Here is a 141,138-nt window from a genome sequence, read left to right as displayed (position 1 = left end):
CATGAAGGTCAACCAGATTTCCAGGAAATCTCTGTTTCTCTATGTCCCGTTGTAAGCGTCTGATTTCTGGTACAATGTAGCCGATGGCAAGAATGTATGTGAAAAGGTGTTAGGGATATTTTACTTTAGAAATGACTAAATATATGTACATTTAAAACTATTTTTAGGTGTTTAAATAAAATAAAGGTGACACCTGGAGTTCGCTTGAAAAATATTTTATACCAATCAATTTCTAAAAACAGGTATGAAAAATTATTTTAAATAAATGGTAAGCTACGTTACACTGCTTTATCAGAAAAGTTTGAAAATAAGATGTTATTTTATTCTCACAGTGATATCATTTAATGCCGTAGATAAAGCAAATGTACTAGTGAAACAAATCATCGAAAGTAAAATAAACCAAGATACTGAAATACAGTATATTAGATCACACTATATTCCTTGAATAACAATACTTGATTTTGACCTACCTCACATATGAATGAAATAGTTCCTGACACCATAATCTAGCAAACTATCCCAAATAAAAAGTAATACGATGGAGAACTAAATGTCAAAAAAGAAAGGAACTGTCAGTACTGAAAGGTCAAGTGTTATGAATTAAAACTAAGACGGATTGTCAAAAATTGTGACTTTAAATTTATTGAAATGGGATAACAGTTTCTTCCTAAGGGCGAAAAACGAAAGTCCGATATTCATTTGAATTTAAATGTGAGGGAAAAGTGAGGTGTTTAGAAAAGCAAGAGAAAATGTAGCAAAAAACACAAATCCAGATCACGTAAATCATTTCTCCTTTATTAGGTGTTGTCACCACAGTGAGATTAATATTGTCTTTATTCTATGTAGGAGAATGATTGTTAACTATAAATGTACATATTTTCACCTATATTATAATTCAATGACAGTAATGTTAAAAAAAAAAAACACGTAATACTGCAATAAATTTGAAATATCTGGTATATAAACAATGAAAGGGTTTTATAGTGTATATTCAAAACAAGATTTTGTACACGTGTTTATTATTTCGTCCTGACTTTGGTTTATTTCAGTGACAAAAACTACACTGAGTGCTTATCATATTTACTTTCTACTGAGCATTATTACAGAGATATCGAAAGTGTGTCAGATTGATATAGTTATTACTGCCTTTTTTTTCTTCTCAACTTCTGTACATTTCGAGTACACCTATTACATATTAAATGTGTTTGCAGATACAAATACTGAACATTACCACTAATGACGACATACTATATCGTTCATACAATATACTTCCAAGCTTATACAAGGATATAGCTTTTAACTTTTGTATTCAAAAAAGCATGCCATGAAATAAATTACCGAATCCTTTCACAGTCGTTTCCCAATAACAAAACCCTTAGGGCAGGGATAGCGGCTTTAGGGTTAGCTTTAACTCCACTCTTTATGAATAGTGTACAGAAGTTATTGTAAATCCTAGTAATACACCACCCGGTTCTGATGGGTAAGTTACAAATTTCTGTAAAAGTATAAAGTGAATACATGGTGTGATAGTATAGCTTGGTTCCTGTTTTGTTTTTTTAAATTTTGGTTCAACAGATCAATTCTAATGGATCATTTCAATCATAAAGAAGACTATTACATTAGTCACCATAAAGATATAAAATTTCCTTTTATTAAATAAGTTTATTAAAAGTTTTCAACTTCTTGAGATAACACCTTCCAGTGGATGAGTGTTAAGTTTCGGGACGTAGATCGTTAAAACTATGGGTTCGATTCTCGTAGGCGTAGGAAATGCAGATAGCCTAATTTTGGTTTAGTTTACAGAAGAACAATATCTAAACTTACTTATTTTATTGAGATTTAGTTAGAAAAGAATCTAGAATACTTCGTTATTTTACAAACTTTAAATGTTTTATGTAGAAAAGTAACAGAATATTTTTCACAAAAGCAGCGGTAATGTTTTGTCTTTCATGACTTTTAAATCTACAGTGTTATATCTTCATCAACCATAACAATTAAGAATTATTATTTTTTTCCATAAACAATGTCTGAAATATTTTTTTACTAAATGATGGAATAACAAACACTCAGTTTAATTAACTGAACTGCTTTGTCACTCCTATCAGATCTTAATAGTACACTGATTAATGCTTCTTTGTGTTTCTTATTTACCTAGTACTCTTATCTGCACATACCACTCGAAAAATTTACATTCTTTACTTTCCTAAAATTTCAAGATACTTTGTCATGCACTCTCTATGAAAGAAACAAATAAAATAAAACATTAAAAAATACATCCAACATTAATGATGTATATGCTTTCTTTACAATATAATTGTGGATAAATACCTAGACCAATGCCTTAAAATAATAACAGTTTCTAAATTCAATTTGTAAATTCAAAATTCTACAAAATTATTGTTTACAAATTCTTCAGAATACTTCGTATGAAAATTAGTGTGTTAAGTGTGAAATCTTTAACAAGAGTATTTGCGACATATTTGTCTAGAGAATAGAAAACCTCTATATGAATAAATATTTTTAACTCGGAGAATTCTTGTTGTCGTTCGTTGTTTTTTCATAGTATGTGTACAACAGCAGTAATTTGATATGATTGGTTTGGTTTGGTTTGATTTGAATTTTGCACAAAACTACACGAGGACTATCGGCGCTAGCCGTCCCTAGCTTAGCAATGTAAGAATAGAGGTTCAGAGATAAGAATCACAAAATACAGAAAGTATTTGACTGTCACTAGCTTAATAATGTATGTAATGTTTTGGCTCAGAATCTATAACATCAGACAGAAAGATTTTATTAGTGCAGTGAGTTATACACTTTCGAAACCTTAACTTTAAATTCTTTTATAACAATGTTTTCGTATGAAATACCGAATTATATTAAAAACCCAGCATGTCGTGAAAATTATATTATGTTTCAACGTTTCACCCTTATACCCTCATAATGGTAAACACCTTATTGAACACAAGCCGTCAAAACAAAGCATACACATCTACACTCAAGTTCGCACTAAGCTTGGATATTTTATGAAGGTGTCAGGTAATGTTTCAATTACTGAGTCAAACATTATCATACAAAATTTTATTATACCAATTTGTTTTACATGAAACACCTAACGAACAGTACTGTTTTACTATACTTCGAGATGGTTAAAAGAAATATTAATCAGAGAAGTAACAGATGAACAAACATTATGATACTTTATTTCATCAATATTACAAAAGAAGTGGAAGCTTTACAAAGTTATTGCTTAAAACACCCAGAAGTGAGAAATGTTAAGAAAGTAACTTCTAATGTTCAACATATCCGTAACGGGATATTTTTTTGTCTGTATTAAACAATTTGATTATAACAGTTGCGTTCGAGGTGTTTCAAGGAAGTAACCATATGAAAAGAAAAAGAAAAAAGAGGTAAATCAGAATAATACATTATATTAATACAAATGTTATTACAATATATATTATAGAACTAATGTATATCAAACTGAAACAAGCTATGTTAACTATAACTGATAACTATAAACAGAACGAGTTTGACTCCTTAATACTTCAACGAGGCTGAGAAAGGTACCAGAGGAATATTTTATTCTTTTGATTGGTTATTCATATGTTAGAGAAAAAGCAAGTGTACAAAAGAAAGTCTTTCCAAATATTTTAAGTGATGGCTGGGGCCACTGTGTTTGATTCAATAAAAGTAGCGATATCTCAGCAAACAGAAAAGATAGAATGTTCTTATTATATAAAAGTATAACTTAAATTAGCTTGTTGATGGTTACTTTTATTTATATAATAATACCTGGCGGGACCGTATATCTGAAAAAGTACACGGCAGGTAACAGATACATTAATTCTTGAAGCTATCTGTTTTGAAGCAAGAGTCGTATATTTGTACACCTGTCCTTCTAAAAGTAATACATAATGAGCATATGCTCAGTCAAGTGTCTTATACATCGTATGACGGTTTAAACTTATTTATTGAAATAACTTTTACTATTTTGCCAGAATTTGGTTTTTTATACACAGAAAGAAAGAATGAAGATTAGACTCTGTGAGAGTTATCAGCGGTTCAAAGAAATTTAGAAAAATAACAATTCCACCATACAAATATTAATTTTGGAACTCGTTTTATGATCATTTCTACTTTACTAATTTCACAAACTTAATAAATATGTATTGTTAACAGTAATTTGGTATATAATTATTTAAGTTTCATTTTTCTTAGGTGCCACACAACCGTTTGACGTTTATCACTTATCAGTTGGATAATTTTTCTTCATATTATAACAGGGTTGTTGTTCTGACAGGTAATTGTTTTTGTTATGCTGTAAAACGTTTCAGCTCCTAAGTTACTTTTAGATTCACACATTATATTTTCCTGTATCTTGTAGTTTATTAACACAAAGTCCGTTATTTTAACAAGGCTAAGAAAGTCCCTGATCTAATCCAACGTATATTTGATTGCAATGGCTTTTAGGTTCCATCTTTCATTTAACCCGTAAAACATTTAATCATGTCGTGTTTCCAATGCAAATAATTCTACATTGTTGAAACAAAACGCAGATTAGATGACAGAATCAGCGAACATCTCTAACTTGTACGCAACGGTACCCTCGACCATCCAGAACTACTTCAACAATGTTTGTTAAAACAATCACTTTTGTTAACGCGCTGCACGTAATACGTAATATAGAATCTCAATATTCTAATCCATCGATGAATCTTTCTAAGCCATTTTTCTTTGTAATACAGTCTCAAACGTTCTGAGAATTTGTACAAAATGTTGTATTTTAATTCAAAGTTGCTTATTTCACAGACGTTTCTTTTGACTTGCGTTGAACACATTTTTAGTCATTAGTTCATTATATATAATCGTATACGCCCCTGCTTACGTAGTTTATGAGTGATGTGAGATAGTAAATTATACTTTTATGTTTACCGTTCCTTTACTATTCCTTCTGTCGCTTACTTCAAGTACAAAGTTTTAATTATATTAAAGTAGAAACTCACATATTAGTTGGAGCAAGTTGAAGTTAATGAAGGGCGTATTATGAAACTTACACGATCCTTCCCATCAAGTGCCATACAGATATTATAACTGTGAACGATTACGTAAATTACCTAGTAACACAAGATGTAAATTCGTGATCTAACTCAATATAAATTAGTGTTGATTCTTGCTCAATATTGTTTTTGATCTTGAAGTTCTTTAAATTAATTGCTTTGTGTTTCTTTTAATATGTTGTTTTCTTCATCTGAATCTTTTCCTAGTTCCTTCATTTATTAAAACAATTAATAATATTAATATTTATGTCGTATTTTCCATTAACGTCATTAGCAGGTCTTGGCCAGGCCCATATTTGTTAATTATGTTTTTTGAAAGCGTTATGTTTTAATTCGAAATGTTTAAAAGATTTTTTTTGGGTATATGTGGTAGTCAAAATTTAATAAATTCTGTTTTTTAATGATGTTCTTCAGTCCTGATTGTAGTGTTTGTTTATTTTTTAAATTTTAGTCATTACAACATTAGTGTGTACTTGTATAAAAACAATCAAATTAAATTAAATTCGTGGAAGAAATTTAGTTTTAAAAATCTTTGGGTGCCTGAAAGACAACCCGAAGTTGTTAGAAACACAAGCTTCTCTTCGAACGGTGCGTTGAAAATGTTAAATGTCAAATGAATCAAATGAAGTATAATAAATACACTGTGCTTAGTTTTAATTTTAACAATAAGAGTGGATAATCGAGAGACACGTGTTGATGAGAAAGATGCTGACACAAGCGTACCGCGATAGCCGTGCAGAGATCGTAGTTCTGTAGACGGAACGGAATGAGTGTATTTATTTCTCCAGTGAGGATTGGAGCAGAAAGATGCAGACTGAGTGTTTGGATAGATTTCTGAGAGACAGAACAGAATTTAAAGAAATTAAAACTTAATGGGGTTGAAGATGTGTTAGGGTTATATGATTAGACAGAGTATGATGGACGTACAATTCCATACTCCCTTGTTTATGTAGGTTTTGTATGTTAATATCCGGGTGCGTAAAGTGTATTTTGTGATTCTTATCTCTGAACCTCTAGTTTTACACTGCTAAATTATGGACGGCTAGTGCAGATAGCCCTCATGTAGCTTTTCCCGAAATTCAAAACAAACTAAACCATTAATTCCTCTAGTAATAGGGTTTACTATTGTGTACATGTGTTTTATTTTTCTTTAGTTTTAAACAGTTGGGTAACAAATGCTCATCTACAATATACCGAGTGTGTTTGCCACTAATGATCACACTCGATATTGTTCAAATATTTTTTTTCTAAGCTTATAAAATGATATAACATTTAACTTGAATGTTAAAAAAGGTATTTTACAAGATATATTATCAAATACTAGAGTGATTTCACAGGAACAAGAGCTTTGTGACTTCAGGGTTAGCTTTAACTCATCTCTTTTTCAGTTGTGTACACACATTCTTTGTGAATCCTACTAATTTACAGACACCTTCTGATTGGTAAATTATATGTTCCTGTAAATTTACGTGATGCTTCTTGAAATAAAACATAAATTACTGGTTTTAACTTTATCATGCCTAATTTTATTTTTTCATCATTAGATACGTTTTTTTCTTTTCTTTTAGATGTTGATTTTTCGTGCTATTCGTAAAATAAAAGCTTAGAATATCTTTGGAGAAGACTCTAGATTTTATCATTCATCATATGATTGTATCATTTGGGACTCAACTTTTTTTCCAGTTAAAATCTCCCAAAATAGCAACATATTTTTCAGCTACCATTCTCATCTCATTATGCAGTTTCTCATCAGCTTCCACATGGCCCCAGCATGGCCTAGCGCGTTAAGGCGTGCACTTCTTAATCTGAGGGTCGCGGGTTCGCGCACGAGTCGCGCCAAACATGCTCGCCCTCCCAGCCGTGGGGGCGTTATAATGTGACGGTCAATCCCACTATTCGTTGGTAAAAGAGTAGCCCAAGAGTTGGCGGTGGGCGGTGATGACTAGCTGCCTTCCCTCTAGTCTTACACTGCTAAATTAGGGACGGCTAGCACAGATAGCCCTCGAGTAGCTTTGTGCGAAATTCCAAAACAAGCTTCCATATTTTGACCAGGTGGTCTATAATAAATCTCAATTACAAGATATATCTCTATATATCCACTAACACTAACCCAAATTGACTCAGTTTTATTGCTATTATCTTTAATATGTTCTAACTCAACAGGATGCAATTCACTTCTCATATATAAAGTTATTCCTCTCTCTTTTTTAATTCTCTATCTCTTGTAAGTTATTTAACTTATCCCCCACACTATAGAGATGTTTCTTTACAAGGCGTTTTTGTGGCACTTTATCAAGTGCTTTCAAAAAATCCAGATACACCAAATTTACACTCATCTACATATGCAGTAAAATTTTCAAAGCATCTCAAAAGATTTGTAAGACAAGATTTCCTTTAGTAAAGCTATATTAACTATCTGATGAAATTCTAAATTTTGTTAAATATCTTTGCAAAAAATATTTTATAAGACTTTCCAAAACTTTTCCCAAAACCGATATAATTACGGAGACAACTTGTATTACCTTCCTTGAATATAGGAGTGACATAAGTGGCCAATCTGTTATACTTGTTTACAACTGAAGGAGTTACAAAACATTGTGGGAAGCCACATGGTTATAAAAACAGATAATACAATATACTTGAAAATATGCTTTATTATAAATACATGACTATAAAGTCATTTTAAGTAACACTATTTTCTCTAGACTATTTATACATGTGCGCAAATAAATAAAAGTCAGCAGTCTTCGTTAACGTACCTCAATGACATGTTTTTACAAATATTTTATCAGCTGGTACAAACATTGCTGTTAAAGATCTGAAGGTAAACATTTCGAAAGTGTATAACTTACTCTATTAATAACATGTTTTACAAAGAAAAATCGTCGAAAATTCTAGTTTGTTAAGTTTGTTGTAAGATATACAAAGAATAAATGTCTGTTTTCTTGGAAATAAAACGCAAAGAACAGCAAGGTCACATACTTAGAGGTGAACTTCGGATATCTCTTTCAACATGTTAATTAACTTGTGCCAAGTCTCAAAATAATTTGGGACCAATTTTCTTTCCTACATCAACCTCATACCAACAAAGAAGGAGAATGTTTAAAAATGATAAAAATAATTATAACAGCCAACCTTTCAACAATTCTGACAATGTTCCTAACAACACCAGCAGAATTTGGTTTTCACTCTCACACTTAACCACCCTTGATCTTGTCTGTAGTTATAATTTTGTCACCAGAGAAAAATATTCCTTAATATTAAGCCTTTGCTTATTTTGTCTTCGTACTTGTATGTAAACCCTATATCCTAAGCCGTGAATCAAACTTGATACAAATAGTTCTTTGACAACTTTATATCATATTAACATAATTAGCTTCAATACACAATTAGTTGATTAGACCTAATTTAACCTGAACGTAGTTGTAATATCTATACAAAATCAACTTTAAATGTTATCGCCTGATCCAACACATTTCAATCGTTTTGTATATTATTAGTTTAACCAAATTAAACAAAAGACAGCAAGGTGTACTAAATATAATTTAAATTATTGTAAGTTGGTAAGGACAACCTGCAAAAGTGTTATTATCAGCACTTCTTTGTTATATAAAAATATCGTAAAAACTCAGTCTTTAATTTTGTAATTTTAACAATGAAAACACATTGAAAACTAACAAGGACGAAATTATTTGCGAAATATTATTATTAAGATTAACATAGTCTTCTTTTTTCAGTGACACCAAAACTTAAAACTAATGAAATAAAATAAATTAAAAAGATAAACTTTCGTTATTAAATTGAATTTAATTATTTTTTACTCTTAAATTATATTTCTTTCTAGGAAAATTCTGTTTTGTGTGCACCTGAGAGTCTACAAAAGCTAGATCAAATGAATGAGGAAGAGAATGCACAGAGAAATCGTAGCATATCTTTCTTTATCAAGTTTATTGTAAGTAATACATGGAACAATCTTCAGGTACCCAATCCCAAAACCTTTCAATATTTTTATAGTACCGTGGAGTACTAGTTTTAAGCAATTTTAATTAATGAGAGCATGGTCTGTGCTAGTTGTGTATGACATTATATTAACTTCGTAACGTGTTAGTGTGTTTTTATAACAAAGTCACAACAAGCTATTTGGTGTGTCCACCAAAGGAAATCGATACCCTAATTTTAGCGTTGTAGATCCGAAGATTTACCGCTGTCCCATTTGGGGACAAGTTGGTAAGGACAACCTGAAAAGGTGTTATCATGAGTACTTTCTTCTTATATCTTTAAGACTCAGTGTTTAAGTTTGTAATTTTAACTTACAACGCACATTTTGAACTGTGGAAGTAAAAGAACGAAATTATTTATAAAACTTTATTAAGATTGACATAGTCTTCTTTCAGGGATATTCAAAAGTAAAATTAATGCAGAAGAATAAATTGAAAAACGATACATTTGTCATTTCTAAGGTCTATTTCTTCCGATTAAAATTCTGCTGTGAGTGTAAAAATAATTAAAAATACCACATAAAAAACCAGTTCTTGTTTAACGCAATAATAAGTAAATACTGTATCAAATATCAACATAAACCTGGATAAAAAGTACTTGTTTTTAGTTCAAGCAGAAGTTGCAACTGCGCACACATTCTGTTATGCCACTGGGAGCCCTGTGGCGGGGCAGAGAACAGATAGCCTATTGTGTACAATTGTGGTTAACTTTAAACAAAGAAACAGATATACCACGCATGAGGGAACAAGGTTTCAAACTTTGAATTCCTAAAACACACAGCTGTGTCATTGAGAAGCGAGCAGTGCATACCATTTAAGTAATATTTGTGGTTAACTGGCTTCGTAAAAAGTGTTTCTAGAAGTGTTTAACTTCTAGAAGTTTTAAGATTTTTTCATCTTACATGATAATATATCTAGTCATCTACTCACTATTGCTTTAACTTAAACACATCTTAGTATTTATATTTCAACAAGAAATTAAAGCTGTTCCACAGTTTCATTGAAACATCAATTAAACCATTCAAATTTTCAGTATCCAAACTCGTTTCTGAGATAATCATATACTTGGCTGTTTTTCAATACGTATATATCCAAGCCACTATCAAAAGATTTATTATTACGTTATTGAGTTAGAAACCTTTAAAATCATGTACGAAAACTTAAGTTGTTGGAAATACTCAATTTGCATCGCGTGGTAAATGAAATATATATATATAGCACTGACTATGTAACACTTTGTAGATGATCCTACTAAAAAGGCAAATATTTTCTTTTCCATACACATTTATATGCATGAAAACTTATTGTTATTTCATCGCATCAAATAATTTACACAAATTATACGACAACATAAATGATGCATGCAAATGTCAGCTGATCCTCTCGAGTTAACATGTACGAAAGTATATACAATAAACAAGAAAGAAAAACATTTTAGTTCTTCAATAAATGTTCACTACCTGCCAAATAATTCATCACCTCACATTGAAATATCCTCTTGTGAAACACCAATGTGACTTCTGTATTGCGTAGCATTACACTCATATGTAGTATGGGACAAGCATGGAACTTGTTTATATCTGTACAAATATGTTGCTCTGCCTGTATACAACCATTATAGTTACAATTTATAACATATTTCCTCTGATTCCAGCATGAATTACTTTAGTAACATTTAAGTTATCTACTAAAACTGTGTCTTGGTACTGAATACATCAAGTTATATATGTTTAGATTTTAGTTAACACAGAATAAATAATAACTAACAATAATTCGTCAATTTAAGTCTTTCTGTGTAAATGTCAAAATAGCGAAGATTAAAATTTGTTCTCTTACCACTTAATTTCAATATACAATCAGAGGAACACAGTGCCCACATTACATCAAGAATTGTCATTAATAAACAAGTATATAGATGAAAATCTAGTGCATACATGACAGTAAGTTTCATGGGGTTCTCACAATTCAGGTGAATTAAAATAATGATTCTCTCAAAACATAAAAAAAATAATTCATTGTTTCTAAAAATAAAGGCACATTGCCGTTTCCATCAGTTTTTAGTTATGACTTTTCAATATATGCAAAAATCACAGTAGTAAACACAGTAATGAAGAGGTAACGTCATACTGTGAAATACCGCCTGACAGATGAAAAAGTACTTACAAGCCCTTTAAACCTAATTTTTTATCTCCTAGCTACCATCTTTAACTGAGCACTTTACTGGTAGAGGCTTATAAAGTGGGTATAAAGCTCTTTCAGTCATTGTGTTTTAAATTACATGATTGCCTGAATTCTTGAAGATTGACAGATAACACTATGTAACGCAAATTTTGTTCCTGGATAGTATGTGTTATTTTTCAATTGCTTATGTTGTAAAAATACAGAAAATGGCCATTATCCTCTTCAAACTTTGCTTTTGTGACATGGATAATGAAATTTAGAAATTAACCTATTTTGTATGAAAAAATGGGCAAATTTGCACATTTTCATTTACACACGGTCTGAATAAAACAACATACGAATTAAAATTTACATGTATTTATACTAAAGTTAAACAAAAATAAACAAAAATGTTTAAAAGAGAGTAGTTTTCGAGTTTTATTAAAATGAGCATTAAGGATATGGACTTTCAGGGACATCCTGCAACCCATTTTGTGCGACTGTAATGTAAATCACTTTAATGTATGAGCTCCCATCCCTCTGAAATAATTCTTAGTTTTGTGAGGTTGGACAATACAACAATTACGTCAGAAAGTGTTCGTACCACTGCGTCGTGAGTAGTTTTCCTTATAACATAAAACGTATCAAGATTAGGATAATAAAAGTAAAGTATAATATTAATATTATAATAACACATATCTACATAAATTTTTATGTAAATTGAATGACAAATAAACTGTTTATAAACAAATAACCAAACACAGGAGGGGCAGAAAGTTTCGTGTGTCAACTTTAATGGTCAGTTGTGATGCCTTACAGGTGAATTACTTGGCGCAATCTCTCCTCGTAGCCCTCCATGATCGTTTGACAGTACTCGACTGGTATTTTCTTCCATTCTTCTTTACAGAAGGCCTCCAACTCTTGCAAGTTTTTCAGATGTCACTGATGAACCCTTGTCTTCAATTGGGTTGAGATCGGGTGACTGCGATGGCCACTCCAGAACGCTTATATGGTTCCTCTGCAACCAATATTGCACATATTTTGATGTGTGTTTAGGGTCATTGTCGTGCTGGAATATCCAACGACGCCCAAGCCGCAAGTTCCGAGCATCATTCTTGATATAAGTGCCTAATATATCAACGTACTCTTCCTTTTTTACGATTCCGTTGACGCGGTGAAGGCTGCCTACACCAGAAGAGCTGAAGGAACCCCATAGTATGATCGAGCCACCTCCGTGTTTAACTGTAGGGACAGTGTTCTTTGGAAAATTTCGTTCCCCCTTCTTACGGAAAATATATCGAACATCATTGTGGCCGAAAAGCTAGACTTTAGTCTTGTCTGACTAAAGAATACTCTTCCAATAGGTAAAGAGTTTATCTACATGCTTTCTTGCATACCTCAATCGTGCTTCTAAATGAACAGGCTTTAAATATGGAGTTCTACGAGAACGGCATGCTTTGAACCCAGAATAGCGTAACTGTTCGAAACTGTAGAGGTCACAATTTAACCTCAGTTTCCCTTACCAGTTTCTGTATGTCATTACGTGTTAAACGAGGGTTCTTACTAACTTCTCTAAGAACTTTTCTCTTGGTTCATTCTGGAAGTTTGGTAGGGCGTCCGGAACGAGGAAGGTTAGCAGTTGATCCTGTAAGCTTAAACTTGGCAATTATGCTTTGAACAGTCTATTTCGGCACAATAAGTTGTGCAGCAATACCGGAAAGATACACACGAGACTTGTATTTTACAATAATTCGGTTTTTTTTAAATCACTGGACAGTTGTTTTTGTTCGCCATGATGACCAAGCAGATAATAACGGAAACGGCGCTAAACTGCCGGAAGTACATTTTCTGCTGGCTAAATTCAAATAATTATGAACCCACTGTCTAGTTTTGGAATGGTATAATGTAGTTTATTCTAATTTAGTTTATCAAACTAAACAATTTTTTTATTGGAATATCAGTTTTTTCACACATTCTGAAATGTACGAACACTTTCTGTTCCTCCTATTTTTGGCTATTTGTTTATAAATAGTTCATTTGTAGTTTAATTTACATAAAAACATATGTAGATATGTGTTAGTATAATATTTAAAATGTATTGTACTTCTATTAGCCTAATCGTGATACTTTTAAAGTTATGAGCAAGAAAACCACTCGGGACGCAGAGGTACGAATACTTTTAGTCGTAATTGTATTTCTATCTTAAATCAGTTGACCACAAAAAACTGGTTACAAGACAAAATTAACGTATCATTGGACTAAGAGTATTTGTAAACTGTAATACAGATGAGCGATACACGAACAGAGAAAGATATTGCTGTCACTTGGTATTTTGACATTAATCTGTAGGTAGGGCTACAGTAATATTTCAGCAGGCAGAATAGGTATTAGCTGCTAGAAAGACACAAAGACAATATAAAAAATACCATTTGAACAGTTTTCTCGATCTTGTATTCATGTGAAAACTTCGCAGAAATAAACGAAATGAAAATAATTTTTAAAAAAGTGTTCCAATAAAGATTGTGTGAAATATATAATATGCCTACAATTCACAATATTTGAAAGTTTTATTGAACTTTCAAACATTAAATCCATATAAAAATAGTTTTGTCATTATTGCTTTGAATCATGAAAAGGATCAAACCCCACCTCTAACAAAAATAGAAACAGTCTTCTTTTAAAGCGTAGTTTACCACATAGACTGTTATTTTTTTTCTTCAGCATGCTGTTCATTCAAGTGATGAAAATTGAAACTACAACATTGTTTCTATGAAAGTAAATTCATTTATTGTATTAACATTTTAATTTTGTCCTTTGAAAGACTTCAATTACCATTATAAGTATCCTTAAACAGATGACCAAGTAAAAAAAGACGTCAACACTTCTGCCACTAACAAATTCACACTTATTAGGCCTGGCATGGCCAAGCGCGTAAGGCGTGCGACTCGTAATTCGCGGGTTCGCGCCCGCGTCTCGCTAAACATGCTCGCCCTCCCAGCCGTCGGGGCGTATAATGTTACGGTCAATCCCACTATTCGTTGGTAAAAGAGTAGCCCAAGAGTTGGCGGTGGGTGGTGATGACTAGCTGCCTTCCCTCTAGTCTTACACTGCTAAATTAGGGACGGCTAGCACAGATAGCCCTCGTGTAGCTTTGTGCGAAATTCCAAAACAAACAAACAAACAAACACACTTATTATCTATACCCTTTGTTGACATATTTCTGATAATAACATACAATATAATGTTAAAAATATTACACAACATTTTTCATCTGCATAGAAAACTATGTCACTGGTTCAAAATGATGAATGTTATAAAGACACAACTTATAATTATTATAAAATATTTTCCTCTAAATCACTACAACACTTTCAGTACAAAATTGGTCTTTTTGTTAAAGGAATCATTTATCCAAAGAATGCAACATTTTTCCTTGGTATTTTTATATGTGTATTAACCAATTAATGTTTATTGTGCTACAAGCCCACGTCAAAATGTTGTGTTTTTTTTCTACCTTTGGTTCAGAATACATTTTTGGATGAAAAGTGTATTACTGTTCTCTGCACGTAACTGAATTTATAAAGGTGTTATTGATTTGCCCTCTCGTAGATATTTTTTTTCTCTATTTAATATTTTAATTAACTGACTATTGCTTACTGTACGACATACAGATTTTCTAATGGCAAAGATGCAACGCTACGTCGAGTTTATTTATCACTTTGTAAAAAAATATTACTTCAAATCAGCCAAAAGATCTGTTTTATATATATGACTGGCATGGCCAGGTGGGTTAAGGCGTTCTACTCATAATCTGAGGGTCGCGGGTACGAAAGCCGGTCATACCAAACATGCTCGCCCTTTCAGCCGTGGAGAAGTTATAACGTGACGATCAATCCCACTCTTCGTTGGTAAAAGAGTAACCCAAGAGTTGACGGTGGGTGGTGACGACTAGTTGTTTTCCCTCTAGTCTTACACTGTTAAATTAGGGACGGCTAGTGCAGATAGCTGTCGAGTGGTTTTGCGCGAAATTCAATACAAACGAACAAATCTGAAGTTAAAAAGATATAATTCATCTGTCGCTACTGGTCCTGATATTAAATGTAAACACTCATAGGTATGGACAAATATTTTTTTTCTTATTTAAGAGATTGAAATGTAAACCTAATTAAGATAATCTGCACAAAAATTATTGTTCTAACCCTTAGTGAATCTCGAACTCATTTTTTTTTTTTTATCTAAAGACAAATAAAAAAGAATTTAACAGTGCAAATCCAAAGACTCACTACTTTCCTAGTGGGGAACTGAAAATATATATGGTGCAATGGGAAGGTAACTGACATTCTGCAGTTTCATTTTTACAAAATACTTCATATTGAGTTTCTAAAAAGTCGTAGTGTACTAAAAATAACTTATTACATGATGCATGGTGACTATGATGTGATTATGGGTTCTAGTATAGGTTTTATCATCATAATGTTAATATTGTGTCTAGATCCATCGAAGAGAATATTTATCTCTGTGTGACAGTGTAGACATGTTTATTTATTTAATGCTGAGCTCCATGCGTAAAATTGTAGAAAAAATATTTAAATTCTGAGGCTGATCTGTATTTCGTGATACTGATAAATACAAACTGTATTACAAGTAAAGCTATCATGACCAAAAGCATGGCATGTAAAAACTCCTTCTTCGAAATTAATGTTTATTGTAATAATGTTATACCAAACTTTCTGAATATTTCAGTTAAAGCTAGATACATCCAAAAGTTGGCAGTTTTTCTCTAATTTATTGCGTGAAAAAACTCAGAGTATTTGTAGAACGTAAATATGAGCAAGTTCCACGCCTGTGGAAATACTACGTTCGTCAGCAGGAACTGTACATAAACAGTGTTTAAATCCATAAAAATTGGAGAACTCAAAGTCCAAAATGTTGCATCGTGCTTGTTAATGGAAGACAATACATACCACAATTTCAGCATCTGATACTAACAAATGGTCAGAATGATCTTCATCTTTACTTCCAACAGCAGCATAATAAACATGAAACGTGATCTGATAGTCCGTTCCTTATACCCTGGATTGGAGAACGAGGGTAGTTTTCATTTATGAACTGTTTGCCTAATGCATTTTGAATCCTTTATCCATTTCAAACAGTCAACAAAATCGAAATAGTCTTCAACATTTAATGAGTAAGATCACGTTGATGACAAGAAGAATAGTACCAGTCCATCAAATTTAACAACAATAGAACCATCTTTGACCATCTTATACTGTTTCAAATGTTTGATGATATCTCTTTCATACAAATCAAATATGGTGTCAATTCTCGAAAATTTAACTTATAGCTTAAAGGACATTTTCCGAAGGGCTCTTAGACCGTGAAGTAAGAAGCTATTTTGATATCAGCACAGGGTAATGACTAAATAAATGTACTTGGTCAACATGTGACATCTTACTGTTAATGTCCAACGCTGGGTTATCAATGACTTTCCATCCTCAGCTTACATAGCAATAGAAATTAACGAAATCAGCTCATTTTAATGTAATAATGAGTAAATAAAGCATCACTGAAGTAACTACAAAAATATGCAGAATCTACTTTTAAGTACAATGTAAACAATTTGTATAAACACAGTCCATGTGTTTGATTTGATAAGTACTAAATGTTGTCATTGAAATAAAGGGATATACAAAAAGAATAAGAGGAATGGTCAGAATAATATGTACGTATACTAAAAATCTGTATTATTAATAAAGATTATAAAATATTTTATACTTTACTCACCTGTTGTTTCATGTTTCTTGTAGTTTTAAATGTTTTATAGCTTCAGTCTCATTGAATTATAATATATATACGTATTCATCTTTAGCTAGCGATCCTTCTTTTGCCGAGAAAAAAAGACTATATTACTGTTTACTCTGGTGGCGGCATCTCATGGAGGACAAGTGAATTATATTATCTGGATTTGTGAGCTCTTTGCTGCACTTCCTCTTGTTTCTGTTCGTATTCCGGCTGCTCTTCTTGAAGTTTTCGGAAGAAATACGCTGTAGAAGTTATTGGAATAGTACTTTTTATATTCGTAAGAGTAGAGCAAATATTACACAGCACAACAATTTTTTTGAAACGTTTTGCTTCCTGAAAAGTTTTTGCTGATTGTGACAGGTACCTGGTGGGTATGCACAAAAATAGTTTTGTTTTTGCTGCATCACGTAGGAACTCTGAGAAATAGACAGTTAACTGTTCACCAGCAATAACGTATTTAATTGTGTTTATGTTTCTAATATGCTGTTAAGTTCAACATAATTAAAAATGTTTTGTCCCGATTTTCGTTCGTATTCAATGTCCGGTGTATCACGTTGCAGTGTCCAACAGTAGTCAGCAAGCATTGACGGATTCCAGTTGCCCTGATATCGATTTTCCATTGTAGCAATGTCCTGATGAAACCTTTCACCGTGTTCATCACTGACAGCACCGAGATTTGCGGGTAAGAAGTCCAAGTGTGAGTGGAGGAAATGAATCTTGAGTGACATGTTGCACTTCATTGTTTTGTATGCTTTGAGAATTTTGTCTATCAGCTAAATGCAATGTGGGGCTCTGTAATTGCCAAAAAAATTTGTCAAAAACGTCTTTGAAGGCTTTCCAGCCAATCTTTTCCGCTTGTCACTCATGACATGTCTGATCTGAGGGCCAACAAAAATGCTCACTTTGATCTTGGTCTCAGTTATTCTTGGGAACTTCTGCCTTAAATAACGAAAACCTTCGCCTTCTTAGTTCATTGCTTTCACGACATTCTTCATAAGTTCCAATTTTATATGAAGAAGAGGCAAAAAAATCTTTGCCGAGTTGACAAGGGGTTCATGCGCCACATTTTTCTGGCCTGGAACTAACCTTTTACGGAGTGGCCAACTCTGTCTAGAATAATTTGACTCTTTGACACGACTGTTCCATTCACAGATGAAACAACAGTACTTTGTATAGCCGAGCTGCAGTCCCAGTAACAGAGCAACGACTTTCTGATCTCCACAGATATTCCAGTTGTACTTGCTGTACTGGATGTGCTTCAGCAACATTTCCATGTTCTCGAAGGTTTCTTTCATGTGTGCTGCAAAGCCAACAGGTATTGAAGGGTGAACGTTCTCATTGTGTAACAAAACAGCTTTGAGGCTTAACATTGATGAATCAATGAAGACACGCCACTCTAGCGGGTCATTGTCACAACCCAAAGCAGAGAACAATCCTTCGATATCAACACAAAAACAGAGACTGTCAAGTTGTGCAAATAATTTGGTTATATCATCTGGCGGCTTCGAAAAACAGAAATGTTCGTACCTGGTGACAGCAAACACTATTCCTGCACTCTCGAACAAAGCAATTCGGCTTTTGCTTTTGACAGACCCAAATCTCTGACCAGATCGTTTAATTCTGACTGTGTTATGAGATGTGGATCGCCTGAAGAGCACGGTTCAAAATCCTGATCAATGTCACTGCCAGTTCTCTGCATTGCAGTTTCTTCATCTGGTTTGTCTAAGATCCATTCCTCTAGTGGTTTTGGAATTGGAAGACTGTCATGTGGCAGGGGTCTCATTGCTATAGGCAGATTAGGGTATTCAATTGACTTCTTGTTTTTGGCAGAGAAACCAGACACATTAGTCAAACAGACGTAACAGTCCGTCACATGATTTTTCTGTTCTCGCCATATCATCGAAACAGCAAACGGCATTGTCTTTCCAGTGCCTCTGAGCCAAGCTCTCAGACAGACAGCACATGTCGCACAACAAATGTGAGGCCCCCATTCCTGGTCTTGATCACCAATGTTACAGCCGAAGTACAGATGATATGCTTTCTTCACAAGAGCAGTCATTGAGCGTCTCTGATGGACAAGCGTACACTTGCCACAAATATAGCAGAATGTATCGCGGCTGTTACGACATTGACGAGACATATTGACCGACACTAATCGTCCTGTAAAACGTCTGTAACATCTAACTTACTTGTTACAATGCTACTGAGGCAATTCTATATTCTGAAACAATACGTACACACTATAAGGTCTATATTAATCCAATGAGCAGCATCTGTGTATGCAAGCCACTTTTATAACTTGCTGAGACAGTGTCAAGCTGGCTCCGTCCTGTCCAGGCATACAGGCATGCCCGGGCTGCGTACTTTCACAGAACAGCTTCCAACCTGGCCTGATTTCATGCCTGGACATGCCCAGGCTGCACAAAACATTGTTCACAGGTCTCTTACAGAAACGAATTTTTTTGGATACAAATATAAGGAAAAACATGACAAAACTGAATATTTCGATGAAACGGTACATGACGGGCAAATGTGGTTTTCGTGATCAGCAGCCAAAAATCTATAACTTTGTTGTGCAGTTTTACCAATAACTTAAGAAAAACAACATGATATTAGTCTTTTTATCACCTCTCAATGTGAATGTTTTGAAAATGAAATGATTCATTTGTATGGATTTGTTTGTTTAAAGACCGACCCTCTGTGAAGGTGTATTTAAACTAAATAATTTCTGACTTCTACATGTGAAAATATTGGAAATAAAGTTGATATCAAAACGTAAAACAAACTGTTCGAGTGCTAATTTTTATTCCAGTCAGCTTATTTCTTTCTCTGGTCTTCAGTTCTCCCTCATATAACTTTTACTTTGGGATGGTTTGTTATGTTTTGTGTGACAACAACTATTTTATTCGTAGATAAAGTAATTCAGAATCAACTCTTCTTCTTCCTGGAATATGTTTTTTAACAGATTATATTTTGTAGTTTCAATGAAGTTTGTTATTGTGAAGAAATATAGAATTAAATAAATCTGGGACTCACGACTGAAATGAACTAGTTTATTTTTATAATTTTAAAGCTGGCAAAATTTGAGAAATTTAATAAGAAAAAAGACCTTTATGCCATTTGTATCCCAGCTGAACTATGACATCTGATATTGAGTGAAAGACGTCATTGGTAGTAAATATGGTAGACATAAGTCAGTTGAAGTTCACCCTTCTTTATGGAAAAATTACTAAGGAACAGTTATACTGTTGCCTTGTAACAAATATATTTTTCAAAATCAGTTACACTAGTAAAACGGGTCACCAATCAAAGGACATGTCATCGCGTTTGTCGACCTACATTTAAATTTTTGTTGAAATAGTAGTTTACTAATTTATATCTATAAATTTGGCATCAAACTATAGATTATAATTTAGATTTTAATATTATACATTAGTTATTTTTTATTTAAAGGTGAATATTTAAAAAATAAATTTCAATTTTTGTGTGTCACATGATATGTTGAATGTAGCACTCATTTAAATGGGATGTTTTGATGTCAAAATCTGAAGTTTATAGCTTCGTACGCATTATGATCTCAAACTGCCTATATCAACGAGCTACATTATTTAATATGAACATTCTATCCTTTTTATTTGCTTAGATATCGCTACTTTTATTGAACCAAACAAAGCGGCTTCGCCCTTCACTTTCCATTTTTGGAAACACTTCATTTTGTATACCTACAGCATGTGGATAACAACGAAAAGCCCACAATGTCTCCCTAGTGTCTTTCTTAGCGTTGTTGAAGTATTTGTGTCTATATAAAATTAAATATCGAGCTCATTAAAAGACTTAACTCGAATTAACTATAAAAACGACGAGTCTCACACCCTAATACAACTTAATTACTAAGTTGGATAAAGTATAGTGGAATTATACGGTATTGATATGGTAATTTACTATTTTTGGTTATTTTAACATATATATATATATATTTAAACATATTTTCTTTACATCCTCCACGTGCGAAATCTCATAAAGTTTAGCAACAGATAACAAGTGAGTATGAAGTTCGTAACTGGAAAAGATAATTTTTACTCTATTCTTTATTTATCTGTTCTATGCTTTAAGAAAAATAAGTTTAAGAACTTATTTGGTATTAGCAGTAATGCAGATACATATAAAATTTATTGCAATTAAAATGTGAGTGTACGTTATAAAATACTAGTCCACTGAAACATAGTCAAGACAGGCCATTTTTTAACGGCCAGTTTTATATTTTTCGATATGGTTTCATGAGTGCATGGCTGAAATGCAATGTAATAAAAATAATAAATATATATATATATATGTATAATGTTATGAGATTTAATCTGTTTAGTCTAAACGTTGTATTTTCATGTTATAATATTTAGTCATGTTAAAAGGCATAATTTATGTTTATTTCTTAATTTTTGGGGTGGCTACAAGATCGGTCAATTTTAACGAACTCGTACAGAGAATCCTTGATGAAAATAACAAATACAGTATAATTTTTGTTATTAAAAACAATTGATACTTCTAAGGACGATATAAAGATTTCGAGTGTGAAGTTTGAAAATATTCTGATGCATAACAGTGTTTATAATCTTAAGATAAAAAAGCAAGAGAAAACATTTCTTTAAAAATCTGACATTTTGCGCAATAAAACCATTTTAATGTTTTCTGATAATCTGCATAAATTTGTAAAGATAAAATTGCTAATTTAAAAATGTTAGCATAAAAACTATAACAAGAATAAAATAGATACTAGGTCATTCGCAGAGACTGATCCTTTGATGAAAGAATATATATTTATATATAATATAACAATGATTTTAAGCCAAAACAAAACACATTAAAATTCAACAAAATACGCTGCATTTAAAAAAAAAAAGATTCAAGACTACAAGCTACAGCATGACATTATAAAATGCATCCTAGGTTTTGAAGGTAAATACGGAAGTAGGGCCCACATTGCAGTGGAAATACACAGTCTATCAGTCTTAACCTCAAATTCGCTAGTCTCATATAAGAAATAGACACAATTAGACTCGACATTATGAGAGCGAAATGAAAGTACTCAAGCCCACAACATCCCATATCTATTTCACCCTTCACTGCCTGCAGACAGTTATGGAAAGGTGATTGCTCTCCCAAGTTAAAGAAGAATTGTAATAATATAATTAATCAGAAGTTGGTATTTGCTGTTTTGTACGGAGTCCTTCCTCATGACATGATTTACTTATTTCACTTCATTTGAATGTATTCAGTTAATTCTATAATATATATATATATATTGATTATATATTGTTTCAGTTTGATATACATTAGTTCTATAATAAAAACTGTAATTAATATGTCTTAATCTAATGTATTATTATCATATAACTGTTTTTTTTAGTATTTTCATAGGGTTACTTGTAGCTATACTTTTCCTTAAAATACCTTGAACACAACCGTTAATATCAAATAGTTTTAGTGGAGATAAAGAATTATCCATCTCGTTACAGAGATGTATTTCGGGACGGCTGGCATGGGTATTAACACTTTTATTGATAAGGAGAGAACAATGTTTCTACCTTTCTAGGTCATCTTCAGGTTAAGAAGGAGAGAATTTAAATGGAAACGTTGTACTTTAGAAGATACGTTCTTAACATTTCTTCACTTTTTTGTAATATTGATGTAAAAAAGTATCATAATGTTTGTTTATCCATTGCTTCTCTGATGAAGATTTCTTTGAACCATCTAAAAAAATAGTAAGACTGCTTTTCGTTGGGTGTCTCGTGTAAAGCAGATTGATATAGTAAAATGTTATATGATAATGTTTGACTCAGTAATTGAAACATCATCTGAAACCTTCAAGAAATATCATAGCTTAGTGCAAACTTGAGTGTAGATGTGTATGTTTTGTTAAGACGGCCCTTATTTAGTGAGCTGTTTATCATTATGAGGCTATAGAGGCGAAACGTTGAAACATAATACAGTTTTTAATAGATACTGTCTGTTTATAATTATTCAACATCTTCGTGTATTATCATCACATATCATATGAAAACATTGCTATAAGTGAATTTAAATTTAAAATTTCAAAAATTTATAAATCATTGAACTAACAAAAATGATTTGTCAGACTTTTATAGATTTTGAGCTAGAAGATTTCGTACATTATTAAGCTTGTGATGGTCAAATATTTTCTGTATTACTTCATTCTTATCGGAAACGACATCATTGCTGTTGTACGATACTATGGAAAATAAAAACAACAACAAGAATTCCACGAGTTAAAAATGCTTATTCATATAAAGGGTTTCTATTATCTGGAAAAATATGTCGAAAATATTTTAATAAAAATGTTTAAACCAAACACACTAATTTACATACGAAGTATTTTAAGGAATTTGTAAACAATAATTTTTCAGCATTTTGAATCTTACAAATTGAATTTAGAAACTGCTATTATTTTTAATGCATTTATCTAAGTATTTATCCGCAATTCTATTGTAAAGAAAATAAATGCATCATTGATGTAAGCTGTATTTTTAATGTTTTATTTTACGTGTTTGTTTGATAGAAAGTGCATAACAATGTACCTTGAAAATTTTATGAAAGTTAAGAAAATATGTTATTTTTACAGAAATTTGTAACTTACCCAACAGAAGCCGGTTGTATAATATTAAGCTTAACAATAATTTCTGTACGGTATTCATAAGGAGTGGAGTTAAAGCTAACCCTGAAGCCACTATCCCTGCCATTCGGCTTTTGTTATTGGTAAATCACTGTGAATGGATTCTGTAGCTTATTTCATGGCATGTCTTTTTAAATACACAAATTAAAAGTTATATCATTGTTTAGGCTTGAAAGGATATTGTATGAACGATATAGTGTGTCGTTATTAGTGGCAGTGTTCGGTATTTATGTGTATCTGCCAACACATTTAATGTGTAATAAATGTACAAGAAATATAAAAAAGTTGAGAAGAAAAGAAAAAGGCAGTAATAAGAGACCAATCTGACACACTTTTGTAGAAATATAGTTGAAATCAAGATCGAGAAATGTTTCCTAAGAATCGTAACTTTAATTATGTATCGAATAGTAGTTTAGAGTATAGACGTCAATATGTACATATATATATATATATATATATATACTTTCAAGATTAAGTCTTATAGAACGCGTATTTCCAGAGTGAGAACTTTTTTTTAATATTTCTATATATATATTACATATATAACGTTGTTGTTTTTAGCTTTTGAAATAAAATGGGTAAATTATACTTTTTAAATGATGGGAAGGTGAAATTCAACATTTAAAACCGAATTACTTTTATTTTTCGAAAACATGATTATGTAATTGTGTTATATAATTAAACATTTGTACTCATCTCTTAAGTAGTGATTACAGGGTGATCAAAGTCAGTGACAAACCCGAAAGTGTGAACCATACCAAAACTGATTATAGTAACTACCATGCTATTTTGTATACTACAATAAACCACTGGTGTGCCAAAGCAAATATATTAGTATTTTTAATAACATAAATAAATACGACATATACTTCTGAGTGAAGACTATAAAATTTCCAAATACATCACACTTGTGATAACGTAGAATATATTATGTGTACAGCTGTCGTTGAGGCCTCGAAAAAAGGTAACTGAAAAGGCAACTTTACCATCTTTACTGTTTCATTATATCAGTTTGATATTTGTTCTATAAACAATGTACCATTCTTTTAGATTTCCTTCTAAAATATCACAACTATCATTGTTTTTTTTTATCTATACACCACAGTTAACTTTGTTCTCCACTTATAGAATCACCATGAGTTGTACCTTGGGCTTTTCAGACAGCATTAATGTACGTCTTGATCCTGCGACATACTAAAAGATGTATACTTTATAACAAATATAAATACAGCAGAACGATTCTGTCAACCACTGCTTCTGTAGCTGATTGTGGCACAGCGGCATGTCTGTTGACTTAAACGATAGAAACTGGATTCGATAGCCGTGGTAGGCGGATCACAGATTGCCCGTTGTGTAGCTATGTGCTTAACTTCAAACAAACACACAGTTCTGTAGCTAAAGCTGTTCATGCTCTCAATAGCATTATTGGGGATTTAATTCATTACAAAATATCTTACAAGGTAAGATTGTGTAAAGTGAAGCAACTGAACTTGTTATTAATGATCATTAAAATACTATTTGGTGTGTAAAGTGTATTTACGGTTCCCCAGTTAACTAAATATTGTATAACGATAAAATTATATTTTGATACCTGTCGTAGAAACAACATGGCCCGTGTTTGCTATATCTATGTAATTGATACTACTTACTCAGTAGTAAGGAAACAGTGAAAATAGGTTTCACAATAAAATTTATAAAACTATAGACTGTTTAAAATAATTCAATGTTACGCACATAAAAAGATAATCTAAAAAATTCCAGTTCACAAACTTAGTTGGTAGATTTAATAAGTTCTCAGTGCAGTTTTTCTCAGTGAAACAAACGGATATCCAAAGTTATATAAACTTAAACCAAATTAGTACAAAATAATACGTACGTATACTAAAAACCTTGGAATACAGACTGTAAAACCTTTCAATGTTTATATACCAGACTTTTGATATTTCTTGTAGATTTTAAGTGTTTTAACATTAATGTCATTGAATTATAACAGACACATATGTGTATATTTTTTTTAATAACCAAGGTTTTTCACAAGTAATAGTCGTTCCAATGGAAACTAACTATTCTACTTGTTTAGCAAATTTATATATTTACAATTATGATAATAGATTTATTGAAAATTACGCAAATCCAAATGCATTTATCTTAAGTTACAAATATATAGATGATTTAATTACTATGAATAATTCTGAAATAAATAACGTTATTAATATTATTTATCCAGTAGAATTAGAAATTGAAAATACTTCAGTATATAATACGGAAATACATTATTTATATTTAGAAATTTAAATAATTTGTAAGAATATAAATATAAATATTTTTAATAAAAAAAAATATTTTGTCTTTCAAATTTATTATTTACTCTCTTGTAATAGCAGTGTACCATACCCTTCTGTTATAAACATTATAACTTCAAATATTGTAAAATTTGTAATAAATTACAATATTTTATCAGTAATGTTGAAATACTTATACAAAAATTAATAGTTAATGAATCTAATAAAGAAACTTTAAATAAAATTATTAAACTATTATATAAGAAATATAAGAATGTAGAAAATAAATATTAAAGATATTTTACTGAAAATTTGTGATAACTGTTTTTAGTTATGAATAAGATCATTTAACAACTTTCACTACTTTATGCGGATGTACACATGGCCACATATAAAGGTTTGTTTAGAACATCAGAGTTACAGTAGACTTAATAAATGGGTGGTAGTTGAAGTTATACTAGTTAATTTAGATAACAGAAAGAGACCTTCATATTAGTATAATTCATTTAATGGGCTACCAATTAATGCCTTTCTACTGTAATGGGGCTGGAATGCTAATTTCAAGAAATAAGTGTATTTTACTTACCTACTCACAAGTGGTAGTACCTTATTTTTATTTTTCAATTATTTCTTCTTTTTCTTTATTTTAAAGAGCAGTCAATCTTCCCAAAACCGTCTGCAGGCAGTGAAGGGTGATATTGATGTGGGACGTTGTAGGCTTGAGTAACAACATTTCGCTCTCCTAATTTTTACATTCATTGTTTTTGTTGCCATTCCTTTACTTTAAGTTATTTCTTTATGTGAGACTGGCGAATGTAGGTTAAGCTTGAGAGACGTGTGTCTCCACTACAATGTGTGTCCTACTTCAGACCTCCAAAACCTAGGAAACATTTTATTTACCACAATATAGCTTCTACCCTGGGTTCCTTTCAATAAAGGCCCGACATGGCTAGGTGGGTTAAGATGCTCGAGTCGTAATCTGAGGGTCGCGAGTTTGAAATCCCGTTAAACCAAACATGCTAGCCCTTTCAGCCGTTGAGGTATTATAATGTGACGGTCAATCCCATTAGTCGTTGGTAAAACAGAAGCCCAAAAGTTAGCGGTGGTTGGTGATGACTAGCTGTCTTCCCTCTAGTCTTACACTGCTAAATTAGGGACGGTTAACGCAAGTAGCTCTCGTGTAGCTTTGCGCGAAATTCAAAATCAAAAACAAATATTTCAATAAATGCAGCGTTTTTCATTTTTAATTTATTTTTGTTTCGGTTTGTTTTTGATTATAACAAACTAGTATATATTAAGTGAAGAATAATTCTTTTGTGGAGAATAAAGACAATATTGCTGTTCACTTTGGTGGTGACACTTAATAAAAAAGAAGTGATTTACATCATATGGATTTATGGTTATTTTTTCTGAGTTTCCTCTTGCTTTTCTAAACACTCCTGTTTTCCCCTGCATCTAAATTCAAACGGATATCAAACGTTCGTTTTTCGTCCTACAGGAAAGATTGCTATCCTATCTCAGTAAAATTAGAATCAACATTTTTAATAAACCGTCTAAGTTTTAACTCGTAACACATGACCTTTTATTACTGACAACTTCTTTCTTTCTCTGGTCTTTAGTTATCTGTCGTATAACTCTTCCTTCAGAATGGTTTGCTATATTTTATGTCACATGGACTATTTTATTATAGATAAGATAGGTCAGAATCAGGTATTATTATTCAAATAATATAGTGTGATCTTATATACTGTATTTCAGTATTTTGCTTTATTTTATTTTCCATGATTTGTTTCACTAGTACATTTGCTTTATATATGACATCAAATTATATTACTATGAGAACGAAATAACGCTTTATTTACAAACTTTTCTGATAAAGCATTGTAACACAACTTACCAATAGTTTAAAATAATTTTTCATACCTGTTTTAAGAAATTGATTAGTATAGAATATATTTTTCAAACAATTACCAGATGTCACCTTTATTTTATATAAACACTTAAGAACAGTCTTAAATATACATATATTTAGTTGTTTCTAAGTAAAATACTCCGAACACCTTTTTCACATATACTCTCGCCGTCGGCTACATTGTACCAAAAATAGCGGAACATAGAGAAAAACAATTTCCTGGAAAACTGGTTGACTTTTACGAAACTTCCTTTATGTATATCAACTCATTCGATTACACATTACCATTCCCAGTTTGTCCCTAAAAGAAGGTCCTCCTCTATTCGAAAACGTTCGGGTTATAAAGTTTTTGTTCATTTTTATCAAGACTTTATGAACCTACGTGTTTTTCTAACATCATGAATTATTCATTATTTAATATTTTATTGCAAAAATGTCATAGTTTGGAAGAAAGAAAAATGGCCTATATTACAGCAGATTCTAATTTAAGGTTTTAATCGATGATGGTATTATGAAATAAAAATAAAACTCAATAAATTTTTTCCACCTTTACTTCTCTAGTCAAAAACACATTTGGTGTGGAAAAGAGAGTCAATCAATGAAGAATTGAATGTGCGATTAAAAAAAAGTGAAAACCAAATTAGTGTTCAAACTGATAGATAAATGAAAACACGCATGGAGTAGTTGTTTTATGAATGAATATTTCCTGCAAAAGTTTTATTCATACTATTAACGGCTACCAGTTTCACCGCTTATATTTATTTGAATGCTTCAAATCGCACAGTCAGTCATTTTGAACCGCGCCTTCTTTCACATTGTGGTCTTTTTATTAAAATCATGTTTTTTTTTATAATGCACACCAATAAACCATACCAGATTAGACAGTGACCAACATTAGCTTTAGAATCGCACCATTATTATTCGGAATAGTTCTTAATTTAAAAATTAATTAGATTTTCATATTCTAACGTTTCTGAAGTTTTCAAACACCGAAAAACATACAACAAAATTCATTCAAAATTCGAAATATTATATCTGATGTACTTCTTAATAGATTGCATTAAAGTTTGTAATGCGAAGAAAGGATCCAGTAGAGCATATCCACAACAAATGTTTGATAGTCTGGGTTATCACAGTCCGAGATACAAAAAATTAAAACTTGCTAAACTTAATGAAACACAATGTGTTCTGGAAATTGTTTTGGTCATACGGCACACAACAAAGTGTCTTAATATTTCTTTAAAAACACTGAACATTTTTTTCTTTATTCAACTTCTGAAACTGGGTTATGACATTTAACATTAATGTATCTTAAATTTAATGGTGACACATGATGAACAAAGTTCTATTTTCGTGTCTTAAAAGTAAATGTGCTTCGTATTATAATTTATTCTGGACGAACATTCAATATCTCAAGCCATCCCACAAGTAATGTCCAAAAATTTAATACAGAAAGTGCATCATCATTTCTGTCTTTGTACATGGCTTTAATGATTAAAATATGTAGTAGGACATGCATAAAAATGTTCAGACAAATAAAATAAACTAACCCAACTCCAATTTTTCAGATCATTAACCAGATAAACCCTTATGAAGATGGATGTGTCCGAGGAGCACATTAGGAATATAATGCCTTATGAGTTTACAGAAAAGCAATAGTGCAGCAGAAGCTACACAAAATACATTTGCTCTTCTCTGCACTCTCGTGAACGTGACTCACCTTTTTTGGGCAAGTTAGTAACTGGAGATGAAAAATGGTTATTTTATACAAATATTAAGCTCAGTGCAGGTAAACTGGCTAAAGCACTGCCCAAAATGGTCTCCACCCTAGGAAAGTCTTGTTAAGCGTTTGGTGGTTCGTCTACTTTGAGTTGCTGCCACTCAATGTAACAATTACATCAAACTTCTATTGTCAACAGTTAGAGCGCTTGAGTGAAAGAAAAGAGGCCTGCTTTGAATAGTCGTAAAGGTGTAGTGTTACACCAGGATGATGCACGGCCCCATACAGCGAGGATAACATCTGCAAAGATTGAGGAGCTAGACTGGAGAAAACTTCCACATCCTCCTTATTCTCTAGACCTTGCACCACTTGCTTATAATCTATTCCGAAGTTTGCAGATTTGTCTTGATGGAAAAGATATACGTAACATGTGAAGATGTTAAACTACCCTCTCTACATTCTCTTCCTCTAAATTCCAAGAATTTTATAGAAGTTGCATTCAGTAGCTTGTGAATCGTTGGCAGGAAGTAATTAATAATAATGGAACATACATTATAGATTAAGTAACATTAAAAGCGTTTAAAATCCTTTCTCTTTTTCTGAACCTAAAATCGGACATTATATTATGTGCACTTATTTTTAACAGTACTAACGGAAGTAAGACCCAGATTGTTTTGGGAGCACACCATCTATGAAGTTTAACTTCAATTCTCCAGTTTGAAAAGATTAAAAAATAAAAGTGAGAAGTTATGGATTCTCTATCCACATTGTCCTAGATCTTTACCAACTATCGTTGTCTGTAGACGGATATGAGAAGGTGGTTACTCACAAGAAAAAATAATAATAATTAAAATAAAGTAGGAATTATAGAATATAATATACCAATAGATGAGACAGCAAATCTGACCGTAAAGTTAACATACCAGTTCCCAATATGCTGTTTCGATATAAATACTAGTATGTTAAAGTAATAGTATAATGAGCCTAACAAATATTATAAGTATAGCTCCATCCTCCGCCATTATATGACTTTTTTCTGGATGTTTAATGGTTTCAAAGAGACCCATACCAACAGACCTTACAAAAGAAAAGTGTTAGGACTATATTAACGAGTTTCTTGTTTTAATATTTAACTATCCAAAATACATACATACATACATATATAAAGAGAGAGACGACGTTTTACATAAGGAAAAGACGTTGCTTTCACACAATATTAACCTTCACACATTTCAAAAATTAGCATTTCCGCCATTCCATTTGTTTAACTCAACTTTACCTTTGACACAATATAGGATAGCGCGTGAAATAAAATTAAAATATTGTGAACCTCATTACTTCAACAAAAAATCGAAATGAGATATTAAAATGTATTGTGATTTGACGTAGTTTCACAGAATGACTTTTTGATGTTCTGTGATTCACAATAATTTCTTGGCATTTTAAAAAGGTTGTGTGGTTAAATAATCTACATTAATAAGTTATTTACATCAATCATCCATATTCTACAAATTATTTATAGAGAAACTGTACAGTGCGAATAAAAAAAACCTTCCAAATCTCTATACATAGTGTACATTCTTCCGCTATATTATAGCCTAGTTTGTTTTTTATTGTCCAGCTTTACTAATAAAACATGTAGCTCCTTTTAACCAATAAGATGTGTAGAACCGATTATAGACTGGGTTCACAGTTAGTAATTTAAACAGTTTTTATAGTATAATAAACAAGAGTATGTAAGTATCATCAATGTTACATCGTCCTGAAATCCCTACATCGAATTAGGAATACTATGTGAGTAAATTTCATTTAAAATCATTATACGTATACCATTGTGTCGATTTTTGAACTCCAGATCACATACCAAAAACTACCTTTTAAATATTAATTATTTAATATCCCTAACAAACATTATTATCTACGAACCTTTTAATTGACTTAATATTTATTGAAGTTATATTATATGACTATATTCTAATTGCTTTATACAGTATTGTTGTAACGCATTTCCCAGTTGGGCAGGTTTTCTTGGTTATTTGGTAAAATTAATCGTAATTACAGACTAAATAACAATTATAAATTGATTTTTAATTCAATAACACTTATTATAATAGACTTCACAAACACAGTTTGAAAAACATTCAAAAATGTGTGGTACCTATATTTTCATATCTTACTTTTAGATTGTTTCATTATTTGAAATACAGAATTGGACTATCATTTTATCACTATCTAACACTGATTATTCATGCATACTCCTGAATTCGATGCGTCAATTTGTTTATATAATGTATTATTGTTTAAAATTACCACAACAAATATCTAGATACTTAACTTTCATGACAGTTTTGCCCTACACTTGTGCAGAAGTATGTGTAGAGACAAACAACGCTAGAAATCGGGTTTCGATATTGTGTAGCTTTGTGCTTAAGTACAAGCAAACATGAAAATTCTAGATATTGTGTAATGTACTCTCTAACAAATATGCATCTAAAATATAACACTAAAGTAGAAATTAATTAGAAATTACATGACTTATTTATAACACTCAAAATGCTATAAAGTTCCGGTTTTCAAATAGTATGTTACCAGTGTATTAGATGTAATACTTTATATAAAAGTATGTTCAGCACATATGTCTAGAGAATAGAAAACATATGTATATAAACATTTTAGCCCACACAGTTTTACGATTTGTTTTGTTTTCCATGATATTTTAGAGCAGCAGTAATTTCGTTTAAGATAAAAATCACAAAGAAGCCAAAGAAAAGTTTCATCGTCACCAAGCTTTTACTGTATGGTGCAGAATCAATAAGTTCCCTAAAACTATGAGGTGCTGTGATTTTATGTACAAAACATGTTATTAGTACAGTGAGTTATACACTAGCTGAACATTTATTTTCAATTATTTATTGTAAAATTTTATATGATGTATAATGATGATTGCTGAAGATTTTTAATGAAAATAAACAGACACTATCCGATGAAAATTATTTCATTTTTCAACGTTTCACCATATCGTGTCATCTTATCGCAAACACCTTACTAAAAACGAGCCCTGTAATTGCAAAACAAATATATCTAATTCCCACTTTGCTTTAAGCTATCATATTGCATGAAGCCTGCCCGGCATGCCAGGTGATCATGGCGCTCTTTCAGCCGTGGGGGTGTTATAATGTGTCGATCAATCCTACTATTTGTTAGTAAAAGGGTAGCGAAAGAGTTGGCGGAGGATGGTGACGACCAGCTGCCTTCTTTGTAGTCTTATACTGATATATTAGAGACTGCTAGCAAATATTATATTCGTGTAGCTTTGCGCGAAATATAAAATCAAATAAACAAATTAATACGTGAAGCTGTCAGATCATGTTTCACTAATTCAGTGAATTATTGTCGTGTGCCATAATACAATATCAGTTTGTTTTTCATAAGATAAGTAATGAACAGTATGTCTTACTAAACTTTGAGATGGTTTAAAGAAATTTTTATCAGAGCTGCGACGGATGAACAAATACGTATTATGATACTTTATTACGTAAATATTACACAAGAAATATAATTTGTATTAAAGATATATTTTCAAAACATTTTAGAAGTAAAAAATATTAAGCAATTCATTGCTGATATTTGATAGGATCTTAACGAGTCCGTTCTTTGTCTCCATCAAAACTATTCTGATATTAATGGTGTGAACATTGGATTTCAGGGGCAAAATAGTCACAAGTATCCCTATAAACAGAAGAAAATCCCATAAAAAATAGGTGTATGGATATGAAATTTAAAATTGTATGTCATTAAAATAACATAATGTATATTCATTAAGTATTAAAGTATTTTACTATAAATAATATATATCAAACTGTATCAAAATCATACTTAATTTAAGTTAATGTCACTTACGAATTCATTTCGTAATTGACAATAATTTAGAAAAGTATATTTGTTACAAGACAGCAGTATCAGTCTATTTGCTATTTGTAACACTACTTTGACTTCTTTACTGCCACAAATATTTTGAAGACGAAGTGTTCATAATAATATTTCAACTACCTTATGTTCAACATATCCATTACCAACGACGCATTTCAATGAATACCAGATGAGATACAATTAACATAAAGGTTTTCGTCACTGTTCAACATTTCAGATTTCAACAGTTATAAACATTATAAAAACGGGTTAAATCTATCCATTCATCAATCAGATTTTTTTCAGTTTTATTTCTGTTCATGAAATAATGTTGATTGAAGCTTAAAAACAGAATCTGAAAAAATATTGAACGTTTGTCTTTTTTTCCATCAGTAACATGTATTAGATTTTTATAAGTAAGTATCAAACCATTAATTATATTACGCTGCTTCATCAGTAGAATTTGGAAAAAAAAGATATCCTGTAATTGCTTTTTAACTTGATGTCATATAAAAGAGAAATATACTGGAGAAAAATTAATCATGAAAAATAAAAGAAAACAACATGTTGAAATAAAGTAAATGAGAACCTACTTTTTCTACTTTCATAAGAAGGTTTAATATAAACTGTCTTACCTATGAATGAAACAGTCGCTGTCACACAAAACATAACAAACCATCCTAAAGAATCAAAAATTTTATGTTTATTAATACATAAAGTATTGCATTTTAATTTATATTATAGAAATAATGTATATCAAACTAAATGAATCTCGTAGTGAATTAACCTTCACACTCATTATGAATCCTTCAAGGACCTAAAATTAATTTTAATAATTATATTTGTCACAAGACAACAATGTCTGACTTAAATATTTCAACAGTTTGAAACATTATGAAACAAGTGAGTTCAATCACTTGCTGAGTCAGAGTTTTTATCGTTTTACTTTTGTTTATGGTAACAAAATTCATTGAAACTTCAAATAAAAACTGCAAAAATATAGGTTGTTTTGTCTTTTTCAGTAAAATAATGTATGAATTTTTTACAACTAAATATTAAACCAAGAATTATATTATCGCTGCTTTATCACAAAAGTTTGAAAATAAGAGGTTGTTTTATTTTCTTTAGAATCGAATACAAAGCCACACAATGGGCTATCTGTGCTCAATTAATCACGGGTATCGAAATCCGATGTTTAGCGGCGTGAGTCCACAGACATAATGATGTGCCACTAGGAGGCGAGATGCCTTTTTATTGTGACGATTATATAATTTGATATCATAAACGTAAGAAATGTACCACTGAAATAAATCATAAAAAAACAAAGATATTGAAATTCTGAAATGATAAGATACTTACCTTAGTTATGAAAAAAGTCACTGTCACATAAAACGTAGTAAACCATCCCAAAAAAGTAATACGATGGAGAAGTGAAAACGAGAGATAGAAACAAACTATCTGGAATAAGAAATAGCGAATTATTAACTAAAATACCAACGGTTTATTTTATATACAGTAGCAAAATATTTCTTTAATATAAGTTATTCTAGCCTCTAAGAATTGGACATCAAACAAATTTATCTATACTGATAAAACATATCTTTTGCCAAACATTCACTTGAATATCTTCCTCTAGCCTGGTTTGATTCTCTTAGTAATTATTGATACATTATTAGCCCACCCAGTCAGTGTAATTACACCATTAATACTTGCCGTTATGAGAAGCAAAATATGAACACTTTTTTATAATTTCATAGTTATGAAAAAACTTGAAAAATTATGCAGAGTTTATTCGTTAATGGAAAAGTAAATTGTTTTATCAATTAATTTAATAATAAGATAATGGCATTAAAAACATTAGGCTCCATATTGGCAGCAGTAAGTATGTGGATTAATATCTCCAGAAACTAGATTTTAATGTGTTCCTGAAAAATGAAACAAAATTAAAATAATACGTAAAACGTTTGGGTAAATTATAGTTTCATTTCTTTATGTGATATAATAGTTTTGTTTTTATAATATTTTCTGCAATTTAGTAGCTAAAATATCACTCAGCCTCTTTTAATAACAAATATCCAATATTTTTCTAATTCCATTATTCAATAAAATAACAATGTATGATATACAACCTTAAAAAGCTTTTATACACAGTTGAAAGTGTTTTCTTTAGGTTAGGAAATGCATCCATGAAATAAAAACTAAAACCCAGGAATTTTATTTATTCTAACCTTAAGTTTGACTTTTTATGGTAATGTCTAAGGATAGTAACATAATCAATGTAAATATTTTATTCAGTTTAACTTCTAGGGAAGTATAGAAGAGAAGAAAAAGAAATCTCATGTATGCATTAGTTATAACTGTATTGCATTCTAAGGGAAGTGATAACGAGATCATTCTAATAATAATTTGACATGTTTATAGGAAAATACAATTAAACCCTGTTTACCTGTTTGTGATAGTTATATCTAGATTCTCAATGGAGTAATAAGCAGATCATTTTTGTAACGTTTTTTCATGTATACTTTAATTCACGAAATGCAAAAGTTTTCTGATATAGTATATGAAATAACTATATTAAACAATAGTTTAAAATATAAATATTATGTGTAAATACATACATACTTCATAAATAAAATCTCATAAAGAGCGTACTGACAGCAATATCAGTTTTTATTTTTTCTTGATACATTTTTTCACATAAAAAATTTTAATTGTTCACATAAAATAGTTAACCAAAACTTTAGAAAGCCGAATTAACATTTAAAACAAACATTTTCATATTTTGTTTTTATAACCTGAACAAATACGCCACAATATTTTGAGAGATAATTACAAAAGTTACAAACACATTACATTCATATTAAAACAAAATATATCAGTAACGTTGTTGAGATCTCGAAACGATAATGACGAAAAATGCAATATTACCATATCTACTGTTCCATTATGTCACTTATATCATTGTTGTACCAACACAGTATCGTTATTTAAGATTTACTTCTAAAATATGATCATTATCTTTGTTCCTTTATCTATACAGTACAGTAATATTTGTTCTCCACTCCATCGACATCTATAAAAGGTCTGTACACTATTAACATATTTGATATTCCCATATCGCAAATAATTTTTGTTTGGTTTGCGCTAAGATGTTCTAAGATCATCAGTCGTTGTGTATGTTGTTTTCGATTATTATGTAGACTATAATTCCAAATCCATTCCAGGTAATGGTAAAGTTGAGTGTTTTTATAATCTTGTGCTTCTCTCCTTGTTCATACAACATTTAAAGGAATCAACTTCTTCCTTGTAAAACAACTTTTAGAATTTTACAAGATACACAACACATCTTTTCTGCAGCATCCATTCCCGTACTATAGTATACATTCAGGTATTATTGCTAATGTTGCACATACAGTAAAACTGTTATCAATCATTTTCCAAATTTATTAATCCTTGTTCACAAACAACATTCAGCAAAATGTATTTTGTTTTTGAACTAATTTCTGTAGATGACAAGCTATGTTAAAGAACAATTTTAGACAAGAACTATAGTAACAGTATAGTCCAAGAAATATTTTAACTCACCCAAATTATTGGGTATTGACCAGTAATGAATATATTAAATCTAAGATGGATCTTTGATAATTCTTTCTCAGTTAACAATGTGACCCAGGAAACTCATATGTTGACCTAAAAGTTTACACTTTTAGGATTGAGCTTAATGTCCTCTTTCCTCGACAAATCAAGAATTTTCGTAATCGTTATAAAATAAATTCCCACATGTAATTATATCCAAGTAGATGAATATGATTTACATACAGACAGAGACAGAGATTACATTCAGTTGGACAACAACATGTACCAGACCTATTTCCTAATTTCAATGGACACTAATTAAATTACCACAATCCGTAACTGTACAGTAAGGACTATCTTCTCCTTATTTGCTTTATTGAATTTGTAAATATCAATTATTAAGTTACAATGATGAAAAACATTTTTTCCAGATAGAGCTTTCACAATAGAATAAACTCCTAACTGATGGTAGGCATCCTTTTTTCTGAATGTATTCATATTCTAGCAGTCCACGAAAAATGGAGGATCAATCTTTCTTCTTGTTATTTACACGTACAATAAGTGATAACTAGGAATACTACTTGGTTCTTTCAAAAACTCGGTATGTGTTAAATGTTGAGGATACATTTCTAATATCAATCTTACAGGTTATTTCCTTTTTTGTTTTAGGTTATAAGGTCTGCTAAAAATATATCTTGATATTCTATTAGCAACTGGAATACCTCAACAGCTGTGGTTATACAACTCCAATAAGTAAAATGGTAAGTTGTCCTTATATGAGAATTTAACAAATGTTCATAAGAGAAAGAGTGTTTTGAAACATGTTACTCTGGTTCTAAGACAGGTAAACCATGAGTCAAAAGGGTCTCGTACACGGAAATTTAATAAGTGAGAGACTACATTTAGCAAGGTAATCTGATCGCATAGTATGGTAATATGGTGTACGCTAGCTAGTGACTCTTAAAAATAAAATGAGCAAGACTTTGAAAAATAAAGGACACTTTAATATCTTGAAACTTAACCAACCTGATATTAGGGAAACGTTTTCATTTTACTCAACGAACAGTCTCAATGTTCTGTAGTGTGAAACAGAAATGATCATCTACAACTTCAGCAGCTCTGTGAAAAGAGACAGAAAGTACATTTTCTGGTACAGGAGGAAAACGAAAGAAGAATGGATAACATAACAGACGTGGAATATAATAGTGGAAATGAAATACCAAAAGAAATACCTTCAAGACAGCAAATGATCACAACTTCAAGAAAAACAGGTAAGAATACAAAAAAAAGATAAAGAAATATATAAAGAAATTAGTGACGTATTATCACTATGAAAGTGATGGGAGACAATGAAACCATTTAGGGCACATCTCTGGGAACAACATGTTGGAGATTTATATATAGTGAGTTGGAGAAGATAAGAAGAGTTAAAGAACATTTCAGTAAATCTTTAACATATCTGGCCAATCTTTGATGCTAGAAATATCTGAAACCAAACTAGAGATAGACAACTTTTTTGACAAACTTATAAAGGATGAAGTTGGAGGAGTTAAAAACTACAGAAACCTGGAGATGTTGAAGTCTCGTCACAGATTTTGAAAACTGATGATTAGAAGATAAAAAAAGCTAATGTAAAACTTTTCAGAAAATATCGTTCAATGAATCGTCACCAATAAATTGAAAAACAAAACTCATTATTAAGTTACTAAAGAAAGTTAACCCCAGGAAATTACACCAACTGGCTAGGTACAACACTCTTGTCCCTCATTAACAAAGTTTTCAATCACATACTTCTTAGCAATATCAGCAGCAATAACAAAAAAGAAATTTGTATTAAAAAGGAAAGTGATGCATACATATAATTTTTATATTATGAGAGATTTTGGAGCAAAGTACGAAATGTAACAGCATTTTATATGTGGTCTTCATAGATTTCGAAAAGTATTTCGATAACCTCCATAGAGAATTTTTATGGAAAATCTTACGACTTTATAGGATCCAACAAATGATATTCAGTTTAAAAAAATAACATACTTAATATATTTCTATATGAATCAAAATGCTGGAATATGATTTCATCAATCACCAATGAACTGGAGGTTTTCCAGATGCAGTGCTTCTAACTCTTTTGAATAATTTTCTTGCCAACACTTTTTCAAGTGTTTAAAATTCATACTGGTCTCCATTCAATGATACTGATCAACACGAAAGGTATTACAAGTAAAGCTATCATAAACAAGAGTAAACCATTTTTATTGGGAAAAGAAATTTATAAGTTAGCTGTGGCTCGTTTTATGTACAAGTTCAGCCTGTTAATGCACTGTGTAAAACGATTAACCTGCTGTATGATTTTGCCTCTCCTAAGGTTCAACTATATTGTAACACAAATGTTTAGCAACACGAGACCTCGCTGAATGATGCTTTTATTTTGTTAGAACCAACAGATGAAACAACATCAGAGAAACCTACTAATAAAGATGAGTGTTTTTAATTTAAACGAAATCGATAATACCTTGTCTCTTGTAATCTTTAATTTCAACAACAACCTTTTAATAATACAAACTGCTTTCACAAACACACTAACCAACAGGCCACGCCCAGACACAACATTTTCTAAACGACAACAGTGTATCTCTGCTGAACATCTGTTTATTTATCTCAACATTGATGCTTTGCGTACATAATAGAAACAGTCATCCCTAATTTTGAAGAACAGGTTGCTTGCACTTGGGCTTTTATTGGTCATACTGTTCTCTTGAAACAGACAACAGTTAATACACGTATTTCGTTTAAGGCCGTAATGTACAATATTCATTGTTAAAACACATCTTTCAGTAAGGCAAGGGTAGCTACAGACAGGCTTATGTTACAAGCATATAGATATTAAAGTTTTAAAGTCTAACTTAAAAAAATATTTGCGGAACTATTATAATTTCCATTATTATCTTAAGCATAAAGTTGCATATTGGCTATTTGTATTGTGACCACCATGGTTATTAAGTTTCGAAATTTATGTTTTATGTTACTGCATTATTGAAAAATGGTTACTTGATTTTATTTTGTACAAACTTAGTAGCTTTGGCATGGCCAAGCGCGTTAAGGCGTGCGACTCGTAATCCGAGGGTCGCGGGTTCGCATACCCGTCGCGCCAAACATGCTCGCCCTTTCAACCGTGGGGGCGTTACAATGTTAAGGTCAATCCCACTACTCGTTGGTAAAAGAGTAGCCCAAGAGTTGGCGGTGGGTGGTGACGACTAGCTGCCTTCCCTCTAGTCTTACACTGCAAAATTAGGGACGGCTAGCACAGATATCCCTCGAGTAGCTTTGTGCGAAGTTCAAAAAACAAAAAACTTATCTAACAATGGTTACGTCACTCAGTTTTTATTTCTGTCCTAACATCTAGCGGTACTGTGTAACTGTAAAATTACACGACGGGTAACAGACACACTTATTCTTGAAGCCATTTGTTAGTTTTGAAACATGAAGGTTAGGTTTACATGCCTGTACATCTAAACTTATTAAATAATCAGCATGCACACATTTAGGTTAGGTGTGTTATACCTTGTGTGACTGTTAAAACTTATTTATTAAACTAACTTTTTGCTTTTTCCCCATAATATTCATGTATATATAAACGAAAAAAAAAAAGATTGGAATACGTACGTAGCTATCATTGTTATTACAGATTAAATATGTACTGTTTACAGTACTGTAGTATATACTTATTCAACATTTAATTTTGTTAGGTACCACATTATTATTAGACGTTCATTACTTGTCAGTTGAATAATATTTCTTTATATGATAACTAGCCTGTTGTTTTAAAATGTTGTTATTGTTTTTATGTTGTATAAAATTTCAGCTCCTAAGTTACTTTTAGATTCAAATGTGTCATTTTCTTATATCTTGTAATTTATTCAAGTCGAGCCCATTTTACCAAGCCTAAGAAAGCCCCTAATTCAATCCAACGCTGCCATATTTCATCTTTTACTGTAATAACTACCAAATTCCATCTTTGATTATCCATGTAAAACATGTCAAAATGTCAAGTTTCCATATAAACAACTCTACATTGGTGAAACTATAAGCAGATTAGATGAAAGACTCCGTGAACATCTCCACTTTGTAAATAAGGGCACCCTCAACTACACAATCCCAAAGCATTTCAATTCCTCGAAATTATTTTATTACACACCTTTCACATCAAGTGTGAATGCGATAGCCTAGGTCATAAACGTATATGTAACCTAAAATTTATTAAATCACACAAAATTAATGATTTTTTAAAATGTGATTACTAGATGTCTATATCCCTTTGTCATTCCTGTAACTTGACATCCTTTGTCAAATTGGAGACGGCTAGCACAGATAGCCCTCAAGTACCTTTGTACGAAATAAAAAAAAAACAACTTATGATTCTTATGTATTATGTGATATAATAAATTCCACTTTTATATTGTTATGATTTTGTTTACCGTTCTTTTATTATTCTGCCTGTCATTTACTTCAGATAAAAAGATTTAGATTTAATAAGATTAGAGTACAAACTCATTTTCCAGCTAGAGAACGTTGAATTTCGGGAAGAGTATATTATGAAACTGACACTATTCTCTCCTAGGAGCGAATTAGAATTGTGAAGGATTATGTGATCTATCCATTGAAATATTTTGTTTTCAGCTTAAACAAGTTAGTTTACGAGATATAATTAAAACAAGTAATTGAGAATTCTTAGGTCAAAATGGTTTTTTTCTTGAAGTTATTTAAATTACGAGTATTGCGTTACGTTTATTAAGTTTTTTCTTCCACTGGTTCTTTTACCTAATTCTTAAATTCATTGAAATAATTAATAACATCGATAATTATATCGTATTGTTCATTAAGATTACCAGCAAGTCCTGGATAGTCAGTGATGACGAGAAAACCCACTTGTAGAGAAAAATGTAAATGTAAAAACGGCTGGTTTGGATTAAGAAAATTTTTATGTAGAGGAGCGAACAACGTTTCGACTTTCTTCGGTCATCGTCAGGTAAACAAATTTTTTCAACCCAAACCAACCGTTTTTACATATATAAGTCCTGGATAGGCTCATATTTGTTAAATGTGTTCTTGGTAAGTGTTATGTTTTATATTTGAACTGTGAAATACCTATTTTGGATTATGTGGTTTACAAAACTTCATAAATTCGTTTTATTTTTTGGTTTTCTTTTACCTTTATTGTAACGTTTGTTTATTTCAGTGAGTTAGAACATCAGTGACTATTTTTATAAATAGAATCAAATGAAATTAAATTGGTGGCAGAAATTTAGGATTGCAAAATCTTTCGGATCCTGAAAAACAACCCTAGATGATCAGAAACTTTAGCTTCTATTCGAACCGCTCGTTGAAAAGATTAAATGTCAAACTAGTTTTGATGTAACCACTGGGCTTAGTTCTAATTTTAACACGAACAGTAGATTGTCGAGCGACTCGTTGTGACTAGAAAGACGCTGACACAAACGCACAAGGAGAGCCGTGTAAAGACCGAAGTTCTGGACTCAGAGCTAAAAACGCGTATTTTTTTGTTCATAAGACGGTGATGTCAGTTGAGGGAGTAGTCAATGAGAACTGGAGCAGAGAGATGCAGACTGAGTGTTACGATAGATTTCCGACAGACAGAACTGAATTTGAAGAAATTGAAACTTTCTAGAATCGAAGATATGTTAGGTTTAAATGGTTAGAGTTTGATGAACTTAAAATTCCAATAAGGATTTAATTGAAGGTGATACATTTTCACAAAAGTTCAGAAACTGCTACAGGCGATTGTAGTTTTCCGTTGAACTTGTTTCAGGACTTATGAGGAATAAACTTTCCTCTCGTGACTGGGCCATGGTTGAACCAAACTCTACAGTACATTCTAAGGTGTTAGTGGTTGAATGAGTTTCCGTGGACTCAAAAAATAAAAACGTCATCACTGGGACTACGAACACATAGAAGGTAAAAAATCATTGACATCGAGTCATGTCAGGATAGGTCATTATAGCACGTGAAACTGTACAAGTAGTTCTTTGATATTAAAGAACATCAGATGTAATCATGATTGATTGAACAGAGAGAAAGCCTGTTATCAGGTCTTCACATAACTGAGCATAAAGATTCCTCGGACTTGCTCCTTCTGTCATACAGTTTCTTTAACATGCGTAATTACAGGCTAAAATAGGAATTACCCATCAATAATACATAAATAATAAATATTACAGTTGAAACCTTATTGTATTTAGAACTTGGCTGTCTAAAATTGTTCAGCAGAGAGGTAGTGCCCAAACAACTATTTTGGATAGAATATCTTAATTATTGATCAACACCAAAAATTAAGTGAGAAAAGAAAATTTCTACACTATGCTGTTACTATCGTCGTTGTCTAAAATCATTCTCAACATAATTCATGATATACATAAATTATTTGAAAAACCAATAAGTGCCTTTGAGTGTTGATTGTGTACAAGGATAATAAACTGGAAAAAAAACTAACTCCACTTCTGTATTAAATTGTACAACTCTTGAAGATCCAAAACATTAGAAGCAAATAAATGTTATTAGAAGTGATAAAAGTTTTACGACAAGAAAAATAAACATATCCCTGCTTACTATATTAATGTTAATGAAGGCAGCAGAAAGGAGTCGTTGTATATCTTTGAAAAAAATTGCTAAATGTTAACGAGACATTTCTATTATTAACTTTAAGTACAAAGTTCACACTTCAGCCAGATAATTTTCAGATATAAGATTATCAAATATATTAATATTGCATAGCAAAATAGTAGATGGCGATGGTATAAGAGGAGAACAAATATGGCTGTTCTGTATGTATAAAGGATCTCTAGAATAATGTTTCTGTAAGTGTAGCGTGTTTGTAACTTTCACAGTTCCCGCTCAGGATATTGTTGTATTTATTCATGTAAAAGAAAACATTAATCCGAGGCTTTGGCATAAAAGTGGCGTACTTCAGTATACAACACAGCCTGATGGCTAATATAATCACTTTGATTAATACTTTGGACTTTGTCTGTGATTGGGCTACGCTGAGTCACTGCTATAAAAATGCGTTAATTTTTACACTTTTTTTTTTAATTTCGCGCAAAGCCCCACGAGAGCTATCTGCTCTAGCCGTCCCTAATTTAGCACTGTAAGACTATAATAATATTTCATCCACCATATGTTCAACATGTCCTTTACCGACAACATGTTTCAATCACAGGTCATTAGTTCAGTTGTGGTATAGATAATATAAAGGTTTTTGTTTCTCTAAATTTGTAAGATTTCGATGGTGTTAAACATCATAGAAACAAGTTAGATCAGTGGATTCGTAACTTAAAATTTTATTCTATTTTATTTTTCTTCATTATACCATCCTTGATTGAAACTTAATGATGTAAAAAGTACCATTCGGAAAAATTCAGCAACAGTATTCGCAATACAGACACAATCAAGAAAAATATAAAAAAAAAGCCCAATAGTCCAAATCATGTAATTCACGTTTCCTCCATAAGATGCCGCTACCAACGTGAACAACAATACTGTCTTTGTTGAAACTTTGTACAATGGACGGCAACTGCCTATTGTGGAGACACAAGTGTAGAGAACGATGTCTCGAAAGACGAAACGCAGAAGACTTTCGAAACGTTGTCCTCTACACTTTTATCTCCACAACAGGCACTTACTGTCCATTTTACATAGTTTCATCATGAATACTCTGCCTGAACAATCTATCAAAGAATACTGTCTTTATTTCCAGCAGGAGAAGAATCGTTAGCCAGAGCATGGTTTTTCAAACTATGCTCTTCATAGTTATCTGGGGCTCCACGAAAAAATTTTAAAATGTTAATGTTTTTTTTCCTAAAACTATACAATTGAGTCAGAATACGCTGTACAAAAAAGTAGAATATATCTTTAATATAACACGTTTAACGTGTACTGGGCCTTTTAATATTTTATTCTGCCTAACGCCAGACGATTTTATTTAGTTTGGGGGAAATTCTCGCGGTAAAAGTATAAATACAATCTCAATTAACTTCAACAGTGGCATCACTGGTTGCTAGTAGATATAGCATCATCTCAAGATTGCATGCGTCATTGGATATGCAAGATAGCATAGTAATTTTCGTATGAAACATCGGTCAGAACAGGTAGTGATACCAATTGTCTTTTAAAAGCGAGATCTGTATTAGAGGCTAAATCTCAAATAAAATGAAACATGACGCCATAGTTGAAACTTGCCCAAATTTGAAACATTGTGATCCAATTAGATGCAGTATCAATTGTTTCAATTTCAAAGAATATTTGTATGAAGTATAATTATATTTATGTCAATTATAACTGGTAATCGTTAGGTTAGGTTAGATTCGTTGTAGTTTAATTTGACGAACTTGGTACCAATGAGCTCTATCACATACGCATGTCGTTATGTTTCATTTCGTTCGAGATTTCGACGCACGTCAGATCTGGCTTAATATTTTGTTATTTGGCTTGAAATTTTCTGTTAAAAACAAAAAAATTAAAAATAACAGGTTACCATTTTAATAAAAAATATATTATTCTAGCTGCCTTGAACTTTATCATCATACAATGACATGCTAACCTGAGATAAGTGTTGCCATTACGAAGCTATTTTATGTCCATGAAAATACTTTTGAAGTGCCAAAGATATAAAAATACGTTTCTAGACAAATTAATAATTAGGTGTTATCCTTACAATGGATAAGTGGCTGAATATCAGTGATTAATCTGATACGAGTAAAAATCTTCCTAGGCCTAATACGAATTCATCAACGTTATCATCGTGTGCAAGCACTTCAACTCTGGATGATGCAAGAAGTATCGAAACAAAAAAGAAAAGAAACTATGGAGAATGTTTTATTAAATATGGTTTTACATGCACAGGTAATGAAGATGGGCTTAGTTGGTTGTGTGTTGAATATGGAACAGTGTTCAGTATCAGTAGTTTGCATCCAGAAAATTTAAAATGGCATCTAGAAACCAAACACTCCCAATTAAAAAATCCAACTTCCGAGTATTTCAAAAGACAGTGTTTGGAATTAAGTGCAATGAAAGCTACATTTTGTTCATTTGTCCATTAGGACAACAAAGGTGATCTTATTGCTTCATATCGTGTTAGTTACCTTAATGCAAAAGCAAGTGAAGCTCATACAATTGCAAAAGATTTGATAAAACCATGCGCAAAAGATTTGGTATGGTGCATGATTGAAAAGAAATATCTTAAAACATTAACTCTGTGCTCCTTTCTTACAACCCGGTTTCTCGAAAATCAAGAATATGTCATCAAGTTGCTTAACGGAGTTAAGAAGGCGAGTGAAAGCGATTCCAACTTTTTCGCTTCAGATGGATAAATCAACAGATGTCAGAGGTTATGTGATGTTGCTTGTGTCTTGTTCGCTATATTCAAAAAGCTAGTTTTAAAAAAGACATGCTAATTTGCAAATCTTTGTATTCTCAAACGACAGGCTAAGAAATATTTAAACTGATCGATTTATTTATGGAAGAACATAAAATCCAATGGCAGCTTTGCTCAAGTATTTACACTGATGGGGCTGCAACTATGATTGGAAAATTTTCATGTGCAGTGGCACGCATAAAAAAAACACACGGATGTCGAGAGTATCTACTGCTGTCTTCATCATCATGCACTTGCAGTGAAACGAATGCCAGAAGACTTAAAAGAGGTATTGGGTAATGTCATAAAAATAGTTAATTTTATAAAATCAAGAACACTCAACGCAAGAATCTTCAGTTTACTTTGTGAGGATATGGAAAGTTTGCATAAAAAATTGCTGCATCATACTGAAGTTTGATAGCTTTCATGGGGAAAAGTGCTTTCTCGGTTTTACGAACTGTATGAGGAGATAGGTTTCTTTATATCTGAATACCATTTTGAACTTACATACAAATTAAAGGACAAGTGCTGGATACAGAAAGAAGCTTACCTTTTGGACGTATTTGCCTATCTAAATGAAGTGAATACCACAATGCAGGGTACCAGGGTAATGTACTTCAAAGCTCAAAGTTAGATGGAAGTGTTTCAACGTATGCTAAAACTTTGGGGTGAATGTATACTTAAGCAAGAACTTGATTGCTTCGAAAATCTCAGCGGATTTTTTATTTATGAATGAAATTTCCCTCAGTGAAGATGCAAAAGTTTCAGTCTTGCAGCAAATATCTGATTTGTGTACAACTATTGGGGAGTACTTCCTTTCTCATTTAGAAAATTTACTGTAGATTCAAAATCCCTTTGTTGACTCTGCAAATACCAATGATTTGCCTTTGAAAAAGAAAGAAAAGCTTATAGAAATTTCAACAAATTAAAAAAAGCATTGTTTAAACATTTCTATAAACAATTAAAAACGGAAAACAAGTATTCAAATAATAAAAATTTGTGTTTGGAAATTTAAAATGAAACATAGAAGCTGCAATGGTAAATTCATAAAATGATAACATGGTAATCTAATAATAATAATTAGTGAAATATGTGTAGATGATGTCAAGTTACAGGAATGACAAAGGGATATAGACATCTAGTAATCGCATTTTTAAAAAATCATTAATTCTGTGTGACTTAATAAATTTTAGGTTACATATACATTTATGACCGAGGCTATCGCATTCACACTTGATGTGAAAGGTGTGTAATAAAATAATTTCGAGGAATTGAAATGTTTTGGGATTGTGTAGTTGAGGGTGCCCTTATTTACAAAGTGGAGATGTTCACGGAGTCTTTCATCTAATCTGCTTATAGTTTCACTAATGTAGAGTTGTTTATATGGAAACTTGACATTTTGACATGTTTTACATGGATAATCAAAGATGGAATTTGGTAGTTATTACAGTAAAAGATGAAATATGGCAGCGTTAGATTGAATTAGGGGCTTTCTTAGGCTTGATAAAATGGGCTCGACTTGAATAAATTACAAGATATAAGAAAATGACACATTTGAATCTAAAAGTAACTTAGGAGCTGAAATTTTATACAGCATAAAAACAATAACAACGTTTTAAAACAACAAGCTAGTTATCATATAAAGAAATATTATTCAACTGACAAGTAATGAACGTATAATAATAATGTGGTACCTAACAAAATTAAAAATTGAATAAGTATTCACTATATTACTGTTAAGAGTAAATATTTAACAAGTGATAGAAATAATATTCAATTATATATTCCAATTATCTGTCTTTCTATATAAAATTAAAAAGATTATGGCGAAAAGGTAAATAATTATTTCAGTGATGATGAGAAAACCCACTTGTAGAGAAAAATATATATGTGAAAACGGTTGTTTTAGGTTAAGAAAATTTGTATGTAAAGGAGCGAACAAAGTTTTGTCCTTCTGCGGTCATCGTCAGGTTCACAAAGAAAAATGTAATTGGCCGATATCTGACCGCATGTTTGAAGGGGGTTGTGTAACTGAGTGTAGGAATGTAGAAACGATGACCGAAGAAGGTCGAAACATTTTTCGCTCCACTACATAAAAATTTCTGAACCCAAACCAGCCGTTTTACATATATAAATAGTTATTTGAATAAGTAAGTTTTAACCGTCATATCATGTTTAGCACACCTAACCTAACTGTACGCATGCTTACTATTTAATAAGTTTAGATGTACAGGTATTCAAAGCCAAAACTCATGTTTCAAAACAGATAGCTTCAGGCATTAATGTATGTGTCACCTGTCGTCATCTTTTGCAGTTATACAGTCCCACCAGATATAAAAATATACATATGTCTTTTTCCAAAAGACAGTGACAGAAAACGTGTTAAACAACATACGAAATGGACAAAGGTAGTAACTTGTAAACTTAGTTATAAATGCCCTCCCTGTAAATGCCACACTAAGTATGGAAGATAACGTAACATGTTTGAGTATTTATGTTTTTTGTTTTCCATTTCTCTCAACTAAATTAGGGATAGAATAGTTCGAAATGAAATGTTGTAATACAGAACTCTAGGACAGACTTTGGATTGTGAAAACATAGCCATCGATTACACACTTGCTTCTTAATATATGATTTGAACGAATAAGAAATTACTTCTCTATCATGTATAGAACTATAATGTGCATTAGATGTATGTTGATGTACACTGGTATCTCAGCGTAGATTTAAATGCTTATAATGATAAATTGTGGAACTCGATAACCACGCTGTTCCCTGTACAAATAGCCCATATGCAACTTTGTGCTCAAGCAAATAGTGTATATTAATCATAGTTCCGCAAAGATTCTTTTAAAACTTCAATATTCTATTACATGTGCTTTTTCTTTCTTTTTAAGGTGTTTATAACATAAACCTATCTGCAGCTACACTAGCCTCACTGAAAGATGCTTTTAACAAGGAACATAACACATTTCGGCCTAAACAGAATACGTGTATTAGCTGTTGTCTCTTTCAAAACACCAAAATGATTAATAAAATCCCAAGTGTAAACAGCCTATTCATCAAACTTCAGTAAAGCCGTTTCTGTTGTGTGTACAAGGTACCAATGTGATGAAAAATAAATAATTGCTCAGCAAGTATACACTGTTGTCGTTTAGAAAATGTTGTGTCTGGTGGTGACCTAGTAGTTGATGTGCTTGTAAAAGCAGTTCATATTATTAAAAGGTTATTGCTAAAATTAACGATTACAAAGGACAGCGTTAACATAAAAAAGAAACACATCTTTATAAGCAGGTTTCTCTGATGTTGTTTCATCTGTTGGTTGTAACGAAATAAAAAAATCGTTCAGCGAGGTCTCGTGTTGCTAAACTTTTGTGTCATAACATAATTGAGCCCCAGCTGGGGCAACAATCATACAGTAGGTTAATCTGATTATACAATGCATTAACATGGCTAAATTTGTACGTAAAACGAGCATTGATTATGTGAGCTTATGTGGATACTTCACTGATACGTTATTTATTTGTTATTAGATTAAACGTTACTTTACATTGGAAATATTTATTACTATTATTTTTATTGATAAACCAGAGTTGGACATTAACTACAAGAAGTTGTAAGTTGGATGACTATATTTATTCAGGCAACACCTTACGTTAGTATAAGAATAAATATTTAATTCACAGATTTCTTTTATAAACATCGATAATCGTCTGTAGCAACAGCTAACTTATAAACCTCAATAAAAATGGTTTACTTTTGTTCATAATAGCTTTACTTGCAATACCTTAAATGTTGATCAGTATCATTGAATAGAGACCAGTATCAATTTCAAAGACTTGAAGATGTGTTGGCAAGAAAATTATTCTAAAGAGTTGAAAGCATTTTATCTGGAAAGTCTCAAGTTAGTTGGTGATTGATGAAATCTTATTCCAGCACTCTGAAGCATGTAGAAATACACTAAGTGTGTTATTTTTCGAAACTAAATATCATTTGTTGGCTTCTATAAGGTTGTAGGACTTTCTTCAATGATTCTCTGTGAAGGTCGTCGAAATCTATAAGGACCACATATAACATGCTGTTACACTTTGTACTTTGCTCCAAAATTTGTCATACATAATTTGATATATGGATGACATTCCTTATATAAAACTAGCTTCCTCCTTAACGATTATTTCTGTTATTGCAGCTGATGTTGGAAATAATCATATGACTAAAAAGTTTGGTTTAGCTGCACGAAACCCTTTACTTCTGTTAGAACCACCACAACATTTCTAAAAAGGTAACAGTGTTTCTCTTCTGAACAGTTGTATAATTCTCCACCTTTTACACATAATAAAAATGGCATTCCCTACGTTTGGAGCACGAACTATAAAAGTAGACGAGCAGTTGGTGGCTAAAAGTGGCTGTTGTTAACCTATTATTAGGACTGATTGTCTTATAAGGCACACTCAATTTACAATGGGAAAAGTATTTGGTTGTTTCACATCTTGAACCCGAGGTCTTTTTTCGTCACACGCGGTACTCGCTGCACAACTCCAGTTAATGATTTATTTAGTTTGTTTATTTCTCGCGCAAAATGTGTTGTTTTCGTTGTGGAAACGAGTATTTTGTTTACTAAAGAAAATATAGTTGCAAATAGCTTTTTTTTTATCCATTTGAAACAATATATTTAATTTAAATACCTATCCTGAAATAGTTGCACATGGACTCGCACAACAGTGACTGTGCTGTGATCATCACGGTTATCAAATACTAAAATTTATTGTTACAAACACAGAAACATGTCAATGAGAACCAACCTACATTAACATATAAATAATACGAAATGTTATACTATACTTGATAGAAAAAATAATTACATATTTTCAACACGTATGTAAACTTCGTAATTGACGGTTACATGTTTATACTTCTCTGGCTATCCTATATGTTATTTCAAATTCTCCTATAATTAATTCAGTTGAGATACAGATGAGTTTCACAGCTACTTGTTTAATATGTTGTCAAGTCACCTTTGTCTCGAGAAATGGTTATGCCGTTCTATTTTATACTAAAGTTTGGTAAAGTTTAGTAAAATGTTATTCATCGACGTCAGGTTTATTTCGCCCCGGCATGGCCAGGTGGTTAAGACACTCGACTCGTACTCCGAGGGTCAAAGGTTCGAATCCCCGTCACACCAAACATGCTCGTTCTTTCAGTTATGGGGGCGTTATAATGTGATTATCAAACCCCCTATTCGTTGGTAAAAGTGTAGCCCAATAGTTGGCGATGGGTGGTGATGACTAGCTGCCTTTTCTCTCATCTTACCCTGCAAAATTATGGAAGCTAGCGCAAATAGTCTTCGTTTTACTTTGTGCGAAATTCAAAATAAACCAAACCGTTTTATTTCAGTTTGGTTTGTTACTGTTCTTATATGTAACATGTAAATTATGTAACATTTACAGTGAACAACTTTTATGACCACATTTATATGTTACCACCACCGTCTCTTTAGTACGTTGTTTAAAATATTTTCATGTCACTGTTCTTTTGACAAGTGTTTATGTCACTCAATTTTGTTTGGGTTCTATTATGTAGCGAGACTTTTATAAATATCAAATTACAAAAGAGGTAATGCTTGATTTATACTTGAAGCTATCTTTTCTAAAATAAAAGTGCTAGATTATTATATGTGTACATCTTAAGTTGTTTAAGAGTGTGCACGTACATAGTAAAAACTATTGTTGTATAAGAATAAATACAATTTGTTAAGAAGTGTTTCTACCTTAAAAAAGCTCTGTTACGTTTTTTTGACGATTAAAGATTACTTAATGAAATAGTTTCTAATTTTTCGCAGTGAGTGGTAGAAATAATGCCAAACACTGTATGTGTTTTCTTATAACAAAGCCACATTGGGCTGTCTGCTGAACCCACCGCGGGGAATCGAATCGCTGATTTCAGCGTTGTAAATTCCTAGACATACCGCTGTACTAACGGAGGGCAACACTCTGTAAGTAGTTACTTTTGTCATATTTATTGCAATGGCGTAAAATAGTTTTGAATAGTAAGTCTTCAGACTTTACACATTTTACTTGTTAACCTCGTTTTAATAGCATTTCTAATTTATTATATTTTACAATGTTAATAAATATATATTATTTGCAATAATTTAATATATATATTAATCTAATCGAACGTTTCATTCTACCAAGCTTTTAGGAAAGCTCCAGATCTAATCTAATGCTTTCTATGGTATATTTTATTGTAAGAACTATATATATATGTGTGTGTGTGTGCGTGTGACTTATTTTCCCTATAAAGTTTATATTTCACTTTTACACAAACTTAATAGAGGGATATAATGTTGATGCTGTAACCAGGCTCTTCATAAGAACACATGGTTTTTATGTCTGGAGCAGATTCGCTGTTAATACTAAATTTTTCATTAACTAAATATCTGCATATACTCAAATAGCCAGATATATGATGTATTGCTTCGCTTCCTATGATAAAATGTTATGTTACGACAATACGAACTTCGTTCTTGATATATCTTTATAAAACTATTCTCAGACCCTTTACAGACGTGTGTTAGGAGTTTATTCTGAATCATTTGAGACCCTAAATCATCTGCTATATGACATTAATGTCCATATTACTTGACATAGTATCCTGTTACTTTATAGTTTGTAACGATCATGGTAAATATATATTTATGTACTCCAGTTCGCCAATATATATGGTGTAACTCCACGACAAATCATAAGCAAACCTTTGTTAGAAAGTTTAATAAGCCCTGAGTAACAACGTATCAAGGCCTAAATATGATAATATAAACAGCTAACTCCCATGTTATTCAAAATAAACAAACATTCACTTCAAATTAAGTGATATCGGGAAAAAAATGGGAGTAATATTTAAAGAATATTTAGATTTTATATCATTTCCTTTGACGTTAAAATGTATATTTTGATGTAATCTTTACTATTACTTTCCTACCTATAGTTCTGTTTCATCAAAGAACTGTTGCACAGTAATGGCAGAACAGTTAACACCGAAAACGAGGTCTATATTTCACAAATACAGTTTTATGGTTCATCAGATAAAGTTTTCATAATGTAGATTATCATACGTATGTTAAAACTATAAAGTACTGACACTATTTGTTTATAAATGTTAATAGAATGGAAGTTTAACCCTCAGTATCAGTCGGTGGGTGTTTTCTTATTCATCTGATAATCGGTAACTTATTAATGTTTAAAAAACCTCACTCCTTGCTTAACTTCCTACCTGAAAAAGGCGTCAAGAAGCATATAAGGTATCAAGAAACTAACTGGATTTTCTATGTATTTATATTTAGATGTACACTGCTTTACATCATAGGCAAACTAGGTGGTCTAAATGGATGTCGTTGAACCATGATTACACTGGGGAACACTTTTTCAGTAACTTTGAGTTGCATTGGATATTTTAACTGATTCTGAAGGAGTTTTAGGCGCTGATTTCAAAATTAGTTTTTCTCTACAAGCTCTAGTTTGTATGCAATTTGAGGTTAATGAAATTGTACAAATGTGAACTTGCGTAAACCATGTATAAGCATTTTCACGTCCATTTTTTGAACAGCCACCTTGATAAGTTCCCTGACAACCTGGGGGCTGTGAGTGACGAACAAGGAGAACGATTCCACCAAGACCTAAAGGTCATGGAAGAACGCTACCAAGGGCGCTGGGACAAAAGTATGATGGCTGACTACTGCTGGAGCATTAAACGAGATTGTCCAGATGAAGTGTACAAACGCAAAAGTTACAAACGCAAATTCCTACCTGAATAAAATACACAAACAAATTGATAAGCTATTCCTATAATTTCCTATAATAACGAAACATTAAAAAATAAATAAAAATGTCAAATTGCATAAAATCTGTAGCTTGCAGACAAAAACCGACTTCAGATTTGAAATCAACACACTCAAATTGACCATAGAAAGGTCTTTTTTTTAATGCAACAAAATGAGTGTTCCCCAGTGTTATTGGTTCTTGCACTTTTTTGGTAAGATGTACAGTTATATATATATATATTTAATAATAACCACTGACAAAAAGCATTTCTAAAAGGCTATTAAATTTATGAATATAAATAATTAAAATATACAAGAACAAAACATCTGTAAATAAACAAAGCTACATTAATGTTTAATCAACACTGAGACGCTATTTTAGATTAAACTACAAAAGATTAATAATTTTTCTAAACTCCAGGTGCCACTACAGGCTATTAGGATTGTGTGATGGTTAAATTAAACAGTGTGTCGTCACTTTTTATCAACCTTATGTATTTTGTCCTTATATATAAATATAATCTTAAAAAACGCCTCTAATTATATAGTTTATGTGTGATGTTAGATAGCAAATTCTATCTTTATTTTGTTATGGTTTTGTTTACCGTTCATTTATTACTCCTTCTATCGTTTATTTCAACTGTGAAGTTTTAGTTACATTATAAAATGCTTGTTCATCTTCTAGCCAGAGCACGATGAATTAATTATGTATGTATTGTGTAACTGTCACTAGGGTTCCCTAATGATGACATAGGCATAGTAACGTTGTGAAAGATTACGTAAAATAGGTAGCCACATAAAAATCGTGTCTTAAGTTTAATCAACTTAGCTCACAAGATATAGTTAAAATCTATTATCACTAATTCATACTCTATTAGCTTATTGATTTTGATTTTTTTAATCTTTTTCTCACAGTTACGTTTTTCTTCTTCTAATTCATTACTTATCTCTTTATTTATTGAAATAATTGTTAACATTGATATTTACGTGGTGTTGTTCAATAACACAAGTACTAATTCATAGTCAGACGCGTGTTTATTAACTGTGATGTGTGATATGTTTTATATTTCAAGGAATTAGACACCATAAATGAACAAGGAGTTATAGCGCCAAGTAAAGCCTGGTTGTCACTTATTATACGTGTAAAGAACAAAAAGAAAAACTGACCCTTCGTTTTTCATGGACTGCCAGAAAATGAATACATTCAGAAAAAGGATGCCTGCTCTCAGTTAGGAGTCTATTCTATTGTAAAAGCTCTATCTGGAAGAAAATGTTTTTCAACATTTTACCTTAATATGTTATATATATAATTGATATTTACAAATTCAACAAAGCAAATAAGGAGAAGATAGTCCTTACTGTACTGTTACGGATTGTGTTAATTTGATGAGTTTCCATGTAAATTAGGAAAGAGATCTGGTACATGTTGTTGACCAACTAAGTGTAATCTCTCTCATACTCACCTACTTAGATAATACAATTACATGTGGGAAATTATTTGATAGTGATTACGAAACTACTTGATTTGTCGAGGAAAGAGGGCATTAAGCTCAATCCTAAAAAGTGTAAATATTTGTTTCCTGGATCACATTGTTTATTGAGAAAGAATGCCCAACGATCCATTTTACATTGAGTTTCTTCATCATTGGTCAATACCCGATAACTTGGGTGAGTTAAGAGTATTTCTTGAACTATACTATTACTATAGTTCTTATCTCTATTCATTCTTTAATATGGTTGAATATCTACGTAAATTAGTTCAAGAACCAAATAAATTTTGTTGAATGTTGATTGTGAATAAGGATTAGTAAACTTGGAAAAGAACTGATAACAGTTTTACCGCAAGTGCAACGTCAGAAATAATACCTGAATGTATCCTATAACACGGCAATAAATGCTGCAGAAAGGATGTGTTATGTATCTTGTAAATATCTAATAATTGTTTTGCATGAAATAAGTTGATTCTTTTAATAATTCGATGGACTAAAGTTCACGCTTCGGCCGGAACATGCAACATTGAATTTGTTTGCAAATTTGACGCATCTGAAAGCTTTTTAACAAGATTGCTTATTATTCTCCAAAATATTTAGGAAACGTTACACTTCATATTGGATGAAATATTTGAAATGATGATGATTTATCTCGAAGACCGTAAGTATATAAAAAATATTGAAACGGTGAAAGGAGAGAAGCGCAAGATAATAAAAACAATCAGTCTGGAAGGGACTTGGAATTATAGTTTACATAATAATCCAAACAACATATACAACGAGTGGAGAACTTAGAACTCCTTAACATAAGAAGAACAAAAAGTATTTTGCGATAAAGGAATATCAAACACATTAGTAGTGAACAGCAAAATTAAATATGTCGATAGCGTAAGTGAAGAACAAATATTACTGTACTGCACAGATAAAGGAACAATGATAATGATCATATTTTAGAAGTAAATCTTAAATAATGATACTGTGTTGGAACAACAATCATCAAAGTGATATAATGGAACAGTAGATACGGTAATTTTGTGATTTTGTTATTATCCTTTCGAGATCTCAACAACATTCCTAATATATTTTGTTTTAATTTAAGTGTAATGTGTTTCCAGCTTTCGTAATTACCTCTCAAAGTATTGTGGCATATTTGTTCATGTTATAAAAATGAAATATAACACAAAGTCTATTTTAAATGTTAATTTCACCTTCTAATCATTTCAAAACTATCATTTAGCTATTTTAAATATAATTTAAAATTATATGTGGAAAGAATGTAAGTATGCAGAAAAAATAAAAACTGTCATCGTTATGGATGTGTTCATTGTCATATTTGATTTACAAAGTATACATTTCTACACTTAACGGCCCGGCAAGGCCAAGCGTGTTAAGGCATGCGACTCGTAAACTGAGGGTCGCGGGTTCGCATCCCGGTCGCGAACACTGCTAAATTAGGGACGGCTAGCATAGATAGCCCTCGAGTAGCTTTGTGCGAAATTCCAAAACAAACAAAATCTACACTTAACGAAAACACATTAATACATATAACAGATATAAATATATATCCATAGAACGTTCATAGTTTAAGTTGTTATTTAATATATACACTTCAAAACAACAAACGCAAAATGGATATTTTTGTTATTTTAAAGAGAAATATATGTAATAAAGTTACAAGCTCAGAGTATATGATGTTACACATATTAAGGCACTGATTGTCAGACCAAAATGACAATAAAAGTTGTGCACTTTGAAAACGGAGGAAAACACTGGATTTTTCGCCAAAACGCATGCGTGTCCAATAAATTTGTTTGAGAGATCTGCATGTTCTGCAAGTCCAACATGTACAAAATCCCTATAAAAGTGACGGGTGCTCGGTTTCCATAGCTCAGTGTTAAGCCACCGACACGCAATACAGTTACGCCAAGACTGACTGAAGCACAACGCAACAACGCCATTGGTCCCTTGGAAGCAGGCGAATTTCGATCAGATGTTGCCAGAGCTGTGAATGTCCACCCAAGCACCATCACAAGGCTATGGAATTGTCACCAACAACATGGATCAACTAGTGACCGTCCACGATCTGGCAGACCTCGTGTGACCACGCCCGCACAAGATCGCAACATCCGGTTACGTCACCTTCGGGATAGGACAACCACTGCGACGTCCACTGCCTCAACCATACCAGGGCTGCGTAGGATTTCTGATCAGACCGTACGCAACCGTCTATGAGTTGCAGGAATCCGACCTCGACGTCCAGTCAGAGGCGTCATCCTCACCCAGCAACATCGTCAAGCACGGCTGACTCGGGCACATCGGGTATGGCCTCATCGACGATGGCGGCATGTTTGGTTCAGCGATAAATCACGTTTTATGTTTCGTAAGCAGGATGGAAGGACCCGTGTTTACCGTCGCCGAGGTGAACGTTTTACAGCAAACTGTGTGCAGGATGTTGACAGATTTGGTGGTGGCAGTGTCATGACGTGGGCTGCCATCGCCTACAATGCCAGAACAGACCTTTTGCACATTCGAGGGAATCTTACGGCTCAACGATACGTCGACGAGATTCTTAGGCCCCATGTGCAACCCATCATGGTGAACGTCAACGACGTTTTTCAACATGACAACGCCCGTCCTCACAGAGCCCGACTCACCACTGTCTTCTTCAAACATCACAGCATCAACGTTCTTTCCTTGCCCTCCAGATCACCAGATTTAAACACCATCGAACATCTTTGGGACGAGTTGGACCGACGTCTGCGACGGCGACAACCTCAACTGCAGACTCTACCTCAGCTTGCAGCAGCTTTGTTGGCTGAGTAGACAGCCATTCCACAGGATGTGATTCGTCATCTCATCGCTTCCATGGGCAGGAGATGCCAAGCAGTTATTGATGCTCACGGGGGGCATACTCGTTATTGACGTTGAGTGACGTTAACTTCACCAAGTAAGCGTGGACTTCGCCTTTGCAGACTTTGGATGTTCAGCAGTGAATGTGCAAAGTTTCACACATGTCATACAGAACTACCGGGAATAAACTTGCTAACAATTTGTCTCATATTTTGCCTTTTGCGTTTCTTTTTTGAAGAGTATTTAAATAATTAATATACACTTCTGGCCAAAACCTTAAGGTTAATGAACATAAAAAAATATGCATTTTGCGTTGTTAGACTCAACCACTTATTTGAGTAGAGTTTCGAAAGATGAAAATAAGAAAAGAGAAAATAAAAATAATTTTTTTAGCATTTAATGGGTAAAATGTAAACACTATGAAATTATTCTAAATACTAGGTGGTCAAAAGTTTAAGACCATACCAAAAAGAAGTTCTAAGCAAGGTAGAAAATGTCCAACAAAAGGTCTCGGTAGTGAATTGCACGGTCATCATTGCGAATAACTTCAAACATTTGCTTTAACATGGTCGATATAAGCGTTTGCAGAAGGCTGTAATGTTATTCCAAGTGGTGATGATGGCTTCACGATGATCATGCACTGTTTGGAATTGACGTCCATTTCTATAAACTTTCCTTGCCATCCACCCCCAAACATGGCATTCATTTCGGGTGAGCACGCTGGATGATCCAAAAGAATCCCGTTATTCGCCATAAAAGTTCTTTTCCTGGGGACATTGTGGATTGCAGCATTCTCCTAATAAAAGATCCAATCATTTCCACAAAAGCAAGGGCCTTCAGTCATTAACGATGCTCTCTCCAACATGCCAATGTAGCCAGTTGCTGTTTGACGCCCCTGTATAACCTGAAGCCTCATTATTCCATGGAAGGAGAAAGCACCCCAGATCGTGATGGAACCTCCTCCACTGTGTCGTGTAGAAAATGTCTCCAGTGGGATACACTTATCGTGCCAGTAACGTTGGAAGCCATCTGGACCATCAGGTTATTTTTTTTTATCAGAGAACAAAATCTTCATCCACTTTTCTACGTCCCATGTTTGGTGCTTCTCAGCAAAGTTAATCGAGCTGTTTCGTGGTGTGGAAGGAAGCGTGGCCTTTGAAGACGTTTACGGTTTTTAAAGCCTTTCTCTTGTAGATGCCGTCTTATTGTTCTTGAGCTGCATTCTTCGTCCGTAAAGGCCTGAATCTAGTTCGAAGGTCAGCTGGTGTCTTGCTGGACAACCCGTCGAATCTTCCTGCTCAACGTCGGCGAAATTTTCTTGAGCCCACCTTTTTAAATTCTCGTTCCGTATCGCTCAGGATCTTTTAAGAAATTTTCAACAGCAATTTTACTATGCCCAATCACACCAGCGATAGCACGTTGAGAGAGACCTTGCATTTGCAGTTCGACAATTCTGTCACGTTCAAACTCTGTTAACTTTTCAGCCTTTGCCATGTTTTTACCCGATGTAACACAGGAGATGTCAGTGGGAAATGTTGACAACGCTAATGGTTGAACACAAATGACTAAATTTCGTTACGTGTTTACCGATTAACGCTTCGTTTCAGTGTGGTTTTTAATTTTTCGACCAATTTCATTTCGACCATTAGCCAATTTCAATAGGCTAATTTCATAGTGTTCACATTTTCCATATTAAATGCTAAAAAAGGTTTTATTTTTTATTTTCCCTTTTCTTATTTTCATCATTCGAAGCTCTACTCAAATAAGTGATTGAGTCTAACAACGCAAAATGCATATTTTTTTTTTTTATGTTCATTGGCCTTAAGATTTTGACCAGTACTGTGCCAATATTAGAAAATATTTCCGGGTCGTGAATTCAAGAATACATTTTGTTTCTTTGTTGTTGTTTTTTCTTTAATTTCGCGCAAAGCTAGCCGTTCCTAATTTAGCAGTGTAAGACTAGAGGGAAGGCATCTAGTTATCACCACCCACCGCAAACTCTTGGGCTACTATTTTACCAACGAATAGTGGGATTGACTGTCACATTATAACGCCCCAACGGCTGAAAGAGCGAGCATGTTTGGTGCGACCGGGATTCGAACCTTTGTCCCGCAGATTAATAGTCAAACGCCTTAACCTGCCTGTCCATGCCGGGCAACAAGTATACATACACAAACGTTTTTGAAAGCTGTCTTGTTATTCTGCTGAGAATTTAGTTATAAATATCACAAACGTGTAAACACGGTTTACTTTTATTTTCCCATAAATTTTATTAGTATTATAACAGTGATGTAGTTATTACTCCCCTTATAATGCAGATACAGGTATAACTAATGCGTAGACGCGATTTCCTTCTCTTTTCCTTTGTGCTTTTGTATAAATTACAAGTTTCTATGAAGTATCGTGATGTTTCTTATTTTACTTTTCGTTCAATACATCATAAAAAACCAATATTATGTTTATTTCAAGTAGTAAGTGTTCAAGTAATTGAACACATATGTTTAAAATATTTTGGATGAAGTGGGGAGTAGATTTTGATTTTTTCGTCATAAATAACCCATGAGATTCTTATACTGTTTGAATATATTGTTAATTATTTTAAAACGTAAACGGAATAAAATATTTACTTTAATTAAGTTAAAATCCTTAGAAATTTCTAGTAAAAGTCAAACACATGGTTATGAATTAATAAAAGTCTTAGGTTTTAGGTTTTTCATTTTTATTTTTATATATTTTCTAACCTAATGAAAACACTTTCAAGTGTGTATAAAATAATGAATTGGGAAATATTCTATATCTGCTATTGAAAGAGGCTGAGTGATATTTTAGCTACCAAACTGTAGGAGACATAAAAATAAAACTATTATTTCACGTAACGAAATGAAGTTATCATTTATCTAATACTTTTATGTATTACTATTCTATTATGTTTAATTGTTTTAGTTAAACATAAAGCTGTAGAAAGGGCTATCTCTGCTGTGCCCACCATAGACATCAAAATCCAGTTTCTGGCTTTGTATGTTCACAAACTTAGTACTGTGCCACTAGGAAGCCTAATTTTTAATGTTATCAGTTTAGTATAAAATAAATAAATTGATAAATTAATTTAATTTTCCATTAACGAGTAAACTCTTAATATTTTTCAGATGTTATGATAAGGGTGAAATTGTTAAAAGTGTTCCTGTTTCGTAGTTGCAAGTGTTTATGGTGTAATACTACTGATTGAGCCGATAATGTACCAAGAATTACTATGAGAATCAAATGATGAGAGAGTAATTTGATCCGAAGTTATTCATGTAAATACTTCGCTAAATAAATATTTTATCTGTATAGTTAAGAATAACTTATATTGAAGAAATGTTATATTGCTACAAAACATACAATAAACCGTTCGTATTTTAGTTAATAATCCGTGATTTCTCATTCCAGATAGTTTGTTTCTTTCTCTCGACTTTTGTTTTCAGTCGTATTACTTTTTCTTTGGGATGGGTTACGACATTTTATGTGTCAGAAATTGTTTCATCCATAGGTAAGATAGGTCTTGTTATTTAAGGAATAAGTATCTTATCATTTCTGTATTTCAGTATCTTGTTGTCGTTTGTTTGTTATTTATTTCATTATTACATTTCTTACGTTTATGATGTCAAATTTTATAACTGTCATGATAAAATATCTCGCTCTCTAGTGCCACACCAGTGTGTCTACGGACTTATACCACTAAAAACCGGGTTTCGATACCCGTGGTTGGTAGAGCATATGTAGACCACTATGTGTGACGAATATAATTATTAAATTTAGGTACTTGAAGGAATTGATAACGAGTGTGAAGGTTCACTCACCACGAGAGTAATTTAGTTTGACTACATTATTTCTATAATATAAATTACCATGCAACACATTACGTATTAATGAACACAGATGTTATAATTATGTAAAGGCAAATACTCTTTGTTTTTATCATTTCATAGCAATACTTTTGACCATAATTAATCATGTATATATGTTAATAATAATAAACCCGCAAAAATTTACAGAAATGAAGGAGAATATCTGTGTATCACATATGTAATTCTAATTCATATACAAACTTAAAAAAAATCAACCAGTATCCAATGAAGCTTATCTTTTCCACAACATTTTAATTTAAGGTTTCATCAAAAGAAATACTTCATAAACTCAGTATCTAAAAAAAAAAAAACATATCAAAACTCCAGAGCACAACACTACCATATTACGTAAAGACGTCAAAGAAAGTTTGAATGATTCAAACAATCATTGCCACTAAGCTTTGAACTACATTAATTTGTTTTTCATGAGATATATCTTAAACAGAACTTTGTCTTACTATCATTTAGAATGGTTTAAAGGAATCTTTATCAAAGCAGCGAAAGAGAAACAAACATTGTGATACTTTATTTCGTACATAGGAAGTGGAAGTTGTGTTAAAGTAACAGTTTATAGACACCTGAGAAGTTAGAAGTGTTAAGGAATTCACTACAAATATTTAATAGCTCCGTAACGAGTCATTTATTTTTTTCCAGCAAAAGTACTTGGAATTAATGGTAGTGTACGATGGATTTCAGGGAAGCGTGTTGTCACAAGTATCGCAATGAAATGTTAGCATTCTGTACCAGTCTCGGAGGACTTGTAAATATAAATAGTATATACTTTCAAATGTTTTAGCAACTGGTACAATTATTATTATGAAAGTAAACGTTTTGAAAAACTTATGACTTATTTTACTCAGAACATATTTTGCTTTAACTTAAACATATGCTATTGTTTATATTTTAATAAGAAACTAAAGTTGTTTCCAAATTTCATCGAACATCAAACAATTAAATCATTCCAATTACAATGCATGAATAAATTAATTAATAAAATGCAACCTTCATGAATTAACCTTTTAAAAAAGCTTTCATTTTATATTTTTTTGCTTACTTGCATTGAGAAACTAATATCTGAAAGTCATGTCAATCATCACACACATATATTTATCTATATAAATATGTTTCTACGTGCGTATATGACCATTACACTTAGAGTTTATAACATTTTTTTCTCTGATTTCATCAGGAATTATTTTAGTATCATTTGTTACCTATTAATGTTATCTCTCGGTACTGACGGTAGTGTCATCTAGAATACATGATGTTTTACTCAATTATATTTCATGTGACATAAAATAAACATTAACAAGAAATAGTTCATCAGTTTAAGTTTTTCTGCCTAAATGTGTAAACAATGTGTTCTCTTACCACAATACCAGAATATACACTTAGAATAAACACAGCTACCACGTTACTTCTAGAACTGTCATTATTACCTAGATATATGTATTAAGTAACCACTCTATTAACTAATCTACTCTTTAATTCAAATAGCCAAACAGTGAATCATTTGGCTGCAACTCACTAAATAAAGCATACAAATATGGTCAAGATATTCAGTTATTGTTCGACCAAACATTAGAATGGGGAAGGTGTGTGGTCTAAGCAACTTTGACCTTAGAACTATTGTCGGTTCCAGACGTAGTGGATCCTGCATCTTAGAATCTGCTGACCTCTTCGGATTTTCACAAATTACAGTCTCTAGAGCTTATAGAGAATGGTAAGAAAAACAAAAAACATCAAGTGAGCGGTAATTCTGTGAACGAAAACACCTTGTTAATGAGAGAGGTCAGAGGAGAACAGCCAGACTCCTTCAAGCTCACTAGAAGGCCACAAATACTCAAATAACCCCTCTTTACAACAGTGGTGTGCAGAAGGAAATCTCTAAATGCACAACTTGTCGAATCTTGAAGCGGATAGGCTACAGCAGCAGAAGACTACACCAGGTTCCACTCCTGTCAGCTAACAGCAGGAAGATGAGGCCACTGTGTGGACGGGATCACCAAAATTGGACGAATGAATATTAGAAAAACGTTTCTGGCCCAAGGAATCTCGATTTCTGTCACGATATGCAGATAGTATCCTCAAAATTTGGCGTAAACAGTATGAATCCATTGATACATCCTGCCTCGTACAGGCTGGTGATGATGGTGGAATTATGTGAGGAATGTTTTCTTGGCACACTTTAGGCCTCTTAATACCAACGGAGTATTATTTAAATGCCACAGTGATCTGAGCATTGTTATTGACCATGTGCATCCCTTTATGGCCACAATATACCCGTTTTTAAATGGCTACTTCCAGCAGTATAATGCGCCATCTCACAAAGTACACATCATTTTAAGCTGGTTCCATGAACATTGACAGTAACCTTGGTGACTCTAATGGCTTGCACAGCCCTTGAATCTCGAGCCAATAGAACACCGTTAGGGTGAAATGGAATAGGAGGCCCACAGCATGAATTTGTAGTTGACAAATCTGCAGAAACTGCATGATGATATAGAGTCCACATAGACCAAAATCCCTAAGGAATGTTTCTAGCACCTTATTGAATCCATGCCGCAAAAAACTCAGGCTGTTCTGGAGGCAAAAGAATTTTGAGAGGTTGGTCAATATTATTTTTATCTTGGAACAGTTGGTCACAAAAACTGGTAATGTGACAAAAATTAAGGAAACTGTAGACTTCTTGTTTTATCATAGGTTAATAACAACTTTTCACATTGGCTATTTAAATTAGGCGTGTAAAACCCCATCTATACTTGAAATGTGACTTTGAAACTACACTGCTATATGATTATCAATCTTTGCCCTGGTTATACTTACATTATTAATAACTTACATTATTTATCTCTTTAATTTATTTTTTTCAGGTTCTCAGCTACAAACTCTAACATACAGTCAAACAAACAAATATCACTGACATAGACCAGTAATCTCTGTCATTTGTTATCCTACAATATGAGTTTCATCAGCCTCTAAAAAACGAATGAATACATTTGGCATGATTAAGAAATCTTAAAAGCCATCTCTCATGCTAAAGGTATGTGTGTTTGTGTGTGTTTTTCTTATAGCAAAGCCACATCGGGCTATGCTGAGCCCACCGAGGGGAATCGAACCCCTGATTTTAGCGTTGTAAATCCGTAGATATACCGCTGTACTAGGGGAAGCATATGCTAAAGGTAGCCTCAAGCAGATCTAGTTAGCACCGTTCCCTCATTGAAGCCCCCAGTGGCACAGTGGTATGTCTGTGGACTTACAACGCTAGAATTCGTGTTTCGATACCCATGGTGGGCAAAACACAGCTAACCCATTGTATAGCTTTGTGCTTAATTACAAACAACAACAACCCTCACTGAATGTTCCGTTGTTATACAAGCATGAGTAGTAGGGTGATTAACGTTTGATACAGGTCCAGCACAATGCTGTGAAGATTACTGGACATAATGATCTTTTTATAAGATTAGACATAACCGATATATTTTCCTCTAACAACTAGTTAAAGCTGTTATTTCCTATTTGGCAATCAATATAGCTGTCCTTGCCAAGGTGAGAATATCTTTCACACCAGAGACACTCCATAGTCATATTGCTTAAGGACCATCAATGAATTTATCCACAAAGTGTCCCTCTGATATGGTGTTCCCATTGGAGAGAATTCTTTATTAACATGCAAGTGTCACATATTGTTCACATTGATGGCCATGAGTTCCATTTCACCTTTCTTGCAAATGTTTACATGATCTGATGAATCATTCAATTCTCCATGATGGAATTTAAACTGAAATTTGGAGATGAATGTATTATTGTTCTCCTGTTACTCCTCATCTGGACCTTTCAAACACTGGGCCATTCAGCTTCTGTTTTGAGCTGTTTTATCCCAAGCTCATCCATTTCAAGCAATCACTTTCCTAAAACTCTGCACAAAGAGTCCAGGTCTTCCACCTATATTAGATAAGTGTTTGTATTGGTAAATTTCTTTTGTCCTGGAGCAGAATTCCGTTCAATTAAAGATTTTGGAAATACGATATAAATGAGAATATTAATATATCCTTGTACTACCAATTTCTACGAACACTACCAATCGACTGGCCAACTCTCTTAGAGTAATTGAAGACTGTAATACATAAAAATGACTTGCTCTTCCAGATAAAGCTACAGTAACATATCAACAGATTTCCTAGATTTTAGCTGCTAGAAAGACGCAAAGGCAACATAAAAAAGACAACTTGAACAGTTTCTCTCGATCTTGAGTTTATTCTAAATGTGCTTAGAAACAGACTAAAAGAGAAATAAAAACTATATTCCAACAAAGATTATGTGAAACATGTCATATGCCCATATTTTACAATGTTTGGAAGTTCTTTAAAGCTTGCATTATAGCCTGACTTTCAAATCCCTTGGAGACAGTTCTAAGTAAAATTGAATATTCAATTTAATCCTTTAAATATATAATCATATATAATCCACTGGAAAGTGGCCACTGTCAAATGATACACCATGAAGGAAATATTCAATATGTGCCTAATGATGTTTAATTATTTATGGAATGCCTTCTTGTTAAATAAATATCATCATAAATTTTTATCGTAATTGTATTGAATCAAGAAAAGGGATAAACCCTTCCTACATCACTTTTAGTTAGGAATAACTAGGGTAGAAACATTCTTATTTCTGGAACATACCTTTCTAGACAGGATGTTCTTTTTTTGTTTGTATATTAACATTTTTACTGATAAAGCAGAAAACAACGTTTCGACTTTCATAGGTGATCTTCAGATTAACAAATAGAGCTTCATTAGTAAAAGTTTTAATATCCATATCAGCCGTTCTGAGAGACAATTTTATTTCAAGTGGGTTTCTCGTCATCATGGATGTTCTTTTATATAATGTATAGCAAATTGGAGCTGCAACATCGTTTCCATGAAAGCAGGTTCAATTATTATATTAACATTTTGATTTGATACTGTGAAAGACTTCAATAGTAATTATTAGTTATAAACATTTTGAAACAGATTATTAGGCAAATAAAGACTACAATACTGATGACGGAACAAATTCACACTTGTTATTATCTGTATTCTTTCATGACAAACGTTTCTGATAATAATCTACGATATGATTTTTTAAACCAGTGCTTAACCTATTTCATCTGACCGGAAATTATGACGATTATAAATACTTAACTTATAACTATATCATTACAAGGCTTTACATGTCTTCATAGTCTCTTTTTGTTCCACTGTTACAGGATCCATCTATCCAAAGAATATTTTTAGTTAGTAAATACTTTTATTAACTAGCTATTGTTTAATGTTTTAAACATAAGCTTTTTTGCAACAAAGCTGCAACGCCATGTCCAGTTTCTTTCTCTCTTTGCTGCAGAATACATTTCTTGAAAATAAAGTACATTACTTTGGATCAGCCAGAAGGTTTGTTCTACACACGTGAATGAACTTCTTACAAAACGTAATTCATCTGTCGCTACAAGTTCTGATATAAAACATACACACACTCATATTTTTAAAGGGTTATATTGTAGTATGTTAAAAATTCATTAGATGATGTAGGGTGGTTATGCTATGATTATGGGTTTTTGCTCAAATTTTATTCTCATAATGTTGATGGGTTAGTCAATATTCATTGAAGAGTATGTTGAACTTTTGTAACACTGCATACAAGTTTATTTGTTTAATGTTGCATTCCATGTTTGATAATGTAGATGAAAGCCTTTTCAAGCCTGAGGCTGGACCATATTTGGTAATACTGATAAATACAAATTGTATTACAAGTGAAGCTATCATGACCAAAACCATGGCAGGTAAAACTTCCTTCTTCGAAAATAATGTTTATGAATAGAATGTTATGCCAAACTTTGAATATTTCAGATGAGACAAGAATAAATGTAATGGTTGACAGTTTTTTCACTAATTTATTATGTAGAAACCACTCAGGGTGTTTATAGATGGGAAGGTTGAAAAAGTTTCTTCCCTGTGTGAATATTACTTTCGTGAACAGAAACTACACATAAAGGCTGTTTTATTCCATAAAATATAGAGATCACAAAATCTAAAATTCTCTATCGTGTTTTTTTAATGGAAGACGATACATATCACAGTATCAGCACCTGATAATTGCAAATGTAAAAAATAAATCCCTCCTTTTTTTACTTGCAACAACAACAAGATAATATGACACATTAGCTGATAGTTCGCTTTTTATGCTCTGGATTGGAAAGAAACGGTAGTTTTCTTAGTTATCAACTGCTAGCCTCTAAATTTTGAATGCTGGAAAGAGAAACTAAAATTATTACTCATTTTAACTACGAGCGACACAGCTATTTAATGCTTCGCACTCGTGAGTCAAACAAAATTTAAAACTTTAAGTCTAAAAGACATTACAAGTAATCATCGAAAAGATAAACTAAGAAAACAGTTAAGTACTTAATATGAGATTTAATTAGATAACTTATTTGGGGGGCCTGTACCCCTGAACAACTACTGGCAATAACTTTATTTAATAACTTTTATTTTATTAGTTTACTACTTGGTCTGAAGTAGTGAACTAATAAAATGGTCGAGAGGGTTTAGCTGGGCCTCGAAGTTAAGACGTAACTAGAAATAAATTACACTGTGTAACAAAATTATTATTTTTTCTTGTTCCTGGACAGAAAGTGTTATTTCTCAATTACTTATGCCTAAAGTAAATGGAAAAGACCTACTTTTTCTTCAAATTTTGCTTTAGTGACCTGGAAACGTATAAGGGAAACAAGATGGGAGACTATATTTGGGGATGATACGTGAAAGTGATTTACCTCACTTCCGCAAATCTCGAAAAACTACTAACGTCTAAATATTTTTGTCCACTTTTGTATAACATTAGTATAAATATACGTAAATCGTGATATATATGTTGTTTCATTCAGACTTTATGCAAATGAAAATGTGTAAATTTTCCGTTTTTACATAGCAAATAGGTTAATTTCTAAATTTCATTACCTAGGTCACAAAAGCAAAGTTTGAAGGGAATAATGGACATTTTCTGTACTTTTACAACATAAGCAATTAAGAAATAATACATACTATCCAGGAACAAAATTTGTGTTACATAGTGTTATTTAAAGTGTTGTTTTGAACCGCGAAGCTCAAAGGTTTTATGTGTAACCATTAAGCAAATCAGAACAATGAACAGTCAAGTGGCTAATTTGAGCTCTATTCAGAATAAGTTATTCAGGGGGCAGCACTACCAGAAACTCCCACTCGTAAGAAAACTATTAATTATCTTTGGTCACGTTACTTTACTACCAGAGACCAAACTGTTACTATGACTGACACTGTTTAGTCAGGCACCGAAGTTAAGACTTAACTACACAGAGAATCTACCAATGATATGTTTCACTAAATCTCTCGTACACAAGGTGTCAATCCGGTGAAAAATAAGCAAATATTCAATGTTTGATATGTCTGTGAAGTAACTCAGTTATTATAATAAAACATATGTGTATAAAATAAAATAATTTGAGAAATAACGTTTTATTATTTGCAATTAAATTAAAAAATCGATATTTTCACTGGCATGTTTCTGTGATGCTACCATAAGTAAAGTATCATCCAGAATGACGTCTTGCTAACAGATTTTGGTTCGTAAAATAGTTGGACCTCAGAAAGCTTGAATCCTCATATAGGAATGTTATCTGATCAAAAATTACGCTAATATGCTATCGTGGGGCTTCTGGTCAAAACTGCTGTTCTGAGAGCAGTACACCTAACGTGCTAATATACTTCATTTAGAACTTTTATCCCTAATTCAGTTGAATTAACCATTACTAAAGAAACACAATGTAGAACAAGATAATTCAAATAGTTTACGTTATTTTCTATATTTGATATAACCTTTGCAGAAGAGGACTTTCATAATCACTTTTATTTGTCACTATCCCCATCCCTTTAACGTGTTCTTGTTTTTATAAGCAGTTTCGCGAATCTGTTTTCTCATGTGTAGTAAGAATTGCATAAATAAGTAAAATAAGAATATTGGGTAACAAATACATTACAAACTATATGTTTTAAACATAAGTTATACATCTATACCTATTAAAAAGTAAGCATGCGCACAATCACAATACGTTGTTATGTAAGCTTAAACATAATTAGAGAAAAGCTCTTTCGAGCTTAGATTCTTAGGATTGGTGTGTTGTATTTTCTGCGACGATTAAGGTTTACTTGTTAAAAAAGTTCTAATTTTCCGCAAGAATTCTCTCTTACAAAAAGGAATAAATAAAAACGGATTCTGTAAGTACACAGTTTTGTTATATTTGTAGCTACAGAAAGTAATGTAGAACAATAACAATTCAAAACTTATAAATTTAACTATTAAACTTTTTTTCTGAATCATTTAAGGTCCTCAATACGTTGCTATACAACATTTTCTGCTTTAATAAGGAATATTAAAGGCTATATTATTAGAAACTATGTCCTTTGTCATATGTGGTGGCACTTCACAAGAATACCATAAGGGAAAAGTTCTTATTAAATGTAGTAAAACTTTTGTATAACATATCAGGGACTAAGTTTGATAATTTAAACAGTATACGCTCATTACATTTTTAGCAGAAAAATAATTTAACTTGCAAGTAACTGGTGATGAAAAAACTATCTTTGAATAATATTTAAAACATTATTACATTTTATATTATTTGCTTTTTGACTTAAAAAGTACATTTTGATATCATCTTTACCCTTTCTTACATACCTATAATCCTATAATACCTAAGAACTGTAGCAAAATACTGGCAGGACAGTTAACACCGAATACTAGATACAAGTACCCCACTGGTACGTCTTCGGATTTACAACGCTAAAACCCGGCATGGCCAGGTGGTTAGAGCACTCGACTCGTAATTCAAGAGTCCCGGGTTTCAATCCCCATTACACCAAACATGCTTGCCCTTTCAGTCGTGGGGGCGTTATAATGTGACGGTCAATCCCACTATTCGTTGGTAAAAGAGTAGCCCAAGAGTTGGCGGTGGGTGGTGAAGATTAGCTGACTTCCCTCTGGTCTTACACTGCTAACTTAGGGAAGACTAGCGCAAATAGCCCTCGAATACTTTTGCGCGAAATTCAAACCAAACCAAACAAATACAACGCTAAAATCATGGGTTTGATTCCCCTCGGTGGACTCAGAAAATAGCCCGATGTGGCTTTGTGATAAGAAAACACACACACACTAGATATACGTTCCCCGATACAATTGTATGGTTGATCAGATAACATTTCTATAATATGGATTATCATATGTATTACTGTCTTTCTGTATATGTTAAAACTGTGAATTATTATGATTATTTGTATATAAAAGTTAGCAGAATGGATGTTCGACCCTTGATATCTGTTTTTGGATGTTTCCTGATTGATCTGGCACTCGGTACAATAATAACGTTTGGAAACATCACTTCTTATTTAACTTTTTACCTGAAAGCAAGAACCAAAAAGGACACAACATATCAAGAAACTAGTTGGATTTTCTATGCATTTATCTCTACGTGTTTACTGTTTTGCTTTGGAGGAAAACTAAGTTGTCCTATTGGACGTCGTTGGAGCAGGATTATTGGTTCTTTTATATTTTGGTAAGATGTACATTTATATATATATATAATGTAGTGAAATTAAATAATTACACTTAAATGAGGTTAAATAAGTAGACAAAATCATGAGGAAGGACTGCATTAAAAACAGCAAGTCCCAACCTATAATTAATTATCTTATAACTGTAAATTTTTAAGCCAAAATAAAACATACTAAAATTAAACAAAATACGCTGTTGTTGTTGTTTTTTTTGTAAAAAAAAAAAAAAAGAGATCCTAGGGTACAAGTTGCATATAAAAATAAAATAAAAATAAGGTACCTCCATATTGGAGTAAGTAGGATGAAACTTGCCTTTTGAAGTTAGCATTTCCACCCCAATATAATTTTGAATTTATTTATAATAAGAAGTAACTATACAACGAATCACGACAAAATGGGACACGGTATGAAATACGAACAAAATGTTACACATATATACAAAGTGAAAAATGTATATAATTACTTATGGATATAAAAAGCAAGGGAAAATAACGTAATAATTAAACGTTATTGTTTTGAATTAAGCACAAAGCTACACAATGGGCTATCAGTGCTCTGCCCACCACGGGTATCGAACCCCGATTTTTAGCGTTGTAAGTCCGCAGACATACCGCTGAGCCACTGGGGGGCAATAGCTAAACATATATGAAAAGTGAAAAAAATAATGGAATATACAAAGCAAAAACAAAAAGTAATTGAACACATACAAAGCAAAAAAGAATGAAATATATACAAAGCAAAAATAATGAAATACATACAAATCAAAAAAATATATTTACAAGGCAAAAAATAATGAAATATATACAAAGCAAAAATAATGAAATACATACAAATCAAAAAAATATATTTACAAAGCAAAAAATAATGAAATATATACAAAGCACAAAAATATATACAAAGCAAAAAGGATTAAATATATACAAAAATAATAATAATAGTTAAAGAAAAGACAGATACACACAAGAAGCGAGAGTGGAGATAGGGCGGCTCAGAAACTACCCGACCCGACCCCTCACCAACGTACAGAGAGGCAAAACGTCCGGTCTCCACTGATGGAAACAGCCCCTGGAGCTCAGCCGCCAAAAGTCCGCCTCGATACCGAGTAACAGTCTATACCTGTCCCTACCCAGTATCTTAAAGTACGACACCGACTCCTGCTTGAAAATTAATTCATTTCGAACAAGCCAAATAACGTACTTAAAGATTGTTAGAGTATACTGGAAGGAAAAGGCCAGGCTGATGAGAACAGGGACCGTCACGTGGTATAGGGTGGTCTCAGCCTAGAGTGGCGGGCCACTCTTTCCCAGATCTCCACCGACGTTGGACAGAGGACGAACCTGTGCATGACAGACTCCGCCTGAGAGTGATACAGAGAACACAACTCAGTTGCACAAAAGCTCCACAGGTATGCACGATGCGACAGTTGAAAGCCTGCATATAGCTACCAACGTGACGCAGCGTAACGCGGCCCCAAATAATGTCCCACGGCAGAGTAGGGTGGTGTTGCTCAATCCTGTGGATACATCCAGAGACCAGCAGGCGGTAGAGGGAACTGGAGTCCGTCGGAACATCTGCTTACATGGCACGACATCACCGTATTGCCGTAGCAGTGTCTATATACCAGGAAGGAGGGTCAAAACACATTGGTATTTGGAGACTCAATGGAACATCAAAAATCCTGCACCCCTTACCAACCAAGAATCTTATGAGGTGGCAAACTGGATTATTCTCCAAGGACAGACAGTGGAAGGTGGTAGATCGTAAGAGAGAAAGACACTGGGTTCGGACACATGGTATGCCCAGACCTCCCCTGCGAGGTGGCAGGGTCAAAGAAAACCGAGATACAGTCTCAGGCTTGCCACCCCACAGGAAGGTGAAGACACGGCACTCAATAGCCCGTGTAGTGCTATCATCCAGAGGAAAAACAGCCCAAAGGTACCAGACCAAGAGGAGTATCCTCCTCTTCACCACCTCTACCCTGCCAAAAAAAGTTAACAGGGCAGTAGCGATAGCAGTAATCGCCCACTGCCGAACATAGGCACACGACAAAACGAATCTTAAAGCAACTGACTGGGGAAGAGGTCCAGTCCAGTCCAAATGGGGAGTCAGAAGACAAGGCCCATTTGCCCAATCCCTGAACCTGAGACTTGACGTAGCTGAGCTGAGCAGTGCTGACCTGAGAGTAACAGTAAACAATGGCCAGCGCCAAACCTAACGATGTTAAGTTTGCAAGAAACAGGTTCACATCAACTGCATAAGAGACGTATTTGACACTCATACTCTCCCCGGCAACTGGAGACCATGCACCGAGACTGAATGATACAGATAAGAGAGCAGGCATTCAATCAGCAATGTATAAAGCAAGGAGGACAATGGACAACCCTGATGAGCTCCCTGTAAGGTCAGGTAGCCATTAATCAAGAGCCTGCAGGAAGCAGTTGCGTACAAGGCTTGCATGTACTGGACAAAACAGGTGGCCACATCTCTCCAGAATGAACCACAAAAAATTGTGGTAAACTCAATCAAAAGCTTCTCTAACACAAGACTGTAGATGTATCTGGTCTTGGCCATCTTTCGTGTCTTGCACAGTGAAACTCGCGTAACATTTCTGGGATCGAAAAATTCCATCAGACTAGAGAAGCTAAGATGTCCTACTGCTTTGCAAGGCCAGGTGGCAGGCTCGTGAATGCCACATAACACCTTGCCTCAACAAGGAGGCACAGGCTTTCTTGAGACCCACCCACCAGGACCTGTTGACAGACTCAACAGAACAAAGTCCTGGGACAAGGACAATCAATTCGTCCTTATCCTCATCCTTAGCAAGAAAGGAGACGTTAAGCCTCCATATGTCAGGGTTTCAATAAACAGTGATAAAATCCCAGAATATGGTGAGAAGTGCCCAATGGTCAAAACACAAAAAACGAGCTATTCCCAGCCCAGTGAACTGCAGCCCCGCTGAGGCTCTACCAAAGGCCAGGTGTTACATAGAACCTGTCAAGGTGACAAGAAATGCCCTGACGAGTCCAAGTGTCTACAAAAGCAGACCCATGCAGTGCATGCCAGACAACAAAAAATTCGATATCTGACAGCACTGCACGCAGAGACCACAAACACATATCACCAGAAAGAGAATTGCCTTCAAACTTGTAGAGGTGAGGATCCAGAATGCAGTTGAAATCACTACTGAGGATGCCATTGACCTGCATTATCAAGAACCTGTCCAAGCTCGAGAAGAAGAGTTCCACCTCCCCAGACCAAACACGTTCATAGACATTAACAAGCCAAATCTTATGACTCCTAGTGACAGCATCAATGCTCACAACCAACCCCTCAGCACCACTATGTGATGCGAGGATGGTGCCAGTGAAATGCAGGTGAAAAAGGATCCTCACACCAAGGGCACGTGTCGTGCTAAACAACCAGAAGGCAAAGACAGGATAGCATGAATAGAACAAAAAGTGGTCCGTCCAAAAGGCAAAATGAGTCTCCTGCAGGAATATAGCATCAAGCACAAAGCAGTTGAAAATGTAAAATGTGTAGAATTGCTTTGCAATGCTATGCATCCCCGGATGTTCAACGTGATGCAGGAGAAACACATCTACCAGTCCAGAAGGGAGAATCAGTGATGCTGCTGCTTCGACTGCATGGACTGGGGTAGGGAGAGAGCAGCCTCTTGAAGCCACCTGAACCTAACCCTGGTTTGCAGCTGCCAGAATCCAACCACTGCTGTTGCTCTACTGGCATATCCAGACCAAAATCTGGAAGTGTCACAAGGCTGCAAGGTCCCTGCTCCCCCTCAATGTCTTCCCCAGACCCAGAAGACTGGGGAAGTCGACTAGGTAATTGAGCGAGCTTGATAATGGTAGCTCGCTCACTGCTGGGGCAGAGTACATAATGCCTGCAGGGAAGGGGGCCATAAGACTCACAACACCCGAGGTCTGGGCAGGGGATCCCTCAGAACCCTCAGCCACATCCTCACCAGCAAATGAAGCCTGGGTCACCTCAGAGACACCATCACCCCGGCTGATCCACCCCAACATTTACTGGGGTGATAAAAGTGTGAGTGCCAATGCAGCCTCAACCACCTCACCACCAGACTCTGAGGCTTGAGCCTCCACAGAGACAGGGGACACCCCAAGGTCTTCTTGGCTGGCCAGAGCCGCGTCAGGGGTCCCAACCAAACTGGGGCATAGGTGGGCCTGAGCCTCCTCAGAGGCCTCTCCACAACTGCAGGGGCTTTAGCCCTGCAACTGAGGTTGGAAAGACACAGCTTACCACAGGGGACTGGGACCCTCCCTCCCGACTCTCGGGATCTGCAGGGGCAGGCGCTACCTCAGAAACCCCACCCTGGCAGCTGTTGGCTTTGGAGTTGGTCGGTGGAAGCCCCCACACCTTTCCACCTTCTTAACGTGGGGCTGCCCAGCAGCCACTATGGCATATGTTGTCACAAGCCTCGGGAAACGCGAGGACTTGTGGCCACCATTGCAAATTTCACACTTGATGTCACAGTCACTGTCTGTGCGTACAAATTGCAGACATTTCCCTCGCTGCCGGGTTTTGCAGTCACTAAGTAAGTGGCCTTCGAGGTCACAGTGGCGACACAGTTGCTACATGCCCAGGTAGTTACATATTACCTGGAAGTCGTGAACGGTAATAAAGCTTGGAATCGAGTGTTTCATGTCTGTGCACACACGCTGGTTCCCCATACATACTGATGGACGAGTCTGATAAGTTTCGAATTCAATTTTTTGAACTATCTCGTACGCCGCCAATACGTCCTTGACGGCATCGTGGGACAGTTCGAATGGGGCCGACTGAAGAGTCAACAACTTGATGTTTTGCCTGGCCGTCTCCACAGGCACACGCTGGTTGCCAAAGAGAAAGTTTCTTTGGCCACCAAGTTCTGGGTATGTGTTGGCTACGCCAGCGTCGTCACATACCGCCCTTTTCTTAAATGTTGCAGACATTCAGTATGGCTACCCCCACCTGTGTTCAAAGCGTCTATAATAGCCAAGGGTAGCGAGGCCGCGAGCACATTAAAGCGAAGGACCATGGCCGAACAGAATATGGCCGGATGGCCGTAGCCATACCGACCGACGCGGAACTTACGCACACACAGAAAACACTCCTACACTATACACAAGCTACACAACACTCGGACAACAAAAGAACACATTTTTTTAACTGAAGTAGAGAGGCTCTCACAGGATAACTGGTTTCATAAAGTTAAAAAAATGTATTCCCTTTTCACAAAGTTTATGTATCTTAATATTCCTATGTATAAATATAACCCTATGCTCCCTTCTTTATGTAACTGATGTATGATGTGAAACAGAAAATTCTACTTTTATTCTGTATAGATTTTGTTTAGTTAGTTATCACCATTAGATTCCATCAAGGAATATAGGGCCGCAATCGCTTGCGGATTTTTCAACAGGTATTTAAGTGAGTAGGTTGTTAGCCCACTGCACCGAGCCGTCCCTAATTTAGAGGGAAGACAGCTAGTCATCAATGTTATTACCAAAACACAATAAATATATGAAGGATAATAAATTAATGATTTGTGCAAATAGTAGATGGCAATCTGAAGTTAACCAACAGAAACAAAAATATGTACAATAAAGAAAACATATACACTACAAATCAAGTTTCTTTTGTTTTTTGAATTTCGCCCGAAGCCACACGAGAGCTATCTGCGCTAGCTGTCCCTAATTTAGCAATGCAAGACTAGAAAGAAGGCAGCTAGTCATCACCACCCACCGCCAACTCTTGGGCTACTCTTTTATCAACGAATAGTGGGATTGACCGTTACATTATAACGCCCCCACGGCTGGGAAAGCGAACATGTTTGCGAACCCGCGACCCTCGGATTACGAGTCGCACGCCATGCCAGGCCTATAGATTTTGTTTACCATAATTTATTATTCCTTCTATCGTTCAGTTCAGCTACAAAGTTTTAGTTATATTAAAGTTTAAATCATAGTTAAAGTACGTTGAATTTCAGTTTGTATGTATTATAAAACTGACACTAGCTTCTTCTATGAATGACGTATTGATATTAATCTTGTTGAAAGATTATGTAAGTATTTCAGTCACATGAGATACTGTTTTGTGACCTAAGCACTAAATAAAAGCAGTACCTTAAATTTACATTACGAAAGTTTTATTTCTAGAATTTTGGTTTCCTTTTTACTAACGTTACAATAGATAAGTCCTAGTGCGGTATGTATTTATTAACTGAGTTATTCTTATGTGATAGACATTGTGTTCCAACCGTTTAAAGGTTTTATTTTCAATTGTTATGGTTGTAAAAGTTTAATAAAGTTGTTGTGTTTTTGTTATTGCTATCAGACAATGTTTGTAGTACTTCTTTATTTTATTCGGTTATAATATCAATGTGTGTGGGTAGATTTACAATTCTATACATTCTTGTTTGTGCAGTGTTTGTACTTTAGTGACCGTGTGCGTGTGTGAAAGCAATACGTATTATATGGATAAAATGAAACTATCGTATGTTTGGCAACTGCTGTACAACGAAGAAAAACTAAATATCAAACTAATAAATGTTGTTTTAAGGACTAATGTAATTTAAACCAAGCCTTTTCAACCTTTCATGAATAAATAGGAATGTAATCTTAACAACATTTAACAGTTTTATATCACACATACGTGTTTTTGTTCTTACGAGTGTCATTCTTGCGCTATTGAGCAAATGTTTTGTGGCAAACTATATTTTCATTTTTTTAATATTAGATGTTTGCAAGAGGATGCATCATGTTAAGTTCATGAAAATTAAAAATCAAGAAACTTCAATCTATTTTATTTAAACAAACACACAATGTAAATATAATAATCAATGATGATTGTGTTCAGTTAGCGCAAAATTAGAAAAAAATACTTACTGATACAAGTGAGAGCTATTGTGTTTATTTTGCTATTCAATTCATCTATCAGATAACTGTAATGTTAAGCCTACTTTCTTTTCGGTATTTATTTTGGAAAGTTTATGTGGTTAAAATCTGTAAACAAGTAAACATGGCTTAAGTAAACGTTTATTGAAGTATTACACTAATTTTTTTTTATTATTGGATAGATCTTACTAAATAATGCGAAAAAAAAACTTATTAAATAACAATTTACAGCAGTGATGGTAGCGGTAGGATTATTTTCATGAAATTATAATATATCTTAAATTAAAAACGTTCAAGGGTACAACAGGCCGCGAGTCTTGAAAGTTGTTTAAGAGGAAGTTTAACTTGATAGGTAAAGTACCGTGAGGTTTGGTGGGGCTAGTGACTGTTTTGGTAATAGTGAAGTTGTTAACAAGACACTGGTAATACTGATAGTTAGCCTAGTAGATAGAACCAGATTTTTCAGTACGTTCTGAAATATTAATGGTTTAATGAGTATCGATGGAACAAACAGTATAAGGATAATCAAAACATGAAATAATACATTTTGAGGCTTTGTAGGAATTGTAAATCAAAGAAAAAACAAGGAGTTATAGAATGAAATACAAATTGTTGGTCATCATCTATTCCACTGGTAAAGAAGAAAGATTGATCCAGAAGGTTTTTCATTAATCATTAAAAGATAGATGAAATAAGAAAGAAAGCCGCTTATCATGTGTTTGGAATGTATTCTGTTCTACTCGGATCACTTACTCAAATATATGAAAACCTTTGACATTTCTTATAAAATTTCTGAATTGGTTGAGGAAACAAAACATTAGGCTAAATCCCAAGAAGTTTGAATATTTTTATCGATACATGCGTTTTGTGGAACAGATTGTCAGAAAAGAGGGAGTGTCCACAGATGCATGTTAAATTGAATTTATTTATTATTGGCTAACACCAAAGAATCCTGGTGAGGAAAGAATATTTCTTGGACCTTTACCATATTTTTTGTATAAAATCATTCTCAAAAATAGATTATCATCTAGATTAATATTTATTAAAAAAAAAAAAACATTTTGTTGACGTGGTGATTGTGGAAAAATATTAACAATTTGCTAAAATATTAAATAACATTGCAAACACAAGTACAACATCAAAAACAGCACGTGACTGTATTCTATACCATTGCAATGAACGCATTGTATTGGTTTGCAAAATTTTCATATTCCCGAAAGCTACATAGCCAGATTACTCGTTATTCTTCAAAAAATTTTACTAACATTGTACATCAACTTGGACGGAGCCTTGGAAATGATGATAATTTATCTCGAAGACTGTTTGTGAATAAAAAGTGTAAACATCGTGGAAAGAAAGAAACAAAATATAATTAATACAACCAACTTTATCGTTACATGGAATTGTTCTTCCCAAAAAAAAATAAAAAAAAATATACAACGAACGAATATGATGTTGCAATATAGGAATACCAAACATGATGATACCGCATTGTGAGTTTAACGATTTAGATGCTATAAGTGGAGAACAGATATGACTATACTGAGAACATATGTCAAAAACGTAATGATGATGTTTATGAAAGAAATATAAAATAATGGTACTGTGTTGGTAAAATAAATACTAAAGTAATGTAATGGAAAGTAGATACTGTACTTTTGCCTTTTCAATTATTATTTTCTCCGGGATATCAACGAGAGTTCTACACCTAATATATTTTTGTTAATGTTGGTGTAACGTATTTCTAACTTTCATAGTTCTTGTTTAAAATTTTATGACGTATTTATTAACGTTATAAAAGAGTAAAAGTTTTTTATCTATTAGCTTTGGTATAGCAGTAACGTACTGGAGTATAGAACAGAGCCTGGTAGCAACCATAATCACTTATGGAGTGATTGTACTTTAGGCCATGTCTGTTGTTTTGGTCACCCCATAGTCACTGCAATAGAGGTGAGAACAATTGTTTTATAAATATCTCACTAGAAAAATATTTTTACGAAAAATAAAAGAAAGTATGTATCAATGCTTTAATTTCATTTTTTTTTAATTTAAAGAATATTGTTTATATATTTTATTTCAACAACGGATAAAACATTATATGCATAACATATAAACTTTCCTCACTCTGCGGGTACGTTCTCTTTTAGATTTTATTAAAAATGTATAAATATTTACACATACATAGTCCATAATCTAAACTACCATTTAGTATATAACTCTTTAAGTTTTTTGAAGTTTTACTTCTTCAATATATTCAATTCAATTACATTGTGCAAAGTTTAAGAAAGTAATCCAGTTATTGTTCTGCTGAGAATTTGAATTCAGGTGTCACTAGTTTTTAGACTTGTTTTGTTTGTTTTTGGAATTTCGCACAAAGCTACTGGAGGGCTATCTGTGCTAGCCGTCCCTAATTTAGTAGTGTAAGACTGGAGGGAAGGCAGCTAGTCATCACCACCCACCGCCAACTCTTGGGCTGCTCTTTTAATAACGAAAAGTGGGATTGACCGTCACATTATAGCGCCCCCACAGCTGGGAGGGCGAGCATGTCTGGCGCGACTCGGGCGCGATCCCGAGACCCTCAGATTACGAAGCGCACGCCTTAACGCGTTAGGCCATGCCAGGCCCAGTTTTTAGACGACGTTAATCTTTCTTTTTGTATAAAACTTTGTATTATTCATGTACCTCTGTAATATACTGAATATTTTAGCAGATAAAAATGCTGACCTTTGAAACTATTAATGACACATCTAATTGTTAATATTATGTACTTATCAATATATGAAATTATATTACATTTAATTTATATAATTAAAAGCATTAACTAATAAACTACAAAATCTTTTCACAGTGGTTTCCCAATAAGAAAGGCCTCGTGACAGGAATAGTGGTTTCAGGGTTAGCTTTAACTTCTCTCTTTATGAATAGTGTACAGACGTTCTTTGTGAATCCTAGGAATTTCCAACCTGCTTCTGATAGGTATGTTACAAGTTTCTGTAGACTCACATGATGTTTCTTGAATTAAAACGCCGACTAAGGTTTCAGTTTTCTTGTACCGTATTTTACTTTTTATTCAATATTTTTGCTTGTTTTTATTTTAGGTATTATTCATAAATTATATCAGTTATAATTGTTTAGAATATCTTGGAAGAAAATAATCAAATTTTTATCATCATATATAATCCACTGCATCTTGTACATTATTGTTTTAAAACAGTGTTAAGTATTAACTAGCGTACAAGAAATAAGATTTTTCACATTAGTTAAGATAAAATTCTCAGAAAAAACAAATTAGGGCCTAAGTTTATGTTTGTTTGTTTTAGTTTGGGAAATATTTTCTAACCAAAAGGAAACGGTTTCAACTGTGTGAAATAGCACTTGACCGTCCTTGGCCTTGTTTGTAATTATACTCTTGTCGCTAGGGGAATATTCCTTATCAATAAACGTTTTCTTCTTTTCTCTTTGAACATGCATGTAACCATTACATACTGAGCTATAGATCAAACCAGAAGCAAACAGACCAATGTTATCTTTCAGTATTTAATACGTTCTCACATTAATGCTTTGTTTTATGCTTATAAATCATTATTTGTCAACTTAATATCATATTAGTTGAAGTTTATTCGATACATAAATGGTTGATTTTACCTAACGTAACCTGGAAGTAGTTGTGATATCTATAGAAAAAATATAAATGTTGTCGTGTGCTTCCAAAACAGTTCAGTGATTTTTCAAAACTCTACTAACAGTATTTTGAACGAATTTTAACGAAAGACAGCAAGGTGAGTGCTAATTGTATATCGCATTTTCTTAAGTGGGTGATAATAACCAGAAAGAATGTTATAATCAACACTTCTTTGTTGCATAAAAAGGTAACGTGAAGAATCAGGGCTGAAGTTCGTAGTTTTTAACGTGGAAAGTACAATTAGAATTGTAGTGGTAAAATGACAAAATTATTTACGAAACTTTAATATTGGTAGATTCTTTTACTTCAGGGATATCCAAATTTAAAATTAACTAAATTGAATAAATTAAAAGAACACACAAACTTTCATTACTACATTGACTTTAATTATTTTCACTCTTAATTTCTCTTTCTTCCTATGAGCCAGGGGTCGCCAGGTGGTTAGGACACTCGACTCGTAATCTGAGATTAGCGGGTTCGAATAATCGTCACACAAAGCATGTTCGCCCTTTCAGCCGTGGGAGCGTTATAAATGACTATCAATCCCACTAGTTCTTGGTAAAAGAGTATCTCAAGAGTTGGCGGTGGTGGTACTGACTAGCTGCCTTCCCTCTAGTTTCATGGCTCAGTTAGGGACGCAGATAGCAGAATAGAAAATTCAAAAACAAAACATAAACTTCTCCACATGAAAATTCTGCTCTCATAGCAAAACATAATAATAAAAAAATACCACATAAATAATTAAGATAAGTTGTTAATCAGCTTGGTATAAACGTGCTTAGCTTTTAGGTATTTTAAGTTTCCTTTTTCCTGTACTGTAATGTATTAAGTGAAATTTGATTAGCTTTTCATTTTCATATTGTTTCTCTAAAGAAATGACATGTTTGTATCTATGATATATTTCATCAAAAAACTAATCTGAGGGTCGCGGGTTCGCATCCCCGTCGCACCAAACATGCTCGCCCTTTCAGCCGTGGGGGCGTTATAATGTAACGATCAATCCCACTATTCGTTGGTAAAAGAGTTGGCGGTGGGTGGTGATGACTAGTTGCCTTCCCTCTAGTCTTACACTGCTAAATTAGGGACGGCTAGCACAGATAGCCCTCGAGTAGCTTTGTGCGAAATTCACAAACAAACAAAACAAACATCATCAAGAAACTGAAACTCTTCTAGAATTTCATCATACGAAATATAAAAACTAATAAGAGAATTATATTCATTAAATAACTAATTTAAAAAATGCACTATTTCTGAATTAACTTTTGGCAAAAGAGCTTTCATTTTATATTTCTAATTTTAAGAATTCCATATTTTAAAGTCATATTTGTTGCTCTTTTGTTATTAGTAATTACATAATACCCAATATTTGTTAAAAATGTTGCAATTACGCTAAAAAAATACGAAATACATTTAGACTCTAAATTTTAGAGGTTCCAAAATTATTGTATGAGTAATCACATATTTGGTTGTTTTTCAGTATATATTCAAAACACTATAGTATATAAAAAACTTTGCCAATAAATATTGGTGAAATGAAAGTTCTACCTTTGGAGTTTACAAAGTATGTTTCTTTGCATTATTAAATTATCTAATTTTAATTACCATAAATACACTGTTGAATCGGAAACCATTTTAATTACACATGATGTGGGAAATAGTCGAATGTTACAACACATTTTATATTATATATACAGTTATATTTAAAGAGCAACAAAGCTGAATCCATTTTCTCATGAAACTACTAACAAACAATAATTATTTTTATAAACTGTTGAAACATTGACTGCGCAAGTCAAGTAAAACGCGTATCAAAAATTAAATACTTATTAATATAACCCTCAATGTTATTACCAAAACACAATAAATATATGAAGAATAATAAATTAATGATTTGTGCAAATAGTAGATGGCAATCTTAAGTTAACCAACAGAAACAAAAGTGTGTACAATAAAGAAAACATATGCACTACAAATCAAGTTTGTTTTGTTTTTTGAATTTCGCCCGAAGCCACACGAGAGCTATCTGCGCTAGCTGTCCCTAATTTAGCAATGCAAGACTAGAGGGAAGGCAGCTAGTCATCATCACCCACCGCCAACTCTTGGGCTACTCTTTTACCAACGAATAGTGGGATTGACCATCACATTATAACGCCTCCACGGCTGAAGGGGCGGGCATGTTTCGTGTGACGGGATTCGAAACCGGGACCCTCAGACTACGAGTTGAACGCCTTAATCCACCTGGCCGTGCCGGGCGCTACAAATCAAACAAAGAAAAAACATTTTATATCTTTGATAAAAATTCACTACCTGGCAAATGATTCAACATCAAATCTGGAACATTCTCCTATCAAATATTCATGAAAAACTTGTGTAATGTGTATAATCATGAAGTATACTTGTTTATATATAACAATATGAATGGGTGTTTACAACAGATTTCATCTAATTCCATCATCAATTATTTTACGACGGTAGCGTCCTCTCGAGCCATCAAGCTTTTCTCATTTACATTTCTGGTAACAGGAAATAAATAATAACTGACAATAATTCTAAAAAAGTTACAATGTATCAATTACCTCTTAAAATATCTTTGAGTACAGTACACTAGTGAATTTCAGAGTTATTATATTGAGGAGGGTCCCCACAACTTTATGTTGTAGCTTATTCTGTGTTAGTCAGTTCTTTCTCTGGGCACCACATACCACACTGCCAAACATCGCAGCCTCAATGTGTACAGAGGAACCACCATTAACACAGTTCGTGGTGAAACCTTTTGTCCTCCAGTCTTTGTGTTACAATGTCATTCAACTCTGGAGACAATTAACTTGTAACACAGTTGACAAAATCCGGGTTAGTGGTTCAGAGCACCACTACATATCACCTTCCTGTAGACTGTATATGTGTCATAGATTATGTGCTTCCATGCAATGGTCCTCTATTATCTAGAACAAGCTTCACTGCTGCATGGGAAGAAACAACCATGTTAGATTGAGTTCCTTCAGATGTTCTACCTGAATTAGTTTCTGTGACATTTATATAACACTAGAATCTTCACCACTTTAGCCTGACGTTGCTGTAGTTCCATCTCGCCTTGTAGTGAAAAAGTCTGTCCGTTAATTATGTCTAGGTGATAAGCTATTGCACAGTCATAATCTTGAAACAGTGTCTCAGTATACTGTCATCCCTTCCAAATTTTTAAAGCTCATTGTCCACTTCAACAAAACATAGTTTACCCAGAATGTGAACATTCTATCATAACTTCTAAAACCACAACTGAAAGCAGTTGTTACTTTGCTCTATATTATATGCATTTTTGAGCAGTGATCACAAGACAAGCATACATTATTAGACTTTATATTCTATCGTTCAACTACAATAACATTTCTACGATTCTGCATTCACCTATGTCAGTGTCTAGCAGTAACTTATCGTGTAGACAGACAAGCACTGAAACATTCACTAATGAAACATTTATAGCTTAAACTGCTTGAATGCATTTTTCGATGCAATAAAAGTGAATCTCAGTTTCTGTAAGGTTGAACAATGTCACTGCTTTCTTACTTCTGTTGGTCACAAAACAATGATAATATGATAAAAATACAAATAAATCTGTGGACTTCTTCTTTCATCATAGAATGATGCCAATCTCTCAAAATGGATATCTAAAGTAGGTCTATAAAACCTACCGACTTCCCTAAAATGTGCTTGAGAAACCCCACTCCTATGTGCATATGCAAACCTTGTTTTGCTTGCTGTTTGAAACGTACTTTACAGTTACGACAGAAAGTGTTCGTACCCCTGCGTCGTGAGTAGTTTTTTCTTCATAACTTAAAAAGTATCACGATTACGATAATGAAGGTATGATGTATTATAAATATTATACTAACACACATCTACATAATTTTTTATGTAAATTGAACGACAAATGAACTGTTTATAAACAAATAACCAAACATAGGAGGGGCAGAAAGTGTTCATGCGTCTACTTTAATGGTCAGTTGTGTAGCCTTTCAGATGAATTACTTGGCGCAATCTCTCCTCATAGCTCTCCATGATTGTTTGACAGTACTCGACTGGTATTTTCTTCCATTCTTCTTTACAGAAGGCCTCCAACTCTTGCAAGTTTGTCGGATGACGCTGATGAACCCTGGTCTTCAACTCATGCTAAACGTTTTCAAATGGGTTGAGATCGGGTGACTGCGATGGCCACTTCAAAACGCTTATATGGTTCCTCTGCAACCAGAATTACACATATTTCGATGTGTGCTTAGGCTCATCGTCGTGCTGGAAGATCCAACGACGCCCAAGCCGCAAGTTCCGAGCATCATTCTTGATATAAGTGCCTAATATATCAACGTACTCTTCTTTTTATCATGATTCCGTTGACGCGGTGAATGCTGCCTACACCAAAAGAGCTGAAGGAATCCCATAACATGACCGAGCCACCTCCGTGTTTAACTGTAGGGACGGTGTTCTTTGGAAGATTTTGTTCCTTCTTCTTACGGAAAATATATCGAACATCATTGTGGCCGAAAAGTTCGATTTTAGTCTCGTCTGACCAAAGAACACTCTTCCAATAGGTAAAGAGCTTATATACATGCTTTCTTGCATACCTCAATCGTGCTTCTAAATGAACAGGCTTTAAATATAAAGTTCTCCTAGGCCGGCATGCTTTGAACCCAGAATAGCGTAACATGTTTGTAACTGTAGAGGTGCTTACTTCAACTCCAGTTTCACTTACCAGTTTCTGTATGCCATTACGTGTTAAGCGAGGATTCCTACTAACTTCTCTGAGAACCTTCCCCTTGGTTCTCTGTGGAATTTTGGTGGGGCGTCCGAAACGAGGGAGGTTAACAGTAGATTCTGTGAGCTTAAACTTGGCAATTATGCTTTGAAAGAGACACACAAGACTTGTATTTTACAATTATTCGTTTTTTTTAAATCACTGGACAGTTGTTTCCTGTTCGCCATGATGACCAAGCAGATAATGAGGGAGACGGCGCTAAATTGCCGGAAATAAAATTTTTGCTGGCTAAATTCCAATAATTATGAACCAAGTGTCTAGTTCTGGAATGGTATAATGTAGTTTATTCGCCAAACTAAACAAAATATTTACGGGAATATCAGCTTTTTCACACGTTCTGAACTGTACGAACACTTTCTGCTCCTCCTACTTTTGGTTACTTGTTTATAAACAGTTTATTTATCGTTTAATTTACATAAAATTGATGTAGAAGTGTGTTACTATAATATTTATAATATAATATACTTCTATTTGCATAACTCGTGATCCTTTTTTAAGTTATGAGCAAAAAGCCACTCGGGACGCAGGGGTTACGAACACTTTCTGTCGTAACTGTACTTCTGCACTTAATTTATCGTTTCATCTTCTCAGCCTTCGAATTTAATATAGAGTTAAACATCAAAACCATTACTGAAATATACTAGTGATTTATCTCATTAGTGTCCCAACGATGTAAGTTTCACTGGACTCTCAAAAACTGTGAATACATTATACAGATTGAATCAGAAAAGTTAAAGTCATCTCTCACATTACACGTAGTTTCAGGTAGACTCAATTATCCCTATTTAGCCAATGTCTGTTTCATTGCAATATCAGGATGAATAGTTGGATGTTTAAATTTCGATACAGGTCTAGCTCAATGCTGTGTGGATGAGTGAATATGGTTTGGTTTGGTTTAGTTTGAATTTTGTGCAAAGCTACACGAAGGCTGTCTGCGCTAGCCTTCCCTAATTTTGCAGTGTAAGGCTAAAGGGAAGGCAGCTAGTCAACACCACCCACCGCCGACACTTAGGCTACTCGTTTATCAACGAATAGTGGGATTGACCGTAACATTAAAACGCCCCAAAGTCTGAAAGGGCGAACATGTTTGGTGTGACGGGGATTAGAACCCGCGATCTTTAGATTACTAGTCGAGTGCCTTATACTCTGGCCATGCCGGGCCGACTGAATATTGAGAACTGCTAGAATATAGCTATGATAGACATCACTGATATCTTTTCCTCTATTAACTGCCTCAGAATTAGCACTTCGTAGTTGGTCACCATGGTAACTGCTTCTGCTAAGGTTGAGAATCCCTACCAAACTCAGGAAATACCCAACAGTTATGCTGCAAATACCACCAATGAATTTATCACAAGATGAGGCTTATCTTTATTTCGTGATACTGATGAATACATATTCTGTTACTAGTAAACCTATCATAACCAAACCATGGCGGATAAACCGTTTCTTATCTAAAAATAATGTTTATGAATATAATATTATGTCAAAATTTATGAGAACTTTGGTTGAAGCTAGAATACCTTTCAGAATCCGCAGTTTTTCAAACTCGTGATATTACAACCAATAAAAGTACTTACAGATGATAAGGTTGGGTATGTTCCATGCTCATATCAATGTCAAATGAATGAGTCGGAAATATACATAAAGACTATCAATTGCCACTGAAGATACAGTCCACAAACTTCACAATGTTGCAACGTGTTTAGGTAATGGATGGCAGTACATGCAACAATATCAGGATTTTTTTATAACGTCAGAGTGATTTTTTTTGCCACCTGCTACTGCAGCGTAATTATCATGTAAGATATAATAATCAGTTATTTATTTACTGGATTCTAGATAAAGAATATTTACTCAATTACTAGTTGCTAACCTAACGAATTTCGATTGCTATATCCATCTCAAACATTCATAGACACAGGAACAAAATAGACAGTCTTCAGTCGTTCAATGAATAATGAATTGAATGTTACCTTGTTGACAAGGTGATATTGATCTCAACAGAAATGGGATCAGTTTTCACTGTCGTTTGAAAGACTTGATGCTATCTCTTTCACGCAGATCAAAGGTTATGACAACTTTTGAAAATTTATCTTATAGTTTTATAACATTTTTCCATAGTAGAGAAACGACCTCATATAACATTTTCAAGTTTGCCAACTTTACTGTTATTTTTCTCACATAAGCTATAAAGTCATTAAATGATGTAGAAGAAAAAGTGGATGGCAGTAAATGAACACGGACTACCTCTTGCAATAAATTATCTTTATCACAACACACTGCATGTTTTGATTGCGAAGAAATACATCTTTATAAAGGTACAGATATGTTGAACATAGCTGATATATCAGTAGATTGCTGACGTTTAAATATATATAAAAAGTATCTTAAGTTCTGAAATAAGATCCCCGTGTGATGTTAATATAGGGTTTGTTTGTTTTGGAATTTCGCACAAAGCTACTCGAGGGCTATCTGTGCTACCCGTCCCTAATTTAGCAGTGTAACACTAGAGGGAAGGTAGCTAGTCATCACCACCCACCGCCAACACTTGGGCTACTCTTTTACCAACGAATACTGGGATTGACCGTCACATTATAACGCCCCCACGGCTGAAAGGGCGAGCATGTTTGGCGCGACCGGGATGCGAACCCACGACCCTCAGATTACGAGTCACACGCTTGGCCATGTTAATATAGGGTTTAGCCTCTATAAATATACTTAGTGAACTTGCAAAATGTTTTAGTCAATGACGTTTTCATCATGTGCACACATAGCAATAAATATTTTCCAAATTAGCTCACGTTCAATACAAAATAATGAGTAAACACGGTGTCATTGAAATACCATCATGAACTCGTAAAGTAAAAGCGATATAACTAACAATTTGTGCCTTGCACTAATAAATTAAACATGACATTTGTAAATGTAAAAGTAAAAATATATTATGTGTAATCATTTTACTTTAAATCTCACAAAACCCAGTCAGGCACGTAATTTGAGCTTCAATTAGACGATGTTAATGGGCAAAAGGGCAGCACCCATTAGTATAGAAAACTCTTAACTGACTTTTGACCAGATTTCTTTACTGCTTGAGGCCCGGCTCGAGAGTGTTTAATTAGGAACCGAAGTTAAAGATTCTTTAATTTACTTGTTTCGCTAAATTTACCGCACGCGATGTATATCGTATTTCAGAAGTCTTTAGTTTGTATGAAATATATTTACACAACAGATCAATAGGCGATGGTTGTGTTTTAACCATATTATCGCGCCCCAATGCTGAAATATAAATCTAAAACTCTATATTTCACGCACCTTTATTGCCAAAAAATATATACATAAAATGTAATAATTACACTCTAGACATGTGCTAGTGTACTGAAAACTGGAAAATCCAAGGTTGGAAAGAACCACTAACCCAAAGTTAACAAATTTGTTAAAGTGATAGATTGTCATTTCTAGAACTTTGAGGTTGTTCTTAAAAAAAAAACAGCTTATTTCCTAATGTCAGATTGGTTAAGTTTGGAGATATTAAAGTGCTGTTTTTCTTGTTTCCCTATCTTGTTTATTTTACCTTTACTGTCACCAGTTAGCGCTGGTATTAACGCTGTGTGTGATTGTATTAGCCTGCTGTTTGGGACTTCGCAAATACAGAGGTAGGACAATGTTATGATCCAAAAACGTGGCTGCACGAGACCTTTTTCAATGATGCTTTACTTTCATTAGAACTAGCATAAAGTGTTTTAATAGATAACAGTGTATGTCTTGTGAACATTTGTTAATTTTTGATCTTGTGAATACAAAATAATTAATTATATCTAATTTTGGAGAATGAACTCTACAGGTAGGCAAATAGTCAGTTGCATCCACCACTTAAAGTGACTACTGTTAATTGATTGTCTTATAATGCACACACACAACTCAGTTATTTGGTAATACCACGTCTGGAACCAGAGATTTTCAGTATATACATGTAGCTTGTAAAAAACAGTTTATTTGAAATTTTATGTATTGCATCAAATAATGAATGAATTGTGACCAATCATGTCCTGAGATTTCAAATATCATAAATATTTGTGTATAAATACCGTCAAAATGCCTTAATTCTATACTGGCTTAAAACTGTTCTAAACATTAAAGACAATATTATTATTACTTGGTTTTCTTATCAAACATTTTTTTTTCATTGCGCATTTTTGTTTTTTGAATTTCGCACAAAGCTCGAGGGCTATCTGCGCTTGCCGTTCCTAATTTAGCAGTGTAAGACTAGAGAGAAGGCAGCTAGTCATCACCACCCACCGCCAACTTTGGGGCTACTCTTTTACCAACGAATAGTGGGATTGACTGTCACATTATAATGCCCCATGGCTGAAAGGGTGAGCATGATTGGCGCGACGGGGATTCGAACCCGACACTCTCAGATTACGAGTCGCACGCCTTAACACGCTTGGCCATACCGGGCCCTTGCGCGTTTTTACATTTTTCTGTCTTTCCTAGATTTGTGTACTACTATAGTTCATTCCAAACTTTTCTATCCCTAATTCAGTTGAGTTTTACTTCATTAACAGTTGACAAGCCAGATCAAACCGGTTACGTTATCCTCTGTACATGATGTAATATTGATAGTTAGGGATTTTTCTAAACACAAGTATCTGTTACAACCACTGTCTCTTTGATACTTTGTTTAATATGTTTTTATATCATTCTGTTATCGACAAATTTTACGTCATTCAGTTTTGTTTATCTACTTTTTATAGCGGTATTTATATAACTGTAAAAGTACTAGACATGTAACACATACAGTAAAGTTGAAGCCATTTCTTTGAAGCAACATGTCTTACATAATATTTGTTTCAAAATTAAGAAAGAAATAATACCGGGATCTGTAAATATGTATTATTTACTTATATCAATTGTGGAAATTAATTCGGGACAATGAGAATATAAACCTCAAAAGTTTACTTTTTAAATCCTCTCAAGATCACTTCTAATTTAGTAGTTTCACAAAGTTAAGAAATATCTATTGTTTACGATAATTGTTTAGATGCCACTTTATTATCTGACGTTACTTTTTAAATTACGTTATTAGTTTTTTGTTACTTTTTAATTCATGTAATGTTTCATTTTCAAAGCTATTTTTAGAATAACATCTACCGTTTACTTATATCTTATAGTTTACTAAAATCGAAACTACTGTTTTATTAAGATTAGCAAAGTATATATAAGTTTTTCAGTAAGAGCTAAATTTCACTTTTAGTCAAATTGTATGGTGGAAAGTATGGTTAGTTGTATTACCAAAGCTCTTCGTAAGAACAGATCATCACTTTTATATCTTTAGAACATTATTTGTGTAGAAAAGATAACAAAATGGACGTTCGACCCTTGATATCTGTTTTTGGATGTTTCCTGATTTATCTGGCCATCGGTACACTACTAACGTTTGGAAACCTCACTCCTTATGTAACTTCTCACCTGAGAAAAAGAATCAACAAGGACATAACATATGAAGAAACTAGCTGGATTTTCTATGCATTTATCTCAACAAGTTCACTGCTTTACTTTGGAGGAAAACTAGGTTGTCTCATAGGACGTCGTTGGAGCATGATTATTGGTTCTTTTATTTTCTGGTAAGATGCAAATTTATTTTAGTGTCCATATATACATAACGTTTCCGTTATTAACTTTATGCAGAAAAGTTAACACTTGAACGATATTACATAGCCTATAATCCTGCATGTTGCTGTTCAAGTTGTTTACGAGTAATGTGAGATAGTAAGTTCCAATTTCATTTTATTATACATTTGTTTGCTGTTCATTTATTATTCCTTTTATTGTTTAGTTCAACTATAAAGTTTTAGGTATATTAAAGTGCAGATTCACATTTTAGCCAGAGCACGTTCTAGTTTTATATGGCCATATTATGAAACAGATACAAACTTCCTCTAGCGGTAACGCACATGTATTAATGTGTGAAGTATTATGTAAGTTAGTTTATCACATTAGATGTAATTTCGCGATCTCATCTCAAAAACAAATGTCTGCCTTGATCTTAAACTAGTTACACTTCACAAGATGTAGTTAAAATGTATCATTTCAGATTACTACTTGATATTGATATTCATCTTGAAATTGTTTAACTTCAGATGTTTAAGTATTATCTTGGAATTAGGTAATTTTTCTTGATTAGTTTTATATATTGTAATATTTATTGACATTAATATCAATGTAGTATTCTTCACTAACGTTAATGTCATGACATAGGCTCTAGCGAAGCACATATTTCTTAATTGTGTCAATGAAAAGTGATATATTTTATATTTATTTGATACTTTTATTTTCGATTTTGCTAGTTGTCAAAGTTTTTTGTTTGTTATCTTTCGACCCTGGATGTACTGTCTCTTTACTTCATTCAGTGACAACGTTGATTTAGATGAATGTAAATATAATCCTATACGATATTGTTTATACAGATATTTTTATGGTAGTGTCTGTGAGCTTGTGTAAAAAATTAGACTTAAAAGGAATGTGTTATGTAAATAATAAGAAAACAAAATGTGTTGGTTCAGAGCGGTTCAACAAAGCTCAATTTGATTTCAAACCAATAATTTGAAATCTCTGCTTTCAACAACTCTGAATATATGACAGAATTCTTGAAAAACACAAGAACTAACTTTTCAGTACCATCAAATAATTTTATTTGTATTTTCTATAGATTATAATTCGTTGTTCTAAGGAATAACGAACTTAAACTAATTCTTTTAAACCTTTCGAGAAAAAGCAGAGCACACAATAAAGTAAGTTTAATATATTTCTACTCTTTTGGAGAAGACATACGTGTTTTTGTGTTTACAAATAAACAATCATTAAAGAAACTATCAGTTCTAAGCTACTGAGCAAATGTATTTTTGCAAGCTATGTTTTAGTTTTTTTTAATTAAATACAGATGTTTGCAAGATAAGGTCGAGAAAGTTCGTAAAAGTTAAGAAATGAGAAACATCGTTGAATATCATGAAAAAAGATCACAATAAAAATATTAGTAATCAGTGATGATTGAGATCAGTTAGCTCAGAGCTAGAAAAAAATATTTACTGAAATATATAAAAGTTATTCTGTCTATTTTGCTATTCAGTTATTCGATCAATTCGCCGTGAAAGTATACAAGTACGTTTGTAAGTAAGTTAGTTAATTTTATATTCGTTTCGGAACTTAAATATAAAGGTTTGTGTAATTGAAACAACGCGTATAAGTAAACATGGGTGATTAAACATTTATCGAAGAATTACATTAATATTCTGTTAGTTATGGGAATTATTTTGATGAAAATATAATAGACCATCAATCAACATTTATCTTGGAAGCAAAATGTAATAAGTGTAATGCAAAATATTTAAATCAGAAAAACTTAACACCTCACTTATAAGAGACAAGGACAGAAACTATATAGGTATTTCAGTTTGATCAATATCAAATATTTCGTGATTAACTTATAGAAGATCACGATACCTTCTCCACCAGATCTTATGTTTGTTCGTAATTAGGCACAAAACTACACAATGGGCTATCTGTGCTTTGCCCACCACGAGTAGCGAAACCTAGATTCTAGCGATGTAAGTACGCAGACATATCGCTCTGACACTGCAAGGCCCAGACTTTATGACTCATACCAATAATAATGATACTAGAGATTCAGGTTCAACATTTAAAATATACTGAGGTTTTCAAGGATCTAGAAACCATAAAAAACAAGGAGTGATAAAGCCAAGTAGTATTTCATGGTTATCGTTTGTTGTACTTGTGAAGAAGAAGATAAATTGGTCCTCAAGGTTCTGTATGATCTGCGAGAAGATAAATGAAGCCAAAATGAAGGATGCTTAACCTTTAGTCAATAATTTATTCCAATCGGAATGGTCTATTTGGATGAAAATGATTTTCAAGATTGTACTTTAAGGATGAATATAGGAAACTGTAAATCAATGAAGCAGATAGAGAGAAGATAGCCTTTGTTGTACAATAATGTGTTGGAGCAATTTGTTGTGTTACAGTTTACATTAAAAATGTGTTAGGAACATCTTGTCGACTAATTGAATTGGCCCGTCATGGCCAGGTTGGTTAAGGCGTTTGACTCCTCATCTGATAGTCGCGGGTTAGAATCTCCGTCGCACCAAACATGCTCGCCCTTTCAGCCGTAGGGGCGTTATATAGTAACGATCAATTCCACTATTCATTGGTAAAAGAGTAGCCCAAGAGTTGGCGGGGGGTAGTGATGACTAGCTGTCTTCCCTCTAGTCTTACACTATTAAATTAGGGACAGGAGGGCTATCTGCACTAGCTGTTGATTTAGTTTTAGTTGAGGAAACAGAACATCAGGCTTAATTCCAAGAAGTGTGGATTGTTCTGTTATTATACGAAGTTTTTCTAGGACATATTTGTAGTAGTGAGGGGTCTCCAAAAATGAATATTAGACTCAATCTCTTCGTTATTGGCTAATATCGAAAAAATTGAGAGAGGTACGAACATTCCTTCGACTATACTGTTTCTAATGTTTTTGTCTAAAATCATTCTTTAGCATAGCTTGTCATCAACGTAAGTTATTTCAATAAACAAAAAAATTTTGTTGGAGTACTGACTATGAACAAGGATTAATAATCTGGAGAAGTATGAAAATACCGAATTATTGAAGATCAACAAATTTCAAATACAAACAGTGTTTTTACCTCATGTACAACATTAAAAATAGTACGTGGTCGTCTATTATAGCACGGCAGAGAAGGATCCAGAAAGCAGTTGTCATATAACTTTGAAAATGCTACTAACTATTTTACAAGATGTAACTCGTTTCCGTTATTAACTTTATAGACAAAAGTTAACACTTTAGCGATATCACGTTGCCTTGAGTTAGTTTTATATTTTTGCGTTTCAGAAAGCTTAATGTAAAGAAAGCTCATTATATTTCAATATTTAATTAATATTACATATCGCATTCGACGAAGCTATGAAAATACAGCTGAACTATCTGGTGAGCAGTGTATGAACAGAGGATGTAATGCGGTGTAACGGATTTACTCTTAAGTATTTATTTTAATTACCCCCATTCCTTTCAGCCTTTTGATGCAAGTGTGGTGTATTGTTGGATGCGTTTGCGTAAGTCTCGCCTGTCCTCTAAATTTGTACACGATTCTCGAAAGTAATAATCAACAATATATGTTTTATGAAAACAATAGCGTATCTTCGAATATTTTGAATGTTCGAGAATCTCGCCTAATTGGTGTAAAAGCTAGCCGAGAGACAGTAATAGAATATTGTTTGGTCGCTATAGCTAGTATACTGTAAACCTATAATTGTAATTAATGCTTATTAAAAGAACGACTACAGAATTTTACCAGAAACATTTATAGATTTCGAAAATTACAAACCACATAACTTCAGTGAATTTACTTCGGACGTTAGTATTCCTACGAAGCCATCGCATAACTGCAGCAGAAAAAAATAAAGTGTGAAAAATAGAGGTAGCTAGCTTTCCCGTCAAATGAAGTGTAATTGTGTATTAACATAAAAATAATTGGCGCCCGTGGACCTAGACCGTCGATAAAAGAACCAGTTTCATACCAGATATAAGACTCAGTATTCTTTGTATGTTTGTAAAACTGTTGTATATAAACCATCATTTTTAATAACTTTTTGTAATAACCGTTATTATAAATTGTATTGTTATTTGTACATTAAAATATATTCATGTTATAAAGAAATTATGTATCTTCTTGGCAAATATCATCAATATAATACATACTGACATTCAATTAACTTCTAAATAAAAATGTCCATCTCTTTGAAATTGTAGTGCGTAACTTACGTAACATAATAAGTAGGAGCCTCGTCAGAGGTAAATTATAATACGTAACACTTTCATACTTCTTGCTCAGAAAGTTATGACGTATTCATTTATGTTACATAAAAGATACATCTTGTTTTTTCAGCACTGGCATAGCAGTGACGTACTGGAGTATACAACACAGCCTGGTAGCTACGATAATCACTTATGGAGTGATTGATTCTTTAGGTTTTATATTGTGCTTTGGTCACCCCGTAGTAATTGCAATAGAGGTCAGCACAATAGCATTGAAAATATTTCTTTATAAAGTGTTACTTACGAAAGACAAATTTCTTTAACTGTTCAATTTTACCTTCCAATCATTTAAAACGTAACATTCAATTATTTTATTTACACAGCTGAAAACATATTTCCACATTTTAGAAGAAGAATCACACAAGTTTCAGTATATAAATACACATGAAAAACTGTCGTCTGAGTCATATTGAATTTTGAAAGTATATATACATACATGAACAGCCTAAACTATTATACGTAGCTAACGAAATCGTCGAATCTGATAAAACTTTCTTGATTTTAATAATAGTCATATTTGTACAAACTGTTATAAGAGTGGTCTAGTTATTATTCCCCTTGGAATTAAGACACAAGTATGATTAAAGTGTATACGTGGTTCCTCTTTTCTTCTATGTTTTGTGTAATTCTGAGTGCATCTGAAATATGCAAGATATGTTTGCAGATACAAATACCTACATTTGCCATAAATAACCATGTGGTATAGGGTTCACATGATATTTTTTAAACTTATGAGACGATATCACGTTGAGCTTAAGTATTTAAAATATCATAGTACAAAATAAACTACCAATCTTTTAACAGTGGTTTCCCAAAAACAAAGGTCTCGTGACAGGCATAGTAGCATCAGGGTTATCTTTAACTCCTATATTAATGAATAGCGTACAGACATTCTTTGTGAACCCCAGCAATCTTCAACCTGCTTCTGATGGGTAAGTTACACATTTGTGTAATCACTTACTATAAGTTTACCTTTATTGTTACTTATTGTATATTTCTTCACTAAACTATCAAAATTCGTTTCCCTTTAAGTATTAACTTTTCATTGAATTGGTCACAAATATTTAGAATATCTTAGGAGAAAATAATATAGATTTTATTATCATAGATAATATGAGATGTTATTTTTTGAAACCAGTGTTAATTATTTTTTTTAGAATATAGCAGATATAAAATTTTTATATTACTTAAGTTAAAGTTCTACTTTAATGTTGATGTTTTAGCTATCGGACTGAAGAAAATATTCTAAAGTCAAAAATATAATATCGCGTAGGGAACATAAGTTATCATTTTTACCCGAGAGTTTTGTTTATCGCTATTCATATGCTTGTTTCATTGGTTGTAGTTAAACACAAGCATACGCAACTGGTTATTTGGAATGTTCATTTTTTTAGGTATAGAAGCTTGGTATAAGTCTTTATAAGCCCATAGATTTACAGATGTACCACTAGGGAAAGAATAGATTTCGAAAGAATAGTTTATAGATTTCGAAAATTACAAACCACATAACTTCAGTGAATTTACTTCGGACGTTAGTATTCCTACGAAGCCATCGCATAACTGCAGCAGAAAAAAATAAAGTGTGAAAAATAGAGGTAGCTAGCTTTCCAGTCAAATGAAGTGTATTTGTGCATTAACATAAAAATAATTGGCGCCCGTGGACCTAGCCCGTCGATAAAAGAACCAGTTTCATACCAGATATAAGACTCAGTATTCTTTGTATGTTTGTAAAACTGTTGTATATAAACCATCATTTTTAATAACTTTTTGTAATAACCGTTATTATAAATTGTATTGTTATTTGTACATTAAAATATATTCATGTTATAAAGAAATTATGTATCTTCTTGGCAAATATCATCAATATAATACATACTGACATTCAATTACCTTCTAAATAAAAATGTCCATCTCTTTGAAATTGTAGTGCGTAACTTACGTAACATAATAAGTAGGAGCCTCGTCCGAGGTAAATTATAATACGTAACACTTTCATACTTCTTGCTCAGAAAGTTATGACGTATTCATTTATGTTACATAAAAGATACATCTTGTTTTTTCAGCACTGGCATAGCAGTGACGTACTGGAGTATACAACAGAAAAGCTGTGGAACTCCATCAATATAGTGTTAATTTATAAATGACTTTAGATTATCATTAACCATTAAATTCTCAATATTTTTTCAGATTTTTTTACAATGATGAAATTATTGAAAGTGTTCCTGTTTTGTTTCTGATAATGGCAAGTGTTACTGGTGTAATTCTACTGATTGGATTACTTATGTACCAAGAAGCACCACGAGAATCATACCAGGTTAGAAAAATTTCATTAAAAAACTTTAATAATGGTATTTTATACTACAATTCGAATCCTATTATTTGAATAAGTCTGACTTACTTACTAGTGCCAGTTTTCATTAAAATGAGCTGGAATATTTTTATTCTAAATAGCAAAGTCTGTTTGGACATATGAAGAATCTTAAACAAATTTAATAAATAATTCACCTACAATCATACGTGATTAACCTCTGGAGATATATCTTTCTAGTAGTGGCATGCTTTCAAAAGAGTGCGTTATTTCAGACCTTAATATTTTAACTTCTGCACGGATACATATTGCTTAGTCAATGAACACAAACACAGATGACTGATAAACACAAACGTGAGTAAACTGAAAAACAATTATCTCCTCATCACACCAAAAGATGGTTGTAAAAGATTTCGCTTGTTTAATATCACTTTGTTTTAAAGCTTTTTGATAATTTTTGGAATGAGCTTAGGATTTCTGTGAAATAGTAATAAATAATATGAAACATATTTTCCAGAGATACGTTTTAATAAAAATTTGCATTTTTTCTTTAAAATTTCGGCTACTTTTGTTATCAAGTGTAGTGTTACTTTATTTATATTGATCAGTAGAAATCCTGACCTCTTAGGATATACACTTAAAGACGAGAACCAGAGCTGTGAAGACAGATGTTCATACTACCAAATAGAAACACTAATGAATTTACAGTGTATGTTTTCCTAATGAAGCTTAGCTGGGATTTAATATAAACAAACTGCTGTGTTTTGAAAGAAAACAGCGTTACTTAAAATGTCTGATTAATGAGATATTAAAAAAAATAAAAGAATGGTACATATATTTTTCTGCACATAGGAAACGACTGTATTCATATTTCAAACAAAGGAAGAAACAATTTCCAGTGAACTAACTAATATGAACGAAACGTCAAGTCATTCATGCAGTAAAGAAGTTAATGGACCAGTTACAAAAGACTTGGACTGTACAACAACAATAAATAACGAAAATTTATGTGCATCATTGGAACAAGCTTCAGCCAAAGTGAACGTTGATGACGAACCACACACTAATGAAGTTAAACTTCATATATCACCAAAGGAAGCTCTAAAAATGAAAGAATTTTATCTTTTATCGATAGTTTGTATTTGTTCCTTTTATCCATTCATGGTTTTGAATGTTTTATATAAGGTAAGTAAAGACGTTTGGTATAAGTTTATTTTCTCTAAGAATCTTTGAAGTTATTACCATGAAACGCTTAACTTCCGAAACTACAATTTACGTTTACAAAAAAAAAAATGATATTGTTATGGTAAACCATTTTGAGATGGACTCAAAACCTTATGTATGAAAACATTAATTGTACTGTTGAAAACTAATAGAAAATAATAACTTGTTGTTATAAACTAGGTACCAACGTCAATATTATGTCGACACTCACCAGAGAACTTTATTGTTGTTTTTCAGACATATGGACAGACGTTTATTCAAGATGACACATTTTTGTCTACCATTGGTTCTATAGCTGGAGTTGTTCATGCCCTTAGCCGAGTGATTGTTGGCTTAATTCAGGACAAACTATCTTACAAAGTAAGTATGTATAAACTAAAGCGACTGAAGTTATTTTGTTACTATAAATTACTAAAATAATATTTGTGTAAAATGTATACAATCTTTAATGCTCAATGGTAACTAAAGACCTGCTATGTATTACAATTTCAAATACCCCGAATATGAGTTAAGTGAGAATTTGAATTTAGAAGTTAAATAAATATCTATATGTATCCAAATTATAATTCTTTCTAAAATGATTGGTGCACACAGTTTCCTTTTTAAAATAAAAATATTTTAAGGTACAAAAAACACAATTTACAGTAAGAGATATTACAAATCTATATAAAAAAGTCTCACAATTGTACAGCTTTGAGTAATCTTTTTAGTCTAGAACTTTCTTGATATCTTATTAAATGTTCTCGATGAACGAGTTAATTTCGTGTTGATGTGGACAGAATTCACCTAATTCAGAGCTAGCTAGCTCTAAATCTTTTATTGAAGTTGTATAATGTCTTTTTAAAATACTAATATCCTGTGTCAATAAGCCGAAATTAAATGGTTCATAATGTTCGAATTTTATAAACGTTCCTGGTCAAATATCTGAAGTTTTCGAGGCAAAAAGGAAACCATCTATAAACAATCAATAACATTCAGTGTCTTTGCGCATCATGTTGGTTACATTTATAGGCGTGAGGAGAGGTTTTAGTACCATAGAACATATAACTGTAATATATATATATATATACATATGCATGTATAATTTTTCAGTTAACGATTCTCCTTTTGCTGGGACTAAAGACGGTATTGATGTTCACTTTGGTGGTGACACCTTATGGGGGAAAGGTGATGTACATGATCTGGATCTGTGGGCTCTTTACTACATTTCCTCTTGCTTTTGTCTGTATTCCGGCTGCTGTTGCTGAAGTTTTTGGATCGAAATACACTGCTGAAATTTTTGGAATGATACTATTCACATCAGTAAGTGTAGAGCAAGGATTACTAACATGTTGATAAAAACACCATAATATCAATATTTTTATTACCGAATCGTAAGATAGCAGATATTTAAGTAAATGTTTTGTAAATGTTGAATTTGTTTAAAGAACAACTACATTACTAAAGGTTTACTTTCATTAAACAAATTTTATCTTCTAGATTTGAAAATATCAGAAATAAAATTCATGGCTTGCTGCATTACATAATCTAAACCGTTTGAGTTTTAACTAATATTTCATGTCTTTTTATTCCAGACGGCTTCCTTTTTCCTCTGGCCTCTAGTTCTCCATCGTATTACTCTTTCTTTGGGATGGTTTGCTACATTTTGTATGACAGCATCTGTCTCATTCACAGGTCAGAATCAGCTGTTCTTTTTCCAAGAATGTGTTTTTATTTGGTGTATTTTCAAAATACGGATTTATTTTATTTTTTCATTATTTTTTTCAGTAGTACCTTTCCTTTATGTATGATATTAAATTATATAAAGGTGGCAATGAAAAATCACTTTATTTTTAAAATGTGCTGTCAGAACAGTTTAATCTAAGTCGTGGCATAATGTATATTTAATTGTAAATATCTCACTCATACTTCTATAGAAAACGACAAAACTAATTTATGTTTATAGTATTTGAAACTTTAGAAATCTGATGCATCCAAGAACTTGAAAAACATTATGTTACATGTATCCAAGCTGCTCTAATAACCTTTGGTATTCAGTTATGGTTAATTGTAGTACACTATTCTGTACGGTAAAACTCTAATTGTAATGGACATGTTGAACATAAAGTGGTTGAAGTCCTATTATATGCTCCTCTTGATGGATGAAGTCTAAAGGACCGGAGGCAAACAAATGTCGTGTTAAAAATTGCACTAATCCTAATATTGTTATCTTATCGGAAACATAGTTATTAAAATTAGTTCAGTTACTCAGGGAGTTCAAAGTGAATGTCAGTGTATATTTACTATGAGATTGGTTCAATGTGCTATATATTATGTTTTCAATATAAATTACAATAAAATACTTTATGTATTAAAGAACCTAAATTTTGTGATTGTGAAAAACGTAAATAAGGTTTACTTTTAATTTTCAATATCTGTTTCTGTTCTTTGATAGGGATTCTTGTTGCTATACTTTTCCCTGAAACCCATCGCACAAAACCATTAATATCAAGTAGCTTTGATGGAAACAAAGAACGGACTCGTTAAGAAGCTGATGAATATGAGAAGTGATTTTTTAATATTTTCTACTTCTCAGATATTTTTAATTTTCACTATCCTGGGTAATCAATACACAATAAAGTATTATCATGTTTTTTTTCCCCTGTAACATTTCTAATAAAGGTTTTTTTAAATCATCTTAAAGTATAGTGAGAGAAAAATGTGCATTAGGTTTCTTTAATCCAGTATTCGCTTCTTGTACAGTATTTACGTTGTATAGTTTCATTATATTGTTTTCATCTGTCAATATTCTGATAAAGACTTTTATCAACAATCTAGTAAGGCAAATTACTTTAGTACAATGTTATCCGATAATATCTGACTTAATATTTGATAAGCGTTCTTACGCCTTCGTGTAATATTGTAGTGCAGTGTAGTGTACTAGAATGCAAGTATATAGCTTCTTTAAGACTGGACTTACAGTGTCTACATTTTGATGAAAACTTAAAGTAAATTGTTGAGCAAAAATATATTTTTACTTTACCCGCTTTTTCTCTTCATTAAGCACCTTCATATAATATAATTTCATATCTTATACATGGATGTATACCTTTTTATCTATTAGGTACATACTTTATGTCCAAAGATTGTGTGTATTATTATTAACATATCTATATGATTAAGTCACTATTTAGAACATTATTTCAGGAAATTTGCTGTCAAAGTTTAAATAATGTCATCTACTAGTTTTATTTTTGGAACGAAATATTAAAATAATTACGTTGTGAACTTACAGTGTACGGACACGGTAACCGTCAGCAATTTGTACAAATCTCGACTGACGTAAAACATCAATGGCCTATATTTCCATATGTTTTAGCAGCTGGTACAAATATTGATAAAATTAACTCAAAGTAAATGTTTGTAACGTGTATAACTCATTGTACTAACAATTTATTTTGCTAAAACAATTGCAGCTTACATTTTTTTATTAGAACTTTATAGATTTTGAACCCAAAGATCCCGTACAATATAAGCTTTGTGATAACCAAACCTTTGTTCTTTGTAATTTTCATCTAACACGAAATTATTAAGCATTATTTCTTAGCAGTTGTGTGTAATATAAAAATAATAACACACATTGTTAAAATAGGTATACAATTAAAAACATTTTAATTAAATTAAGATCGATATATGACCACTAAAATTTTATTCTACGTTTATTATTCGAAAGAGATGAAGGTCCGGCGAATATTTAATCAAAATTGTGGGGTAGCCCTCCCTAAAACGCGGAGCTTAAAACATGTAAAGAACTCATAGTCTACTTAACCGAAAAATAGACAAAAATTATAATCAGATACGATTATGTCTTACAATTTACTCCCGAAAATGACGTTGCAAAGCCAAAACGTGTAGAGTTAACATTTTAGTAGTCATATACTGACCTTAGTTAAAATATTTTTCATCATGTATCTTATTTTAACGTTGTGTGTTATATACGTTAAATTACTGCTGTTCAACATCATCGAACACAAAAATTATACCACTAAAAACCTTTTATTCGCATAAATATTTTCTATTCCATAGAGAAGTATGTCGAAAATAATTTTATATAAATTATTTTAAATAAATTACTATGCATTTTTATAAATTTCTGTTATAACTTCGTTTCTCAAATTAAATCAAGAAATTGCTGTTATTTCAGCGTTTTTTATGTGAAATATTAGTACTTCTATTGAATGTAAAAGTAAGTACGACTTTTCTATTGTTGTAAGCTATTTTTAATGTTTTGTTTTAGATGTACATTTATAAATGGGCGCATAATACAATATCTAGAAATTTTAGAAAGTTGAGAAACTGGACGTTTAGGGTGGTATATATAGAGGAGAATATGAAAAAAATAAACTTAGAGAAGCATTTTATAACTAATGAACTAGCAATCGGTGATTCATTAGGTTCTGTATCAGTTAAGGGTTATGACGCTTGACTCAAAACCTGACAGACGCAGATTCGAATCCCTCTCCCACCAAATATACACGCCCTTTCAGCCATATGCATTATTTTTTCTAAATATTCATGTGCACTGGATGGACATCTTAACGTATATCTTTCTACAAGGTAGACCGTAAGTCCCTATCCATCCATATATCTTATGTATCATGTGTATCTGTGTGCTGTCCCTCATTCTAGCTGCATAATATTATGCACAATACGCTCTTCAAGTGTAAATGGACTTACATCGGCCATATTTCTCTGAAAAAAAGAAACAAATTTATAATACATACGCAATTGAATATAACATAATAACATATGGATGGATAGGGACTTACGGGCCACCCTGTAGATGCAAGTTTTGATAGAGAATTAGCCTTTCAGAGAAAGTATTGAAATCGTAAAGCCTCGAGAGAAAATTTACAAGAGGGTTCCATGCAAGTTACTGTTATATTTTAACCACATTATATTCTGTTGTTGTAATGTATTCTCTCGTCTGGTGGGTTTTGTCCTCACAATTACAAATTAGGTTGTTTAACTTAATGGCGTTGCACAATAATAGTACACTTCAAGTAAAATTCAAAAAATAGTAGTACTTCGTCTAACTCACAAAATAAATAAATTGTACGATTTCTCATTAATTGATTGAATAAAAACATCTTGAATAACCAACTGAATGGATTTGTTTGTTTGGTTAATTCTGTTAAACCATATGTAATCGCCATTCCAAAAAGGTTTGTTTAAAATTTGGAGCAAAGCTACACGAGAGCTATCTATGATAGCCGTCCCAACTTTAACAGTGTAAGGCTAGAGGGAAGGCAGGTTTTCATCACCACCCACCGCCAACTGTCTGGCCACTCTTTTACCAAAGAATAGTGGGATTGACCATCACATTATTACACCTTACGACTGAAAAGGCGAGCTTGTTTCTTTGTTTTTTTAATTTCGCGCAAAGCTATACGAGGGCTATCTGCGCTAGCCATCCCTAATTTAACAATGTAAGACTAGAGGGAAGACAGCTAGTCATCACCACCCACCGCCAATTCTTTGGCTACTCTTTTACCAACGAAAAACGGAATTGACAGTAACATTATAACGCCCCAACGGCTGATAGAGCGAGCATGTTTGGTGCGACGGGGATTCGAACCCGCAACCCTCAGATTACTAGTTGAACGTCTTAACCTACCTGGCCATGCTGGTGCTGGGCCAAAAGGCGTGCACTTGTTGATCTTCAAGAGTTAAATATGTTAAAACAGTAATAGTGGTCAATTCTTTCTCTGGTTTATTGAATACTTGTACAAAATCAGAAGTCCAACGAAACTTGGTTGGGTTTTGAAATAATTTATGTATATGATGTGCTATGTTAAAGAATGATTTTAAACAACAATGACAGAGTAATCCTAAAAATATTCTTACGTCACCCATATTCTTCGGTATTGGCCAATAATAAACAAATTCAATCTAAGGTGGATCTTTTGTCACTCCTTCTCTGCTAGCAATGTGTCCCAAGGAACTCATATATTACCAGACTGTCCAGAAATAAATGTCGGAATTCTCACGATAACATTTAAAAGGTGAATACTGAGTAAATTATCATTGACTGGTTAGTTTAAATTCAACGTTTGTTGCTTACAAGGCGTCTTAATTGTCTGCTGTTTCAACACTACTCAGAGTACGTTTTGCAACCCACAAGGCAGCATGGACAAAAAGGAATTTTGTCTGATCTTTCTCTATGACTTCAAACTTGGACGAAAAGCTACCAATACTACATGGAATATCAACCAAGCATTCAACCATGGATCTGTTATTGAACGTATAGTTCAGCATTGGTTTCAAAGATTTTGACATGGTGATGAAAGTCTTGAAAACTATAAATGTCATAGAAGGAAGCCATCCTTAGATGAAAACACATTAAGGGAAGTAGTTGGGGCAGACCCTCACACAACAGTATGTAAGCTTGTAGTAAAACTAAGCACAAGCAAATCAAGCATTGCCAATCACCTGAGTGTAATTGAAAAACCGAAAAAGTTGGATTAGTGGGTTCCGCATGAGCTGAAGATCAACAAAATTGGCATTATAACAAGAACGATGATCCAAAAATTGAACGAATTTTGACCTTTCCACTACAGATTTTAATTTTTTCAAAACACTTTGACAACGTTTTGAACAATAAATGCTTTCAAGACCAAGTAGCTGCACAAGAAGCTTTCAGGTACTTCATTGACCATAGAAAATCTCCTTTTTAGAGCAGGGGCACAAACAGCATTGTTACACGTTGGCAAAAGTGTGTTGAAACAAATGATGCTTACTTTAATTAAAGGATGTTTTACAACACTGGTTTATACTTTTCTCAACTTCACAGTTCAAACACAACATTTATTTCTGGATAACTGCACCTAACAGCTCCACCAATTATACCTTGTTTTCTTCTTTTAGAACAGATGAACGTTATATTATGTTTATTGTTTTATAATTCCTTGTTAAGCAAATCATATATTCCAAAATTTTTTTTTACTTGTTTTATCACTCAAGCCAAGTTTAAAAACTTGTAGGTATTCATAGGTGTGATATTTACATGAATGAAAATATAGAAATTATGGAATTTCATTGCATTTAAAGTAAATTAAACAAAAAAAACTACATAATCTCATTAAGACATTAAAAACGACACCTGAACGTTATAAATTTGTACTAAGGGTCTCTTGTATGTTCATACAATCTAAATCCAAAGCATTAAACCACAAATAACAACATGGGTTCATTGTTATTATTCTTTACAAAAATTTATATGAGCTGTTAAGGGAAATTCATCCTAACTTATATGATGAGGTGATTTGCCTTCATCATTTGAGAGAAAAAGTTCTTAAAATCATGGATCACATTTTTCATGAAGACTACTCCAAAATGTATTAAAGAATCAGAAAATAATAAATATAAAAAAATTAAGAAATAAATTTATAGAATACAGGGATAATTTATTTTTGATGAAATTATACCACAGAAAAAGTAAAATTCAGAAAAATCCATTTTATCTCACCAATTGTGGCTTTGTTTTGAAAATTCTGGTATACATGAAAGTACAAAAGTCTTGTTAAAGAAAGTTTTTAAAACTATTTTTCACTGTGTGTTTCACAGTGGTTTCTTAGTTTTGTCTTATCATAAGTGCTAGGCTAAATCAATAAAAGTAATTTCACAATCCATTATAATGAAATACCCTGAATTACTTTCAGTCATTCTTAACGATTTTATAACATTGAAAAACTGTATTCCACATCTGCAAACTGCTTACACTTCAAAGTTGTGTGAAAACAATACTGCATATAATACATAATCTGTGAATCAAGGGCATTTTTGTTGGTCACTGTTCACTCTGAAGTAGATTGTTTAAAATGTTCACTCTAATTCAGAGTGCTTGACTGGCTGAGCTCTGACTCAAATAAATCACTGCACCAGCAAAGTTGACACCAGCTGCAAGAACAAAAACAGGGAACCATCGGCCATGAGACTGAGTCACCAATTCTGCTGTCAGTGGTCCACAAAGTATACCAGGTATGGTAGCCTGTAACATGAGATACAAGTTAAATGTAACAGAACTGCATACATATTCAGGCTTCATATATCATTAACACTAACTTTAAAATAAGTGCAATATATTTCATATCAATGTGATAATTTTCAAATGTCAATATATATAAAATTAATGTTTTTTTCTCGGTACTTTTTAACAACCAATAACCTTCTAAATAATTATTTGTTAATTTAGGATAATAATTACAAACTTTATGCCTGAATAAATATGACTAATATTTTCATAAGTGAATCTAGTCCTAGTTGGCTGATTAATATAAATGTTGTTTTTCATAAATATTTAACTAAATTGACTTCCCATTGCTTCATGAGGATTTGGCATTCAACAACATAATATTAAAATGTTTATAATGTAACCCTATGTTTCATGTGATTATTTAGCTATTCTTTTATTGAAGACAAAGGCAGAAGACTTTCAAAATGTCATCCTTTACAATGTTATAACGTTTTCATACTTAAAGTTTGATTAAACCATTTAGTGGCACAAAATATGAAAAATTTTCTCTAACAATTCAACTATTATGTGATGTTTAAACTATTGTTTGCAGAGTTGAAAACTGTAATTTAGAACTAAAGTATCTAACTAATCTTGACATTTAGCATGCAAGTGAAACAACAGCATAAAATTTAAATAAATAAAAAAGTGTGGATGATACATATATTGTACATAAAAAAAATTCCTTTCTAAGCAAACAAAAGTTGATGTAACCCTTATAATTTTACTCTTCCAACATAGCAGCTCAGGAAACTTAAGGCTGAAAGTTGGTTAGTTGGTTTGGTGTTTTATGGCATAAAGCAACTAGACTATCTGCACCAAACATCTGGTAAAGACTTAAATTAAAATTCATAAAAGGAAATTAAGGTAAAACAAAACAGTTTAATTTTTGAATTAAAAACATAAATAGCATTAAATCCAATTTTTACATCTAGTCTACAACAGTAAGAAAAAACTACAATAATACAAGTTTTAAAATATTTGAAGCAAAATTTTAATTATTATAACTTGCCAGGATGACTAATGGGTAGTTCAAACAGCAGCGGTAGTCACCTGAAGTTAGCCTTTCCAGTCCTGGTTTCAAGTTACTTGATGCTATGATCATTTTCTAATTTCAAATTGAACTAGATGTACTTTGATTCTTAAAAGGGAATCACATTAGAAAAGATCTAATGTATAAATTAAAAAACTTAAATAGCATTAAAAAGATTAATGGTCTTTAAAAAAGTAAAAACATTTCTAAGGAGGACAGAGTCACCATTGCCAATAACACTATCTAACATAACGGAAGAACCTTGGGACAAAAAACACGTTTAAAATGGTGCTTTCATTGATAGTCTTAATGACAGCAAGACAGTAAAACGTGGCTTATTGTGACTTGAGTGTTATTCAGACAACACATTGGTGCATCAGTCTCAAATAAAAGAAAACAATGAGTTAAAAACTGTGACCAATGAATAGTCTAGTAAGAACAACTTCCTCTTTCTGATCCTTATGGAAGCAAGACAGCCAAAGTCCAAAAGAGGGTTTTTTTGGAAAAGTTTGTTTTCATGTTGCTCACTCCAAGCTTACTGCCAACTGGCATGGAGCTGAGCCTTGAATACAGGACCATAGTCCAAGTATGGAACAGGCACAGCAGTGATAGTGCCAAAGCAGAGAGATTTACTGCGGTGACAGCAAGCCCATTCCCGAAAATACCAATGTAGCCTGGTATCCAGAGAAACTAGATAGAAGTAGATGTTAAAGAATAATAGTCCTGTCAGTTTTGAATATCGGTGAGAACAGGGTGAGAACTAAAGTGAAGCTATTCCAGGGCCAGCAGAGAACGAAACAAGTCAGTATAAATAGTGCAATTTGAGTACTGCTTAGTTTCTATGTGATCCAAGGCAAGAGAAATGGCATTCAGTTCAGCAGTGAATACAGAAGCTGTAGAGGGGATTCTGCGCACAACAACCGAACCACAACAAACCATGGCAGAGCCCACAGTGTCACCCAATTTCTAACCATCTGTATAAATAGTAAAGGAAGGATGGTTCAAAAGATGTTCAGCAAATAGCAAACAGTGTTTCCAATTAGGAGTGTCTACTTTTCTTAGATGACTTAAAGATAGGTCACAACTTGAGATTGTAATAAGCCATGGTGGGATGGGCTGATCAGTGGATACAGCAATGTTATCCAAGAACAGACCCAGTTCATTCTACTGTGACTGAATATGAAGGCCAAAAGGAGCAATGGCAGACCGTCTGTTCTGAAAAAGTATGGCCCACCATGGAAAGTAAACACAACCCCAGGTGGGACACTTTGGAAAGGAATGAAGTTTCAAAGCATATAGTAAAGACAGTTGCAAACAGCAGAGGTGCAAAGAAGGTTCATGAAACTCTATGTATAAGCTCTGAACTGGGGATGTGCAAAAAGCCCCAGAGCAGAGCCAAAGTCCTTGAAGATGAATAAGGTCTAGCATCTTTTAAGACAATAGTCTGGCACAGCCATAGCCCAGTGATCCATAGTCGAGCTTTGAACGAATAACAGCATGATATATCTTTAGCATAAAATATCGATCTGCTCCCCAAGTGGTGGAAGAGAGGACATGGAGAATGTACAGTGCTCTTGTACATTTGACCAGTAGCTGTTTGATTTGTGGTCAGCTTACGGTCAAAGATAAGCCCCAAAAACTTTGTCTCAGAAACCACAGACAGCAAAACTTCACCAATATGGAGTTCAGGATCAGGGTGAAAACCCTGTTAAAAGCAAAAATGCATGCAAATGGTTTTAAAGAGAGAGAAGTTAAAGCTGTTTGCTGTGGTCCACTTCAGTAAATGACTGAGGGCAGTCTGTAGCTGCCACTCAATGAACCTCATGTTTGACGACTGACATGAGATGTGAAAGTCGTCGACATAGATCCCATTTACAACAGTGAAAGGGAGTTGTTCAGAGATGGCATTAATTTTTATACTGAAAAGTGTGACCCTCAGAACACAGCCCTGAAGGACACCAAGTCCCTGTAGAAAAGAACGGGAAAGTGTCAATCTTACACGAACTTGGAATCTCCTGTTCATTAAAAATTTTTTAATAAAAATGGGCAAATGGCCACGTAGCCCAGATATATATATGGAGGTCTCACAAAATGCCATACCTCAATGGTGTAATAAGTCTTCTCAATGTCAAAGAATATTGATACAAGATGTTGTCGTTTGACAAAGGCTTCTTTGATTGATGTTTGAAGTCGAATCAGGTGGTCCATGGTGAAGCGCTGTTGTCAGAACCCACACTGGGTGGGTGAGAGGAGGTTGTTTGATTCGAGGAACCATACAAGACAAGCATTAATCATCCTCTCTAAAGTCTCACAGAGACAGCTCATCAAAACAATTACACAGTAGTTTGAAGGAAACTTGGGATCCTTCCTAAATTTAGAGAAAGGAAGGGCAATAGCCTGGTGCCATGCATAAGGAAAAACATTCTCCTGCCAGATCTGGTTAAAAACAATCAGAAGAATAGCACGAGAAGCAGGAGATAGATGGCATAGCATATCAGAGTGTATATCATCAGGTCCAACTGATGTAGTGCCAGACTGATAAAGGGTTAGTTTAAGTTCCACCATTGTAAAGAGACGATTACAGTCATAGAGACAATCAGCTCAAAAGAAAGATGTGATTGCTCTGCCAGAGTCTTGTTGGCTAAGAAGGTGAAAGAAGTGCTAGATACCTGGATAAAGCTTTCACCTAGAGTATCTGCAATAAACTGGGTATCAGCTACCTCCTGGCCATCAGAAAGCAAGATTAAGAAGAAGGTAGAATTATATTTCCCACTGACCATTCTAATCTTGTCCCATATGATTTTAGAACTGGTGGTAGAAAATATGTCCGTTGTCAACTTAATCCAAGATTCCTTCTAGCTTTGATGTCTTACCCACCAAGTATATGCACGGGCCCGCTGGAAAGCGATGTGGTTCAAGAGTGTGGGATATCGACGGAAAGTATCCCAGCCCTGTTTTTGAGCCTTCTGTGCCATGTGGCAGAAAGGATTCCACCATGGATGAGGATATAGTGGAAAACGTTTCGAAGTTTTAGGAATACATTGAGCAGCTGCTTGTATAATATAGTCAGTTACTGCTGCCACACAGTCATCTATTGATGGCAGGATCAAGTTCTGCAAGAGCAGTGAAAGAGGACCAGTTTGCTTGATCCAGCTTCCACCGAGACACGCGGGTCAGGTGGCATCAACCACAGCCACTTTCTCTCAAGATTATAGGAAAATGATCACTGCATCATGGATTATTCTCAACCCTCCATGAAAAATGGCAGAATAATGAAGGGGAGCAAACTGAGTGATCAATACCAGTAAAGGACTGACTAGGTGCATGGAAATAAGTTGAAGAACCAATAGTGAAAAGAGAACGGTTGTGATAAGAGAGCATACACTATACCGAGCGACCCATGCTATCAATATCAGCACTTCTCCAGAGGGCATGATGTCTATTAAAGTCCACCAGAATGAAAAAGGGAAACAGCAAATGTTCAATGAGAGCATCAAGGTCTGATTGATCATATGGCTCTCCAGGTGACAGGTAGAAAGAACAAACAGTGATGGTATGACCCAAGAAAACACAGATGGCTACGGCCTCCAAGGGTGTGTCGAGTGGCAAAGACAGGGTGAGCACATGCTGATCAACCAACAGTGCCACCTCTCCATGCACTCATCCATCACACAGCCTGTCATTTCTGTACATAGAAAACCATCAAAAGATGACCTATCAGCATGTTTCAGAAATGTTTCCTGTAAGAAAAGACATACAGGATGGTAGGAAGCAATCAATATTTTGAAGTTATCCAGATTACAATGTAAACCTCGACAGTTCCATTGCATCAAGGTAGCCGTTTTTATTCATGTGTAGGCAAATTGGGTGGAGAACCTTTCTGTTTACAGCCATGTCTTTTTTTCTTACTGTCCTTATTTGAGGGAGGTCTATCGACCTCCATTAATCCTTTGCCTGGGTCGATTGGGCAGGTCTTTGCTGTTGAAAGAGAATTCCAGTGACTGAGGATGTGAACAAATGATCACTTTGCATCTTAGGGTGGGAGAAGAAGATGTACTCAAGGAAATGCCCATACCTGGAACCAAAGGAAGTGGATCTTGAGGCTTGCTGGAATGTATGTTAGGTACAGAGATGGCTGTTGAGGTTGATTCATCAACTGTTTTAACCATGGATGTCAAAAGACTTTTCATTTGGTTTGAGAACGATTCTTTTGGAGGCACAGAGAGATCTGTCTGCACTCCCACTGCAGTAATAGAATGAAGTGCAGCAGCATACACCTGAGATGAAGTGGTGGACAGCAATTTTCGAGCCTCAGGATAAGTAATGTTCTGAATCGTCTTCAAATGCTGCACCTCTTTTTCTTCCAACCATTTAGGGCAAGAATGAAAGTAGGATGGGTGAGAGCCATTGCAACCGATGCAATGAAGGTCCGTTTCACACACACAGGCATCATGGTCCTTGCCATCACAACGAGCACACATCAAGGAACCGTGACATGACGTATTTGAGTGACCGAACTGTTGACACTGGAAAAATGTGAGAGGGTTTGGAATATATGGTTATACCTTGCAATTAAGATAACCTGCCTTGATGGTGACAGGTGGATGCAGTAATATAAATGTCAATAAGGACATTGGTTGGCATCATAATTCCACCTTTGCGAGTGGAGATACACCTTACTGCTGAAACTCCTTGGGTAGAGAAACCATAGAGAATCTCTGATTTTGGGATGTTCTTCAAATCCCTCTCAAGAATAACTCCTCATGATGAATTCAAAGTAGCATGAGGTGTAACCTCAATTGGTATATCCGCAACTGCTTATGAATGCAAGAGGAGTTCACTGTGTTGAGATGTGGATGGTTCCACCCATATGTCACCAAAGTGTAGCTTCTTTACTGACTCTGGAAAGCCAGCAAGTCCCTCTAGTCCCTTCTGAATGAAAAATATCAACATCTGTCCTAAAGGTTTGTCTGAAAGAGAACGTAATATAAGAAAATGAGGTACAGGTGTTACAGATGTTGAAGATTGCTGCTCAGGATCTTCAAGACGTGGTTGTTTATCTATAGACTGTTTTTTCACCATTTTATTTAAGTTTTTATTTGGAAGATCCATAATAAAAAAAAAAGAACATTTTGGTGCCCACTGACCCCACTTATGATGGAGTGCTGCGAGGGAACTCACTACAAACAAAGACACTGCAATAATATCAGGGTTTCATGAGCATTATACCCATACAACAGCATCAGACATAATGTCCACAACACCTGCTGAGAACATCTAACACTGGTATTTGGTTGAGCCTAGCCAAAGTGGACCAGCCAACTGACCCTAGGGGGTGCCACCCCAAGGCCACCCATCTGCAGAAATTCAAGGCCAAAGTGGTGTGTTAGGGTTGGACCCCTCAACAATCAGGATCCTCTCCTCCCCTTCACATGTCACCATGCACAGCAAACATGTGGGTGGATGTTTAAATCCCATAGGAGGTAAACTAAAAGAATAAAACCTTCCCTGAGAAGTCCCCTCACCATGTACAAGAATCCACACTGAGAGAGGCTGAAAGCTATCTCTACTATATAGATTTACTAAATCTTCAGTGATGAACAACTGGTAATTAGTCTTGAAAACTGGTGAGATCATGGCCCTCAGAAGACAGCCTTATCCATAAGATAACATTACAGATTACAACAGAAAGCACAAGTTTTGTTCAAAATTGCAGATTGGTGGGGATACATATTATAGATCAGCTTTGTACTTAACAAAAAAACTGTTTTATACAAGTTTCTAGTCTCAAGTAAATAATTTTTAGCTACTTATAGCCTACTACTTCTCACCACTGTGTTAGAAATAGCAAAAGTGATGCCAGCATGATTTGGAGCTACATCTGCATGGTTACTCAGATGGCCAGCAGAGTTGCATGCACACAGTCCCATTGATATTGAAACAAATCTGTAAAATGTAAGAAGATAATAACATATTAACTAATTGGATAAATTATAATTTAGAAATATCATATCAATGGTAATACAATTTTCTCACTCTAGTAATCATGAAAAAAGTCTAAACTAACTATTTCTTGAAAAAAATGATATAAAACATAATGCAGTTCTTACAAGAGCTAATTAAAACAGGTTTATTTCTTTGAAAAGATATATAATAGTAACCTATATCTCTATAGTGCATTTTTATTAGCTCAATAACTCACTAGTATAGTTTCATCAGGAGCTATCAATAATCTACAAGTTCCCTAATCCAGTTGAAACACAACTGTCAGTTAATCGAACACTAATACGTGTATAAAAGGTTCATATCATATTGAAGAAAATATTAAAATACCAGGCAATGTAGCAATGTTTAATTAACTAATTTCGTTTTATCTTATTTTGGTGAACTTCTAGGTTATTGATAGCTTCTAACAAAGCTGAAATAGTAAATATTAAACTAACAAAGTAACATGTTGGAGACATGTCATTATTTTATTGACAGTAGCAGAAATATAATAAACTCCATTTTTCATTAAACAAAGTAAAGAATGAAATACCCTATTATGATAAAAGACTGTAGAAACAACTTTATTGAAAATTAATACAAAAGTGTAGAGGATAAAAAAATTTTGATGATTTGAAGGAAGTATCAAAAAATATTTTTATAAATCATGTAAATTATCTTTAACCACAGTACTGTACAAAAAAGAACACATGCAACTGTAACCCACACTTAACCCTTACCTTAACAGAACCTATAATTATAAATTTTAACTGCCCAAATGAGCAGCTAAACGAACCCATTTCATGTCTTACCTACACAATAAAAAAAAAAAATGGATTATTCTTTACTATATATGAAAAACTGGTATTGTTCAAGAATAGTCATGTGCATAATGGCTAGAAATGTGTTTACTTTTAGTGGAATTAACATCCAAGACTTTTAACTTAAAAAAAAAATCACCCCAAGTAATTTAATATTTAGTTCTAGCTTGTCTGAAAGAAATTAGATCTAACATTGCTCCAGTTTATAAGTAATAGGCAAGTGATATTAACAGTGGTTCTACAGACTCTAATATGTATATCACTTTACAGTCTAATACTGATAGTTACCCTTGCCCTGCAAAGGTATTCAATTGGATTCATGCATTTCCATGTTTCTGCTCATGTACCTCAAAAACTAAAAGATAAACAGAGGGAAAATTTTTATACAAGATTGGAAGTCTGATAGAACAGCTCTTACCAAAGTTGATCTGAATCCAGATCATTTTGAAGCATTTGTTTTTAAAATGAGAAGATAGCTAATCTTTGAAGTTTTTAGTTAAAAACAGTAAATTGTGACCAGATTTGTACCACATTTTATGGACACATTAGGGTTAAGACACTTCATCATATTACCAAATATGAACCAGATCAATGATGGTTCTGAATTTGAGATGGACTTTTCTAAGTTCTAGAAAGTGAAATTTTACTTTATCCATTATAAATACATGCAATCTCAGTAAGAAACAAAAGGGCAAGAATATACAACCTCTCTGATTGCTCTTATTATTATTATTGGAATTTAGTTTCTATAAGATTTATTTGTAGTTTCTAGCCTTTTTGTTCAAAAAAGTTTCTAGTTAAGCACCATATGTCAATGGGTTGAAACCTTCATTTTTCTGCTTTTTTAAAATTAATCATTATGTTTTTTTGTTATAATTAATTAAACAGTTTCTTGAACCAGTGGGCACTTAGGCTAATCATTCCCATTTTCTTAAGACTAAAAACTAAGTTTGATGTTTACAAACGCTTCGATAATGAGGATGAATCCCTAAGTCCACATAAAACTAAACAGTATAATTTTAACTACACTGAAAAGCCTATTATACATTAGAAAAGTATGAAATTGTATTTCAACAAAAATTTTACCTTCAGTGTAGCTCTTAAAAAAACAAGAACAGAGACATAAAAGAGTTATTGAAACTGAAATGAAAATGCTGTATGCAAGATCAACAATACTTACATTACTGCAAATAATAAATTGTTAACTGCACAAAAGCATAGGAGAAAAACAGCTGGTCCAATGAGACCTATACTGTTCATCAACCTCCGTACTGAGAGAACCGTCCACTTTCTGGTGATAAGAGAATCGGCAAAATGTCCTGCCACTACATAATAAGAGAAGATTTTAGTCTATGCAGCCATTCATGAAAACTTTGATAGAATGATATGCTTAGCAACCACTACACATGCATAGTGTGGTAAATGTTGATTACTTGATATGCATATAATAACTACTTGTTATGTATATAGTGTAGTAAACACCAATTCTGGTAATGTGATATATATATATATACAGTAACCACTGTGTGTGTGTGTGTAATTTGGTAAACATTGATTATCTCATACAAAAGGTAACTACTGTGTAATTATTTGGTACATACAGTAAGCACTGTGTATGTATGTACTGTGACAAACACTGATTACACTAAGGAAAAAAATTTTTACTTTTTCTTGTTCCTAAGCAGAAAGTGTTATTTTCCAATTGCTTATGCCTAAAGTAAATGGAAAAGACCTATTTTTCACTTTAAACTTTGCTTTTGTGACCTGGGTAATAAAATTTTCAAATTTACCCATTCCAGGTAGATTGAGTACTGAGTAGCCGATAGAGAATCTTCTCGAACTTACAAGAATTTTCAAGAACTTTCTAGAATGTTGTAGAACTTACAAGAATTTTCTACAATGTTGTGGAACTTCACTCATCAAGATGGGCTCTGCTTCTCCCACAATGTATCTGGTCTGCGTGAGGCAACTGGAATTGCCTGTAACCCCAATGAGTGGCACCTCTTCATTGATAGCTCATCCAGAAGCCTCAAAGCTGTGCTGCTCCATAACAAAAATAAGTATCTGTCTCTTCTGCTGGCTCATTTGGTGCACCTCAAAGAGGAATACAACAGCATCAAGACCTTGCTAGAAGCCTTGAAGTATGATGAGTATGGCTAGGAGGTTATCGAGACTTCAAAATGGTGGCATTCCTGATGGGTCTCCAAGGAGGCTTTACCAAGTTTCCCTGTTACTTTTGCCTTTGGGACAGCAGGGACACCCCAGCATACTACAAAAGGAAGCACTGGCCACAACAGACCGAATTCTCTGTGGGGAGGCACAATGTCAAGTGTGAGCGACTAGTAAACCTCCAGAAGGTGTTGTTCTGACCATTCCACATAAAATTTGGTCTTATGAAACAATTTACCACAGCATTTTATAAGGAGTCTGCAACCTTCAAGTACCTTCGAGACATCTTCCCTTAGCTGTCTAAGGCAAAGGTCAAAGCTGATGTCTTCATTGGACCACAAATAAAGAAATATCCTGGAGTGCACAGAATTCCCCAAGAAGCTCAGAAGCTTGGGGTAACTTTGTCGCAGTGGTTCAGGGGTTCTTGGGCAATCACAATGCTGAAAATTATGTGGAACTGGTTGAGGTTCTAGTGAAGAACTATGGAAAAATGGGCTGCAGGATGTCCCTGAAAGTCCATATCCTTGACACTCATCTTGATAAATTCAAGAAGAATGTGGTAGCATACTCAGAGGAGCAAGACAAGCACTTCTACCAAGGTGTACTTTACTTTTAACACTGCTTCCAAGGAGCATATAACGAACATGATGGGAGACTATATTTGGGGGCTGATATGTGAAAGTGATTTACATTACAGTCCCAAGAACTCAAAAACTACTAACTTCTAAACACTTTTGTTCATTTTTGCATAACTTTAGTATAAATACATGTAAATCTTGATTAATATGTTGTTTTATTCAGACCTTATGTGAATGAAAATGTGCAAATTTGCCCGTTTTTACACAGAAAATAGGTTAATTTCTAAATTTCATTGTTTAGGACACAAAAGCAAAAATTGAAGGGAATAATGGCTATTTTCTGTACTTTTACAATATAAGCAATTGAGAAATAACACACACTATCCAGGAACAAAATTTGTGTTATATAGTGACACACACAGCAAAACACTTCATTCTGTGTAACATAGTTACACAGCTTTTAGTTCTTAATGCTGGTTGTAGGGTGAAAATAAAAAGTTACTCAATACAAGTTACAAACAGCAATGTCACTCAACTCTTTAAATATGAGCTTGGTAATTTACCACCCACATGATCTCTTTGTACTCATTTAAAGTCTTTATAGATTTTATATTTCTATCTTTCAATATAGTGTGCATGTCTTCACAAAATTTGGCAGATTTTCAGTTAACACTATAAGACTATCACATTAGAAAGAAAATCATACCTTTATGAAGTATTTTTAATAAACTAAATACAGATTTGTACATGAATTAATATAGTGAGTATTTGTTTTGAATAATCCATGTACAATGCAAGTTTCATGTCGAGAATAAAAATACATTTCTTCACCTCATAAATCTCAAATTTCCTTTTTGTAATCCATAAAACTTCTTCCTAAATGCATGTCAAACATTTTTTTGGAAGTAAAAATTTATATTTTATCTGTTATTTTTTCTACCCTATCTATACAGGATCAGTCAATTTGATCAACACAAAAAAAAACCAAAATCAATCTAAATTTCCCTTTATTCTTTCTAAAATGAATTCAAATATAGCATGGAAAGCCATTTGTTTATCCTACATATCTTTAAAGTTGTAATAGTATACATCCATTTATAGTAAATTTTTGTTTTGTTGCTTTTTTGATTACCCTGTAAACCACGACTAACTGCTATCTGAAGTGTTATATGTTATTAATCATTCAGATAACATGCAGCTCACATTACGCTATCAAATTACATTACCCACAAGCCATGAGTGCCTCATGAAACATTATTATTTACTTTACCTAACCTAATCTTAACTAACCAAAAAAATCTCTATTTTTACATTTTAGTTAGAAATAAGGTACTTCTTTCCTGCTCTAAATTGTCAACAATACATAACCATACTTTTTATAGTGATTGTAGTAATGCAGGAAATATTTTTATTTGATTAAATAGTGCACCCAAAAACAGTCTAATAACATGCAATAATTTCCCAACTCCCAAAAGTTTTATGTTTTCTAACTGCAATAAAAATTGTTACAAATTCATCCAAGCTAGTGGTTAACATTTTCACAGAAACAATGTTAGTACCCTGAGTGAAACTGATCTTTAAGAGTTCAAAACATAATGTTATAAAATATGTCATTTGATAAATGAAAACCTTGGCATTATATTGGTTACAGTTAACATATAATTAAACATAAAAGAAAACTCTTAACATATCCTGAAAGAAAAGGTGAAACAGAGGGTTCTGATTTTCTATTTGATAGTTCTGTAAACAAACAAAATTGAAGACTATAAAAAATATGCATTATCTGAGCAATGAAATTTTATAGAGAATAATTTATGTTTAACTTCATACTTTTCAGTAGGTACTAGGTAAAAGAGGAAAGATGACATGCTAAGAGAAAATGTATCATGTAGGTCACAGTTGGGGAAATTCAGGATTTCTTTTAACATTGCTTTGTGGAATTAAGAATTTAAAACTTATATACTATTAAAATATGGATTATTTGCTAAGATTTTATGCTGAACTAACTGGCATAACAAAAAAGTAGTTTAATAATATTTTGAATGTAAGACATTAAATCCTTGTGATATGCAGTAAAGAATTCTCATGGCAAAAAGAATGAAACACCTCTGATAAAGAGAATGAAATTAGCTACAATCTCATATCAAATATCAAGATGGTTATATGAATAAAGTCACATAAGGGGCAGGCATATATTCTTTACACAAAAACAAACTACACTGACTGGATTTATAAAATGCCTTCAAAAATCCCTGTGAATAGAGGGATATGTGACCATTCTTTCACAAATCATGACTGTTAAATGATGTAAAGCCAAAGGATATTGGATTTTTAAAGAAAATAATATTTAACATTTTTCGTGGATGTGAAAATATTTGCACAGCAGATCATCTAAGACAACACAAAACTTCAAAGCGACAAAATATTAACACCTTTACCAGCAGAGTAGAAACTATCATCACTACTGTGATGAAGCTAGGGATATCTCCTGGTACAATTAACAAACCTTTGGAAGTTACAAAGTCTCACGTGTCTTCCTGTGTAGTTGCAATGGGATCCTTTGACGTGTTTAAACTTGAACTTGGGTATTACAGACCAAAGATATTAATAGGTTTATGTGATCCTGCAGAAGAATTGGCAAATTCCAATATGACCGATCTTTAAAGACGTTTGATCTCATGAAATTATCTCATCAGTCTTTGTTTAGAAACAGAGGTTAATGGTTATCAAGAAAAGTTTAATATTTAAAACAAATATATTTATCTTAATCCCTCTATCCAAAAGGTATAAATGACTTTCTTAAGAGAGAAAAAGTGAGTGTTAAATAATACTACAACAAAGTGGTCTTAAGGCTACTTTCATCAAAGCAATCAAAAACAAATACTAAAACTTCTGAAAAAAACTGTGTGCCACAAATTATCAAACACAGTCTGAAAAAGCTAAAAAGTAATGATCAAGTAACAAATTATAATAATTATTTTTTTTAAAGGAGGAACACATGTTTAAAGTTCTAGTATGCCAGTGCTTTATATCAAAGTCAATATACACATATTTTTCTTAACATTAAGTATTTTTTACAATTAATGGTATTAAATTTGGTTGGTTGGTTGGTTCAGTGTTTAATGGCACAAAGCAGCTAGGCTATCTGTGTCAAACATCTAGTAAAAATTAAATGTAAATTTAACAAAATTCATAAAAGGAAATTAAGGTTAAACAAAACAAAGTTTAAAAAAAAAACAAGTAAATAGCATAAAACCAATGTTTACATATAGTCTACAACATTGAAAGAAAAACTACAGTAATTCAAGTTGTAAAGGACTTTCTGTAGCATAACTCTAATTATCATAACTCACCAGGAAGACTAACAGGTAAGTACAAAAACCACCGTCAGTCACCTGAAGTCGGCTTTTCCAGTCCTGGTTCCGAGTTATTTGACGTTACTACCATTTTCAAAAAAGAAAGTAATAAAAATGTTTTAAAAGACATGTAGCATAATTATAATAACTCACCAGGATGACTAACGGGTAGTTCAAACAGATAGTTCAAAACAGCAGCATTAGTCACCTGAAGTTGGCCTTTCCAGTCCTGGTTTCGAGTTACTTCATGTTATGGTCAGTTTCCAATTTCAAATTGAACGAGATCAATTGTGATTTTTAAAAGAAAGCCACATTAAAAAGAATAATGGCCTTTAAAAAACTAAAAACATTACCAAGGTGGACAGTGTCACCATCACCAATAACACTGTCTACCATTATGGACAAACTTTGAGACAAAACATGTTTAAAATGGTGCTGTCTTTGAGAGTCATAATGACGACAAGAAAGTAAAATGTGGCTTCTTGTGATCTGAGTGTTACACAGACTACACATTGGTGCATCAGTTCCAGATAAAAGAAAACGATGAGTTAAAAAACTGTGACCAATGCGTAGACTAGTCAGAACAACTACCTCTTTCCGATCCTTATGGAAGCAAGATGGCCAAAGCCCAACATAGGGTTTTATTTGGAAAAGCTTGTTTTCCATTGCTCACTTCAAGTCGACTGCCAGCTGGCACGGAGCCAAGCCTTGAATACAGGACCATAATCCATGTATGGGACAAGCACAACGGTGATAATGCCAGAGCAAATACCAACATGGCCCGTTATCCTGAAAAACTGGATAGAAGTAGATGTTAAAGAGAAATGGGTCAGTCAGTTTTCAATATTGGCAAGAACAGGGTGTGAACCAAGGTGAAGTGATTCCAAGGCCTGTAGAGAACTAAGCAAGTCAGTATAAATAGTGCAGTTTGAGTACTGCTTAGCTTCTATGTGATCAAGGGCAAGAGAAATGGCATACAGTTCAACACTGAACACAGAAGCTGTAGAAGGGATTCTGTGCGCAACTACCAAACCACAACAAACCATGGCAGAGCCTACAGAGTCACCTGATTTTCAACCATCTGTATCAATAGGAATGGAAAGATGGTTCAAAAGATGTTCAGGAAATAGCATACAGTATTTCCAATCAGGAGTGTCTACTTTTCTCAGATGACTTAAAGATAGATCACAATTGGGAACTGTAAGAAGCCATGGTGGGATAGGCTGACCAGTGAAAACAGCAATGTAATCAAGGACAAACCAAATTCATCCAATCAAGCCTGGATACGAAGGCCAAAAGGAGCAATTGCAGACCTTCTATTCTGAAAAATATGGCCCACCATGGAAGAAAAACATAACCCCAGGTAGGATGCTTTGGTAAGGAACAAAGTTTCAAAGCATATAGTAGAGATGGATGCAAATGGCAGAGGTGCAAAGAAAGTTTGTGAGACTCTATGTACAAGTCCTTGATGATGAATAAGGTCAACATCTTTAAGGCTGATGGTCTGGCAGAGCCATAAACCAGTGATCCATAGTTGAGTTTTGATTGAATAAGAGCACGATATATCTTTAGCATAGAACATCGATCTGCTCCCTAAGTGGTGGAAGAGAGAGCACAAAGGATGTTCAGTGCTCTTGTACATTTGAACCATAGCTACTTGATGTGTGGTTTAAAGATCAGCTGATGATAAGCCCCAAAAACTTTGTCTCAGGGACCACAGACAGCACAACTTCACCAATATGGAGTTCAGGATCAGGGTAAATACCCTGTTAGCAACAAAAGTGCATGCAAATGGTTTTAAAGAGAGAGAAGTTAAAGCTGTTTGCTGTGGTCCACTTCAGTAAACAATTGAGGGCAGTCTGTAGCTGCCACTCAGTATACCTCATGTTCAACGACTGACATGAGATGTGAAAGTTGTCAACATAGAGCCCGTTTGCAACAGTAAGAGGGAGATGTTCAGTGATGGCATTAATTTTTTATACTAAAAAGTGTGATACTCAGAACACTGAGGGACTCCAAGGTCCTGTAGAAAAGAATAGAACTTGGAATCTCCTGTCCATTAAAAAAGTTTTAATAAAAATGGGCAATACTGATACAAGATGCTGTCATTTGAGAAAGGCTTCTATGATTGACATTTCAAGTCAAATCAGGTGGTCCATGGAGTGCTGTTATCAGAACCCAGACTGGGTGGGTAAGAGGAGGTTGTTTGATTCGAGGAACCATACAAGATGAGCATTAACCATCCTCTCTGAGGTCTTACAGAGACAGCTTGTCAAAGCGATTAGACGGTAGCTTGAAGGAATCTTGGGATCCTTCCCAGGCTTAGAGAAAGGTAGGGCAATAGCCTGTCGCCAGGCATCAGGAAAAACATTCTCCTGCCAGATCTGGTTAAAAACAATCAGAAGAATAGCAAAAGAAGTAAGAGATAGATGGCACAGCATATCAAGGTGTATATCATCAGGTCCAACCAACGTACTGCCAGACTGATAAAGGGCCAGTTTGAGTTCCACCATTGTAAAGGGATGATTAGTCATAGAGACAATCAGCTCAAAAGGAAAAAGGTGACTGCTCTGCCAGAGTCTTGACGGCTAATAAGGTGGAAAAAGAAGAAGTGCTAGATACCCGGCAAAAGTTTTCACCTAGTGTATCGGCAATGCTCAGGGTATCAGCAAGTTCCTGGCCATCAGAGAGCAAGATCGAGAGGGGGGACAGAATTATATTTCCCACTGACCATTCGAATCTTGTCCCATATGACCTTGGAACTGGTGGTAGAAGATATGCTGGTTGTGAACTTAATCCAAGATTCCTTCTGGCTTTGACGTCTTACCAACAGAGCATGTGCATGGGCCCACTGGAAAGTGATGCGGTTCGAGAGTGAGGAATATCTACAGAAAGTATCTGGGGCCTGTTTTTGAGTATTCTGTGCCTTGTGGCAGGATTCCACCAAGCATGAGGATATTGTGGAAAACGTGTCAAGATTTTAGGAATACATTGAGCAGTTGCTTGTATAATACAGTCAGTTACTGCTGCCACACAGTCATCTATTGATGGCTTACAGACTATGGCAGGATCAAGTTCTGATCCATCTTCCACCGGGGCACACGGTTCAGGTGACATCAACCATAGCCAGTCTCTCTCAAAATTGTAATATAATGATCACTGTTTCGTTGGTTATTGTCAATCCTCCAAGAAAAATGGGATAATAATGGAGGGGAGCAAATCAAGAGATCAATAGCAGTAAAGGACTGAATAGGTGCATGCAAGTAAGTTGAAGAACCAGAACTGAAAATAAAAAGGTTGTGATCAGAGAGCATACGCTCTACAGAGCAACCCCTCCTATCAATATTAGTACTTCCCCAGAGTGGCTGATGTCCATTAAAATCCCCCAGAATGAAAAAGGGAGATGGCAACTGTTAAATGAGAGTATCAAGATCTGATTGATCACATGTCTCTCCAGGTGACAGGTAGAGAGAACAAACAGTAATGGCTGTTTGGAAACACAGATGGCTATGACTTCCAAGGGTATGTCATGTGGCAAAGACAGGGTGGGCATATGCTGATCAACCAACAGTGCCACCCCTCCATGCACTCGTCCATCACACAGCCTGTCATTTCTGTGCTAAGAAAACCACCAAAAGGTAACTATATCGGCAGATTTCAGAAATGTTTCCTGTAAGAAAAGACATACAGGATGGTAGGAAGCAATCAGTGTTTGATGTCATCCAGATTACAACGTAAACCTTGACAGTTCAATTGTATCAGAAAGGCCATTTTTATTTATGTGTTGGCGAATTGGGTGGAGAACCTTTCTGTTTACAACGTCTTTTTTTCTTACTGTCCCTATTTTAGGGAGGTCTATTGACCTCCATGGATACTTTGCCTGGGTCGATTGGACAGGTCTTTGCTGTTGGAAGGGGATTCCAGTGACTGAGGGTGTGAACAAATGCTTATTTTGCATCTTGGAGTGGGAGAAGAAGATGTATCTGAGGAAATGCCTGTACCTGGAACCAAAGAATGTGGATCTTGGGGTTTGTTGGAATGTATGTAAGGAACAGAGAAAGGTGTTGAAGTTGATTCATCAATGTTTTTAACCATGGAGGTCAAGAGACTTTTCATTTCTTTGGAGAACAATTCTTTTGGAGGCACAGAGAGATCTGTCTGCACTCCTACTATAGTTGTGGAACAAAGAGTAACAGCATACGTCTAAGATGAGGTGATGGACAGCATTTTTGAGCCTCAGGATAAGTAATGTTCTGAATCATTTTCAAATGCTGCACCTCTTTTTCTTTCGACCATTTAGGGCAAGAATGAAAGTAGGATGGGTGAGAGCCATTGGAATTGATGCAATGAGGGTCTGTTTCACACTAATAGGCATCATGGTCCAGCCGACTGACCCAAGGGAGGCCACCCATCTGCAGGAATTTAAGGCCAAAGCGGCATGTTAGGGTTGGACCCCTCAACCACCAGGATCCTCCCCTCCACATCACAGGTCATCATGCACATCAAACACTTGGGTGGATGTTTAGATTCCAGAGGAGGTAAACTGAAAGAATAGAACCTTCCCTAGGAGGTCCCCTCACCATGTACAGGATTCCACACCAAGAGGATTAAATTTGGTTACATGTTAATATCTTTTATTTGTAAAGAGCTAGTAATCTGAATGCAACTATCTTCGGGACAGAGGTAATGCCTGATCTGTAACAAGCTAACAATTTGAACACTACCAACTTCAGGACAAACATAAGGGCTGATCCATGAAGAGCTAATAGTCTGTACACTAGTAACTTCAGGACAAAGATATTGGTTGGTCCCTAAAGATCTAACAATCTGAACTAAAGTTGAATACAGTAAATAAATAATAAACAGCTCTTCTATTCTTCATCAATATTTACCTAATAGGTTTCAGCTATTGTATCATAGCTATTATCAGGCTACAGTTCAGAAACAAAGCTTCTGTAAAATAAATAACATGAAACAAAAGAACCTGTTTATTGATTTTTTCATCCATGATAATTCCAAAATTTAATTAAATCAATACTAAGTACAACAGCCAAATAATCTTAAAATGTTTAACATATTATACTTTTCTAAAAACAGTCTAAGTTCAACCTACCTACGTTAAACAACGAATTAATAACATAAGGTACAGCAGTGAGACTGATATCCTCTTTATTTGCTCCAAGACTGCGTGCTAAGTATGTCGGTAGCCACTGCATTATTATATAGTTTGACCAGTTCATAGCAAAATGAGAAACATAAATAGCCCATAATGGCCAGTGGCTTATAAATTCTGTCCATCTCACATTAATGTTGGTAACCTGGAAATACAAAAAGGACTGCGTTCAGCACTTTAAATAGTTGGAATGCCGTAACCTATACTTTTATCACCTCACTGGTGCTTCTTACACATACACACAGAACAACACAGAAACATATCAAATTGTGCTTCATCCATTATATATTCACTGGTAAAAGCCCATTGAAACAATTCAATCAACAGCAATTTTCCTGAAAAATTCATCATTGTGATGAATAAATATTAAATGTACAGTTAACACACTCCCTTGGATCAGTGTATGTGCAATATGATTGTCTAGTTGACCATTTAAAGCCATTTGTTATTTCATGTTTTATTTCACTAACAAAAATTACATTACATTTGTTTCTAAGTGAAGGAGGTTAACTAAAATACAATGTTAAAAATAATTTTTAGCTTCTGATGCAATGAGTGCATGCAGCAAAATAAGCATTCAGTTGCATTAAGTTGCTGCTGGTATTTTTTCTGCTGGATACCTTGTCATTTAAATGAGTGCAAGAAAAGACCACAACTGAAGTGCTTTTTGACATCAGTAATTTCTATAAAGTGTGTCAAATCAAAGGGGAGATATTCACTTCACTTCAAGTGAATTCATTCATCATCATACAATAGAATCAAGTATATGTATATAATATCAACATGAACAAAGTAAAAAAAAATATCAACCAAATAAGTATGTACTAAATCAAAAATTCCTCCCTTTACACATTTTTACCATTCCTATCTTTGAAACATTTCTTCCAATTAGTCAAAGGAGAAAGTCCCATTTTCTTTATGAAATTCCATACAAAAGAAACATTTTTGTTCTTAATAAGTTTTTCTCAAATTTAACATCCAGAAACTGACCAAACAATATTAATACTGATATGAAATTTTAAAGAATTGGAAAAAAATTAATAATTTCCTTGTAATGTAATATTAATTGTATTAATATTTTTCTAAACATTAACCTACTGTAAATATGATAATAAATATGTAAAAAATAATAATAAATTAACATGAAATCTCCACTTGACTGGTATTCAAACTCAAGACTTCTGGTTGATACAAACCACTGTGCTTTTCTGAATTTTGCCAACAAGAAGATTGTTCCAAACACAGAATGGTTTTTACTACACAAATACCTACTTATAATAACTTCAATGTGTAGCACTGAGTATTTTAATACAAGTAATAGTCTAACACGATTCATTTTTATATTATAGAAATAGAAGGAAATATGGTTTCCAACTGAGCATATTGAAATGGAGTTCATCAATTTATTATCTGCTTGATATAATTAAACTGTTAATATGTATAATTAACTACGTTTAATGAACAACATATTTTAACTATTTGGATATAGTAAGTTTAAACACCTGAATAAAACAGTAGTAATTACAAAGGATAGCAATGTAAACAAACAGATAAATATCAAAATGGTTAGAACACACTTTATATTTTAGCAAATTTTGATAGATTAACATCAGTTGAATTTAGGTAACTTATTAGTTTACTTTGCTTGATTGATAATCATTTGTTGATTTTACATTATTCACCAACTGATTTCACTTAATTGTCAATTTTCCTTATCTATGCACCAGTCAATTTTACCTAACTACTCACCACCTGATTTTACTTATGTATTCACCAGTTTATTTTACTTAACTAATCACCCGTTGACCTTCCTTACGACTCACAAGCTTATTTTATTTAACTACTCAACAAATAAGCAGTCAAATGATCAAACTAAATCTGAATTAAATATCTACTAATGTAACAAAACTTGAATATTTTTACAACTGTTTCTATGTGAGTTTAAGACTACTCATGGTCGTTTTTAGGTACAAAAAATCAAACCTTTGGAAAAACCATAGGTAGCTCCTCTTGGCCAAAGCTTTGGACTTCTGTGTACAAAACAAGCCACAGTAAAACCCACACAGCTCCTAAACCTCCAAACGAAAAAAACATCCATGGCCAAGGTATATGTGGGCACACCTACATGAATGGAAATTAAAGTCATTAAAAATCCTTTACTGATTTAAATTGACCAATAACACCTACACGTTAAATGCTATTTAACAAAATACATCTTAAAGAAAAAAAAGCATAAAATGAGGTATAATGAATGATCAATAACAAAGACTGTAAAATGCTCTACAGAATTTGAATATATTATATAATAGGATGCATTTTATATGGTTAGTCCAATTAAAAGTGCACATATTGCAACCAAATGTAAGACTATACTAATAAAGCTACTAATAACTTGTAAACTATTTAACCTCTCTTTTATATTAATAACAGACCTTTCCAAAAGGATTGGAACAAACTATCACTGGGGATCATCCACCCAATAAACTGGAAAATGATCATTAAGTTAAAAGTATTTATTTTTAATATTTTGGATGCTAACAGTTTGAGATGATATTGAAATCAATAATTATAATTAATTCTACAACATGCTCACATTAGGTTAATTACAAGCCAACTATACAAGTCCTGAACATGATTTTGTTCTCTTAGTACATATTCCATCCTATACTGGTCTTTCTAAGACAAAAAAAACTTGAGAAATAAACCATTTTGTTTTTTTAAATAAACAAGTATGCACTTCATATAACAGAAGTGTACTTGTATTTTCTATTAGTCTAACATCAAAGAAAAAAAAATGGAGAAAAATAATACTTCTGAAAACTCCATGTAATTTTAAAGCATATTTTCAAAGAAATAATTTTAAATTAGCACATGGGAAGAAAATATAGATTATGAATTTTGAAAAGAATCAGATAATACTGCTTTAACAGAGACAGATGCAGGTATGAACAGCACTTATACTGATGACAAGATTTCATTATGATCACACAGAAAAATACTGTCCACCATGACTTAAAATCTTTTTGTCTAACAACAAAAATGATATTGATAAGGCCAGGCCTAGTCTTTCGTGAAGATTAGGATTTTAAAGTGATTTTGAATGATCAGATTAACAGAATTTTGCATGCAAATAAATAAAATATTTCATAAGGAATGAGGAGGAAAAATATCACTAAATATGACTCTCAAACCCAGCAAAACCAGAAGAGGTTGGTCACATTACACTATCCTCATGTTTGCTATCATCATGCAAGGGTTCCACTCAGCATGATTATACAATTCACAAAAAAAAAAAAAAAACGTTGTTTTGGGAGCTACCTTAAAATATGGAAGCTAGCATTGACTTATACAATGGGACTTCATCAATACTGATGTGTTTGTTTGAACTAACATTATCTACAACTAACATACAACCATTAGCTAACTGGTATTGCAGTATTTGTAACTACTGTCTCAAACAGCCTATGGTATCACCTTGCTTTTTTTCCTTAGAAACTGTCATCATTTTCATGTTCACTACCATTCATGTTAGTGGTAAACACATTAGCCTACTGGAATGTGGCCTTGTTTCAGTCTATTCTAATGTGTCAAATAAATAAACCAAATTAGAAAAAACATTCTAAATTATGATAGATTTTCTCTGCAACCTATCAAGCAGACAGATATGTGTCTGAAAATAAGAAAACCAAAATGGAACATTGTACAATTGAAACCAGGTAGCATTCTGAAATTTACAAAATTTTTTCCTTGCATCCTTTCAATCAAAACATAGCACTTCTAATGAAACCAGGTAACATTTTGATATCCTCTTTTTACACAATTCCCAGCCTTTCTTAAGATAAAGAAAGTAAAGAACAAAAATCTTCTATATGAATTTCAATTTTTTTGGAGACAGGTAATAGAATCTGAATATCTCTTAACATCCTAGTCAGACTACTTTGCTGACATATTCAACGTTTTCTTCCACACATCTATTTCTTCTACCTCTACAGAACATCAACATCCTTCCTACACAATAACCATGTGTATTATTCAAAACTTCTTAATATTAAAACACGTTTTTCCCTTACCTTACCAGTTTTGCTGATCCAAAGCCCATGGTCTTACTAAACCAAAACATTTTTTATACTATCAGTTTTTAAGGATAATTTAAGTGACATTTGCAAATTTAACACAATTGTAGATCACAACATTATCAATATAATTTGAGTGAACTTCAAGGAAAAGGTTTGCAAACACTGCCAGAAAAAAACCACTGTCATTGTAACCCAATGAAAATGTTTGTATTTACCACTTGCAAGACACTTTGCTTTTTATCACTATGCCACTATATAACTTAAAAAAAAACCTACTTTATACAGACTTGATCTGTTCTTTGTTGACCACATATAAGCATGAAATATTTTTTTTTAAATATACTAAATTTTTTCATATCAATACAATCATAAAAGTCTTGCTTGGTGTTTAAATCAATAGTTTAAAAAGGGATCACTAAATCTCATATTTTTGAGAACATTTATTGATAAAAATATTTTATTGTTAATTATACTCACCAGAGCAGCCACTGTTTGACCAAAAGTACCTGCTGCAACCAAATACCCAAAAGCTCTTGATCGTTCATCAACAGGCACAGAATGTGCAAATATATGAAATATTGTTGGAAGACCTAAAAAATATTTTATATCGAAAAAAGCATTTTTTAAAACACTCTAATGTATATAGTATTGTGTATCTATAACATTTAGTGTTATTCAAACACCCCTTAAGATACTATACAACCTGATCTTACAATTATGATGGATAACTTTACACATCATTGATGATATAACACAAACTGGATATGATGAGTACGTTGACTAATTTTTACATTATTTTGCGTATATTTCTATGTCATGCAGATTTTCAAATTTTTAATTTTCCCACAAACTTCAAAACATTTCTAACCTAAGCCATTTGTAAGTACATATTTGTAACACCATACTGTAATTGTCAGAGACAAAGATGATGAAATGGAATTTATGATTTTCAGTTTGGACTCTAACACACTTTGTACAAATTCCCATTATTATTTGTTGTGCAAAATTCCCCTCAATTTTCTCTGCAAATACATACAACTATAGAATTTTTTATTCTGGTTTAATAAGGTAACTTAAATAACTTTTAATTCAGAAACAAAAATATTTTGGGCCTAACCTAAGCCTTCTCCTAATCCAAGAAAAACTCTGCAGGCTAAAAGAGCAGAGAGTGAAGAAGCAACAAAGGGTGTAATCACAGTTGAGAATGACCACAGGAAAACAGCACAAGTCATAACTGTTTTTCCTCCAAACTTGGAAGCTGCACTTGCTCCAATAATCTACAGGTAAAGAGAAAAAAAAAAGGAATATATTCTGGTTGCAATGTTGAAAATAAGACATGGCAATACAACATCATGTATTAAACACAATGACATCAAGATTCAAACATGAGTTACCTAGTCTCTTAAACTATATCAAATACCCTCTGAAACCAGTAATTCATTTATCATGATTATAAGGATATGATGGACTTGCAAATTGATGTATGGTTGTTTAGTCTGAGTCTCACTAATGTCAGCTAAAATAAACAATAAATATAAACTATGCTTGTTTTTAGGAATAGTTTTACTGTACACAATTTGTTTCTTTTTCAGTACATAAACAATTTATTTTAGTATAGTTGTATTGCATCTAAATTTTTTTCTAAAAGTTTATATTTTTTGGTACACAGTATTATCCAACAGATCAATCTAATTAAAGCCAGTGCTTTTCAAAGGATAGCTGTGTGAAGCCACACTAGAAAGACCAAATAATTCCTTGGTATTTACATGTCATTATAATTATATTTTGAATGTTTTATTGCACATAATCTACATTTCTTTTATAACAGTTTTATTTTATAAACTACTAAGACAAATAAACTAATTTTATTTATATCTTTAAATGACAAATTTAAATAACAAAACAGAAATCTGAAATTAGTTAAGCAAAATAATTAGTTTGGTTCATCATATAAAGTAAAAATGACATATATATGAAACATTCCCCAGTCTTTTGCTTATAATAACTCTTCTTTCTGAAATTTAAGGGAATGGGAATAGCTGATAGCACATGAAACAAATGGCTAGATTTTGTCCATTTTGTGTGATGTGACTTCCACTTTATTTTTTCCTTATGTTACTGTGACAACTAAATTTTTGATACAGATATACATACAAGTAGTGATAGTAATATTACATTCCTGCATTCCCAGGAAATTTCATCTTTTTAACTGGCTTTCTCAGTTGGGAATGTATGATCCATCATTATTCCTCTATTTATGATCAACAAAAGTGAATACACTGCATTGATTAAATATTAAAAAAAAAGATTCATTAGGAAATGCAAATTTATATGAGGAAATGTAATCTTTCCAACAGCTTACCATCAAGTGAATGAAATTTTATTTCATTATTTATATCCATGAAAAATAAATATATTTTTTTTCCCTTTGTGTGTGTGTGTGTGTGTATTTTATTATGAAGATTATTCTGCACTGTTATATCAGCATATGCATTTAGAAATAACTTACATATCCTAAGCTGGATGAACCTTGTAAGACATTGTTTGGATTACAAATGAAAATATCTAGAACACTTAGGGCACTAAATTGATGAAAAAATACAATCCTATCACTACCAATATTTATCTTATAGCTTTACGTATTCTGAATGAGACCATATTAGATAGATTATACACTGTGTTTAGTTTTATATAAATAGGTAGCATACTTTGATGAAAAGATAGTGATAATTTAATAAATTGTAATTCAAATTATTAACACAGATAATTATTAATTTAATGGTTTGAACAATTTAAAAACAAATTACTATCAAAGATCAGTTTTCATTGAATTTCACAAAGCTATTCAAGCTACACACACCAACTGGCCCTAACTTTGATGTGATAGACTAATTGGAAGGCAGACAATCAACACCAATCCCTTCAAACTCTTGAGCTATTCTTTACCAGCAAACAGTGGGAATGACCATCACATTATGATACCCTTACAACTGAAAGAGCAAGTATGTTTGGTGATGGGTTTCAATCCTGCAATCTACAGATTTTGAGTCCAGCACTCTCGCCACCAGGCCTAGTCTACAACAAATTATTAAATGACAATGTCAAGTTTGGTTCTACTAATCAACATTAGCAACCTGAAGGGGACAGAACAATGTTCTGTTGAAACACACAGTGTATTCTATACAAAAATAGTTTTTATTATGTTTATATTATTGTTGGCCAATTTACTACTGTAATAGTATATGATACTCCTGAACACAAATATTTAAACTAACCCTTAACTTTTGGGGAAATCACCAATTCCTCTCTTAAGTACTGACCTCCACAAATACAACAACCTCTACTTCTATAACTATAGCCTAGGTAATGAAAATTTAATATATTAATATTCAAATGATTGTTTGTTTTCTCTCATCCTGTTAAGTTGTACCCACAGTTTCACCTTTTAGTAACTTGTATGTCTACATGTTGTTCATATTCTTCAAATTAAAACAAATAATAATTATATCTCACCTGACTAGTTATATAACCAAAAGCAAAAGCACTCAAGATCCATCCTTGCCAGTAGAGATTCCACTTGTACTGATCCGTCATGGGAATGATGGCTATAGGCATGATAATTCTGTCAGCAGCATTAATGAAGTTTGCTAACGAGCACAGGGCAATAATGCCTGAAGTCTTTGCTAACATTTTATAGTTTTAAATCTTATACCAAGAAAAATAAAAATAAAGCTAAGTGGTGGATATGGTAAGCCAATTTATGTTAACGTTTTTATTTTCAGACTATACACACTAAGGTTGAATCCCAGGTTTTTACAGTAAAATACATTATTTTGAAATATTATACCACTGAGTTATATTAAGAGGTTACACTGTTGTTTTGCTGTCAATAATCATTAAAAGAAACATTTCTACATGTGCCCATAACCATATTTTACAAACTTTCTTGTGAGACTATGCCATAAGATAAGAATTACCATACATAAGGGTCCATTTTCTCTTTTACAAGTGACTCCTATTAGCAGCTGAGTCTGTTAGGAAAAAAAAAAAGATTTTTTGACAACAATTATGTTGAGTTTTAATGCATTCTAGAACAAGTTAAATTAAAAACACAACATACCAGGCACAGTCACTGAAGAGAGTATGTCTTAGGATATAATAAAAATACATGCACTCTTATTAAATAATTTAACCCATGGACAGTAAGAAACCAGTTGATCCTTCAAGTCAGTCCTTACACACCAACTTGAAAAATTAAGAATTTTAAAACCATCCTTTGCTTTTCAAAATATATTGCTTCTTCCCCCTCAAACTCCTGTGAAATACTGGCTTCCACTATTTCCAATAGCAACATGATCTAAAAGTGAACCACCATGTTAGAAAAATAAAATTGTCTTAACTAGAGCCTAGCATGTCTTTTTCAAATCTTAAACTAGTGTCTTCTCATCCTTTCACATTCAGAACATAATAAAAAGATGAGACCTTTGTCCTGTCAGTCTCCCAGAAAATACTGTAAAATTAAATAAAATTAGAGATAGTAAATATAAGAGAGGTTAAATCTAGTCTTCATCTCATCAACTTTTCTGTTAACTACAAAATCACAGAACAGTTTGCCTGATGAGTGTTTGATTTATTTAATAGGAAAAAAACAAACTACATGACTTGTTTGTATATATGTGGAAGACTTTATAAATCGTATCATATGAATTACTTTATGACCTATTATACAGTTCAAACAAGTTGTAAAATTTATTTCAATGCCAACTATTCACTGTTCTAATTGGAGGGCAGTCCAAAAGTTAAATACATTTGAAAAGTAAATTACTTATTTTTAATGTTTATATTTTTCAGATTAAGTTATGAATATATGTGAATAATGCATAAATATGGCACTGTAAATTGATAAAAAACCAATTACTTTTGGTGTTGCAAGTCATATTATCCAACAAAGAACCAACAAGTTTTAGTGCTGCAAGTCAAGTGTTTTCCACACACATTTTACCACAATAGATACTAAGTTTACCCTGTATAGGTAAAGTTTACTTTTAAGAGCAACTATAAAAATAGTAAAAAACAAAACAAAATTATGAAATGCTGATCACTGCAATGAATCATCTTTCACATTTGTGGAAAAAGGAAAAATTACAAAATATACCTGTTAATGTTTGGCTGATACAAAATTAAGTTAACAAAATCCACCTTATCTACTGTACAAATGTTGTTTAGTTTTGGTTCCCAAAACTCTTTAAAACAAGACTATTATACAAAGAATATTATAACTACAATCACTATGAAAACTGAATTAACTTTAGAAGTTTGTGACGTTAACAGTATTACAATATCTTAATTCCAGTCCTGCCTTTCATAATGTTTTTAACAAACTATACAAGTGTTTTAAAAGCCTATATCATGCCAAAAATAAAAGGAATGAAATCTAAACATTGGTGACAAAATCATATTTGCATGGAGGTTATTGTAGGAAAAGTACAGACTTTAAATGATCAAATCTAAACGTCTTCTGAAAGCCAAAAACATTTTCTGTTAATTAAATACTTATGAAATTGTTTGTCTGGTGGTTTTCTTTTATTTATTTTATGGCTTTATGGAATAAAAAAAAACATTTTGTTGGGAAAGGTTATCCTTGTGACTGATTGACAAGACACTGAAGATGTCACAACAGACTGACTTAACCTTGATCAGTTGATCTTGCTCTTATATAATTGCAACAAAACCTCATGGAGGATACCAACAATCAATTAGTAAACAAAGTGAAATGCCAAAATCTGATGAAACAATGCATCAACATCTCCAGCATAATGTGATTTTTTTCAATAAATTAAACCTCCTGATCTACAAATATATACCCCCAAAAAAAAGCTGCTAGTTATCACAATATAACTTGACATTAGCAAATCATAATACTAAACTAGATGTATTTCTGCAGGGTCCTTCAAAGTGATCTGTTTCAAGAGTAAAAATTTTTTTTTATTTTTCTTTTGAAGTTCATTGTCCTGCAGCTTTGTAGTCTGTAAGGTTCATAATTCTTCTTGTGATTCCTGGCATGCACTCATTTTACTGATGCCACAAAAGCATACAAAATGCCATGTTAAGCATTTCTTGTATGATGTCATTTGTGTCTACTGACTGACTAACAGATAACAGACTACTGTACTGTGGTGTATGTGGTTTCAGGCAACTTTTGGCCCCCTTTTAGCAAAATAACTAAAATTTAAGAGTCAGTGGGTGACAGCTGAAATATTTAGAAAACAAAAAGAGAGAGAGAGAGAGAGAGATTCTTGTTAAATTTTATAATTTCCAAAACTTTTTACACTGCAATTTCTATGTCTGTTTAGGGTTGACTTATTTACAAAAAAAAAAAACTTTTCAAAATAAACAACTTCACATTTTAAATTTTTCATTTATTTTTTCCAAAGTTGAGTTTCAACTGCATTATCTAAAGATTATCACTCCAATCTGTTAATAAGGTTCCTAAAATAAAATGTCCAATATTAACATTTTCTGGCATTTTATTCAAGATGTTTTTATGCTCTTAGAAACCTCCATTCCACTCCACTCTAGAGGAAAATTTCTCAACTTTTAAATTCCCAGAGATAAGTTACCCATACGTATATCTTATTTTACCCATGTAAATTTCCAAGTAAATTTTTGGACTTTAATATTCTCTCCAAAAAGCTATTCAGTACTTCAGAAATCATTTGCTACGAGACTACTTACCTCCCTACAACAAATCATCATATTTTAGCCATTTCACACAATTTTTTTTAATGATTTCACACTTACACACAAATGTCTCAAAACTATTTCATAACTTTTGGATATAATACCATTCAATTTTATAGTTAAAAACTGAAAACATTTATATATATCACTATGATTTAAATGCATTTCACACACACAAGTAAAAACAGAATATAAACAACAAATTTTGCATGTACATGAATTTATATATATATATATGTATATACACACACATACATACATTTGTAGTGATGGTATAGAAGGCATTTCATATTGAATTATTAATACAAATTTTATTTGGTAGGGAGATATTTTAATACTTTTTACACAAAGAAAGATAAGAATTTAAAAACATTTATAAATAGTAATTTGATGAAATAGATAAAATTACAAAAATATTGTTTCATATATTGCTAAGCATCATGAATCTCCATGGCAAACAGGTGCTGTGCAAAATTTGCTCAAGCAATCTTATTTTCACTATATCATTATACTGTTTACAATAACTATGAATTAATATTTGCATTTATAAAGATTACATTGAATTAATCAATTGGTTTATGGACTTAAAATTCTAATCTCCCGTGGCAGCTAAACGTCATGAGATATTATTGACTTAGAATTCAAAATATTGTTAAGACAATAGAAGTGGAGACCAATTTATGATTTGAAGCACTCTAATCATTGTGGTACTTCTATTATGTTACTGGATATGTAATTATATACTTTTTATTCATTTGATAATGCAAAATAGCTTTCATATAATTTTGTCAACTGTGTGAAAATGTATGGCAAAGTCACTCTCCTTGTAAGAAAACTACAATTCTAATAATATATTGATTACAAGTAATACTTTTAATGAAATAAAGCATATGTTTGTAATGACTGTAGCAGACTAAATAAATTATTTATTTCAAAATTTCTGTTTAGTGAAGAATAGTTTAATATTACTAATAATTACGTTGTAGACTTATATACTTATTACTTTTGTGTATTAAAAAAGAGGATACTATAGTACATGTGTTAAAATATAGAGATGTTGTTATTAAATTTATACATATCTGCCAATGCAACGATAGTGGGCCCTGCATCATCAAGTGGTTAAGGCCCTCAACTCGCAATCCGAGAGTCAGGGGTTCGAATCCCCATCACACAAAACATGTTCACCCTTTCAGCCGTGGGAGCATTATAATATTACAGTCAATCCCACTATTCGTTGTTTAAAAGAGTAACCCAAGAGTTGTCAGTGGGTGATGATGACTAGCTGCCTTCCCAATAGTCTTACACTTCTAAATTAGGGGCAGCTAGCACGGATAGCCCTCGAGTAGCTTTGCGTGAAATTCAAAACAAAACAAAGCGACAATAGTGACAACATGAAAAGGCGACCCACGCATTCTCGAATAGATACGATTGACTTTAAATATTACGACATTTGTTAGTGTATGAATTAGGCAAAGCACAATTTATTATATATACTAATTACTTATGTTGGTAATTAATAACTGTTATTACAAATTGTTGATACCACTACTGTTAACTAACACCGACAATTCAAAATTATTAACAAATCTGCCATAGCGTTCGTGTGATGTATTACCATGACTTATGAGTATCACTCAGATGAAAACAAGATCCAGAGTTAAGTCACAAACAGATATAAATACCTAATATCAATGAATACACATCTTGTGGTGAACGATATCAGCGTAAGAAATCATTAAAAATTAAAAAAATATGCATAATAATTAATATACAAACCACTAGCATAAGATCTACCAACACAGCTGTGAAACTTAGACACTTTCTAAAACTTGTACCCCCTAGCGGTTATTTCATTTTACTTATCAACGTTTTTCTTCTCACACCGTACAGAACAACTATCACGTTTTATTTTGCATTTAGTACAGCTTTACACTTTTAATGTTAATATATTGTAAAAAAATTAATTAAAAATTAGAGTTTTTGAAAATATGGAATATTCAAAGTGGCATGATTCCATTATGTTTTTGAGTTAAAATGATATTACTTAAACAATATAAAATTCAGTTTATGAAGTTCCCTGTATTATATATGTAAAACAACGAGATGTGAGTGTTCAAATC

The 141,138-nt window shown here is 33.2% G+C and overlaps 2 protein-coding genes across 5 annotated transcripts; one reads left to right on the top strand and one right to left on the bottom strand.

Moving 5' to 3' along the window:
* Nucleotides 1-82,578: 82,578 nt before the first annotated feature.
* LOC143256999 (apicoplast pyruvate carrier 1-like) lies at nucleotides 82,579-105,440 on the top strand. Of its 3 annotated transcripts, none has more exons than XM_076515031.1 (10): nucleotides 82,579-82,890; nucleotides 92,952-93,224; nucleotides 97,572-97,698; nucleotides 98,306-98,433; nucleotides 99,689-99,815; nucleotides 100,662-100,994; nucleotides 101,271-101,393; nucleotides 102,126-102,335; nucleotides 102,608-102,707; nucleotides 103,468-105,440. In XM_076515031.1, exons 2-10 carry the CDS (start codon nucleotides 92,965-92,967, stop codon nucleotides 103,557-103,559), a joined length of 1,500 nt encoding a protein of 499 aa, XP_076371146.1. In that variant the 5' UTR covers nucleotides 82,579-82,890; nucleotides 92,952-92,964; the 3' UTR covers nucleotides 103,560-105,440. The 3 variants fall into 3 exon arrangements, with proteins under 3 accessions (XP_076371146.1, XP_076371144.1, XP_076371145.1); XM_076515029.1 differs by having other exon boundaries at nucleotides 92,936-93,224; XM_076515030.1 differs by lacking the exon at nucleotides 82,579-82,890 and adding an exon at nucleotides 92,390-92,482 and having other exon boundaries at nucleotides 92,936-93,224.
* A 1,322-nt stretch (nucleotides 105,441-106,762) lies between these two features.
* Nucleotides 106,763-140,908, bottom strand: LOC143257000 (uncharacterized). Of its 2 annotated transcripts, XM_076515033.1 has the most exons (10): nucleotides 140,795-140,905; nucleotides 136,255-136,308; nucleotides 135,791-135,882; nucleotides 133,395-133,554; nucleotides 132,755-132,867; nucleotides 130,185-130,322; nucleotides 128,142-128,346; nucleotides 118,106-118,250; nucleotides 115,951-116,065; nucleotides 106,763-109,062 (listed from the first exon to the last, which is right to left on the bottom strand). In XM_076515033.1, the coding sequence occupies exons 2-10, from the start codon at nucleotides 136,259-136,261 to the stop codon at nucleotides 108,907-108,909; spliced, it is 1,131 nt and encodes a 376-aa protein (XP_076371148.1). In that variant the 5' UTR covers nucleotides 136,262-136,308; nucleotides 140,795-140,905; the 3' UTR covers nucleotides 106,763-108,906. The 2 variants fall into 2 exon arrangements, with proteins under 2 accessions (XP_076371148.1, XP_076371147.1); XM_076515032.1 differs by having other exon boundaries at nucleotides 135,791-136,308; nucleotides 140,795-140,908.
* Between the last annotated feature and the right edge of the window lie 230 nt (nucleotides 140,909-141,138).

Source organism: Tachypleus tridentatus, chromosome 7, assembly GCF_004210375.1.
Source record: "Tachypleus tridentatus isolate NWPU-2018 chromosome 7, ASM421037v1, whole genome shotgun sequence".
NCBI lineage: Eukaryota > Metazoa > Arthropoda > Merostomata > Xiphosura > Limulidae > Tachypleus > Tachypleus tridentatus.
The sequence above is the reverse complement of the archived record's forward strand: the minus strand, read 5'-3'. Positions and strand labels throughout refer to the sequence as shown.

Excerpts from the sequence above, each read along its gene's own strand:
- LOC143257000 (XM_076515032.1), bottom strand. The coding sequence starts at position 135,967 with ATGTTAGCAAAGACTTCAGGCATTATTGCCCTGTGCTCGTTAGCAAAC. Across the intron at positions 132,868-133,394 it reads TGGATTAGGAGAAGGCTTAG|GTCTTCCAACAATATTTCAT; the intron begins GTTAGGCCCAAA and ends AATATTTTTTAG. Across the intron at positions 118,251-128,141 it reads TAATTCGTTGTTTAACGTAG|TGGCAGGACATTTTGCCGAT; the intron begins GTAGGTTGAACT and ends CTTATTATGTAG.
- LOC143256999 (XM_076515031.1), top strand. The coding sequence starts at position 92,965 with ATGGACGTTCGACCCTTGATATCTGTTTTTGGATGTTTCCTGATTTAT. Across the intron at positions 98,434-99,688 it reads CTTCAACCTGCTTCTGATGG|ATTTTTTTACAATGATGAAA; the intron begins GTAAGTTACACA and ends ATATTTTTTCAG. Across the intron at positions 100,995-101,270 it reads TTTTGAATGTTTTATATAAG|ACATATGGACAGACGTTTAT; the intron begins GTAAGTAAAGAC and ends GTTGTTTTTCAG.